The sequence below is a fragment of the Tasmannia lanceolata genome, unplaced genomic scaffold (genome assembly GCF_043159265.1).
Source record: "Tasmannia lanceolata isolate RefF3 unplaced genomic scaffold, GAP_Taslan_0.1 ptg000037l, whole genome shotgun sequence".
Classification (NCBI taxonomy): Eukaryota; Viridiplantae; Streptophyta; class Magnoliopsida; order Canellales; family Winteraceae; genus Tasmannia; species Tasmannia lanceolata.
Window position 1 is genome coordinate 55,847,637 of NW_027518714.1, and position 138,243 is coordinate 55,985,879.

Below are 138,243 nucleotides of genomic sequence, written 5' to 3' on the forward strand. Positions count from 1 at the left end.
TACTCACATTCTTTTACATTTTTTTATTGTTCTTGGCAGATTTTTTATAGTTAAAATATCTTTTTACATCAGGTATTACATTTTTTGATTAATTCCTCAATTATCAAAACCAGTAATGTTCACATTTGTACATGTTTTGTTCAACGGTATAATCGAAAATGAACCCTTCACAAAAGGAAGTTGTTGGTGTGGATGCTAGCCCATTAAGGGGACTTCCTAATGGGCTAGCCCATTAACCCTGTTTGGATTGCAAGAATTTTCTGAAAAAGTTTAGAAAGGAAAAACATTTGTAAAAGTTCCTACTTTGTTTACATGAAAAAAGATGACTTGAACCAATCCTATACAAATTTTACATAGATGGGTCTTCAACTTATGATAATATACCTTTAAATTAATTATAATCATATCATATTTCACTCTAAATCATGGAAAAAAATTCCAATATAACCATAATCATATCATTTCCAATAATTTTACCGATCCTGTTTTTGTATCTTCCTCTCTTCTGTTTGTTTTCTTTTGTCTTCATGACCGTCTTGGTCGTGGATTTTTTTTTTAATGAAATCTCACCATTTCAAAAGAAGAAGAAGAAGAAATTTTCCAAAGATTTTCCATCAGAAATATTTTTCTTGCAATCCAAACATGGTCTTAGGGAAGATCGTTTTCAAATGGTAAAGGAGACACTTTTGCACTTTTATTTAATATTTTTCAAGTAAGTGTATGGATAGTCGTTCGAAAGTTGCTCCTCAAATGTTGGGACAATGTGACAAAATAGTTCTGTTTAGGTAGTGAGTTTGTATATCTAATCTTTATCGAAAAAAGATTGAGGAATAAATTTTTCAAGTTAGTATATAGAAAGTCGTTCGAAAGTTACTCCTCAAATGTTAGTACAATGTGAGGAAAGAGTTTCTGATTAGGTAGTGAGTGAGAGATGGGTAAGAGATTGCAGAATAAATTTGATCTTTAGGCCATGTCTGGCAGCCAGGAATTTTTTTTCATGATAAATAGAGGGCTCCAAGTGGTGAGAGATGGGTAGTGCAGTGGGAGAAGGAGAGTGATTTGAGAGGGCATGATTGAAATGAGCCTGAGAAGTGGAAAAAAATCAGGAAAATGTTTATCCTATTTTTACTAGAGTTTTTTGTTTCTTGATTTTTAGCTATATATTACCATCACTAGGTTCCGGATTTTTGTTTCTTGTTTTTTAGCCACTTCACCCTCATCTCCACTTGGAGATACCGATTTATCATGAAGAAAAAAAATTCATGGTAGCCAAACATGCCCTTAATGAAAATATGTATTCGGAATTTTAAGAGCGGTGAAAAACGCTTTATGAGCAACAGATTTGATCTTTTGGGAGAAAATATATTCAGATTTTTTGGAGCATTCAATGTTAAGAGCAGTAAACAAATATGAGCAGTAAACAAATAAGAGCAGTAGAAATTTTTAAGAGAGGTAAATTTAATTATTTTTTATTTTTTGTGGCAAAATAAAATTGAGGTTCTTAAGAGGAACCAATTCTGTTATGCTTTTTTTATTTTATTTTTATTTTTTTGATATCACGCGTAATCATCCAACGCACTAGGCCTTTTTCTTTGCCTCATGCTCTTGCCTGTGGGTATCATTTCAGGGGGTTTTATTGCCACATCAGCTGTCCAGGTGGCACTATCCTCACCCTTGCCTTGAGTCATATCACTCTCTCTCTCTCTCTCTCTCTCTCTCTCTCTCTCTCTCACACACACACACACACTTTTTTTTAGGTAAGCTTGGGTTCGGCGGGGTCCCTTACCCGTTTATGAGAAAGAGAGATATTACAATCAGCATACAAAAACTAACCCTCTCTCTCTCTCTCTCTCTCTCTCTCTCTCTCTCTCTCTCTCTCAAACACACACTTTCTCTTCTCATAACTTGGTTTATTGTAATTTTGTTCTGTGAAATGTCTCTAATCAACGGTAATAGGCTCCAGTTTAATTTGTGTTCGGAATAACTATTATGTGAATTAATATGTAGACTGGCATCAATGTTTGGAATAGCTATTATTTTCCCCATTTGCTTCCTTGCTGTGTCACAGATACCCATTTCTGAATTTTATTAAGGTAGTCATGAGGTTAGGTGCAGGTTTAATGTTTTAGATTAGATGGTGAAAAATCTATCAATCAGGAATTTCAACTTAGGCCCTGTTTGGATTACAAGAGAAACATTTCTGATGGGAAATATTTTCTTGGGATTTTTTTTTAATTTCCACTATTTAGAGGGAAATAATATGATTATGGTTAATTTAGAGGGATATCATCATAAATTGAAGATTTTCTTAATAAAAAAAAGAGTAAGAAATATTTTTCAAACTTTTCCAAACGGGTCCGTACTGTACAGTCATGAGAAAGTGGATGGTATGATTGCAAGCTGGCATTTCAGCTGAACAGTAAGGCTCATTTACAGGGGTTACTTGAAAGTTCAGTTTTAGTTAAAGACAAGGTCATGGAGTTAGATTTCCAATTGAAGAAGACTATATTCCATGTGTAGCAGGAGGGACACATAATGTAAAGGCACACGTAGAAGGCCCAATCATACTAAATGTTTAAGGCACACGTATTCCTCTCGTATCAAATTGACGGTCTGGATCAATCAATGGTGGGGCATATAATGTAATCGTGCAACAAGAATGCACCTTCTAAAGCATTCCTCCTACCGAACAAATGTGGTAGGACACATCCACAAAGGTATAGTGTGTCCCACCTTGGAATGATTCGGCTGTCCATTTGATAAGTCTTGCTTTGGATCTCTTGTGGCCTTCACAGGAGATCCAAAGCAAGCCTTATCAAGTGGGCAGTTCAGATTGCCAGCATAGCTGACCTGATTTTGGGGCTATAGGAGATCCAAACCAGGCCCTGTAAAGTAGACGGCTTAGATCAATCTAACAAATAACTTATTATTGGCCTAGATAGATGAGCATATGACCCTATCCAAAGTGAAATGACTACCTTAGCAGGACCCACAAATGCACAATATTACTTAGATATTTTAGTAGTGCCCACAAATTCATGGGATCATAGTAAAAATTGATTATTAAAACTCTAGGACTTCAAATTCATGTATTTGTTGATGACTAACAGGTGATTTCAATGTCCACATGACTCAAAAAAGTCCCCGCCGGAGTCCCCAAAGTCACAAGTGTCCGCACATTAAAGTCCAAGTCCTCAAAGAGTCATGGACAATATGAAAAAGTCCGCACATTAATGTCTGCACATTCAAATCCCGCGCAACTAACCCCCCCTAAGGCTCATTTACAGGGGTTCTTACTTGAAAGTTCTGTTTTACCCATAAAAAAAAAATCCAATTTTAGTTAAAGACAAGGTCAAGAGGAGTTGATGGGGTTTCAATTGTGTATTTATGGTGGTGTTGAACCAAGAATGTCAGGAGCAGCCGTGAGGGGTTGTGAGGGCTTTTTATTCTCTTCTTCAAATAGTGGAATCGTTGGCTTATTGCTCAGCTGTGGATGTAGCCCATATCATACTGGGTGGACCATGTAAATCTATGTGTTTTATGTGTGAATTTTCATTTATCTTTCGCATATCGTTATTCTGCTTCGTTGTTAATTCCTAACACATGCTGTACCCGTTACTGAATTTTATCAAGGTAGTGTACAACACTTTACTATACTAAATCCTCTTCATTGGCTGTTGATAGCTTTTTCGGAATTGATCGCCCATCCTACTCAAGCAATTGATGCACTTCACTTAGCAGGTACTTTTTGATGCACTAACATATTCAAAGAAGTAAAATAGTGCACCAACAAACAGGCAGTTCATTATGAAGGTTTAACATATCTATGAAGGTTTAACAAACAGGTCTCTCAATAATGAACTACTCTCAACAAAAATTAGTTTTCCATTTGTTAGTGAGGGACCTTTTTGTCCCTGGAGTTAATTGTGGTTAAGGTTTCTTAAGAGAACCTGTAAATACTCTCTTTGAAGGCTTTATCGGGATTAGAAAGACTCACCAAAACCATTTCTGCCCTAGGAGAAGAAATTTGTGTGGAAGGAGAGAGGGAGAACAAAGGTGGAGTGCTCTACAAGATCAAAGGTTTTGATTTCACATACATACATGACTCACTATAAGACTCTCTCTCTCTCTCTCTCTCTCTCTCTCTCTCTCTCTCTCTCTCTCTCTCTCTCTCTCTCTCTCTCTCTCTCTCTCAGAAGACAGATGGTACATTAGAAGCTCAGAGAGCATAGAAAGAACTATAAAAAGCATTACATTTCAAGCTCAGAGGCTATAATACATGACTTTATTATTAATGTTCATTGCAAAGAGAATATTAGAGAATAGAAGCACAAGCAAGGGATTTGCATTTAGTGATCATCCATCAATTATGGTTAAACAACTATAATGATTGTAATGTAGGGATGGTCTGAATGAGGGTGCAAACCAAAAGCAAAGCTCCTACAATGAGAGCTAAGAAAGTCCAAGGATTTTTGAAGTAAGTCTGCTTGAGGTTAGAACCCCACTCATTCACTTTTTCGTTCTCATGATGAAATAGTCATTCAACTCCTGATTTATATCATATAACCTACCCTTATATTTAGGTTTGAATCCCATGTCATTTTAATCTTTTGGATGAATATGGGGACTGCCTCATTACTCCATGTGGTTTCCATGACATTTATACTTCTCATCAACAAACTCACTTGGTGGGTTGTGCCCGCATGAAGATGCTCAAAGGCCACAAGATTGAGGAGCACTGATTCAGTGGTAGAGTGGATTCGAAATATAGGGAGACTGAGGACACCATTTTCGAATATAATTCCATTGAGGTTGTCGGTTTCACTCTTCTTCAACTCAACTTGGGCCTTTTCGTAAAGATAGCTCGCAGAAAAAAAAAAAAAAAAAAACAATATAACTTTCAACAATGTCAAAAGCTGGTTCTCTTTCAGAAACATTGTCATTTCGTTGTCCAGTCTCCATCTGCCAAGTTAAGTCCAAAAGGTGCAGACCTTTGTAGAAGTTAATATCCATGCTTGGTTGGAGTCGAAAGACAAATTTGGCATCTAGAAAGAAGCAGAACACTAGTCTATTTAAGAACCCATTAGCCTGCATGTTGAAGTTAGAATATGAGTAAATTAAACACTTCTTTTATAATAGTAATGTTATTATCATCAAAAAATTGTAGCACGTCTAAAGAATGAATATCCTGCTAGGAAAGGATCGGTGTTCATATTCATTTCAGTGCTTTTGTTATAGTATAACGACGACTAGAGTCTGGCCATCCTGAGTGATAAACACTGCTAAATCTCAGTTCAGTATTGCCCTACATATGCGGCCGCGGGTTACCAGAGAAGAGAGTTTCATATCAATATCTATAACCTTTACGGTGATAAAAAGGCCTCTTTTTTTGTTTCTCTAAGCTCTTGATTATCCAATAGTTTGTGAATCAAAATGAGACCATCTTGCTAATTAATGTACATTCATAAAACAAACTATGATGTGAGTCTCTCGTCTGTATTGGTGTGGTCTAGTCCATGGAGATTACTTTCTCGCTCTTGAAAATTAACTAGTGAATAAATGGTATTTTTATCATCTATCTATATTGATAAAGCTAAATGTGTTAAGCTGGGGTCTCACCACGTGGCACCATGAAATTTAAAAACGCTTGCATTCCCTTATTTAGCACCCCCACGTGGCACCCCGAAATTTAAGAATGCTTGCATTCCTTTATTTAAAAAAGTATTTTTTTTAAGGATAATACCGCAAGGAATTCCAAAAGTTACTCTTTCCAAATTACATGGCACGTTTCCCAATGCCTTATTCAATAAATTATCGATATTTATATTGTTGACAATTTATCTTTGACTGATTTGGTTAGATGACCCATCTTATTTTTCTCCATTGCCGTCTCAAACACGTTTCATATTCCTAAGCAAGAGTCAAAACCCAAACGACAGTTCTCTTTCTCTCTATTCAATAGATACGCCCGGTGCATCGCTCAACAAGTGTTCTCATTAAAATAGCTTCTCCCCAATAGTTTGACTACTTTTTTTGCTCTCTCCTCTACACGTGGCATGTATCTATTGATTGTGTTAGTAATGACAACGGTATTGCATTTTTCTGCTTGTGTTCTTCTACTTATTATTCTTCCTCTTCTTGCTAGAGACCTAATTCAGACTAAAGATTAGAGTCCAGCCCATTTGAAATTATTTCTTCTAGAAGACTATGAAGAGTTGGACGAGGGAAAGCTTTTAGGTTATTCTAATAAAAAATCCAAATAAAATTTTCCGGCAAAGATCAAATTTACTACTCTTAATTTTTATTTATTTTTACTGATCTTAAGGTTTTTCTCCTCTTATTTTACTTTTACCAGTCTTGAAAACCCAAAATTTATTTTCCGCTAAAGAAAATTTTTACTACTCTTGAATATTTTTTAGTTGTCCTTTATTTTTTATCGCTCTTAATTGAATTTTACCGTTCTTAAAGATCCTGAATAAGTATTTTTGGTATAATAAAAATTTATCTCTCTAAAATACTTTTTCATACTCTAATTAAATATTTTACTACCCTTAAATTATTTTTAATGCTCCTATTTTTTTGCCAAAACTTTATAAGTAAACATTTAGGATGCTAAATTTATTTTTACTATTTTTATAGCTTATCCGAGCTTTCTAACAAAGATAAAATCATTTTGTCGCTAGGTCTTCATTTTTACTAATATTTCATTCCTGTGGCACTTGATTTCCCCCCTCCTTTGAAGACTTTCTCCAACATCTGTTTCCCACAGCTATTTTCGGCAACCTTTTTCCTACGACTTGAACTGGTTAGTTTGGTTCTTTGAATCTTTTCTAATAATAATAATTATTATTATTATTATTATTATAATTATTGGTAATTCAACTATGGTTTTTGACTTAGGGATGGAAGTCGGGCCAATTTTGGGGAATTCGGGTTGAGCGTTTACCTTAAAATCAAGTTGGGTTCAGCTTGATTCCAATTCATTTTTAGAAAGCTCAACCCGAGCCGTTGGGGGTTCCACACAAAAGCAAAGATCCCATATCGGAAAAGTCAGAAGACGTGGATGGGCTTATAAGGGTTTGGGTCCTTTGGGAACTCTCCTCTTAACGGCTAGCTTTTAAAGGTGAGTTCTACTCGGCTCCCAACAAGTGGTATCAGAGCTAGGGCATGGTAACCCCAGTGTACCCTTGAGGATGGAGGAAATCCCTCAGGGAAGATCTCGGTAACCACGATGTACCTTCAAGGACAGTGAAATCCCCTCGGAGAAGATCTCGTAGTTCCCATGTTGCCGACGCATAGAGGGGCGAGATTGTCCATGTTGCTACCGCATTGTGTTGGGGGTTGGGGTGGGGGGGGGGGGGGGGGGTTGGTGGTGTTGGGGTTTCAAAGCAAACGAAAAGATCCCACATCTGAAAACTCAGAAGATACCGTTGGGCTTATAAGGGCTTGTGCACCCTCACCTTAACGGCTGGCTTTTAAGGATGAGTTCTACTCGGGTCCCAACACGAGGTCTCCTTGGCTGCAGTAGCAACAGCTGTTTATACAATGGGTTGAACAAAGTGACCGAGGCGTTGACGGCGATAGCAAAAGATGAACATCAATATGGAGACCGCCTTAATGATTGTTCGTAATGGGCCTACCATTTCACATACATATGTTATGTAGTTTTTGTTTTTGTACCTTTGCCGTCCCTCAGCCCCTCTCCTACCTTTTCTATCTATCATTAGAAGTAGGGAGGCCGTCGATCGATGAATTGAGAAAGATAGGACCGGGGATTCCATTTCCATAGGGAAAGCTATCGACGGTCACATTGGGATGGGAACAGATGGGAAGTATGCCCCGGTTTGATTCTTGTTCGGATGAGACGGCAGTGAGCAATCTATAGAGAGCAAGGCACCCGTATTTTCCCTAGATCCTAAAAATGATCAGTGGGAGAGAGATTTGAGAGGGATCGAGTATGGAGAGTATCGAAAGCTCACTTTTTTTTTCTTTTTTTTTTTCCTTTCCTAGCTGTACAGCTTATATATACTATGGGTACTCACATTCTTTTACATTTTTTGATTGTTCTTGGCAGATTTTTTATAGTTAAAATATCTTTTTACATCAGGTATTACATTTTCTGATTAATTCCTCAATTATCAAAACCAGTAATGTTCACATTTGTACATGTTTTGTTCAACGGTATAATCGAAAATGAACCCTTCACAAAAGGAAGCTGTTGGTGTGGATGCTAGCCCATTAAGGGGACTTCCTACGCCATACCTTTAAATTAACTATAATCATATCATTTCACTCTAAATCATGGAAAAAATTTCCAATATAACCATAATCATATCATTTCCAATCATTTTACCGATCCTGTTTTTGTATCTTCCTCTGTTCTGTTTGTTTTCTTTTGTCTTCATGACCGTCTTGGTCGTGGATTTTTTTTTTAATGAAATCTCCCCATTTCAAAAGAAGAAGAAGAAGAAATTTTCCAAAGATTTTCCATCAGAAATATTTTTCTTGCAATCCAAACATGGTCTTAGGGAAGATCGTTTTCAGATGGTAAAGGAGACACTTTTGCACTTTTATTTAATATTTTTCAAGTAAGTGTATGGATAGTCGTTCGAAAGTTGCTCCTCAAATGTTGGGACAATGTGACGGAATAGTTCTGTTTAGGTAGTGAGTTTGTATATCTAATCTTTAGCGATAAAAGATTGAGGAATAAATTTTTCAAGTTAGTATATAGAAAGTCGTTCGAAAGTTACTCCTCAAATGTTAGGACAATGTGAGGAAAGAGTTTCTGATTAGGTAGTGAGTGAGAGATGGGTAAAAGATTGCAGAATAAATTTGATCTTTAGGCCATGTCTGGCAGCCAGGAATTTTTTTTCATGATAAATCGATGGCTCCAAGTGGTGAGAGATGGGTAGTGCAGTGGGAGAAGGAGAGAGATTTGAGAGGGCATGATTGAAATGAGCCTGAGAAGTGGAAAAAAATCAGGAAAATGTTTATCCTATTTTTACTAGAGTTTTTTGTTTCTTGATTTTTAGCTATATATTACCATCACTAGGTTCCTGATTTTTGTTTCTTGATTTTTAGCCACTTCACCCTCATCTCCACTTGGAGATACCGATTTATCAAGAAAAAAAAAATTCATGGTAGCCAAACATGCCCTTAATGAAAATATGTATTCGGATTTTTAAGAGCGGTGAAAAACGCTTTATGAGCAACAGATTTGATCTTTTGGGAGAAAATATATTCAGATTTTTTGGAGCATTCAATGTTAAGAGCAGTAAACAAATAAGAGCAGTAGAAATTTTTAAGAGAGGTAAATTTAATTATTTTTTATTTTTTGTGGCAAAACAAAATTGAGGTTCTTAAGAGGAACAAAACTTGGCTCCAGACCGGTCTAGAGGAACTTCCTCCAACCCCTCTAATAGCAAGCGGTGTGGAAATATCAAATCCATGTACGGATTTCCACACCGTACATGGATTTGATATTTCCACACCCATTGCTATTAGAGGGGTTGGAGGAAGCATCTTCCAGACCGGTCTGGAGCCAAGTTTTATACTCTTATGAGTGATAAAATTTAGGAGCAGCAATAAATTTAGAAGCATATAACTGATTTAGAAAGTTATTTGTTTTAAAATCATTTCCTTCTCTTCTTTTTTCTATTCTTATTCATCTTCTTTCACAACTTTTTTTTTCATGTTTGTTTCTGTTTTTCTTATTGCCCCCATACTCGACATTATTTTTTAGAGATTTTTCCTATTTTTATTCCTTTTTGACAACAAGATTTAAGACTTATTTCACTCATTGAAGACTTCAGTCACTTTACTTCAGAAAAGAAGAGGAAGAAGAAGAGAAGAAAAAACGTCGAAGAAATGTCTTCTATTCTTGAGGTTCTTCCATTATCTATTCCGGACTTGCTACCCCAATGGAGTTTTGTGCCTTGGTGAAGGAATGAAAAAATCTTATGGAATATTTGTTTGCTTGCTACATGGTGGGTTATCTGGAAAGAGAGGAATTCCAGAATTTTTGAGGGGATTGCTAAATCTCCGCATTGGCTTTATATGAGAGTTATTGCCCTTACTATATCTTGGGCGAGATGTCATCCAACGTTCCGCTTTGTATCAGCATTTGCCTTATGGGAGGGTTGGAGGGAAGTTTGCTTTAGTAGTGAGAGGAGGAATCAAATTGTGCAGAGGTGGGAGCATCCTCCCCCTGGTATGGTTCAATTGAACTTTGATGGCGCTTGTTTTGGTAACCCCGGCCCGGCCGGGGTTGGCGGCTTATGTCGCAATGACAGTGGTGATGTTGAGTGGGCTTACTCTGGGCCTATTGGGTCATGTGATGCTTCGGAGGCTGAAGTCAGGGCTGTTTTTTATGGTATTAAAGGATTAAATGGTGAGATGTTGGATAAAACTATTGTGGAGGGTGATTCTTTAAATGCGATTCGGTGGCTCATGGGTGGGGTGTCTCCGCCTTGGAGATGTTCTAAATAAAATTTTCTAAATAAAATAATGCAAAGATAGATCTACGAACACAATTATAAGCGATTCGTTTATATACATTCAGGGCCTATTTAGATAACACTAGAATCCGTTCTTATTAGCAGGTAAAGTTATTTCAAGTTAATCTACTAGATTACGCGCAAAATTTTTTTAGAGGTATCCATCAACAGAGGTAGTAGGTCTATCTTAAAATTAAAATGCCGCTAGAAACAAAAGGGGAAAAGAATGAAAGAGAAAGCACTCATGGCTTTAGACTAAGCTTCACCTCATCTGCCGGCAACCCCCATGCAGTGGCAGCCAATGTTGTAAGAAGTATGAGAGGCACTTGGTTTTCGATCTTCATCATAACATCCTTGTTGTTTAATAATCCTCGGGAGCTAAAAATGGGGTCGTTCTCATCATAATCGGACCACCGTCCATCTATGATTTCCATCAAGAAACATCCGTCGACGAGTCGTAGGAATCTACTTGTATCTCCCCATTCTTCTTCGTCCAGCATGTCATATGAACCCATCAAGTCTTCTACAATTCCTTCTAACGCCTCTACGAAAACACTTAATCTTTTTTTTGTTTTTCTGCAGAAGTTAAGGAGAGCTCTATACTTGTGTTCTTCCATTGCCTTCAACTTTGGAGTTCCGTGATGATAAGGACCCAATGAAACTAATTGTGGCTCGTACACCTTCCTGTTGAGATCTTTGACGGAAGTGGGTACTCTGTATATCGATTGTTTTTTCCAAAGATCGCCGTTCCTATTGTCCAAAGACCTGACTCGCTCCTCTAGTTCGATGACCCACTCCCTATTTCCCACTGTTGTTGCTTCTTCAACCATGGTTGCAATGATCTCTAGTCTCAACTCAACCACAAAACCATCAATTCCTCAATTTTGTTGCAGGATCTTATAATAGAACCGAGGCTAAATCGAGCTCCTTATATGGGTATCGTCCACATGATTCTTATCTCCAACAATGCTCTTCTTTGATTTTTATCTGTATAATGATATAAGGGAAGCGATATATTCGCCCCGTCCTTCCCCAGTCCACCCCCTATTAGTATACGTTTTTACTATTCTTTTTAAGCTACATGGGGTTTGAACCGGGGAAGAAAAGCGGGCGAATATATAATTTCCCAAAATTCAACAATGGCAGTTGATGATTTTTTTGCAACCCTATAAATCGTAACCTCCATCAACGTGATTTGACTTTAACCAAAAATCATCTCCCTTAATTTTTGGATCCTTGAAAATGATACATACGTAAAATTGAGACCGTTGATCTTTTATACCATTATGATGTGATCCACATGATCGTTGCCCCATGGCATGCTTTTAATGTAAAGACAAGGGCTGAGATTATCAGATCGTGACTCTCTGACCTTTCTAATGTTTGGGATTCGTTGGAGGAAGGGCTGTAGAATCTCTCTCTCTCTCTGATGTGAGATCCCACCTGGTTAGATAGAACTAGCAACAAAAGTGACAAATAAAAGCTCAATTTCACTCAATTCCTATCTTCTAAGCAGCTTGTGATTCTCTGGTAATGGAGATACATTAAATTTGTAAGAACAATAGACTACTTCGAGGGTAGTAACCTCCTAGAACAAGAAAAGGAAAATACAAAGTAGAAAGTTTTTTCATCCCCTTTTGCCCTAACTCCTCTGCCTTTTAAGAATATTTTCTAACCAATTCTGTTATGCTTTTTTTATTTTTTTTTATTTTTTTGATATCACGCATAGTCATCCAATGCACTAGGCCTTTTTCTTTGCCTCATGCTCTTGCGTGTGGGTATCATTTCAGGAGGCTTTATTGCCACATCAGCTGTCCAGGTGGCACTATCATCACCCTTGCCTTGAGTCATCTCTCTCTCTCTCTCTCTCTCTCTCTCTCTCTCTCTCTCTCACACACACACACACACACACACTTTTTTTTAGGCAAGCTTGGGTTTGGCGGGGTCCCTTACCCGTTTATGAGAAAGAGAGATATTACAATCAGCATACAAAAACTAACCCTCTCTCTCTCTCTCTCTCAAACACACACTTTCTCTTCTCATAACTTGGTTTATTGTAATTTTGTTCTGTGAAATGTCTCTAATCAACGGTAATAGGCTCCAGTTTAATTTGTGTTCGGAATAACTATTATGTGAATTAATATGGAGACTGGCATCAATGTTTGGAATAGCTATTGTTTTCCCCATTTGCTTCCTTGCTGTGTCACAGATACCCATTTCTGAATTTTATTAAGGTAGTCATGAGGTTAGGTGCAGGTTTAATGTTTTAGATTAGACGGTGAAAAATCTATCAATCAGGAATTTCAACTTAGGCCCTGTTTGGATTACAAGAGAAACATTTCTGATGGGAAATATTTCTTGGGATTTATTTTTTAATTTCCACTATTTAGAGGGAAATAATATGATTATGGTTAATTTAGAGGGATATCATCATAAATTGAAGATTTTCTTAATAAAAGAAAGAGTAAGAAATATTTTTCAAACTTTTCCAAACGGGTCCGTACTGCACAATATTACTTAGATATTTTAGTAGTGCCCACAAATTCATGGGATCATAGTAAAAATTGATTATTAAAACTCTAGGACTTCAAATTCATGTATTTGTTGATGACTAACAGGTGATTTCAATGTCCGCATGACTCAAAAAAGTCCCCGCCGGAGTCCCCAAAGTCACAAGTGTCCGCACATTAAAGTCCAAGTCCTCAAAGAGTCATGGACAATATGGAAAAGTCCGCACATTAATGTCTGCACATTCAAATCCCGCGCAACTAACCCCCCCTAAGGCTCATTTACAAGGGTTCTTACTTGAAAGTTCAGTTTTACCCATAAAAAAAAATCCAGTTTTAGTTAAAGACAAGGTCAAGAGGAGTTGATGCGGTTTCGATTGTGTATTTATGGTGGTGTTGAACCAAGAATGTCACCAGATTTCCCCATTTGCTACATGTTGTTATTGATGAAGCCTGATCTCAGTTTTTCCCATTATTGTAACGTGTCTCAAAAACGCTATATATAGAGTATGAAATCAGGAGCAGCCGTGAAAGGGTTGTGAGGGCTTTGTAATCTCTTCTTCAAATAGTGGAATCGTTGGCTTATTGCTCTGCCGTGGACGTAGCCCATATCATAGTTGGTGGACCATGTAAATCTATGTGTTTTGTGTGTGAATTTTCATTTATCTTTTGTATATCGTTATCCTGCTAGTTGTTAATTCCTAACACATGTTGTACTCGTTACTGAATTTTATCAAGGTAGTGTACAACACTTTACCATACTATATCCTCTTCATTGGCTGTTGATAGATTTTTCGGAATTGATCGCCCATCCTACTCAAGCAATTGATGCACTTCATTTAGCAAGTACTTTTTGATGCACTAACATATTCAAAGAAGTAAAATAGTGCACCAACAAACAGGCAGTTCGTTATGAAGGTTTAACATATCTATGAAGGTTTTCCAAACAGGTCCCTCAATAATGAACTACCCTCAACAAAAAATAGTTTTCCCTTTGTTAGTGAGGGACCTTTTTGTCCGTGGAGTTAATTGTAGTTTAGGTTTCTTAAGAGAACCTGTAAATACTCTCTTTGAAGGCTTTATCGGGATTAGAAAGACTAACTGAAAGATCCCACATCCGAAAGGGAGGAAAAGTTACTGGGCTATATATGTGGATTTCTCCCCTTCCCTATGTAGACACGTTTTCAGCATCTCCAAGGAGTGGGCCCCACGGAGTGGGTCGGGCACGGTTAGTGCTGGAAAACAAAACCGGGGAGGGTAGATGACCCAAAACGGACAATATCTACACAGTGGGGGTCGGGGCGTGACATAATGGTATCAGAGCGAGACCTCCCATCCAGTACGGTGTGCCAGCGAGGACGCTGGGCCCTAAGGGGGGTGGATTGAAAGATCCCTCATCGGAAAAGGAGGAAAAGTTACTGGGCTATATATGTGGATTTCTCCCCTTCCCTATGTAGACTCGTTTTCAGCATCTCCAAGGGGCGGGCCCCGCGGAGTGGGTCGGGCACGGTTAGTGCTGCTGGAAAACAAAACCGGGGAGGGTAGATGACGCAGAACCGGACAATATCTACACAGTGGGATCGAGGCGTGACACTAACCAAAACCATATCTGCCCTAGGAGAAGAAATTCGTGTGGAAGGAGAGAGGGAGAACAAAGGGGGAATGCTCTACAAGATCAAAGGTCTTGATTTCACATACATACATGACTCACTATAAGACTCTCTCTCTCTCTCTCTCTCTCTCTCTCTCTCTCTCTCTCTCTCTCTCTCTCTCTCTCTCTCTCTCTCTCTCTCTCTCTCTCTCTCAGAAGACAGATAGTACATTAGAAGCTCAGAGAGCATAGAAAGAACTATAAAAAGCATTACATTTCAAGCTCAAAGGCTATAATACATGACATTATTATTAATGTTCATTGCAAAGAGGAAATTAGAGAATAGAAGCACAAGCAAGGGATTTGCATTTAGTGATCATCCATCAATTGTGGTTAAACAACTATAACGATTGTAATGTAGGGATGGTCTGAATGAGGGTGCAAACCAAAAGCAAAGCTCCTACAATGAGAGCTAAGAAAGTCCAAGGATTTTTGAAGTAAGTCTGCTTGAGGTTAGAACCCCACTCATGAAGTCGTCTCTTCCACTTTTTCGTTCTCAGGATGAAATAGTCATTCAGCTCCTGATTTATATCATATAACCTACCCTTATATTTAGGTTTGAATCCCATGTCATTTCTAATCTTTTGGATGAATATGGGGACTGCCTCATCACTCCATGTGGTTTCCATGACATTTATACTTCTCATCAACGATGAGTCCTTGGCCGAATTGAGGAGGGCACTCATGAAGTCGATATAGGAACTTACTTGGTGGGTTGCGCCCGCATGAAGATGCTCAAAGGCCACAAGATTGAGGAGCACTGATTCAGTGGTAGAGTGGATTCGAAATATAGGGAGACTGAGGACACCATTTTCGAATATAATTCCATTGAGGTTGTCGGTTTCACTCTTCTTCAACTCAACTTGGGCCTTTTCGTAAAGATAGCTCACAGAAAAAAACAAAACAATATAACTTTCAACAATGTCAAAAGCTGGTTCTCTTTCAGAAACATTGTCATTTCGTTGTCCAGTCGCCATCTGCCAAGTTAAGTCCAAAAGGTGCAGACCTTTGTAGAAGTTAATATCCATGCTTGGTTGGAGTCGAAAGACAAATTTGGCATCTAGAAAGAAGCAGAACACTAGTCTATTTAAGAACCCATTAGCCTGCAAGTTGAAGTTAGAATATGAGTAAATTAAACACTTCTTTTATAATAGTAATGTTATTATCATCAAAAAATTGTAGCACGCCTAAAGAATGAATATCCTGCTAGGAAAGGATCGGTGTTCATATTCATTTCAGTGCTTTTGTTACAGTATACCGACGACTAGAGTCTGGCCATCCTGAGTGATAAACACTGCTAAATCTCAGTTCAGTATTGCCCTACATATGCGGCCGCGGGTTACCAGAGAAGAGAGGTTCAGATCAATATCTAACCTTTAGGGTGATAAAAAGGCCTCTTTTTTTGTTTCTCTAAGCTCTTGATTATCCAATAGTTTGTGAATCAAAATGAGACCATCTTGCTAATTAATGTCCATTCATAAAACAAACTATGATGTGAGTCTCTTGTCTGTATTGGTGTGGTCTAGTCCATGGAGATTACTTTCTCGCTCTTGAAAATTAACTCGTGAATAAATGGTGTTTTTATCATCTATCTATATCTATAAAGCTGAATGTGGTAAGCTGGGGGGTCTCGCCACGTGGCACCCTGAAATTTAAAAACGCTTGCATGCCCTTATTTAGAACCCCCACGTGGCACCCCGAAATTTAAGAACGCTTGCATTCCTTTATTTAAAAATGTCTTTTTTTAATGATAATACCGCAAGGAATTCCAAAAGTTACTTTTTCCAAATTACATGGCACGTTTCTTAATGCCTTACTCAATAAATTATCGATATTTATATTGTTGATAATTTATCTTTGATTGATTTGGTTAGACGGCCCATCTTATATTTCTCCATTGCCGTCTCAAACACGTTTCATATTCCTAAGCAAGAGTCAAAACCCAAACGTCAGTTCTCTTTCTCTCTATCTCAATGGATACGCTCCATGCATCGCACGGGACTGCAACTAGTGTTCTCATTAAAATAGCTTCTCCCCAATAGTTTTACTACTTATTTTGCTCTCTCCTCTACACGTGGCATGTATCTATTGATTGTGTTAGTAATGACAACGGTATTGCATTTTTCTGCTTGTGTTCTACTACTTATTATTCTTCCTCTTCTTACTAGAGACCTAATTCAGACTAAAGATTAGAGTCCAGCCCATTTGAAATTATTTCTTCTAGAAGACTGAAGAGTTGGACGAGGGAAAGCTTTTAGGTTATTCTAATAAAAATCCAAATAAAATTTTCCGGTAAAGATCAAATTTACAACTCTTAATTATTATTTTTTACTGATCTTAAGGTTTTACTCCTCTTATTTTACTTTTACCGGTCTTGAAAACCCAAAATTTATTTTCCGCTAAAGAAATTTTTTACTGCTCTTGAATATTTTTTAGTTGTCCTTAATTTTTTATCACTCTTATTTGAATTTTAATGTTCTTAAAAATCGTGAATAAGTATTTTCGGTATAATAAAAATTTGTCTCTCTAAAATACTTTTTCATACTCTAATTAAATATTTTACTACCCTTAAATTATTTTTAATGCTCCTATTTTTTTGCCAAAACTTTATAAGTAAACATTTAGGATGCTAAATTTATTTTTACTATTTTTATAGCTTATCCGTGCTTTCTAACAAAGATAAAATCATTTTATCGCTAGGTCTTCAGTTTTACTAATATTTCATTCCTGTGGCACTTGATTTCCCCCCTCCTTTGAAGACTTTCTCCAACATCTGTTTCCCACAGCTATTTTCGGCAACCTTTTTCCTACGACTTAAACTGGTTAGTTTGGTTCTTTGAATCTTTTCTAATTATTATTATTATTATTGGTAATTCAACTTTGGTTTTTTCCTTAGGGGTGGAAGTCAGGCCAATTTTGGAGAATTCGGGTTGAGCGTTTACCTTAAAATCAAGTTGGGTTCAGCTTGATTCCAATTCATTTTTTAGAAAGCTCAACCTGAGCCATTGGGGGTTCCACACAAAAGCAAAGATCTCATATCGGAAAAGTCAGAAGACGTGGATGGGCTTATAAGGGTTTGGGAGCCCTCCCCTTAACGGTTAGCTTTTAAGGGTGAGTTCTACTCGGGTCCCAACAAGTGTTATCAGAGCTAGGGCGTGGTAACCCTGGTGTACCCTTGAGGATGGAGGAAATCCCTCAGGGAAGATCTCAGTAACCACGATGCACCTTCAAGGATAGTGAAATCCCCTCGGAGAAGATCTCGTAGTTCCCATGTTGCCGCAGCATAGAGGGGCGAGATTGTCCATGTTGCTACCGCATTGTGTGTGTGTGTGTGGGGGGGGGGGGGGGAGGGGGGGGGTTTCAACACACACGAAAAGATCCCACATCTGAAAACTCAGAAGATAACGTTGGGCTTATAAGGGCTTGTGCACCCTCCCCTTAACGGCTAGCTTTAAAGGATGAGTTCTACTCGGATCCCAACACGAGGTCTCCTTGGCTGCAGTAGCAACGGCTATTTATACAATGGGTTGAACAAAGTGACCGAGGCGTTGACGGCGATAGCAAAAGGTGAACATCAATATGGAGACCGCCTTAATGATTGTTCGTAATGGGCCTACCATTTCACATACATATGTTATGTACTTTTAGTTTTTGTACCTTTGCCGTCCCTCAGCCCCTCTCCTACCTTTTCTATCTATCATTAGAAGTAGGGAGGCCGTCGATCGATGAATTGAGAAAGATAGGACCGGGGATTCCATTTCCATAGGGAAACCTATCGATGGTCACATTGGGATGGGAACAAATGGGAAGTATGCCCCGGTTTGATTTTTGTTCGGATGAGACGGCAGTGAGCAATCTATAGAGAGCAAGGCACCCGTATTTTCCCTAGATCCTAAAAATGATCTTTGGGAGAGAGATTTGAGAGGGATCAAGTATGCCCCGGTTTGATTCTTGTATCGAAAGCTCACTTTTATTTTTATTTTTTTTCCTTTCCTAGCTGTACAGCTTATATATACTATAGGTACTCACATTCTTTTACATTTTTTGATTGTTCTTGGCAGATTTTTTATAGTTAAAATATCTTTTTACATCAGGTATTACATTTTCTGATTAATTCCTCAGTTATCAAAACCAGTAATGTTCACATTTGTACATGTTTTCTTCAACGGTATAATCGAATATAAACCCTTCACAAAAGGAAGTTGTTGGTGTGGATGCTAGCCCAAGGGGACTTCCTACGCCATAAACACTCTGGTAATTTTGTTCTTTTGATTCATTCATGACAATCCTATTTTTTTATATGATAATTTGTTAAGTGCATTTATTTCATTTCTATGATGACACTTCCTATATCCTACGTTGATTCTCGATTTTTCCCTAACAATCTCAAAAATTATGGAAGGCCCTCTTAGTCCCTGTTTGGATTGCAAGAATTTTCTGAAAAAGTTTAGAAAGGAAAAATATTTGTAGAAGTTCCTACTTTGTTTACATGAAAAAAAAATGACTTGAACCAATCCTATACAAATTTTACATAGAGGGGTCTTCAACTTATGATAATATACCTTTAAATTAACTATAATCATATCTTTTCACTCTAAATCATGGAAAAAAATTCCAATATAACCATAATCATATCATTTCCAATAATTTTACCGATCCTGTTTTTGTATCTTCCTCTGTTCTGTTTGTTTTCTTTTGTCTTCATGACCGTCTTGGTCGTGGATTTTTTTTTTAATGAAATCTCACCTTTTCAGAAGAAGAAGAAGAAGAAGAAGAAGAAATTTTCCAAAGATTTTCCATCAGAAATATTTTTCTTGCAATCCAAACATGGTCTTAGGGAAGATCGTTTTCAAATGGTAAAGGAGACACTTTTGCACTTTTATTTAATATTTTTCAAGTAAGTGTATGGATAGTCGTTCGAAAGTTGCTCCTCAAATGTTGGGACAGTGTGACGAAATAATTCTGTTTACGTAGTGAGTTTGTATATTTAATCTTTAGCGGTAAAAGATTGAGGAATAAATTTTTCAAGTTAGTATATAGAAAGTCGTTCGAAAGTTACTCCTCAAATGTTAGGACAATGTGAGGAAAGAGTTTCTGATTAGGTAGTGAGTGAGAGATGGGTAAAAGATTGCAGAATAAATTTGATCTTTAGGCCATGTCTGGCAGCCAGGAATTTTTTTTCATGATAAATCGATGGCTCCAAGTGGTGAGAGATGGGTAGTGCAGTGGGAGAAGGAGAGAGATTTGAGAGGGCATGATTGAAATGAGCCTGAGAAGTGGAAAAAAATCAGGAAAATTTTTATCCTATTTTTACTAGAGTTTTTTGTTTCTTGATTTTTAGCTATATATTACCATCACTAGGTTCCTGATTTTTGTTTCTTGATTTTTAGCCACTTCACCCTCATATCCACTTGGAGAAAGCGATTTATCAAGAAAAAAAAATTCATGGTAGCCAAACATGCCCTTAATGAAAATATGTATTCGGATTTTTAAGAGCGGTGAAAAACGCTTTATGAGCAACAGATTTGATCTTTTGGGAGAAAATATATTCAGATTTTTTTGGAGCATTCAAGGTTTAGAGCAGTAAACAAATAAGAGCAGTAGAAATTTTTAAGAGCGGTAAATTTGATTTTTTTTATCTTTTATTTTTTGTGGCAAAACAAAATTGGGGTTCTTAAGAGGAACAAAACTTGGCTCCAGACCGGTCTAGAGGAACTTCCTCCAACCCCTCTAATAGCAAGGGGTGTGGACATTATTTTTTAGAGATTTTTCCTATTTTTATTCCTTTTTGACAACAAGATTTAAGACTTATTTCACTCATTGAAGACTTCGGTCACTTTACTTCAGAAAAGAAGAGGAAGAAGAAAAGAAGAAAAAACGTCGAAGAAATGTCTTCTATTCTTGAGGTTCTTCCATTATCTATTCCAGACTTGCTACTCCAATGGAGTTTTGTGCCTTGGTGAAGGAATGGAAAAATCTTGTGGAATATTTGTTTGCTTGCTACATGGTGGGTTATCTGGAAAGAGAGGAATTCCAGAATTTTTGAGGGGATTGCTAAATCTCCGCATTGGCTTTATATGAGAGTTATTGCCCTTACTATATCTTGGGCGAGATGTCATCCAACGTTCCGCTTTGTATCAGCATTTGCCTTATGGGAGGGTTGGAGGGAAGTTTACTTTAGTAGTGAGAGGAGGAATCAATTTGTGCAGAGGTGGGAGCATCCTCCCCCTGGTATGGTTCAATTGAACTTTGATGGCGCTTGTTTTGGTAACCCCGGCCCGGCCGGAGTTGGCGGTTTATGTCGCAATGACAATGGTGATGTTGAGTGGGCTTACTCTGGGCCTATTGGGTCATGTGATGCTTCGGAGGCTGAAGTCAGGGCTGTTTTTTATGGTATTAAAGGATTAAATGGTGAGATGTTGGATAAAACTATTGTGGAAGGTGATTCTTTAAATGTGATTCGGTGGCTCATGGGTGGGGTGTCTCCGCCTTGGAGATGTTCCTCTATTTTTGACGAAATTGATGATCTTATCTCGGGATTGTCTATTGTTTTTAAGCATGGGCAGAGATCGGCCAATGGGGAGGCGGATACGTTGGCTAGGCATGGAGTTAGGTGTTTGGTTCTTGAATGGTTTGATTATCTTCCGCCGTGAGTTGTAATTTTCTTTTCCTTTTCTTTAATGCTCCTTGTTTCCTTGGGTGTGGTCCATTTTGGGCTCCCTGTTTCTCTCTCTTTTATATAATATATTTGCCATTTCAAAAAAAAACGTCGAAGAAGAAGAAAAGTAAGATTGAGAAGAGGAAAGAGGAAAAAGAAGGGAGAGACAGAATAAAAATTCAAAAAGGTTTTGCGGAGAGAGGGATGATTAGGTCTTTTTTACAGTATGAAAAACCTCTGTCGCCAATTGATCCTAACTGGTATTTACAACAACTTATGAAATTAGAGTCGTAAAATTTTCTAAAAAAAACTAATGCAAAGATTGATTTAGGAACACAACTATAAAGGATTCGTTTATATACCAAGGACTTCTTTGGATAACACTAGAATCAGTTCTTATTTTCAAGTAAATCTTATAGATTATGTGCAAATAATTTTATGAGGTATCCATCAACGGAGGTCATATGTCTATGTTAAAATTGAAATGCTGTTAGAAACAAAAGTCGGAAAGAATGGAAGAGAAAGCACTCGAGGTATAAAAAAAAGCCTCACCTCATTTACTCTCCCCTTTTGAATAGCAAGCAATGTTGTAAGAACCATGAGAGGCACTTGGTTTTCGATCATCAACATGTCTTCCATCATAACATCCTTGTTTTTAAATAATGCATTCTTGCTAAAAATGGGGTCATTTTTAGCATAGTTGCTAGAGACACTGAAATGGATTCCTTGCAAGATTTCCAACAAGAGACTTCCGTCGAGGATCATGAGTTGCAAGAATCTATTTCTATCTCTCCATTTTTCGTCGAGCTGTTCATATGAACCCATCAAATCTTCAACAATTTCCTCCAATGCCTCTACATAGAAACTTATTTGATGATCACTTCTTTTGAGGAAATTATGGAGAGCTCTATACTTGTGTTCTTCCATTGCCATCAACTTTGGAATTCCGTGATGATAGGGGCCCAACGAGACCAATTGCGGCTCGTATGCCTTAATGTTGAGATCTTTGATGTAAGTGGGTACTCTGTATATTGATTGTTTTTTCCAAAAATCCTCGTTCATATTGTCCAAAGACAGGACTTGCTCCTCTAGTTTGATGACCCAGTCCCTATTTCTCACTGTCGTTGCTTCTTCACCCATGGTTGCAATGATCTCAAGTCCCAAATCAACCACAAACCATCAATTCCTCAATTCGTTGCACGATCTTATAGAAGTATCGTCCATGATTCTTATCTTCAACATTGCTCTTCTATATAATAAGGGAAGTGATATATTCGCCCCTTTTCTTACCCGGTCCACGCCCTATCTAGTTTATTTATGACTAGTCTTTTAACACTATATGGGGTTGAACCGGGGAGGAAAAGGCGTAGAATAAATCATTTCCCAATAATAGGGATTTCATTTTCAGGTTATTGGAACCTCTCTTATCATTGTCCCATTCTTTACATTTTAATTCACTTTAGCCAGAGCACATTATCATTGTCCCTTTACATTCTTTATTTACAACTTTGGAAAAGCACTTTAGCCAAAGCACATTATCATTGTCCCTTTCTTTACATTCTTTATTTACAACTTTGTAAAAGCACTTTAGCCAAAGCATCTCATCCCCCATGTTTTTCTCGAAACTTCTCTTGTGCCTTGGGCCTTCTAGAAGTAGCAAATAACAATACTTAGGTTTCATTTCCCAGGTCAATTTCATGTTTGAAAAAAAAAGTAGGTTCACCTGAATTTAGAAATTTCATGGGTCAAAGTTTGTAAATTAATTAGCTTGACTTGGTCGTTTATATATGTTCTCAGCCATCTTTCTTGTTTTCTTTCCACTGATAAATCAGCAAAAGAGTAATGTTTCAATGTTTTTCTCTCTTGATGAACCCCTCAGCTATATCTCTCCATACAATCCAGTTTTTAGGCCATCCACAGCGAGACCCTAACAAATGGCCTATTCAAAGGAAATTGATAGAACAAACTGACCCAAACAAATGGCCTGAAAATAATTTGAGGCTTTGTATTAACCCTGTCAAAAGATTTTTCAACCTCTTCCTCTTCATGGTCTCCTACTATAATGTTTTCTCTCTTTTAATATAGGGATTTGCTAGCCTCCATGGCAAAGGTAAGGAAAAAATGGTAATAAAAATATCCCTATGTCATCACAAACAATGGTAAGAAAAAAATTAAAATTTTCTTAAATGATTACCATGTTCTTGAAGGGCGATCAAAATGAGGCATCTTTTTTTTTTAATTTCTCTAAGCTATTGATTATCCCATATATATTTTGTGAATTCAAAATGAGACCATCTTGCTAATTGATGTCGGGAAATGATATCAGCACAATCACGTTTTGTTATATGCACTGTCCGAGCTTGTTTTTTTCTTTTTTAATTGGCATGTGAGAGCTTTTTGAGAAGTATCTATTCAAATTCACACTTCTAACTCAAAATTGAAATGCTGGTAGAAGCCAAAGGGGGCAAGAATAAAAGAGGAAGTAGTGGTGGTTTGAACGAGGTCTCACCTCATCTACTGTCGCCCCCCTTTTGATAACAGCCAATGCTGTAATAACCATCAGAGGCACTTGGTTTTCCACCATCGACATGTCGTCCATCATAACATCTTTGTTTTCAATATTCCATTTTCACTAAAAATGGGGTCATTGTGAGCATAGTAACCATAGTCTAAGATACAGGTTTTGCACAAGATTTCCAACAAGAAACATCCGTCGAGGATCATGAGTTATAGGAATTACTTCTATCTCCCCATTTTTCATGCAGCAGGTCATACGAACTTGTTTGTTCCAAAAATTCTCGTTCCTATTGTCCAAAGACATGACTTGCTCTCTAGTCTTTCGACCCAGTTCATATTTCTCACTGTTGTTGCTACTTCACCCATCTTGGCAATGATCTCAGGTCTAAACTCAACCACAAACCATCAGTTTGTTTCTTCCTCACTAAATCGAGCTCCTTATATGGCTATCATCCACTATTCTTATCTTCAACATTGCTTTTCTTCGATTTATCTATATAAATATTCGCCCCCTTTCTTCCCCAGTCCACCCCCTCTAGTGTATTTATGACTACTCTGTTTACACTGCATGGGTTGGCCCGGGAAAGAAAAGGAAATGAATATATCATTTCCCAATAATAATAGGGATTTCATTTTCAGGTTATTGTAACCTCTCTTATCATTGTCCCTTTCTTAGAGTTTAGGATGCTCAATCACAGGCTTAACATGTTATTCCATTTTGGAAAAGCACTTTAGCCAAAGGAAAAAGATAGAACTTAAAGAGTAATCTCATCCCATGTGTTTTTCTCGAAACTTCTCTATAAGATTGTTCGGTCTAAAATGTTCTCGTGGATGCATAAGCGTGTGGTGGCGTGTGGGCGTGTGGTGTAAGATGTGCGGGCGTGCTAGCCTCCGGGGAGGCAAGAATCGGAAACTCAATTCGAAGGGTCGACAACCAAAACGTTTCCGTCTTCAGGCGATTGAGAAGAAGAGGGGAATGACTTCCTTGAGCTCCTCTGCCTTTGCACGGAACGTGGGGATGTCAACACACTGAATGTGAACGACACGTCGACACGCGCAGAAACGTGATTAGAACGTCATTTGCGTTCTATCTAACTAGCCAATAGAACAACGAAAGCAAAACGCTAGTGTAAGGGATAGTTGAATTAAAGACAAAGACTCACCTAGGGAGATGAATTCATTGCTTAATTAAAAAAACTACAGCTACGAAAAGTAAAAAATAGTACATGAAAAGTAAATGATAAAGAGATAAATGCTAAGACATGTTTGATTTTGATTTTGGGACCTTCTTCTTGGAGACAATTGTCTCCTTGTATAGCTTTATTCGGGGGTAACGGCTCCCTTTTACCCTATATTCTTATGGAGGGGTCTCCTCTCATAACCGCCTATCTCAGGCTCCATTATTCGCACGTCCTCCTTTCTTTCAGGTGGTTGTCATCCACCTTTTCGGACTCCATTGTTTGCATTTTCCTCCGTCCCTGTCAAGTACGCATGTAGCTCTTTTGACTTGGTCCAAAACGATTCATAATCTAGTGACTCGATCTCTGATGACCGATCATGCCCAAAAATAGGTGCAAATAATGCCAAGGGGACAAGAAAAAGGAGTAAGACCACGTTGTAGCCTATTTGGCCTTTTAGAAGTAGAACATAAGACGAGACTTCTGTGGATGTGCCCAAGGTTTTAAATTTCGACCGAAATCCGAAATTTCAGGTTTCAGTCAGCCCCGAAATCGAAATTTATGGGCACGTTTGGATACCTCCCATTTTGTATTTGGATTTGGAATTGAGTTTTGAATGCAAATTGAATAGATCCGGCAGCTCATGTAGAGGAAGACAAAGAGGGAAGGGGGTACTTCCTAGTGGAGGGGAGAGGTTGAGGAGCAAAGAGGGTGAAGGAAACTGCCAGATCTGTGGATTTCCAATTTCTTATTTCCAAAGAAAATTTAGAAATCTGATTTTTTTCATTGTCAGCTGCTAAATTAGAAATCCAAGAATTTGATCCGATCCAAATTACAATGCAAAAAAGGCTGCAAATGTGAGAAATCCAAATCAAAATCTTCTCGGCATCCAAACGGGTTTTGACCGAAATTTTGATTTCCTGAAATTTCGGTCCAAAATTTAAAGAATTTCACCAAAAAATCTGGATTTTATTCATTCTTTAGTATTTTCCCAAAATTTCAGCCGAGATTACCAAAATTTCGGGAATTTCAGCAAAAAATTGTACGGGATAATATAGTAGTTTTTTTTTTTATTTCGTTCAATTTCGACGGCCAAAATTTCGGTTTCGGTGAGGTCCGAAACACATTCCAAAACTGAAATTTGAACCCTTGGATGTGCCCACATAGGTTTCATTTCCCCAAAAAAAATCCAGGTCAATTTTATGGCAGAAATTCCGTAAATTAGTTAGTGAATTCCGTAAAAAAATCCAAGTCAAGTATAATTCATTCCAAGAAGATTTCTGTGAAAAGAAAAACGCAGAAATTTCAGTCATTTGGTTCACCTGAATATAGAATTTTTATTGGTCAAAGTTTATAAATTATACCTGACTTGGTCGCTTAGCCATCTTTCTGGCTTTTCGTCCACTGATATATCAGCAAAAGAGTAGTGTTTTAATTTTTTTCGCTTCTACATAATACTGGATGAAGCCCTCAGCTCTCTCTTTTCGTACTCTTTTGTAAACCATCATGGAATTTTTTGCAAAGATGGAAGTGAAAGATCTGTTTGTCCTTGTGTCTCCTTCATTGGAATTGGATCCTGCCAACCACAACATTGAACGGAAAGTGAAATTTAGGGAGAAGCCATTATGAGATTAATATAGCAGAGTAAATTGTTCCATGAAAACTGAGTATCATAACAGTAGGAACACATAGGTAAAATAATACAAATAAGCATTCATTAAAAAAAAAACATGCCTAGGAACACATATCTTGTTAGTGTACATGGGGGGATCAGCTTTCCCTCGATTCTTTCTTGTCATCTGCCTTGGTGATTCAATGGTCGTTCACCTTCAGTCTGTTGATGACATAACTGTCATTGCTTAGCCATTCTTGCATGACTGAACATCTATGTTCAAGGTGGGCATGATTGGCAGAATTGATATTGACACAGATGTCGTTCTGGATTTTGCTAATTCCCTTGGTTTATTATCTTGTACACCAAATGGGTTGGTTTTTCTTTCTAGTCTCTCTCAAAGTCGTGCAGGCTGCTGCCGTCCTGTGTGTCTGTATGATGGGTCAGTTTTTATTTTAGAGAAATTATATGTTGAATGCACATACAGAACGGTATCTGTGGTAGGACAGAAGAAGCACCTCAAAAAGTGCGATGCTGTTGGATCAAATATCAAGGGTGTGGTACCACCAGTACCAATCTAGATGCCCATTCACCATATAAAATCTCTTTATTTTATATCGATTTTCACTCACTAATAAATGCATATTTGAGCAGTTTATTAGTAGTCATCTTAACCCTATTACATGGATTTCAATGCTATTCTATATACCTTATGTATAGTACTTCTATTTTTGAATAAAGATGCTCACTCACTAAATATACTATAGGGTGAACTCTAATATGTTAGTAGGCGTGCAAATTATTTGGAGTGTGGATCAACAGTACGTAAAAACCATATTCCCTAGGCTGAGAAACTGAAGTAGGAAATAATGTGAGACATTTGGTCTATTCCTTGTGGGTGATCAGCACCTATTTTTATGCACCTTTTTTTTTGGGTTAGTATTTTTTAACCCGGAATTTATCTAGGAACCCAGGGCAGCACCTGAAATTTTATTGATAGAAATAAAGAAGTACAAGAGAAGGTCATGTCTTGCCTCTAAAACCCATACAAAATACTAAAAAACTACACCACAATATAAAATACTTATTTAACTCGAACATTAGGAATACCGAGCTGATCACATCTAACAGCCCCCCTCGTGTCTCTTGGGAGATCCAACCAGTTCCAAAAAGTATCATTGAGTCTAGTAGAACAATCATGATTAGCCAACAAATCTGCAGCACAATTATTTTCTCTATACTTGGGAGATATGAAGCAGTTCATACTAGAAACGAGAGACACTATATCTTTGAGAAAATAATAGATAGACCACGGATGATTATTGTTGCTATTAATGAGATTAACCGGGACTTGGTTTTCAGATTCAACCAAAATATTGGTGAGGCCTAAAGTTTTGCAATATCTCAGCCCATCTAATAAGGCTCTAGTTTCGGCTACCATATTTGAAGATATACCGTAGAAATGAGCAAAAGCAAAAACAACCTTGACAAAATCTCTAACAATACATCCTCCTCAACATGAAGTTTATACCAATTAATAGGTGGCTTGCATCATATCTCATATCACCTTCATGATTTTTTGATTAGGGACGATGCTTTCCTCTATTCCCAGCTGTGTTAGAGCCAAGCTTTCCAAAAAGCTACATCTTCTAACCTTGACTTCCTTTTTCTCGTTATCTGTTATTCAATTGCCTGATGCTCTCGTTAGGGATTCTTACCTCTATCTCATACAGGCTGCCGAGCCATTGGAATTTATATATTGATTTTATAGTGAAAAGGATCCTGGATCCTGAATCAAGTTTCTCTATATCAGGTTGGAAATCCCTTCTCTGTCCGCCTGCCAAATAATCTCTATTCTTATATGGTCCGGTACTTGTTTATATTTTCGTACTATGTACTGATATACTATATGCTATGCAAACCTAAACTTTGTCTCTCTGGTCATCCTTATTCTATACCTCCAGTTGAACCCACTGATATGTACGTGAAAATTCACAGGAATTGAATTTTTCCGAGGAACAAATACAATCTTTGGATGCACTGGTTGAAATGAGTCAAGGTCAGTGGGAGGGCTGTGTCTGATCAGAAATATATACACCCGATATTATAAGCATGATTGATAGATCCCAACCTGATTTCTGTGCACCGTCTGGAGAATCACTCAGGCAGGTGCAGTTCCGGATGATCGAATTCCTCAACAACATAGTTCTAAGAATGCGAGAAAAGAAAAGAGCAGGAGATTCACCACTGCATCAAATCGAAGCCAAGGTTTTTTCACACCAAAACTCTAAGATTCTGTCCAACTAAATTCCGGCTCTCCCACAGTGGGATTTACTATACAGGCACCAGCAAGGACTTTCGAGGAAGAAGTCTGGCAAGAGCAGACTGCAATTTGTGACAATGGGAGATAATGAAGCCAAAGATGAGTTCTCTCCTAGAGAAACCAACCACGGCCACCTTCACGAAATGAATGCCCGAAGCCCCTTGTCAATAGGTCTTTTCACTCATACGACGCCAATCAAGTGTATTCTTACAGGCCTGCTTGGGTGTAGTCCGGCAATGTCGCATAGGATTTGTATAGATGAATCTTCAATGACAGTTTTACGTCATTCACTAAGAACAAGTTGGCAGATAAAGAGGCTGAATGATACTGCACATTTGAGGCTTCTTTAGGCACAAATTGGAGATGCAAAGATGCTTCCTTCTTGGATTCAGCTGGGCATTATGGTTGATTATTTACCCTAGAATTACTTTCTTCTGACCGATTGGTTCCTCATCTCAGATCTCCATAATTTGCATTTTCATTGGATTGAATGTTCCTGGGCGCAATATCTCTGCATCGTCAGGTACCCAATTCAGCATCCGTTAGTTAATAAAAGGAAAGGAACTGTTTGATTAGCGAAAGGCCAATTCCAGATGTGGGATGGGTGATGATGAACTGCGTGGTGATAAACAACTGACGAGTCCAACTCCAGTTAACAATAAGGTCTTTTTGATCAGAGCAGAGATGGAGAAGGAAATATGGAATGTGATTTCTATCTACATGTTTCAAAGCTCCTAACTCCAAAAGATGCAGGATTGGAGCTGTCCTCGTTTCTTTTTATTTTTTTTTGCCATAATATTTTTTCTGTGGCAGTTCTTAGCACAAGAGAGCAACCCATTTCACAATTTTGACAACGGAAATGATATCAGTGCCACCAGTTTTTGTTATAAGCTTAAATGCATCTTGTCTTTTGGTATTTAAAGAGCTATCAAAAGGTTATTACAGTTCCCAAAATGCTCTTACAAGCCTTTTAAAAAAGAAAAGATAAGCTAGGACCGTGCAATTATTAAAACATGGTTGTGCTGATATCATTTCCCTTTTGACAATTAGCTTAAAAATGTCATTTCTTTTTATTGTGAGAGGCTGTTTAAAGCCAGTGCTTGATATGTATGTTTCTAGCCTTGTTGTGATGGGATTGTATTCATCCTGAAAAAGGATGCTTGATCAAAGTTTAGTGTGGGGGAATGATCTTGATTTCACATATACATACAAGCCTCCATACAGAACCCCCAATACTTGCCTTTTACAATTGATCGTAAAAGAGACCTTTTCATACTAGGTCACTATCTCAAATTCTGTCAACATTTGGTGCAGTCTTCCATGCATTTTTGAATGACAATAGCCGAAGGAGAATTCAAAGGCTCCTCCTTAGAGTATTTACAAAACATTTCAGTGCTTATCTCACACACATAACACACATTGAGAGGCTTAGTGATGTTAGAAAGTTTCTGTTTTGTGGCCTTATGGGTAGGGCAAGCTCTAAAATTAGCAAGTGTTACAAACGGCAATAGCCTTTGCTTTTGTTGATTTGGCATGTCGCTAAATTAGCAACCATGAGAGCCGAAATTGAAGAGGCTAAGGTTGGAAAGAGAGAAGCTTGATGGAAGATAATTAGTGTATATAGCCTTACAGTTTGCAGTGAGATGGCAGGTAATTACATTACAAGCTCAGAGGCTAGAAATTAAATAGCTGTATAAAGCATTACATTATAAGGTCAGAAGCTAAAATACAAGGTATTATTAGTAATGTTAAATATAGAAAGTTAGGGAATAGAAGCACAGGCAAATAGGATCAGCATTTAATGGTCATCCAACTAGCCCATCATGAAATCACACTTCTTCAGAGGAGCATACAACTCTCTTCATAAAGTCTTCAATACTTTATATATATGCCGCAAGTGAGCCTTTTGTAAGCAATATAACACCAACACAAACATTTGAAAGCCTACGCTGATTTATCTGACGCATTCAAGTAACTGGCGCATCAGGCAAACCAAATGGCATAACCATCAACTTATAAAGTTCCTTGTTTTTTAATGTAGTTTTCCTTTCATCTCCTTCTTGTATCTGGATTTGATGATAACCACTCTCAAATTGATTTTAGAGAACAATTTTACTACATACAACATATCTAACATGTCTTGTAATAGGAGTGATACAACCGAAGTTAATGAACAAGCCCATAATTCAGCAAAGATGATTTGACAGAAAAAGGGGGTTAATCGAGCTTCAAAAGTATGCATGAAGGTGACTAAAACATCGTGCTAACTTCAATATCGGTTATTATACTTCAAAGATAGTAATCCAGTGATGGTTTGGATAATGGTGCAGACCAAAAGCAAAGTTGCTGCAATGAGAGCAATGAGAGTCCAAGGATTTTTTAAGTAATTCTCCTTGAGGGTAGAACCCCACTCGTGAAGTCGTCTCCTCCACTTCGTTCTCGTGATGCAATACTCATTCAACGTCAGAGCCATATCATGTAGTTTATAACTGTAGCAAGGGTTGAATCCCATGTCATTTCTTATCTTTTGAAAGAATTTGGGGACTGCCTCATCATTCCATATGGTTTGCATTGCATTTATATTTCTGATCATTGATGAATCCTTGGCCGAATTGACGAGGGCACTCATGAAGTCGATATAGGAACTCACTTGTTGGCTTGTGCCCGCATGAAGATGCTCAAAGGCCACAAGATTGAGGAGCACTGATTCAGTGGGAAAAGTAGGAAAGTGGATTCGGAATATGGGGACTCTGAGGACACCATTATCAAATCTAATTCCATCGTTGAGGTTGTTGGTTTCACTCTTCATCAACTGAACTTGGGCCTTTTCGTTAAGATGGCTAGCAGACAAAATTTGAACAGGTTTCAAATCCAAATAATCTGAAACATTTCCATGTGGTTGTCCAATCACCAACTTCCAAGTTAAGTCCAACAGGTGCAGACCTTCGTAGGAGCCCAATTCCATTCCTCGGTCTACTTGAAATAAAAAAATTGCTCTGTCGAATGAAGTAGAACACCAGATCATTTATGTACGCATTAGCCTGCATTTTGAAGTTAGAATATGAGTAACTACTGAACACATTTTTTACTGTTATAATATCATCATCACAAAAAATGGTAAGAAAAAAAAATTAAATCTTGCTTAAATGATTACCATGTTTGTCAAGGGTGATAATAAGGCATCTTTTTTTATTTCTCTAAGCTATTGATTATTCATATGCAGATCAGGGTGGAGACTTGGACTTAGGGATGCAACAGGTCGGGTTGGGCCGGGTTTTTCAAAACCCAAGCCCAATCCTGGATCTCATTATCTTAGCTCAGGCCCACCCTGACGCTGAGTCAGGGCCTAAGAAACCTCAACCCAAGCCTGCCATGCCGGGCTCAGCCCAGCCCAGGCCCGCCCTGATTGACCCTGAATTCTAAAAAAACACACCCGAGTTGCACCCCTAGCTAGACAATGTCACAAATCCTTTAGATCTGACTAAATGGGCAGAAGTGTGACAAATAGTGTGGGTCGATTTGAGTTTCCCATGTAAGACGTAGACACCAACACTTATTTAATCGGATGAGACTCGGATATTTTTTTAAAATTCCACCAACTGTCCCAAATCTGAATATATTTTGCTATATTGTATAAAAACATCTTTCGTATTTTTTCAACTTAATATATAGTGTAAACAGGGTCGGGCTGGGCCAGGTTGGGTTGGCCCTTGGTATCAACCCTGAGCCCGATTCGACCCTGGCTCGAGCCTGCAAAAGTGAACCCAAGCCCGCCCTCAGGGTTGGAAAATCCAGCTCAGATCCTGTTCGAGCTCAGGGCAGGCCAGGGCGGGTACGAGCTCACAGGGCCAAACTTGCACCCCTAGTAGTTGGACTCATTTGATTGGCTAGTGATAAACAACCCAGTCACCCAAGATTTATTCCTTATTTTTGTGAATCAAAAATGTGACTGTTGCTAATGATAAAAGTTACTAATCTTAGATGTGTTAGAACTTTCTTACCCTAGGAGGCCTTGCATCAGGAAATTCTTGTTTTGGACATGGTTTTGGAAGATTCATGGGCTTAACGTTTTGCTTTAGCATGTTGCTAAACTTTACTCCAACATATATACCAAACGAAAATGGGTGAGAATGGAAAGCTTAATATGGGAGCTTTCATCTCTGGTCATTGGTCCCTCTTCCCTACTCTTTCATGTTTTGCTTGAGAGAGAGAGAGAGAGAGAGAGAGAGAGAGAGAGAGAGAGAGAGATTTCATGTCAAAGGAAACGATCTCCAATTTATCAAAGAGAGTGAATGGAAGAGAAGAACAAGGGGCATTTCTGGGTTGTCTTCAAGCTCGGGAAAGAGCAAAGGTTCTTCATCAGATTGAAGAAATTGGAAAGCGGCAATGGAACAAGGTCTAACTCTCTCTTGAAGTAAAAGAAGAGTTTTCTTTGATTTGAATGCTGAATTTCCAAGGGATCGATCCAGGTAATGCTGGTTTAACATTTGGTATCAGAGCTTCTAGTTGGAGGCATTCAAATCTGGAGAAAATCGTCTTTCTTTGAAAAATGGAGAGTATGGCAAGTCGCCGGAAAACCCTCGTTGTCGGCGACTAGAGAAGGTTTCTGGTGAGCGGTCTGTGTCGTTGTGTTCACCTCCGACCGATGGACCACCACATGATCATTTGAGGTCGATCCGATGGCTGGAAAAGTGAGAATGATACATACCTAGATGGGTCCCACTTAGGATTTAGCAATATCCAAATTAGCTTTTGATATTAATGTGATTCTTGGCAATAGTTTTAGTAGTTATCTATATTTAGTAGGAGATGGGATTTGATAAGAATATTGGCTACTCTTAGAATAGGAAGTTATTATTTAATTAGGAAGTAGATTTGGGTAGGATTCTTATTATGTAGGAAAGTTACTTAGAATTATGAGATATAAGTAAATTGTAATCTTTTATTTCATCAATGAAGAAATTATTCTAGAAATTGTGTTTCTGCACAAAGGAGGATTGATCCTTCCTTCGAAGTGGATCAAGAGGCCGATCTTCCCTCTAAGATGATCACAATTGTTACGAACCGATTTGGGTTCGTAACAATTGGTATCAGAGCGGCACGATCCGTTATCATGTCGAAGCAAATCGAAAGAGCAATGGATCAGTGGGATGAGAATATAAGAGAGATCCTAAGGCATCTATCTTCTATGAAGGTCAAGTTCAATGAGATAGCATTATCGTTTGGCGTGAAGTCAAAAGAACTACCATGTCTCATGGAAGATTTGAGCGAGAGCACCGTCGAAAAGCCTTGCACAATAAAAAGGAAACGACGAAACAGAAAAAGAGGAGACAAGAACAAGCGCGAAAGAGATCATATAGAAGAGAAGAGGCCACAAAAGAAAGTCGTCGCCTATTTTCAATGTCGTCGAGTTCGACGAGTTCGTCTCCAAAAATCTGCTATGTCCAATGCCATCGAGAAGATTCTCATCCAAGACCATTCATGCATCCAAATCGCAATTATTTCAAAAAAGCATGGCAAAAGAGCTTTGATGAACGACATGATGATATTCATTTGAAGATGAAGTTGTCCTGGCCCTTGATGACAACATGCGAAACGACGACTAATTACGAGATGAAGGGAAGAAGAAAGGGACGCAAGATCTCATTTTTCACCAACCATTGCTTAATCTTCAACCTTGAGGACAAGGTTGATTTCAATGGTGGTGGAATGATACGTACCTAGATGGGTCCCACTTAGGATTTAGCAATATCTAAATTAGCTTTTGATATTAATGTGATTCTTCGCAATAGTTTTAGTAGTTATCTATATTTAGTAGGAGATGGGGATTTGATTAGAATATTGGCTACTCTTGGAATAGCAAGTTAATATTTTATTTTTTGGTAGGATTCTTATTATGTAGGAAAGTTATTTAGAATTCTGAGATATAAATAAATTGTAATCTTTTATTTCATCAATGAAGAAATTATTCTAGAAATTGTGTTTCTGCACAAAGGAGGATTGATCCTTCCCTCGAAGTGGATCAAGAGGCCGATCCTCCCTCTAAGAACATCACAATCGTTACGAACCGAACCGATTCGGGTTCGTAACAGAGAACCTATCCTTTAAGTGGTGGCGGTTTTCTATAAATAAACTGATCCAACTGGTTTGGAAACTAGCCTGGCGGGCCGGGACTTTGACCGAAAAATCTAGGTTGGACCCGGATGCCCAGCTCGATTAAGGATCTGCATAAGAACAAAAAGAGAGGAGGTCAGCATCACCATGACGAGCGTGTCACTAAGGAGGGCGGACCAGGAGCGGGCAGTCGGGTTTTCTGGAGTGCCGAACTGGAGACGACCGGTTCTACAGGCCGATTTTGTCCGAACTGGCTCCCTATGTCTTGTGATGGTTCTGGGGCCAGTTTGGCCATCTCTCAGCCGGTTCGAATCGGTTTCAAGACCCTCTCTTGTCCCTCTACGTATTTGTGATGCCCCAAGGAGACGTGTGCCTCTAGTTTTTGTGATGTTTTGGGTTACCGTTGTTGGGTTCTTGAGGCAGATTTGTGGTTGGCCATATATACTAGAATGCTTTATTACATAAAGTATGTTTGTGGTGTGCATTCCTTGCTTCTTTTTTAGCACCCTAGGTGGATTGTGTATGTATATGAATGGATTTATGGTGGATTGCCTTGAAATATTTTGCTTGTGTATAAGTTCTTGGAATCATGAAACAAGTGATGCCAAGAGAATTCTTACTGATGTGTGAGGCTCAAATTGAAGAAAATGTATGTTTGCTGGGAATTTGCAACTTTAAAATTGTATAAGAGCTCGACAGCGGACGTTTACTAAACCATGCGAGAGCCGGAAGGATCTAAAACTCTAGCCTACTGTGAGTACGGATACGGACTATAACACTCTTTCCTACTGCAGGCAAGGAGGAATAAGATAACTTGATAAACTACCTTCAGGCATACAAGCAATATCTGTTGTTACTCTACTCCTTCCTACTAGCCGGAAGGATTGGACTCTATACCGCCGATACCGATACTGGACTGGACTGGACAGAGGGATTGTACCACAGCTTGAGACGAGACTGGAACGAGCCGGAGGCTTCGGTTTTAGACCCACTTACCGAACTATAGCGAACGGAGAGAAACAAACCGAAGTGACTATTGCTGCCCCGAGCAATACCAGTGAATACTCTACTCCTTCCTTGCTAGCAACAGGATGTTAGAGATTCTCCCAACTAGCAAGCACCGTTCTCGCAACGGTTCTCCACTCGCCTGGACCTCCTCTTCAGTCCGTCGCCTTCCAGAGTAAGCCTAAGGCTTGAATCTCTGGATTGAAAGGTAGGTCCTTGGAACAATGGGAAGGAGGTCTCATTCAATGTTTAGTATTCTATCGATCGAATGGGAGTCAACTACTTATTCCATGCCCGGAAGAGGCCGGAGAGAAATGAATAAGGAATTCGCCTCTTAGTTAGCTGCTTCCGCTGACTGACTGCTTTCATATCCCTAGGACCAATCAAATCGAGTCCGTATCCCATGCTGCTATCCGCAACGGGGGCTCTCAGAGGAGGTCTTAACAGAACCTTTCCTTTCTCCCCCGCTGCAGAGGGTTCGATCGACTAAGAGAACGAGATGAATGCCAAGGTCTAGAGACTCAGATCTTGATGCAGAGCATTCCTCCGAAAGAAAGAAGATCTGGATTCTGGATCTATCTATTCCTTTCCACGGCTGGGTCGTTTTCCACATAAGGCTGAGTCCGGGGAATGCTTTATCTCATCAGTGCATAGCTTGAATTCACCAGCTATCGATCTTCTGCGACTGACCGTAGGACTATCTCGCTCCTCTCCTTCGAGTCGAGACTCCTCGCCATCCTATTCATCGGTGGTTGATGCCGGAAGGCAAGAGGTGCAGGAGTGATAGGCGGATAATTGTCATCTCTGGAAATAGCCCCACCTATAAAGTCCCATCCCCTTGAATCCGATTTCTCGGGCGTCAAAGATTCTATTGAAGGTTGAATCGTTCACTCCTCGGTAGAGCCAGATAAAAGAGAATGAAGAAGGGGTGGGAAAGGAGCGAGAGGATGCGGGCTCCTTTCGCATTTTTCGGGGGTTTACAAGTAGTGAATGAGGTTGCATTGGATCGGACAGCTTTTAGGTCTTACCCTCTTTTGACTGCCTAATTAGAGGACGGCGCGAAGCGTAGTCACTTCCGGAATGAATGAGTGCAGCAAAGTCTCTTATCTTCCCCCTACGCCCTAAGAAGGAAAAACTGAGCAAGATAGCTTCAGCTTCCATTGAGCGTTGAGAGAGAAATCGAGATGTGAGAAAAAGAATAGCTTTTCTTCAGCTCTTCACTAGCCATTGCCAATCCTGTTCTCGATGGGAAAGCTTTACCTTAAGTGGAGTGGCCAGGCTCTGATCTGATTCCTCTTCGCGACTCTGAACGAATGCTGTCGGCATTCAATCATACATATTCAAAGTGTGCCGCGAGTCACCTTAGAGAAAGAGAAATAACTTATAATGATTGCTAGCAGATGTTATGAAAGAAGGGATACAAGGAGGAGAGACTGGGGAATGTTTGTTAACTATACGAGAATTCCTCTGATTCCTCCATTCCAACCAGGTTTTCAGGAATAAGCACTGCAAGAATGGCGATACCCCCTGCAGTTACCTCTAAAAGGAATGATCTCGGGCATCAATCTAAAGAGAGTTTGGTAGCTTTCCCTTTACACGGGCAATTTCCTTATCTAATTAAATTAAAGGAAAAGGAAGAACTCGCTTTCGCTAGGCACCAAGGCTTCTTTCACTCCTAACTTCCCTTGAGCCTGGTTAAGAAAGGAAAGCCGGTCCAATCCCAGCTTCTGAAACAAGAGAAAAGATCACAGCGGCAAAGACCTAAGAGAAAGGAGCTATATTATCGAGCTCGAGCCTTCTTCTTCATCTGCACCTGCAAAGAGCGGATAGGGAAAGAGAACTCCTAAACCAAACCGAAAAGCAGTCTATTTCTTATATATTATATACGAGACCGCCCCGCCATTCCTCATTCAAGATAGGCACAGGGAGGAAAGAGAGAAGCGCATCCAAAACAAAAGCCAGTTCCAGCAGAGTCAAAGTCAAATAATAAGGGCCTGGAGCCCGGTACTCCTTCTTCAAGCTATCACGCCCATCCAAGCCTATTGCTTCTGTAACAGCAAAAACACTGACCGCTACTACTTCCACTACTACAGCTACTGGCTCTTCCCCTCGGATTCTTTCCTTCGCTTTAGGGAAGGTTGAAAGTTAAGCCGAAGGAGAGAAAAGTGAATCGATCATTCCCCGGCTACAGAGCATGCCACTATGCTTAACACATGCAATTGCTTTCCTTGGCACTGTAGCGGCACTGTAGTTAGTTACTTGTCTCCCCTCGCCCTCGGTGACCTACCTGGAGAGCTAACTGCCAAGAAGCAACAACTACTTTTTTTCTTCTTCACCGCTAACTATTCGTTCAGAGTCGGCAAGAGCAATCAGAGTTTATGAAAGCATTCCCATAGGATAGGAGCATTCGTTAGCTAATTCATCTTAGCTCTTTTGATTCTTTTTGAAGGGAATGAGATTTTCAGGATTACTGCTAAATTGAAGAGATTGAAAGTGGAATTAAGTTCCTTAAACAAAACTAGCTACAGTAATATTTCTGCTAGAGTGCTTGATAAGAAGCAAGATCTTGATGAGGCTCAAAAGCAGTTGTATTTGGGCAACCTGGGTATGGCTGAGGATGTTAAGACTCTGCTGGTTGAATACACTGATCTATTGGCTGCTGAAGAGAGCTTTTTCAAGCAGAGAGCTAGAGTTAAATGGCTATCTCTTGGAGATCAAAATACATCCTTTTTTCATAAAAAGATGAATGGTAATAGATCTAGGAATAAGGTGTTATGTATTCATGATCAGGAGGGGAATAGGCTTGAGGGAGAGCAAGCTGTCCACAAAGAAGCTATCAGATTCTTTCTGATCTTTTGGGTAAAGCCCATGTTCCTCCTATTGGGACTAAGGAAAAACTCAGCAGCATTATGAAGACCAGATTGTCTATTGATCAAGGCAATTCTCTTGTTCTTCCTGTGAGTGATAAAGAGATTAAAAGTGCTTTATTTTCTATTAAAGCTCAAAAAGCCCCTGGGCCGGATGGCTATAATGCTCAATTTTTCCAGCACAATTGGGAAGTGATTGGTCCTGATCTCATACAAGCTGTCAAAGCTTTCCTAAATGATGGGAAATCTATCAGATCATGGAATTGCACTAGCTTATCTCTCATCCCTAAAAGTCCTAATCCTAACACAATGAAAGAGTTCAGGCCTATAGCCTGTTGCAATGTGATTTACAAGGTTATATCAAAGATCTTATGTGCCAGAATCAAACCTGTGCTGCCTCAGTTGATTAGTCAAACTCAGTCTGCTTTTGTGCATGATAGATCAATTGCTGACAACATTCTCCTCATGCAGGAGATTGTGAGGGGTTATCATAGGGATAGAGGATCTCCTAGGTGTGCCATCAAGGTGGATCTTCAAAAGGCATATGACTCTGCTAGTTGGAGCTTTCTGCAGTATATTTTGGAAGTCATTCAGATGCCTGATAAAATGATTCAATGGATCCTTCAATGTGTTACTTCAGCAAAATTTTCCATAAGTCTCAATGGTTATTTGGATGGTTTTTTTGAAGGGGCTAGAGGTCTGAGACAAGGAGATCCCCTATCTACTTATCTCTTTCTCTTAGTCATGGAGGCCTTTCATGTGTGCTAGATGACTATAGCAAACTTCCTGGGTTCCAGTTTCATCCCAAGTGCTCTGAGATGCAAATCCATCATGTGAGTTTTGCCGATGACCTATTTGTTTTGACTGGAGCTACATCTGATTCTATTCAGTTGATTAAGGATGCTCTTGATGAATTTGAGAGAATGGCTGGCTTAAAGCCAAATTTATCTAAGAGTTCCATTTTCTTTGCTTGAGTTGGGCCTGAGGATAGAGTGAATCTCTGCAATTTATTGGGTATGAGTGAAGGGATCTTCCCTGTCAAGTACTTGGGTGTCCCTCTGATCTCCACTAAACTCAGTTACTCTGATTGCCATGTTCTGGTTGAGAAGATTCTAAAAAGAGTGACTAGCTGGACTACTAGATACTTAAGCTATGCTGGGAGAGTTCAACTAGTAATCTCTGTGCTTTTTAGCATGCAAGTTTACTGGTGCTCCCTTTTTGTGCTTCCCAAGATAATTATTACTGAGATTCAAGGTAAACTTAAAGCCTTTATATGGACTGGTATTGACCTAAAAACTTCTGGTGCCAAAGTGTCATGGAAAGACCATCCAATTCCTATTCCTATTCCTCGAGCTAGAAGGAATACCATTTATGTACCACATTCCATCCCCTTCGGGAAGTCATTCAGATTGCCCTTTCCTCAGTCGCTTTAGCACGCTTTCTGCCCGCTTAGGACAAGGGCTCGAGACAGCGACTCCCACAGCATTAGCCCAGAAGCTTGTCCTCAATCCCAGAAATGCGAGTCAAAGAGCAGGTTCCATAAAGAGGTGCCGTCACTGTAATGTAATAAGAGTTCAAAATGGAATGATCAGCTTGAGTTGACACCTTTCGTTCACCAATACTGGTAGAGTAGGAAAGAGTGGCAATGCCTAATGGAATGGATACGCATGCGAGCTTGGTTGCCAAGTATAGTAAGGATAGCAATCTCGTCCCTTTCGTCCAAAAAAGCATAGGTTAAAACAACGATTTTCCCCTTACTGTTGGAACGCTTGAGTTCAAGCTTTCAGAAGTTCAGTGCGACAGGAGCTTACACCGGTCAAAGGTTGCCGGCCCCTCGACCCCGCAAGGTACTATTGAGGAGCTCTTTGGTCCCGTCGCCTTATCGTTCCTATCCGCAGCTTTCCTTCAGAAAGAGCAAACTCGAGTGGAAGCCTTCTTCGTTCAGTCAGATCGGATCTGTGGCGAGATGGATAATATAAGCCGGGTTTCGCCAGACAATTGCGTTCCTCTCCCGAGAGGATGACTCCCCCCTTGGGCTAGCCACATGGCCCCACCTATCATTCCGACCTTCCATTACAAAAGACAGCTTCCACTCTTCTTATCGATAAAGAAATGAGTGAACCAGACATGTATGTTGATTAGACACAAGTAACTGAAGCACACTAAACTCAAGGCTTCTTTAATGACAAGATTAGGTCCGACATGCATGTGTTAAGCATATCATTTCTGCCTTGTTCTTTCGGGCAAACCAGTACCCGACGAGGTACCACTTCTCCTTGAGCTATGATCTCGATTCTCATATTCAATTGATGGAACGATTTTTCTATTATTATAGAATGGTGGCTAAACCAGTTTCAGATTTAGGAAAGCGTGCTCTTGAGGTTTTTTTTGTTGTAACGAACGAGGAGCTATAAGGCTTGACTATTGACCTTACTTCAAAGCCGGAGGCAAAGGACGATAACTAGGAGCAGGAAGCCATTCATTCATTGGGTCGCTACATGAAATAGAAGTTAATCAACCAGATTTGGCAACCTTATTTTGTTCTAGCCGGGATTCGGAATTCTTCCATCCGCTATAGGGGCTAAACCTATCAAGACCATTTCCACTCGGTAGCGACTTCCCAAACTTGAATTTTTCCATCTCCCCTAGTGCCAAAAGTCATAAAAAAACGACTTTTTGGGCGGTCGCTACTAAGTGAAAGAGGCCTTTGAACAAAAAACACGGGTTTTCGTGAAATTCCACTTTTTGGATGTCCTCTCTGAGCTAAAATCTGGTTTCAATCAAAACGGGAAACAGCAAATGTGTCTGATTTGTCAGCCCTCCCCTTAGTGATTTTGTCTTGCAACGATTTTTTCCGGGGTTTTGTCGAGCAGGTCATCTTTTTAATCCGATCCTGAGCTTACTTCGGCCTGCCTAACTGACTAAGTCCCATCCCGTCGAAGTTGATTTCACACAGGATGATCGATTGGATACCTTGATACCGCTCTTTGGCCTTGATTGATCCAATTACTCGACACATCTACTCTTAATAAATTTGGCAACATTGACCGCTTTCTGAAGGGAATCACATTAGCGGATGGAATGTCCTAAACCTCTTCCTCCACGTACTCCAGTGGAAAGGCTTCCCCTTCGGCTTGGGGTTCTTCCCTTGTCCAAGCAAACTGCACCTATTAAAAGGAAGCCATTCTTGTCTCGAGATCCAGCTTTCGGAGTGTAATACCCCCGGAGGGGAAGAGAGCAGACGGAGCGGGCGAAAGGGGCGAGGTCCGATACGCGTCTCGCTGCTGAAAGAGTGCAAACCTATTCTATGGGCAAGGTTGGTTAAGACAAAGAGCCAGAGAGACCTCTGGACATAAGAGGAGGCTATTGCTAAAGATCCAGCTACCATAGTTTGACGCGAATCCGCACTTCGAGGGTAAAGCCCTGACCCAGCCATCGGACCAGTGATAGTCTATTTCGTTCAAACCGATTCTACCATTCTTAGTCCATTAAGTCAAAGCAAACAATTAATTACTATTCATTCATCAAGACGATTCAATCAACATAAAGACACTGGATCCTCATTAACGGAAGTAGCTTCAGACCCATCATACCAAGGTTTCTGCCAGGCGGATTTGCAAGAGTCGATCCTTACGAGGAATTCTCCCTCGGTGGTGCAGGTCTTTTTGAAGGTCTATTTCGGATTCCTCTTCTAAAGCTGTCGAGAGAATGGCTTCCCAATGGGTGTAACTGAACACTACCCCAATCAGCTCAATGGGCTAGTTTCAAGTTTGATCAATCAGACGGAAGAGGATACGCCCTTGTAGAAGGTAGTGGGAAATGAATGAATGAATTGACTTTGACTTCGCGTCTGTCCTGCTCTTTCCTTTGCACACGACATCTAGGCATCGGTGCAGTAACAATCTTTTCTTTTCCCTATGCAATTTTAGGTCATGTGGTTGCAAAATTTCAAGTTTTTGACCTCTCAAAATGTGAATGGATGGTGTGTTACTTGTGCAATATACCTTATCCAATCTCATATGTATGGATGATTATGGAATGTAATGAATCTCTCTTTTATGTCACAATGGATTGTTTGATGGTAATACAGGTGTGTATCAATTTGTTGTGCGAGATCACAAAGAACTGGCGCCCACTCATTCATGGAAACAATTAATCCAACAGAGAATTGTTGTCTAGCATGATTGGATGCTGTGAGGAAGTAGGAAATTGATGGCCGGCTTGGGATTCTTTTCTTCCCAGCACTGATGGAATCCCTAGTGCTAAGTTGTTCATCTCTGGCTTGTCTCATGGGTAAGAGCCTATCGTGTGTACTAGCTCAGCCCAACAGAAGGGCCATGATGACACATCAGGTGTCACGCCAAGGTCACATTTGATGTTTTGAGTGATCCTGGGGAAATCTAACCAATCGGTGGAAGTTCGATAAAATGACGTGATATTTGCTAATCAAACTTCGGATGTGGATAATAGGTGTCAAAAGTAATGAGCTTGTTGGGAAGTTTAAATCTATAGCATAGAACCCTAAGTATCATTATGATACCTGATTGTATTAAGGACATTAGTAGGTCAAAACCTTAGCAAGTGATAGAATGGATTGATATGGTTCTAGGCTACATAGATCTAGACTGTACACTACTGAAGGACAAGCCCAATGAAATTATGAAGGATGCTTATGGGGAGTGGGAGTGTTCTAATCATATCGGTCTAGAGCTCTATTTTGACTGCAATCTGGGATGTTTTTTCTGACCCGGCAATGCAGAGGAATTTGTAAATGCAGTTGATGAACATTTTAGATAATCGTTCAGGACACTCGTAAGTACACTTAAGATACGATTAGATAACCGTAAAGTGTGTTGAACAAAGCAGCATATGTGAGCACATTTTTAAAGTTTGGGATTCAAAACCTTGACAATACTCACTTTGCCGCTTTTAGGTCTTTTATCGCAACTTCAAATAGAAAGGTCAGAAGGAACTTTAAAACAGATATGGTGAATCAGTGGGGTCAATTTATAGAGATTAAACTTGGTATCAAGTATCATTCTCGTGTTAGATGGATGATACATGAAGAGTCAATACCTTTATGATGGCTAGAAAAATAAAATAGAACCCTATCTTTGTATATTATGAATCCTACTAAGTGAGTACTCCTAGAAACAATTTATGAATAGATTCACATGTTACTATTTATGTTTTGGATTTTTTACGAGAAAATATATTTGGATTTTTTAGGAGAAAATATATTTGGATTTTTTAAGAGCAGTAAAAGAGTCAAATAAGAGCAGTAAATAATTAAGAGCAGTAAAAAGTTTTTAAGGGTGGTAAATTTGATTTATTTTTATTTTATTTTTTGGCATCAAAACAAACTCGGGATTTTTAAGAGCAATAAAACTTCGGAGCGTAAATCAATTTAGAAGCATAAAAAGTATTTAGAAAGTTAATTAATTTTCCTTTAAAATCATTTTCTTCTCTTCTTTTATATGTTCTGCCTATTCATCCTCTTTCATATCATTGTTTCTGTTTCTCTTCTTGCCCCATTCATATTTTTTATTCATTTTTACAACATAATTAGGTATTTTTTCTAGTACGAAAAACCTCTGTTGTCAATTCACCAAAAAGCAACCCTAACTGGCATTTTCAACAAATTTTAAATTTAAGTGGTAAATTTTTCTAAATAAATAATGCAAATATAGATTAACGAACACAATTGTGAAGGATTCGTTTCTATACACCAAGGACATCTTTAGTTATCATTAGAATCTGTTCTTGTTTGCAGGTAAGGTTATTTCAAGTTAATCTTATAGACAAGAGAAAACGGTTTCTACACACATGTGTAGATAAGTTATCTACACAGTAGCTTAAAATACAGTGGAGGCCCACATTGTTTGGGTGATCCAAACCATTCATTTGATTGGCCCTCACATAGATAGGGTGTCCACAAAAAATCAGCTACATAGGATCATCCTAACCCTTCGAACTATGGAGGCAAAAAATGGACAGATTTGTGAAGGTTTATACACGTCCATTTTGACCTCCACAAATCGTAGGGTTGGGATGATCCTATGGAGCTGATTTTTTATGGACACCCTATCTATGTGATCACCAATCAAATGAATGGTTTGGATCACCCAAACAATATGCCCTCACAATATGCCCTCCACTGTATTTTAAGCTAGTGTGTAGATAGCTTGTCTACACGTGTGTAGAAACCGTTCTCTCACAAGAGAACAAATAGTTTGTAGAAGTATCCATTCAAAGTGTTCAAACGTCTAACTCAAAATTGAAATGCTATTAGAAGCCGAAGGGAAAAGAATTAAAGAGAAAGTAGCCGTTGTGTGCACCAGGTCTCACCTGATCTGCTGTCGCCTCTTTTTCAGTAGCAACTAATGTTTTAAGAACCATAAGAGGCACTTGGTTTTTGATCATCAACATGCCTGCCATCATAACATCATAGTATTTAAGCAATCCATGGCTGCTGAAAATGGGGTCGTTGTACTCATAGTCGCCATATTCCGAGCCACGGTTTTTGCTCAAGATTTCCAGCAAGAAACATCAGTCGCGGATCATGAGTTGTAAGAATCTACTTTTATCGTCGTCTCTCCATTCTTTGTCCAGCAGGTCATATGAATCCATCAACTCTTCTACAATTTCCCCCAATGCCGCCATGTAAACAGTTATTTGATGATTTGTTTTTTTGATGAATCGATTGAGAGCTCTGTACTTGTGTTTTTCCATTGCCCTCAACTTTCTATTACCGTAATGATAAGGACCTAAGGAGATCAACGAACTGCGGCTGGTATGCCTTAATGTTGAGGTCTTTGACGTAAGTTGGTACTCTGTATATCGACTGTTTCTTCCAAGAAATTTGGGTGCCATTTTCCAAAGGCTCCATTAATCCTTCGACCCAGTTCCCTTCTTCACCGATCATGACAATGATCTCAAGTCCCAACTCAACCACTAACCATCAAGTTTTTTGAACGATCTCACAATAGCCGTGGAAGAAATTAATTGAGCCCCTTATTGAGTGTCTACTATTCTTATCGATCTTCAACATTGCTCTTTTTTTATTTATCTATGTTCGGAAATGTGTGGCTGCTCTCACATGCAACAGCCCGTATTTCACCCGAAAAAGCGGGGATCCGCCCCGCCCCGCCCCGTTTGGGGAGGGGATTCCCCGATTTGAAAGGGGAAGGGGAAGGGGAAGGGGATGGAGTTGTCCCCGCCCCGCCCCGCTACGCCCCGCTAATCAATGCCATTTTTTTGTAAATTTTTAAGTGTTTTTTTTAAGGAAAACTACTAGAAACTCTGTGGATCGGCTACAAGATTCCCCCAAACATAAACTTAGCTTGTCTTTTCCTTTTAATTAGCTTCTGAGAGCATTTTGGGAACTATAATAACCTTTTCACAGATGTTGAAATAATAAAGACAAGCTGAGAGCCTGAGATGCTGAGTGTATGCAATTATCAAAAAATCGTAGTGCCAACAGAATTTTAGGGTTGGATTGCAAGTTTTAATTTTCAACAAGAAAAATTTAGCTACTAGAAATTTGTTTCATGTCAGCACTAGACTGAATTGCAGTTAAAAAAATAAGTCATTTGTTGATTTTGTTCTCTTCTCCATTCTCATTTCTCATGCTCATCTGGGGGTTAACATGCTATACAGAATGAACTAATGAACATTATTTTGTGTGTGTGAGCGCCCACTTATGGACTTTTAAAGTTCATTGTGACTACTGAAATAGTTACTTTTTGCACATTGGCTGCCTGTTAATGAAGGTAATCCTGGTGCTCATTTCCTATTTATCATTCCATAATTTATGCAGAAAATTGCTGAAAGATGAGGTCCTGTTGTTATTTATGTTTGTTGTCTCATCCATGCATTTCTGATTTTGTCCATCTGTTTGTTGATCACATGAATAGAATCATAGCATTCATCACAATATTGTCTGTAATGGACGTAGAAGAAAGAAGCTCTGTTTGCTGGTTTGGTTGGGTTCCAAAGAGGGGGCGGGGCGGGGATTTTGTCCCCGAAGGATGCGGGGAGGGGAAGGGGAAGGGGAAGGAGAAGGGGATTAGATATTCCCCGCGGGGAGGGGAGGGGGATTCCCCACCATCCCCGCAGAGGGGAAGGGGAAGGGGAGGGGGAAAATTCCCCGCAGTGGGGAAGGGGAAGGGGAAGGGGACCCCAACATCCGGCCCCGACCCGCCCCGTTGCCGCCCCTATCCGTGAGATGATTATAGGGAAATGTTATCAGCACAAGCATGTTTTGATCTTTGCACGCACATGGTAACTTTTATTATTTAAAGAGCTGTCATGTCATAGGTATTACCATTCCCATCCACCCTTGACAAGCCAGTTAAAAACGAAAAGAGAAGATATGCATTTGTGCAATTATTAAAACATGGTTCTGAACCTCCCTTATTGTCTCTTTCTTAGAGCTGAGGATAGGAATTTCTGACAAAGCATGTAGGGCATCGATCACGAGCTTGACAGTTTATTCAACTCTGGAAAAGCAGCTTGGCAAAAGCGACCCATCCCGGCGGTCGACCCAACCCACCCCCAAATTTGGGGTCACGGGTTGACCCGTCAAAATCGAACCGTGGGTCACCCAAGCAAAAACATGAGTCGGGTCGGGTCGGGTCAACCCGCGGGTTTTCTAGATTTTTTTTAATATTTTTATTTTAAAAGAGGGCATTACTAAGCATGAATACACCCCGTATTTTTCAAAATGGACAGTACGGCCCACACCATAGGATGATCCAAACCGTGCATTTGATTGGCCATGATGTAAATAGGTTGTGCCAAAAAATCATTACCATTGGATGATCCTAACCCTCCGATCTAAAGAGAGACTCACAATATGGAAACTTCTATAGATCGGATGGTTGGGATCATCCTATGGCAACGATTTTTGGGGCACAATGTATTTACGTTGTGGCCCATCAAATGGACAGTTTGGATCATCCTATGGTGTAGGCTGTACCGTCCATTTTGAAAATTAGGGGGTGAAGTCATACATAGAAGGGGATGAATTTATCACCGCCAAAAAAAAAAACACTGTTTTGGCAAAAAATGAGGGTAACCCGCGGGTAGACCCGACGACCTACCCGCACTGGGTATGGGTCACCTGGTTGCTAACTCGTAGGAATGCGGGTCATTTTGACCCGCAACCCGCGTGACCCGCACCCGAGTGACCAACGGGCTAAGCATACACAAAACCTGAAATTGTGTGGGCAAAAATGAAATTTGGAAAGGCTGTGGATATATTATATTCACCCTTTATTACTTGAGACAGCCCCAGTTTTCCCTGTACTGGAAAACTGTTTCTGCGCTCTAGAGCGCAGATAGCTTAGCTGTGCCCGAGTGCAGAAAACAAGGATGGGCCCACATTTTTGGGGATCCAAAGCATTCATTTGATGGGCCCTATAGTAGATTTCCAGCAAGTTTAGGATAGGAATTTCCAGCAAATAACGCATGCAAGGTATCAATCACACGCTTTTTACATTTTATTCCACTTTGGAAAACCACTTTAGCCAGAGGAAAAAAGATAGAATTTAAAGAATAATCTCATCCCACTTCGGTCTAAAAATTGCTCGTGGTTGCGTAAGCTTGTGGTAGTGAATCAGTGATGCAGGAGACTATGGTCATCTTATCAGTGCCCACATGGCATGAATGGACCATCCAAAGAGGGCCCACAAATACCCGTTCCTTATTATTAGAAATTCCTCTCTGTAAGTTTGCTATTATGTGATCTTGTTGAAATAGAAAGTAATTGGTGGATGCCAAACATGAAGAGACAAATGGCTGAATTCCAAATTCCATGTGGATACATTACTATAGGTGAAGGCAAGCTTTATTTCAATCATGAGAAGCTGCTGTCAATTAGCTGATTTTTTGGAGAAGAATACTTACTTTATAGATGGCAAGCTGCTGCCAGATTAGTCTAGTTGTTATTTTTCCTTTTTATTTTACATGTAATTTCTATTATTAGTCAAAAGTTGCTGTTTGCTTAGTTTTCTTTTTTATGAATCGCAAGAGGAAGAAAGGGACGATTGAACATGGGAACGAGATTTTGAACATAGTTTTTGTGAAGAGAGTGCTCTCACATATCCTTGGAGTTTGCACCAAAACGTGGTTTGCTTCTTAGCACCACGATTACTTTTATTTCATATTCACTTTGCGCAAATCTCTTATTGCTACTTGTACGCGGTTCCAACTTTAAGTAGTGTGTGTGTGCGCGATTCCGACTTTAGGTAGTGTGTGTGGGCGTGTGGTGTGAGATGCGCGGGCATGCTAGCCTCCTGGGAGGCAAGAATCGGAAACTCAATTTGAAGGGTCTACAACCGAAACATTTTCATCTCTAGGGATTCGATTTCAGGCGATTGAGAAGAAGAGAGAAACAACTTCCTTGAGCGCCTCTGCCTTTACATGAATGGAAAGGACTTTTTACAATACAAACGCAATCTTAAATGTGGGGATGTCGACGCACACAGAATGTGAACGACAAGTCGGCACGCTCAGAATGTGAATGAATAGTGATTAGAACGTCAATGCGCTCAGAATGCAAAAAACACCGCTGATGCACTCAAAAGGCAAACGACTTTTAGGATCAACAGGCCGTTCAATCTAACTGGCCAACAGAACAACGAAAGCGAGACATCAGTGCAAGGGATAGTTGAATTAAAGAGAAAAACTCACTTGGGAAGATGAATTCATTGCTTAATCTAAAAAGCTACAGCTACGAAAAGTTTTAAAAAAAACCCAGTACACGAAAAGTAAATGATAAAAAGACAAATGCTAAGACATGTTTGATTTTAGTTCTCGGACCTTCTTCTTGGAGACAATCGTCTCATTTTTTAGCTATATTCGGGTATTTCGGTAATGGCTCCCTTTTACCTTAGATTCTTATGGAGGGATCTCCACTCGTAACCGCCTATCTCAGGCTCCACTATTCACACGTCCTCCTTTCTTCCAGGGGGGTTGTCATCCACCTTGCCTCAGGTGACAATGATGCGCCACTTTTTTAACTAGTCCAATTGGGTCATTGTTTCACAACTCGGTCCAGTTTGACTAATCATCCTTTAGGATAGGCATTGGTAGGAGGGGATTTCTATTAATCGCCTAGTTTTGGACTCCATTATTTGTATTTTCCTCGACCCTATCGAGTACGCATGTAACTCTTTTGAATAGGTCCAAAACGATTCATAATCTAGTCTCTTATCTTATGACCGATCATGCCTAGAAATAGGTGGGTTTGCTATGAGGACAAAAAAAAAGAGTAAGACGACCGGTAGCCTATTTGGCCTTTCAGAAGCATGGTTTTAAATTTCGGATTTCGGTCAGGACCAAAACCGAAATTTACCAAATTTCAGATTTCAGTTGAATTTTTGGAAATTTCGGTGAAATTTTTGATAAAATATTAATTTTTTATTGCTTTACAGATTTTCAGCCGAAATTACTGAAATTTCGGCCAAAATTTCAGCCCCAAAAGCTGACATTTCGAGCGCCTTTACCGAATTTCTGCCAAAATTTCCATTTCAGTGAGGACCGAAATTTAAATCCTCGTTCAGAAGTAAACATTAAGACGAGACTTCTGTGGATGTGTCTACATAGGTTTCATTTCCCCAAAAAAAAAAAATCCAGGTCACTTTCATGGTAGAAATTTCGTACATAATGTTTGACCTTCCAAGAAGATTCCTGTGAAAAAAAAACCGCAGAAATTTCAGTCATTTGGTTTACCTGAATATAGAATTTTTATGGGTCAAAGTTTGTAAATTATACTTGACTTGGTCGCTTAGCCATCATTCTGGCGTTCCTTCCACACTGTATTTTGATGAGGGCACTCTCACTTTATTAAAAGTACGGTATGGCCCGCTCCATAGGATGATCCAAACCGTCCATTAGATGGGCCACAGCCTAAATAGGTTGTGCCCCAAAAATCATTTCCATAGGTTGATCCTAACCCTCCGATCTGAATGTTAGAAAGTTGATCCTAACCCTCTATAAATCGGAGGGTTAGAATCAACCTATGGAAATGATTTTTAGGGCACAAGCTATTTAGGCTGTAGCCCATCTAATGGACGGTTTGGATCATCATATGGGGGGGCCATACAGTATTTTTAATAAAGTGAGGAGTGCCCTCATCAAATCAAAATACAGTAGTGCTGAAAACATTTCCCTCCAATTTTTCTCGTTTTTACAAAATACCGGGTGAACCCTCTATTTTCGTACTCTTTTGTAAAACTCAAAGGAATTTTTCGAGCAAAATTTCTTGGTGAGTTAGGGCATGTTAGGCAACACTTCTCATTCTCGCCTAAAGAATAGGGCCGAAACGGAGTGATGAGAAACTTTAGAAACGGTTATTTATCACTTCAAAGAATCCTATTTTTTAGTCGAAAAAGTAGGAGAAATTTTGGAAATGGACCGTAGCAGGTCACGCAGCCGAACAAGATTTTTGAGATTTTTTTGGCTTTCCACCCCTAAAAAGGGAGGAAATCCCATAAAAGAATAGTTGTCAAAAACACCGTTAATTGCAAAGGTGGAAGTGAAATAGTGTGATGTTTTTCTTGTTCTTTTCAAATTTAAATACGTTTGGGGTCTTCAAATCCCACCTGTTCAAGGGAAATTATCAGAACAAACTGACGTTCAAACAGGAGCAAAATTAGACCATTTCTTTTGTAAACCTCCTTGGAATTTTTCGACCAAAATTAGACCATTTCTTTTGTAAACCTCCATGGAATTTTTCGAGCAAAATTTCTAGGCGCTTTAACTGCAAAGGTGGAAGTGAAATAGTGTGACGTTTTCCGCGTTCTTTCCAAATACGTTTGGGAGTTTGGGGTCTTTAAATCCCACCCGTTCAAAGGAAATTGACAGAACAAACTGTTCCTTCCTGCATATAATTAGACCTTTTTTTTTCTAAACAGTTGTGGGTTTCCCAGACTGGAAAGAAGAAATTAAAGTTCACAAATCTCCTAACAAAATTAGAATGACCAATATGCAGTTTTGCTGTTGCTGCTGCAAACCCAAACCATTCATTAGTTGGAAAACACCATCTACATAGGATAATCCTGGCCCTCAGATTAGTAAAGGTTTCTATATTGAGCAATCTCTGATAAGGGGCTAGGATCATCATATGGAGATGAATTTTGGGTCAGCCTATTTGCGATAGGCTCATCAAATGAATGGTTTGGATCTGTGAAAAAGGTGGGCCCCACCATACTTTCAAAAATTCATGCAGGTTGACATCATATAAGAACTTTATAAGAAACAAATATACCTTAAGGAGATGGGCAAGTTCTTGGGAAGAACCATCAACGGTTCTCCTTGCCCCATGTGGACTCCATCTACTAAAACACTTTGGATTGTATTCATCTTCCTTTTTTTCACTTTCGATTTTATCTTCACTTACAAAAAAAAAAAAACAAATTGAATACAATTTCATTGAAAGCCTTCGAGTTTTTTTCCTTTTACTTAAAAACTCTCAGATGGATATTCTCATTCTACTTCAGCTGTTATTCACCCTTTCGAATATATTCAAACCTTACATTTTTTGGGTTGCTTTTTTTTTCCTATGTAATAACTCATTCTCTGCAAATATTATAACAGTTTATAAATTTAAACTTTGAGGCTTTTTAACCCTGTTGAAAGATTCTTCCAACCCCGACACCCCCTCTTCAAGGTCTCTCTCTCTCTCTCTTCTTTCTCTCCTCTCTCCTCAAATTACCTCTCCAAATCATATGATTTAACCAGGAGAGGGGCAAAACCTGCTCCAGGTGTTCTCATAGGAATCCATCTTTCTCGTTGGGCTGAGCATGAAAAAAGCAGCAGACAAACAAGGCCGGAGATTGGCAAGGACTGAGGCTATGCTGCAGATTTAAGCTTTTCAATCCTATCCAATCCCCACCCAGTTCATCTTTTCTCAGTTAATCCGAGTTGCGGGGTCATCATTTTTTAGTTTGTGAGGACCAAAATAGGTTATTATTTAACGGCAAAGTCGCGCTCATTCACCCTCCGATACAACAGAGCTGAAGCTTCCACCCTGTTAAAACAAAAGAGATGTTCTGCTTCATGAATAAACAGTATCTATTAGAATGAATTTAAGAATGTGTAAATGATTCTTACCAGCCAGGATGTACGACGAATTTTCCTGTGGATAGAGCCCAATTCACCTGAATCCAGCAATAACAAAGAAATTTAGTGCTTAGAAGTTAGAAGATGAATGTGAAGGAATTCTATTTGGTAGAGGCGATGTGAATACCTTGTCGGTTCCAAGAGAATTAGCGACTACATGAGTAACCTGATCGTCTAACTGATTGGTGCAAATTGCACCGAATTGCTCAGCGGTTTGCCATAGGGGATGTAGATGAGGGTTGGCTTCTCCCACCGGGAAAATCCGACTAAAAACTATTCGGCATCCAGATAGAATCTTTCTCTGCTCAGAGGCGAGGATGTTTCTAACATCAACATCGTTTAAAGATCGGTGCGAGAAAAAGATCTGGTGTAATTTCTCAATAACCTGTTTTAGGGGCAGAAAACAATATTAGAAGCTGATAATTTAGTGGGCTTGTTTAAAGAGGATCTATATTAAAAACAGATTCGTACAGCCAAAGAGGATGCTAGGGTCCCATCTTCTGGCCTCTCATCGTGATCAATTTCAAGTAATGAAGGCCCAGGAAGCCCAAACTGTCGTCTACTACAGGGAAAGTAAGTGTACCTGCAGCAGATCATTCATGAAAATTTGAAGGTCGCAAGAGTTTTACTGGGTACTAAAGAAGTGAAGATGTTTAGTGTTGGGAGCACCTCTCTACAACTATCAAGTTGTGTTTGTTATGTGGCCAGACCCGAACAGAATCATCTATAATCACCACAGCTGATTCCATACCCAAAACCCCTTCTAAATCTTTGCTTTTGGGCACCCTTTCATCACCATCAAAGGGATCACCATCGTCTCCTCTCGAAATTACTCGCCCCGCAAACAAGGCTCCAGTGGGATCGAGCACTTTTGCCATCTCAGTAGCATATAACTTGTTCCCCATTGTGTAGAGATGCAGTTCATAAAGCTTACTAGCCTACAACAGCAGAAAGAGATGAGATGTTCAGAAAACTGAAAGAATGACCAGCATTTTTGTGTAACAATTATTGCATGTAACATGCATGATCATGATCGATAGTACAATCACTGGTCAATAGATCCATGCTCTTTTGGGCATTTGAAAACTTAAAAGAGACTTTCTTACGAAAAAATCTACCTTCTCAAGAAAATTCCAAACTCCTGGCCGTAATTTAGTCCACATTCCCATATGTGTAAAGCGGAATAGATGCCTGTGTGATTTCTCTCGATCTTGTTCTTCCTTCTTCCTCAAGATCTCCGCGTGAACGTGATCTACTTCTACGAACTAAACAAGGCAGGATGATACAAATGAATGAATTTAATGTATGGTGCAGACACTAAGGCCCTGTTCGTTTCAGATTATGACAACCGATTGACAGCCCTAAACCTATTATTGGAGTAAAATTTAAATGTAATTTTGAGTCCAATAATAGGTTTTGGACTTGCGATTGGCTATCATAATCTGAAACGAACAGTGCCTAATTTGTAAATTACTTGTAATTGTTTATTTTAAATAGAACATATACCTTGGCTGAATTAAGAAGAGTGTGATCCAAATCCAAGACAAGGCAGAGCTTCCTGGAAGCAAACATTTTGTTCTGCTCCTCTATCCTTCTTGCCCTCTCTCTTTGGATAGCAGCTTTCTGCTGGTCATCATAGCCTTCAAATAGATGCTCTAAATCATCTCCCCATGGGTTCTGTTGTTGTGAGGGAGCCATAGTGCCTTCTTCGCAGGTCAAAACAGTCCCAATTTGTGGAGCATTTGGATCAATAACAACCCTAGAATCAGTCGTGCTCAGTACTGGTTGGGATACATTTTGGATCACTTGTGAAGAAGAGAAAAGATCAGCAATATTCTTGAGATTTTTAGTGAACTGTGGGGCAATATCGGGCAAGGGGGCGGATTGTAAAGGCAAACAACTCATCACTGCCAAATCGTTTTGTTCTCGGACTTTTAAATTGTCCTTGCTACCCTGAACACTTGATGAAAGGGCTCCATTTGATTTGAACTGATCAGATACCGTGCTCTCACATTTTTGAGCAATATTATTGTGTAGAATACGACGAGGGTCACGTGGTTTCATGCGAACTCTCCCCCGTTCACTCTGAGTATTCTGTGGGTAAGTAGAAAAAATGTTTTGTGTATAAGTATAAAAATGTGATAAATAATCACATCATTAAACTGTGAAACTGATAAGAAATAGGCCCTTGCCAAATTTCCAAGAGATGTAGCACAAGCATAATTTCTTTGTCAAGATGTTTACAACATGGGCATTGAAAACTATGACATTATTAATACCCATCTGTGCTGAGAGTTTTACATCATAGGCATCACAACTATTGACATTATAAATATCCGTGTCCATAATAATAAAGTTCTGCAAACTACGTTCAAAACAAAAACTACACAACAAGCAGAGATTGCCCTATACACAAATCTGAATGAACTGACACCATCCTTAGCTAAATAAATTGATAGATCATTATTCAGTAGTCTCATGGAAAAAATGAGCAAATAAAAAGACTGTAAAGAAAGTTGATTTGATCAGACAGTTAAAGAAATAACCCGACATTCAATAAACCTGAGAAGATCATTTTTCTTCAGATAAAACCTCCTAATTCCATCTGACCAGACAAGCAAGATGTAAGCATACAATACTGACGATATCCCCAAGAATGCATTGAGGTTAGAATTTTATAGCAATATTGTGAAACAAACATAAATGTTTTTTACTCATTAGTCCTTCCAGAAGCATGTAATTGGGCTGGATATGCTTTTGAAAGCAACAAAATGATCCAAAATGCCAGTTTCTAGATGCAGGAGCAACAAGGAAAACCAGTGTTTAAAAATGCGGATACAGGGCGGAACACGGCTGAAGAAAATCCTAGTCGATTTGGCACGATGCAGTCGAGTACTCGGTTGACGAAGTCATATGTCAGGAGAGTCAAAGGAGTTTTTATTGACTCTGTAAGGCAAAAAACAGAACACGGCGAACGTCAAAGGGAGTCACTCGGGAGAGTCCACAATGATGCGGGGGAGTTTTATAACTATGAAGAAAACAAGGGCAAGATGTAATTTTTTTATCTACGAGAAAAAGGAAAACAACTTGTACTTGGGAGAAAGGGAAGGAAATAAAAGTTGTTCACACTTGTTTTTTAATTTAGAATTGGTCACGAAAGACTGAGTTGCCGATTGATAACCTGGTCAAACAAGGTCAAAGGAGTAATGCCACAGCTATCATTTTCTAGAAGATGGGGGCAACAGTCATCTTGAAACAATGGAACATGTGAAGATTGGAGCTTGAAGTGGAGGATTATTAGGAGTTCCCTCTCTCAGAACATAGGACAGTGGAGAGCCGTTACTGATGAAAAACTATAAAAAGAAAAGACTGCCTCAGAGGAAGAGGTCCCAGAACCAACACAAAACATGTCTTAGCATTTATCAGTTATCGTTTACTTTTTCTGCAGTGTTATTTACTTTTTGTAGTTGTAGCTTGTCCAATTGAATTGACAAAACATGTATCAGGTGAGCATTTCTCTTTAATTCCCTATTCATCACATTGGCATTTGTTCATGTTGTTTTATTAGTAGGTTAATTGGATATCCTGTCGATCATGAGAGTCGTTTACATTCTACGTGAATCAACAACGCCGTTTGCATTTTGAGCGCATCGGCGTTCAGAGCGAGTCGTTCACATTATGCATGTGTCAACGTGTCGTTCACATTCTGCGTGTGTCAACATCCAAATTTGGCGCCGTGTCATTCGGAAAAAAGTCATTTCCATCTATGTAAAGGCATTAAAGCCCAAGGAAGAAGTGGCGTTCCCATATTCTCAATCGCCTGAAATCCAATGCTTGGAGACGAAAAATTCGGTCATCGAGTCCTCGAATTGAATTTCGGTGAGTTTTCTAAGACCGGTACGCCCGCGCATTCATCACAGACCACACACAAACAAGTCGCGTTGACTGATCACGCCGACGATCCTCGACCGATAACGAAAGCTAAGTACATGCACTTTAATAGAACTACAAAAATCAACATTCGGAACATGCATGAAAGGGCTCACCGTTGAAGCTGTTTGGACTGATGTCTGAGGATTTCCTGCTGGTCTTTGCTCTAGTTCTGAGGGCTTTGAAGAAGCAACATTTCCTGAGGAAACTGATCCAGATAATATGTTCGAACTGGAAGGGGGCAGGAGTTGTTGAGCCATATCGGCAGGATTTTGCCGAGCTTCTGATGCTAATCTCTGTTGCTCCATAATCAGATGCATAAGTATGGTTGGGTTTACAGCAATGTCCTTCAATAAAGAAGGCAACGAAACCGCAGGCCCAGTACCTGCTGCCACTGGCATATGCATGCTTCCACCATTTGACACTCTAAAGTTAGCACTAGTATCCAATCTTTTCTCAGAAACAACTTCTCCATTTTCCAATTTTTGGGTATCAATTTCCATGTTTTCTGCTATTCGGTCCTTATTGGGTGGTTGAGGTCCGGGGATACTGCTGTCCTCTAACCGCCCGCCCTTTCCTGATATCAATGGCAGATCTCTAGAAACTCTAGCATCTGTTAACCCATTTTTTTGCCTTTTCAAGGTGGGATCATCAAGCCCAGTCTCTTCAACCCTGTGCTTCCTAGAATTCGTCATTCCCCCGACAAAGAGAGGGCGTTTGTTGACGTCATAAGCACCCAGGTCAGAGTTGGCAAACCTAAGCCTTGGATCTCTACTCTTTGTTGAAGCTTTCAAAATAGAATTCGGTGTCGTACTCAACTGCGCAACTGTTTTACCAGCTACCTGACCTGGTCCAATCAGGCCATCCATATGGACACTAGTAGATACAGAAGGCTGAAATAGAATGGATGAATTCACTGTTCCAACATTACCAACAGCAGAAGAACTAGAAACTTCTTCATGAGAATCCCCATCCTCATTTTCACCCTCCTCTGATGGAGTTGGGCTTGGTAGTCTGTAACTCGAAAGAAACGAAGATCGACCAAATTTCTGCTGATAGCTGGAAACAGCTTTGAGGGCATCCGTTACATAGGGATGCAATACAGCATCATCAGTTTCTTCTAGCCTGCCAGTGGCTACATGAGCTCTAACCACCCCATCTCCAGCAGCCTGTGGTTTAAGTGCAAGCCTAGATGGTGGGTTCTCACGTGTGGGCGAAGGAAGGCTTCCTTCATCTGTTACATAGGGATGCAATGCAGCATCATTAGTTTCTTCTAGCCTGCCAGTGGCTACATGGGTTCTATCCACCCCATCTCCAGCAGCCTGTGGTTTACGTGCAAGCAAAGATGATGGGTTCTCACGTGTGGGCGAAGGAAGGCTACCTTCATCATGATCTGCATGAAGATCAAGCAATGGACCAAAGTCTCCCCTGCCTTTCGAGCTGAAGGATAGTTCTATTTTTAATGCCTCTGAACCATTTTTTATATATTTTGCAGCACCAGAGTCAACTGGCACTGGCTCTGAATAATTCTGTGTTGTAATCAAACCATTACCAGAATTCTCATCCAAAATGACATACTCACTGGAATTAGCTCCAACAGTGGCATATATCTCTTTATCTTTTTCCACACCACCTATCATGGTCTCAATCTGTTATAGGAAAACAGCCAATTAATCCACACAATTCAAAAAACATTCCATCAATTTACTCAACTAAAATAAAATCAGACCTCTTTCATTTGCTCAGGCGAAAAAATAGCAGGATCCTGGCTCTTTACATGAGAGAGCAACCTGCAATAGCAGATGGCAAATAAGGAATAACTCATCAAACTGAGGCAATAGAATTCATAAATAACAATGTGACAAGCTAAAAACAAACCTCAATAGCGTGTCCTTATCATGTTCTCGTTGCTTTGAGCTTGCATCACAAAACACCTACAACAAAACCCGTTTAAGCATTTACACCAGAACTGGAAAAACAACATTCAAAATTCTTAACATTGAAAGTTAGGTTTGAAATGCATAATAAATTCTTAAATATTTTAGCTTATCTTACCGAATGAACAGTTTGAATCCCTGTAAATGTCTGCTCAACCAGAGCATCTACAGCCCGAATACGATTCTCCAAAATCATTAGCTGCACATTCTCCATTGATGTCTGAATTCGGGAACAAACGTCGTGAAAGGATCTACAACAAATAAACCGAAAAAGTCAACAGGATTGATCACTCCACCAATAATTCAAAACTACTTTTGTTTTGTTATCATCAAAACAAAAGTGAGGTTCAAGATCAGGCCATTTTCGTTATGGTTCAAGAACCCACAACAGAATAACCCAATATCTGAATTAAGCAATCACAAACTTACTTCTCCGCTTCTTTCTCAGTTACAGTCTTTAAAACTTCAGTAATGGAGTTTACTCGCTTCTCAAATTCCTCCTCATTCGATTTAATCGGAGGCAAATCATCTTGTACAGTTATAACTTCTTCTTTAGAAGTTTCAACTAGTTCATCATCCAAATCAATCTCCCCTTCCTCCAATTCCCCCTTTTCAACTACACCAACACCCTCAACTTTATCATCAAGCTCATCGCCACTATCATCAATCAATACAGGACATATCTCCTTCACATTCAAACCCTTCTTACTATCATCTCTACTATTTACCAAAACACTCTTCGATGAATTAGATCTCTCTTCAGATCCAAAATCCCTCCTCACCAAAATATCAGACAAAGGCTTATTCTGCACAGCTTGTGCCCATGCAAGATTATACAGATCAGGCGTATAATGCGGGAACTGTACCCAAACCCTAGAATTCCCACCTTTCGATCTGGAAACCCTATCATCCTTTTTAAAATCACACTCACTAATCTCCACAACTGAAGACGCTGAATCATCTGAGATCTCCCCCTCCTCAATATCCTCAATCAGAGATCCGTTATTCGCCATCCGATTTAGGGTTTTCGCCTCGTTAGGGTTTGAAAAAAAGCGATTAGATTCTGCTACGAGCATAAGTTCAACTTCTACACTTTTAGAACCTAAAAAAATCTTAAGGATCTCACGCAAGGATCCGTAATAGATCAGAAATCTTTCGTTAAAGTAGGGTTTAATCAGGGATCTAGGTCAAACAATATATAATATAGTCAGAAATCGTTGATCTGAATAATATCAGACAATTTCGAACCTAAAAACTTAAGATTTTGTGAAAATATCGTTAATATGTCACAAATCCGCCATTAAAAAGGTTCCTTCATAGATCTGAAAGGTATTATAAGCGATTTTATTTGCAGAAACCACCGATTTCAGAAAGACTAGGCTCCTTTTGAAGGTCTTTCTGCAAAGAATCGATTGTGAGGATTAAATAGCAGAGAAAAACTCTTTTTTATGAGAAAAATCAGCAGAGAGACGGGCTGAGATGGAACTCGAATGAGGAGATTGAAAAAAAACAAGATGAAGAACATAAAAAAGGGAAAGGCAGAGAGACCTACATATGTAGAAAGAAAAATAGAGAGAAATTATAAATTAATTAAAGGTAGATCTAAGGTCCGATTAAATTGAATCTTGACCGTACACGTCAGCGATTCATGAGAGGGGTGGAGATTTGGTTAGTATTGGAAGGGTCTCTCTTGTTCCTCAGTCTAATTCGGAGTCAAGAGTCCGTTTTTTGGTTTCTTTTGGTCATGATATTTTCAGCCCCTCTGCAGCACTCATTCGCCCCCCTGATAACGTGAACAGAGGGCAATTTTAACGCTTTTTGACGTCAAATCATGTTACAAGTGGGGCGAATGCGTACTGCAGCGGGGTGAAAATATCATCGCCCTTCTTTTTCTCAAGCATTCGTCTAAGTTGGTGTGAAAGTACTAAAATACCTCCGGACGTGTAAAACACGTATCCTAACAACTTTTGACGTACGGGCAACGTGGAACTTAATTGCAGATCGCATCATCCAGACGATGGGACCCACAAGATAGACGATCCAGATTGATTCCATTCAGATGGGCCCAAATCAAGCTCCGCCTAGTGGATTGTGGAATGCTTCAGAACAGGACCTCATGAGGTCCTACCTTTGATTGATCAAAATCGGTCATTTAATAGCCCTTGCTTTTGATATCGTAAGATTATGATTTTTGGGCCTTTAGAGATCCAAAGCAAGACCTATCAAATGAACGGTTCGGATTAATCAAAGGTGGGACCCATTATGTCATATCCACTCTTCTATTTTCGATATGAATCGAAGAATACGAAAAGAAGGCTTGGTCAACTGGAATGTGTATTCTCCATAATTGAGATCTTCCAAGTGAGAAGATCCATTGATCTAAGACGAAGAGAAAAGAGCGTTGTATTGGGCCAGACTTGTGAGTTGTGATTGCCAACTAAGGGTGTCAATTTTGGCTCGGGCTCGGAAGCTCGCTCGAGCTCGGCCCGAATCCTTAACAAGCTGAGCCGAGCCCGATTTAGGCCAGGCTCGGCTCGTTAAGAATTTAATATATTTAAATATATATATTATATATTAATATATACACTAAAAGGGTTGTCCAGGGAGTGAAAGGGCGAGGCAAAATATGTCACTTCATTTTAGGAACCCCATTTGTTACTTGGACCACCCCCATAGTGTAAAAAAAGTAGTGAAATTACACTATATAGGGCTGTCCAGGGAAGATGAGGGGTGTGAACTTAATATAACCCAAGCTCGGTAAGGCTTGCGAGCCTGGCCGAGCTGAGCCGAGCTTAACGAGCCGAGCCTGGCCAAGCTCGGCTCGTTTACACCCCTATTGCCAACAATATTAATGGAGTTGATTAAGTACATGTCGTAGTGGCTCCATATCATAAGGTGATTGTTTACCTCTGCCAAAATAATTATTGTTTAAAATGTTACGATTACTTTTTGTGAAAAAGTATAAAAATCCCAATTCTAAGATTCCATGAAAAACTATTCCATGGAATACTAACGGGTCCAATTGCGGGATGTGGGCGGGGAGGGAGACTTGAGAGGAATGGCAGTGATTGCCCCGAAAAACAAGTAAAAAAAAATCCAATTCCAAGTGGGTGTATTATTTTTCACTGTTTTTTAGGGATTTCTCAAAGTCATTCTACTTGTGCCTTCTCAATTCTTTATACCCCTCTTCTCAACACATCATTAACAATTAGACACACAAATATTCAATGGAATAACTTATATGGTTGCCAAACATAGCGTAAGTCTAATATGGATCTCTCTCGTTGAAGATTGAATTATCTAACCCCCTATCCAGCTTCAATACAACATGGCACACTATAAAATTTTTATTTTCGGCTAAATAATGGACTGTGGTGTTGGCCACGAAATCCTGTCAATTGGCATTCAGAGCCATTATAGCCAGAGTTCAAATGGAGCTTTCTGGTTGGACGTTGAGAGATCATCTTAGATTCATGATCTTATTTTTATCTGGGTTCTGAGTTATAAGTTCTGACCATTCCCCTTCTTAATTTTGGGTTCATGATTTGTATCCTACCCTCTCCTACCACTTTTTATTCTATATCTAGGTGAATACTTTCCCAGAAAATCCTACCAAATACTTTGCCACAATTTGCCTCCTTCAACGCCAAACAAATGTGGAAAGAAAATTCTTTAAAATCTTTCCTTTAATGCGAACATATCTTAGAGTAAGTATTGAAACATATTCCAACCCTGTGCATTGCATGGTTAAGAAAATTAGATTGTCTAGAAAACTACAGCTGCCTAAAAGGGAAAGTAGGCATGCTCATATTTAATAATGCTCCCTCCATTGAGGACTTTGTCTAGGATTTGACTTCTCAGAATTTACTCAATTTTCATATTAATTATCAAAAACCACTCAAGAATGAATGATCTTATCAGAGATAGTCTTATAAATGGTATTTTGTAGGGTTGCTGCATCGACCCGAAAGTACCATTGGTCAGGTTTAGAAATCATGGGTCTTGCGTAGCGTCGGGTTTTAAATTAGAAAACCCGACTCAGTCTTGGGTAGGGCTAGGTTGAAAGAAGAAAAAAAACCCGAAACCCAACCTGACTCATATGGGTGCACTGTGACTTTCTTAAATATCTCTTGAATAACAAGGAATTTTCCAATATATTGATACAATTGTTTTGATTGAGGTGATCATGTCTGTTATGTGAAAATATAGTGTCCTTAAAGTAATACAATTATGACATAAATTTAGAAGTTTTTAGTGTGAAGGTTTGTTTTTTTTCTACAATCTTTAAAATTAGTCACTATCCTACGCTAAATAATGAAAACCCGACCCGAGAAACCATCTTGGGTAGGGTCGGGTTTAGGAATCTCGGGTTTTCCTGTAAAGTTCCTTGCAAAATATTATATAACTATAGTAACTAAGATGCCAAGAAGTTAAGATTTTGTGAAGTAGTTTCTATAGCATCTCTAAAAGACTAAAACAGAACATTTGTCAATAAGTCAATTACATATTTACCCTTAATTAAAAAACTGTAACTCGTTTTCCTTCTTCATCACCCACCCAACCGATACTCTCTTCACGTTTCTCTATCTTTCTTCCTCACCTACCAAACATATCCATATCTCTTCGCTCTCCAGCAACATATAGCAAAGATTCCAAAGAAAACTCCTAGAGCTGCCCAAGCCCATATTACTCATAGGAGGATAGCCCAGAACAATCAAATTAGAAATCACCTGAAATCCAATCCTACTCAACTACTCCCAATGCTTATCTTTAAACTAGATAATAGAGATTAGAGATAAACTCTTACATTCTCTTTTAACTACACCTACACGCGGATAACTTCCACTTTATTAACTTTATTAGATAAGATGAAGAGAAACCCAAATAAAATCTATCTCTATCTCCTAAGATAATAACGTGAAACTTCAACTACTGTTTTTATGTGCAATATCAAGTACTATTGGAATCATATTGATTAAAAAAGTGGATAGAATCACAAACCACCCTCTCTCTTCTTTCTTCTAAACCAGCTTCTTTATGTTCTGAGAGCTTTCCTCTTCGACGTCGATCACAAATTCTTCCTCAAGTCCAATGACTATCTCGATCACAAATTCTTTCTCTAGTCCAATGACTATCTCCGCCTACAATTTCCTCTTCGACGTCGATCACAAATTCTTCCTCAAGTCCAATGACTATCTCGATCACAAATTCTTTCTCAAGTCCAATGACTATCTCCGCCTACAATTCTCCTAGTAACAAAGCCATCAGTTTTCATTCATGTGGTGAAGCAAATACAGAACTGCCAAGGGAAAATGCAAATCATACCGTGTCAAGGGAATCGGTGCCGAGAGCAGAGAATTCAGATTCCGGGGTAAGGGAAGACTCAGGAAGCAATGCCAGATGCTCTCACAATTTCGTAAACTTTCTCCACTGGCTCGGGTTTAGCCTGCTAGCACATTCCAAGATTTTTTGTTAAAACAAACAATGATTTTAGCTTCTCTCATTATTTTAGGCGATGTTTGGTGACCATAAATTTTTCTATGAAATTTTAGCTTTATCAAGTAGTCAGAGAGGGGTAGAGAAGGTGACTAGAGAAAGAGAAATTTGAGAGGGTGTGACTCAGGAGAGGATGAGAAGTGGCTAAAAACTGGGAAAAAACAAGTTGTATTTTGAGTGGACGTTTTTTTTTTTCCTTGTTTTTTTTTTGCCTTTTCTCACCATCTTCTCATTCATTCCCTTCCTAGGTTTCTCCCTTCCATAGGTCAAGCTAAAAATTTCATGGAAATAAATTCATGGTTGCAAAAACATGGCCTTAGATCAAAGAGGCCGACAAATTGAGGGCAGAGAAGGGAATGTAATACCGCGACAGTGCGAGGACTTGAGAAGTTGAGAGAAGGGAAATCTTTGTGCTTCACTGTAGCCACAGAAACCAACTTCAAGCCACAAATCCCGCTGGGCATCTGCATATTTATTCAAATCTATGTTGAATGAGTACCATCTATGTTGCATGAGTACTGGTACAAATGTAGGCATCTGACACAGGGCTGAGTGACTGATTCGGCAAAAAAAAATCGTGGATCCACCTGTATATTATTCCTTTAACAATACTAAAGCAAATACTAAAACAATGGAAGATGTTGGTATGGCTTTCAAACTGAAAGTAATCCATATGCTCCATGGAGATCACTCTCTATATGGAATGAATTCATGACTACCCGGTATTTGAGGAAGAAGTTCTCGCTGGTTAATCCCAAGGCAAAAGATTCAAAGCTTTGGAAAGCCATGTTGCTTCTGAGAAACATGTGATTTTCTAAAACCAAGTGAATCATTAGTAAAGGGTGAATAAATTCTGGACGGATAAATGGATAACCGATACCATTCCAAAAAAAAAAATGGATAACTGATGAGCTACTTTACTTTTAGGTCAGGTGGATAGCGTTCCAGAGGTGAATGTGGATGTGTTAAAGAAGTCGTTAATGAGCAGGATGAATGGGAGTTGAAGTGAATGTGGATGTGTGTCAAATAAGTTGTTAACGAGCAGGGTGAATGGGACTTGATAAAGTTTGCTGATCACCTACCTCCTGATATTGTGAATAATATTATAAACTCAAATCTTACTCTATCCAGCCGAGAAGATAAGTTGATTTGGGTTCCGAACTGATCTGGCTGCTTTTCAACTAGCTCAACACGAAAACAGTTACAACTCAAAGTAGCAAAAATGCTTCGGCGAGATTCATATGGAAGGACATACCAACCAAAATTTTGTTGCTTCTTGTGGAGGTTATTGAATTATGCTATACCTATTGACATTTGAAGCTGAATTCAGAGGAGATTTATTCATATGGTATCAAAGTGCAATTGTTTTGAAAATGGGCAAGAGGAAAACCTGGACCATCTATTCATTGACAGTAGTACGGCAAACACAATTTGAAATTATTTCTCTACAGAGCTCGACATCCCAATGATCCAAGATCAGAGTGTGCATGGTAGGTTGTTTTACTGGTATATCTATTAGAAAGAGTCGAACTCAATTTGGCAATTTTAGTAGAATCATACCTTCTATTATATCTTGGGAGATATGGACTGAAAGGTGCAGAAGGTGTGTGGAAGGCAAAATTAGATCCCCTTCTATAATGATGAGACCTATTCTGGAACAGATCCAGTCCTTTGTAGGTAGAATCAATCCTAGAAAAGAATGATCCTTTATAGAATCCTTGGCCTTGTCTCAATTGGGCATTGATCAAATCAAAATCGCTCCTCCTAAAGGGGTTTGGGTAACATGGATTAGGCCTCATAACAAGTCTCTAAAGCTTAAACATTGATGGTGCATCTAAAGGAAAGCCGGGTGAGTAGACGTGGTGGCATCATCCGAGCAATAGTAAAGATAAGGTAATTCTAGCTTGCTCTCATTACTATGGAAATGGTTCTAATATGCAAGCTGGATGTAGGGCATTGTTGGATGGCCTTAGATATTGCAAAGCTACATAGATCCAAAGGGTTTGGATTCAATCAGATAGTTAGGCTTTGATCGATATCACTAAGGGGAATGACAATATTCCAGGGTCAATCCTTTACTATTGGCTTGGGAGTTTATTGAGGGAGGTGAATCGAATCAGCGAAGGAAACCAAGTGACTGACTCGTTAGGTAATTTTTCCTACACTACTAAATAGTAAATACAACAGATGGGCCTCCTCTGCTTGGTTTAAAGGACACATCCCTAAAATGAGCTTCACTGCGTGGCTTGCTTTCCAACACAAGATGAGTACCAGAGATAAATTGCTTTTCCTCGGGCTTCAGCAAGAAACAAAATGCCCTCTCTGCAATTCTGATCCCGAAGACATAAATCATCTTTAGATGTTCTTACTCAGCTTGGATCTGGAGATCTATCCTGTGGCGATTCTCGCATAGACGGAAACCTTTCAGAACAATATCAAAGGAAGAAGGTGGATAAGAACAAAGCATCAAGGCTCAAGTCAATTCTGCACGGTGATGAAAATTGCTTTTACTGCTTCTATTCACTATATCTTGATGAAGAGAAATAAAAGAATCCATGGTGAAAATCCGACGCACAAACAGCTCGTTCTAAAAGAGGTTCTAGATTCAGCGCGTGCTAGATGAATCTTTCTCAAACTCGACAGTAACCCAACCACGTGAGAAAAGACCCCAGCAGATTTACTTCGGCTCCCGTTCTTCATAAACCAAAAGCCTATCAAGCAATGCCAATGGATGCCTCCCTCCAGCAATACTATAAAGCTCAACTCAGACACATCTCTATCTGGTTCAAACGCGTGTATTGGAGGCCTTTTGCGAAATTCAAATGGGCAAATGATTACAGCCTACTCTCTCCAAAGAGAACCCAACGCCATCCAAGAACTTCAACTTGAAGCAATTCAACATGGCATCGGCCTCGCCCATCAGCTGGGAATCAAACAATTATGGATAGAGTCAGACTCCTTACTTGCAGTTAACATCGCTACCGGATCATCTTCATGCCCTTGGAGAAAAAGACCTGCTCTCGCTGATATTAATAGCAAACTCTCCATGCTTGACCACTGGTCCATCACACATGTTTGGAGAGAGGCAAACAAAACAGCTGACCTCTCCCAAATTGATTGTCCCATTAAGGGAGATTTCATTCCCAGCGATTTACTCCCTCCTCCTCTCACCGACATCCTAAAGGAGGATAATGATGGAATGCTGTATAATCGCTTGTAATTCTTTTCTCTCTTTTCTCCTGTTCCTGGTTTGGGTCTTGCCTAACCCTAATTACTAATAATAAAAAAAAGGTAAATGTTATCAGCACTACTGTATTTTGATGAGGGCACTCCTCACTTTATTAAAAGTACGGTATGGCCAGCACCATAGGATGATCCAAACCGTCCATTAGATGGGCCACAGCCTAAATAGGTTGTGCCTCAAAAAATCATTTCCATAGGTTGATCCTAACCCTCCGATCTGAATGTTAGAGGGTTGATCATCCTATGGTGCGGGCCATACTGTACTTTTAATAAAGTGAAGAGTGCCCTCATCAAAATACAGTAGTGCTGATAACATTTCCCATAAAAAAACAGATTGTTTATTCTTGGGATCAGGTTCCCATGGAATCTAGAGGAGCTGCTCGTTGTGATGCTTTGGGCGTTGGTAGCTTTAGAGGAAAAACTTAAACACGTTTTTCTTATTTTATTTTATTTCTGTTTGGGTTTGGAGGTAAGCCGGATTGTCCCCCTCTTGTAAATTTTGTTCTCATCAATAAAATTTAAGGTGCCGGTCCAAGTTTCTAAATAAATTTAGAGTTTAAAAAAATATGGTTATAATTAGTAATATATTGGGAATTTTAGTATGTTAAGTCAATATACTGTTTTATTTGCGTATAAAAAATTTACTATTAAAATAGATAAAAATCAAAACATATGGTGATTGTAATTATGTTGTAGTAGTATTTAGAAAATAAAATAGATAAAAGAAATCTAGAAGTGTCGCAGTGAATTCTAAAGTATTGGAATCCAACAAGGATACATCCCTCATTAAGAATAATCCATATAACATAGATTCAAATCAATCAGGTTTTAGCCTTTCAACAGATAAGACATTAACCACGACTGTTATTACATTTGTAAGTACCAACTTCATATGTTTTCTCAACCAACAAGCTTAATACTTGACAGTCCAAAAGGATTGGCGTTTCTTTTTTCTTTCTCGAAAAAAAAGAAGTGGTGTTGTGCATTGATGTAATGCATTGATTCGGATACTTGTCCAGCAATTGATGAATCAGCAGAAAACTACGTAAATGGAATTCAAAGGTTATTTGCACACTTATATCAGTGTTTCAAAACTCCGACTCGGATGCTGGTAAAATTAAAAGGAGTCCACTCGGGCTAGTCAATGATTGACAGCCAAGGTAAAGGAGAATCGACTCGGGCTAGTTGACACTTGATTCAAGTAGTTTTAAACAGTGACTTGTATTGCAAACATGCCAGACATTACAAGAATGCATTGTAGATTTCCTTCAAATTTTAATGCAATTCTATGCTTTAGTTACCAATAGCCGTCTAACAACTCTCATGTAATATGTTCAGGCAACACAGCTTAAAAGGTCAAAACTGAAAAAGATAAAAGAGATATTATTCCATATGACTCAACTTGAACAACAGCCCTTTTTTTTTTTTACTGAATCGTACTAGGTTAGCAAAAATTCAAGTCCATTTTATAAATCAATCCAGGGAACAAGCACATGGAATTGCGCTCAAGCCTTTGTGGCATGGGAAAGTACAAGAAATAGAATTGGCTATCAATCCAATGCACGGACATAAGATCACTTAGGCTCTGTTTGGATGCCTATTGCAAGAAGACTCCAAGTAATCCTCAAGCTAAAAAAAAGCTCTTATGATACTTTATGTTGCTTGGTTGCCAATGTAGCATCAAAATCCCTGTTAACTTACCAACTTCTCCAAAAGCTTAAGCTGTTGGAGAAGGTGTTATTTATCTTTTATACTTTAACACTCCTCCGCACGTGTGGCCCACTTGGCAAACACGTGGCACATGTGGTCCCACTTTGGGCCGACCATCGCATGTGAATTTTTACTATCTGGGAGGTTTGAACTCGAGACCTTTGGCTCTGATACCATGTTAACTTACCAACTTCTCCAAAAGCTTAAGCTGTTGGAGAAGGGCAGTATTTAATCTTTTATACTTTAACACTCCCCCTCACATGTGGCCCACTTGGCAAACACGTGGCCCATGTGGTCCCACTTTAGGCCGACCATTGCATGTGGATTTTTACTATCCGGGAGGTTTGAACTCGAGACCTTTGGCTCTGATACCATAGGAGCGATGGTCAGTAATCAAAAGAGTATCTTGTTTCTTCTTGCCATTATACTCGCGGACGTTTGTTGACGTCTCCGGAGTCGGCTATCACAATGCCCTTCGTACGCTTCTTAGAGGGAGGTCCGTCGGAGGGAGGTCCTTTGTTGCGATTGTCTTTGACCTTGACCTCTCCGCAGTCTATGATTTGAACCGATTTGGTAGGCTTTCCGTTATCAAATGCGACATCGTTGATTTTTTTTTTTAAATGGTAAATGATTTAATTAATAAGGGAACCGAGGAGGTCCACAATATATACTCGACGTCGTTGATTTTCATCACAACATCCATTCCTTCGATGACTATCCCAAATACGGCATCCTTTCCTTCAAGCCACACCGGCTTAAGCATACCCGTGAAAATAAATAAATGAGATCCATTCGAATTAGGCCCGAAGTTCACCATAGAGAGGGTTCCAGGGCCAGTATGTTTTTTGAGAAAATTTTCAACAGTGAAAGTGTCGTCGTAGGTAGACACACCTCCAGTGCCATTTCCGGTGGTGATATCACCGCCCTGGCAGACGAAATCTGCAAGGATTCGGTGGAAACACGAACCCTTGTAATGTAGAGCCGTACTGCGGTCACTGTTGCCCTCATTTCCTGTGCAAAGAGCTCAGAAATTCTAAGCTGTGCGAGGCGTGTTGTAGGCATCCAGCTCCATCACAATCCGTCCCAAGAGTTCGCCACCGATGGAGAGGTTGAGCATTTAGTTAGAGACGGCGATCGCTGGTTCGGTTCGCCATAGGAGAGGGCCGCATAATTGCAAACCCCTCCTGCCCAGCAAACGAACTTCACTCAAGACTAATGCGTATAGACCTGACTACGTTTAGGGGGGGACCTTACGTGATAGGGGGCCCTCTCAGCCCGTATTAGTATAGTAAAAAGTCGATTTCCAATAGCTCTAAAGCCTAAAGTTTTCTTCGAGATCTTCACCGATGGCGAACTCTCGGGACGGATTGTGATGGAGTTGGATGCCAACAACACACCACGCACGGTCGAGAATGTCCGAGCCCTCTGCACAGGAGAGAGGGCAACAACGACCGCGGCACGCCCCTACATTGCAAGGGTTCGTGTTTCCACCGAATCCTTGCGGATTTCGTCTGGCAAGGCGGCAATATCACCGCCGGAAACGGCACCAGAGGTGTGTCTATCTACGATGACACTTTCACTGATGAAAATTCCCTCAAACAATACATCGGCCCCGGAACCCTCTCTATGGTGAACTTCGGACCTGATTCGAACGGATCGCAGTTCTTTATTTACACGGGTATGCTTAAGCCCGTGTGGGTTGAAGGAAAGCACGTCGTCTTTGGGAAAGTCATCGAAGGAATGGATGGTGTGATGAAAATCAACGATGTCGCATCAGATAATGGAAAGCCTACCAAGCCAGTTCAAATCATAGACTGTGGAGAGGTCAAGGTCAAAGACAATCGCAACAAAGGATCTCCCTCCGAGAAACGTATGAAGGGCATTGCGATAGTCAACTCCGGAGACGTTAACAAACGTCCGCGAGAATAATAGCAAGAAGAAACAAGATACTTCTTAGATTACCGGCCATCGGCCATATGGTATCAGAGCCAAAGATTTCGATCCTGGGACCTGTGGGTTATGGGCCCACCATGCTTCCGCTGCGCCAAACAAGAAATGACAGTAATAATTGCATGTCTGTGATGTGGCATCACTAGGATTTCCATATGAAATAACTGGAAAAAAAAAAATTATTCCTTAGGTAACTCCCTCTCTCCCTCTCTCTCTCTCTCTCTCTCTCTCTCTCTCTCTCTCTCTCTCTCTCTCTCTCTCTCTCTCTCTCTCTCTCTCTCTCTCTCTCTCTCTCTGTTAACTTGCATCCAGATTCCAAACAAAATAAAGCACTTGGCTTTACAAGGATTTACCAAGGTTTAATTGCATCCAAAATCCTGCCCCCCTCCATGGACTTTTTTTTTTTGGAAATGGCAAGATGAATTCATTAAAAAGGAAGGGGACCAAGGTGGGCCCCCTCCATGGACTTTATGAGCCCAAAGAATGCTTAAGCATCCAAATAGAGCTTTAAATTCATGAAAGACATTAAAAATAACACTGGTATCAAGTACAACCATATACCATTAATAAGTTCCCTGCTGTATACCAACTTTCCTGCAACCTTTACAAGAACTTTCTTACCCATACCAACACAGGAGACTTGAAGAATCCAACGGGTAGTATAGTAACTAAAGACACCAATACCCTGTGCAACCGTATGTCCCACCCTAAAAAATTGGGTGGGATACCCTATGTCATAAAAAAAAAAGCCTTGGATAAAAGGTGTCCCATGGCACATTGGCAGCGTTACCACAGAACATCTGACACATCAACAAATCTACAGTTCTGTAATTATATAGAAAGATTGTTAACCTTACCATATAAAATTGGTTAATATGTGAAAAATATTTATGATGTATCATCCGGGCTTAGATTTTAATGAAGCTCTCCTCACTGGTTTATGAATTTTAAAGGAGCACTTAGGGATTGTGGGAAAGGTCAGCCCGTTGGGAGGAAGTTTGTAGGCCAGAGATTTTGGTTGTTGGAAAGGTTCATTCCACAATGTTAATTTGGGTCCCTGTTTGAGAGAGTTGAGAGGAGACTCAAATCCTTGCATATTGGGCAGTCATCCAGAAGTTTGTGGGACCCTGTTATTGAGAGAGTTGAGATGAGACTCGCATACTGGAAGAAGAGTTTTCTGCCTCTTTGGGGGGCGGATCATTCTTTTTTTGAATGGCAATTTTATTAAAAAGATAATGGTCAGGGTAAAACAAAAGCATCTGTCTAGAAAGCTACCACACCTCATACAGCAGGAGGAAAACACAGGAGAATAGAAGAAGATAGCATCTACTTAAGGAGAAAGGAAACAATACCAACAGTTGTCTATCAATGCTGAACAGAGCAAGTATGTTCGCGCCACTATTAGCTGACCTCCGCATGTAGTGAAGGCGCACCCTATGGCCATCAATTCGATCCAACATTTCTTTTATGACATCAACAAATCTACAAGGATAAGCGGTTTTGTTGCTCCTCCACTTTATATCGTTAAGTGAATCACCTTCCACTATAATAACAATGAAGGCACTAAAATCAATTAGCCGAGCCCCATGAAGGATCACCTGAACCTCTGCTTTGTTGGAATCGTTGTATACTCGGACCTGGAAAAGACCCACCTGGTGGTTCTTTAGCATCCTAAGAAACCCGCAGACTCCCATTGAGCTCGGAATACCTAAACAAGATCCATCAAAATTAGGTTTGTGGATACCGGGTCAAGGGGGAGACCAGTGGAGCAGGGGGGTAGTGTGGGACTCGTGACTACAGCAAATCTCTCGCCAAAAATGACAAAATATGTAATAAGTTAATCCTCTGGAGCACGGGACAACCCTATCTCACAAGATGGTCAAGACATGCGCTTTAAGGACAGTAGAGAGAGCCCTTTTCAACTTATTGTTGAAAATGTGGTTGTTTCTTTCTTTCCAAATCGCATTAGCCAGAAACACTAATCCCAAAAGAGTTCGATCCCTCATAGGCCACGGGTCAAAGAACCACCCCTCAAAGAGATTGTCAGTATTAGCAATGAAGACCAAAGAAATGACAAAGAGCAAAAGGGTCCAACTCCGAATCCCTCTCGAAAACTGGCGATGGATGAAAATATGATCGATGCACTCTCCAGCTTCAATTCATAAGTCGCAATGGTTGACAATCCCGACTTTCCTGCTCCGGAGGTGGTCAACGGCCAGGATGTTGTTAAGGATCGGGATCCAACCGAAGGTGCACACTCTAGGTGGGCCGGGGATTCTCCATACTGTGTAAACTGACAAGGTAGGCAGAGCCAACAAAAGGTTGTGGTAAAAAGATTATGCAGTGAACACTCCTTTAAAATTCCATCTTCATATCCTTTTGTCCTCCCCTACATGTCTTACGAATGTCCTTTCCAAAGGAGCAATAAGCTCAGCTATTCTATCGATTTACCAGTCAAAGAATATAGGACAAAAGCAAAGGTTACATGAATTCTTTCAATCAGATGATAACGGTCATGGGACAATTGAATAGTGAAAATTAGTATATAGGGAGGTCCAATTACAAATTCCCATGTTATCGGCTACATAAGGTAACATAGAATGCATTTTAGCTGTTTTATGAGGAAATGATTTTCAAGAGAAGGACAAAGGTATACCATGAATGTTTAACAACTATAGCATGAAATGGAAAATAATATAAAAACATATAACCTAAGTTATCCACACTATTTTCCTAAATTTTTGTTATGTAAAAAATTTTTAGATGCGGCACAAATCCTTTCCTCTCGAGCCTCCATGTTTCTTCTTCAATACACAAAGCCTCGTTTCACCTTCAAATCAGTTTCTGTTTCCATTTCTGTTTCCTTTTTCGGTTTTTCTTTCCCTTTGTTTCTATTGAGGTCTAAAGAACTCACAAGAAGGGATCTCAAATCCTCCTCACCGAAATGCGGAAGAAGGATCCCTTTTGTCCGGGATCATATCTAAATTATCGATAGGAAAAAATAGTGCAAACCTATCATTTGTGTGATTTGCAATAATCTCTATTTCCTTTTTTGGATTTTCCTTCCCTTTCTTCCTATTGAGGTCTCAAGAAATCACAGAAAGAGATCTCAAACCCCGGCGACCAAGATGGTCAGAAGGCCCAAAACAAGAAAGACAGCAATAAACCAAGGATACAAACATCTCGAGGAGGGAAACAGTCAAAGAATTCTAGCCGTTCTCTTGAGACACTGTCTCTGGCAAGTCTATCTGCATCTGAGTTTTCGCATCTTCTAACATGCTTAAAGGAGATACGCGATCCTACAATCCGATCCTGAATCTCGTCAATCCAATAAGCAAATCTCCAATGGTGAGAGGAAGACCTATGGAGCCATCTAGTAACATTGAGAGAATCACCCTAAACTATTAAACAGTCACAGAGACTGGGCTCAATGAGCCGAAGCCCTAGGAGCATCGCTCTAATCTCCGCCTCATTTGAATCTGCCGTCCCCAACGGTCCCAAATAGGCTAGTATCGGCTCCCCCTGATCGTCTCTCAGTAAGCCTCGCACTACAGGTGTACCCGGGTTGCCCATACTAAAAAAAAATTATTAGAATTATTCTTTAGATACTTAACAAGTGAAGAAATATTTTTAACGAAAACCCAACTTGTTTTTACCCAATCTCAAACAGAACCATTTTTTATGCAATGGTAAAATGCCGATACTATTTTTTTACTAATATGACTGTGGCATAAGCAATTAAGAGACAGAAATGTCTAACCTTAAAATGAGGTTATGGGATGAATGTAGACAGATAGTTATATATTATTGCTAAGAAACATATCTTGCGGCATTCAACCATTGGCCAGATCAAACAAATCCATAGAAATTAAGGTAGAAATATACTCAATCTTACAAGTTACAACCCACATTTTCAGCAATAGAAAACCAGATCTCAAACCCTAAACTAGCTTCAATTTCATCAAAAAAACACAAAAGAAGCATTTGGTCATCAAAACTCGAAGATCAAAGTGAAAATAACAAGCATTTGGCCACATAAAATAACAATAAAATACTCCGAAACCAAAAATCAGATCCCTGGAACTAGATTAGCTAAAAATCCTTCAGAAATTCAAGAAATCAAGCAAACGAAGAAGCAGGAACGAAATTCTCACCTGACTACTCCAATTCACTTGCTTTAAGGAGGATCCAAACTTATCGAAGTTGCAGAGACTGTTGCCATCGAACTCGAACTGAGAAAGCAAAGGAAATATTAAAAGTGAGAGAGACAGAGATTCAAGAATCAAGATCGGGGTTATAAGATATGAAAATGGATGGATTTCACAAAAAGGCCTGTAAAGTGCTATTTATAGGGTTCTCTGTTTCCATCTCTCACCTTTCACTCCCTTATCTTTCCTCCACACGAGTTATTGAAGAGGAGTTTTTATATCTAGGTTTTCTAAAAAAAACCTAAAGAGATCTTTCCTATTTCGGTTTCCCAACCTAAAAGGAAACAACGCAACTTTCCTAACAGAACCAGATAACAAAACCCTAAATATCAAAATCCTTCAGAAATGAAAGAAATTCTTACCTGAGATCCGAAATGGATCGAAGTTGCAGTGACGGTTGCCATAGAAATCCAAAGGAGAAAGCCAAGGAAATATGAAAAGTGAGAGAGACAGAGATCGATGAAAATGGATGGATTTAACAGCCCCGTATATCTTAAATCGACCCCCTCTAACCCAGAGCATAGAAAAGATTAGGGGGGTGGCCAGAACCGAACCGGAACCGAACTGTAAAAAAATATTTTTGGTCCGGTTCGGTTCCACTGATGAAGAACCGAACTTATTCGGTTCGGTTCCGGGTCTAATGTTCTCGGTTCGGTTCAGGAACCGAAGAACCGAACTTTGAATATATATATATAATATTTTTATATTTCTATTATACATATACTTAATAATATAAATTACTTATAGTATTAATAAGTAATAGTTAATACTATTCTTATAATAAGAAAGTAACTTATATTATAACTTTAATTAAAAGTTTTTATAAATTATAATTAATAATTAATAATTAATAATTAGCCATTAGAACCGAAGAACCGGACCGGACCGAACCGATTATGTTCGGTCCGGTTCGGTTCGGTCCTACTGTGTACTACGGTTCGGTTCGATTCTTACGGTTCATGGAACCGAGAACCGAGAACCGAAAAAAAAGGAACCGAGAACCGAACCGGTTGGCCACCCCTAGAAAAGATACATAGGGGGTCGAGTTAAGATATTTGGAGGTCGATTTATCAATGCCGTTAGTATTTTGTAATTTACAAAAGGTCAAAGTGATTCTGCTCGATCCAGATAGTTATGAACTCGGTTGGCAAAAAACAAGTGGGGCACATATTGTTTGGATTATGCAAACCTTTCATTTGATGGGCCTTGATATATAGGATGTGCCCGAAAAATCAGCTCCATTGGATCATCTCAACCCTTTGATTTGGGATGGTTAAAATGAACGGTGCCTATCGAATATATGTCAAGGCCTATCAAACATCCTAGATATGTCGGGGCCTATCAAATGAATGTTTTCAATCATCCAAACAATGTGGGCCCATTGTTTTCTAGCCAACTGAGCAGATACGGGCCATCCGGCCGAGCAAAATCACTTTTACCTTTACAAGATATGGTTGGGGTAAAGTTAGAAAGTTGGGCAAAAAAATTTTTAATACATTTCAAACGTTTTCCTAAAAACAACAGAGTTCTTTTTACTGTAAAAGTTTTAAACGGCAAACCATTAAAATGAGTTTTAAATGGTTTTTTTGATAGAAAAAAATGTTGTTTTAGCTAATTATGATCAAGGATACAGTATCATGCGCACGAATGTTAAAAAAAAATAGTACTGGTTAGGGTTAACTAAGTATACGTTCCGGGCATGTTTGGACATGGGTGGATTCTGGGGAAAACTATTAAAAACCACCTAGATAAAAACGTATCTACAAGAATCTCCTCAAAAATTTCTTAATTACCAATAGCACCTCGATGCCTTTTAATTTTTTTTTCTTTTATCCATTTTACCCCTAGCTCTAGATACTTAGAAATCCCTAAAATCTCTCATTTGACAACCTAAAAATCTCGCTTACGAAGGCACCATCTCTTGCAAGATTTTATATGTTGTAAGCCCGTATAGTCCATTATTTTTCAAAAGGTATTGTACGTGTCACATTGTGGGATGATGCGAACCGTCCATTTGATGGGCCCACTGTAGTATGATCCAACCATCCATTTGATGGGCAACGATGTAAATAGGATGTGGCATAAAAATCATTTCCATAAGATAATCCCAACCCTCTGATCTATTGAGGAACTGCATATTATGGAAACTGCTATAGATCTGACGGTTGGGATCATCCTATTGAAGTGATTTTTGGGCCACAATTTAAGTTGTGGCTCATCAAATGGATGGTTTGGATCATACAACGGTGTGCCCATCAAATGGACGGTTAGATCATACTATCGTGTGCCAATCAAATGGACGGTTTGGATCATCCAACGGTAGTGGTACGTATTGTTTTTTTTTTTTTTTTTGAATAGTAATGGTCTGTTCGAAGGATTTAATTTTGCTTTAGCGATGGAGAGATTTTAGGGATTTCTAAGGGTAATATAATGAAGGGTATGACGGGTAAAAGAAAAAATAAAAAGCTATTTTAGGCTCAAAATTGTATCACTTGTAATTATGAAAATTTTGAGGGGATTCTGGTAGACATGTTTTAATCTAGGGGGTTGTTAGTAGTTTTCCCTATATTCTTTCTTAGAACAAAATTTTCCTAAGGCCTTGTTTGTATTGTAGGAATTTTCTAGAAAAGTTTAGAGAGAAAAAGTATTTCTAAAATTTCTTACTTGTCTTACGGGAAAAGGGATAATTTGAACCAATGCTATCCAAAGACATTCAATTCATGATAAAATCCCTCTAAATTAACAACAAAGATGCTGAACCCATGAGACTTGAGGGTGCCCATGCAAAAATGGGATGAAAGGGCGCCCTGGTTGGTTGCACATCACCAAAGTGCATTTATAATCTATAAAAGTGAATCAACATTAATTGCACTTCTCCCTTCTTAAATGGAGTCTAGTCTGCTCTCCAATTAAAAACGGAGGTTTGGGTATCAGGAGAGTTCAACTCTTTAATCAGGCCCTTATGGGCAAGTGGTTGTGGAGATACGGAGAAGAACACTCCTCTTTGTGGGTTCGGGTCATTGACAGTAAGTATGGTTCATCTCCTGGGAATTGGGACTCCGTTGATACTTTCAAAATCAAAGGAATCACAGTATGGAGGGACATATTGCGTTTGAAGTTCTTTTTTGCCCCTGGAGTTCGCTTCAGAGTCTATAGGGGGGATCGAATTCGGTTTTGGCAGGACCCTTGGTGTTCGTCCCATTCTCTTCAAGTTTTGTTTCCTGACTTATATATTGTATCTTCTCAGAAAGAAGCTTGGGTATCGGAATGTTTCGAACGGGTCCAAGGGCAAGTGGAGTGGATTCCCAAGTTCCGTCGAGCCTTTTTTGTTCGGGAGTTAAGCGATTACAGCGCCCTCATCTCCTTATTGGACTCTTGCTTCATCAAGTCTTCGGGCTTAGATCGTCGTATTTGGATTTGGAATCCGTCGGGGATTTTCTCTGTTAAATCTTTTTATCTCCATCTGATCCCCACTCTAGTGGAGCATGCGTCCTCCGCGGTTTGGCGCCTCGCATGCCCTCCAAGAGTTGCTTTCTTTGGGTGGTCGGTTAGCTGGGGACGAATTCAGACGATAGATTTCTTACGGAAGAGAGGAATGTGGCTGGTGGATCACTGCCCACTATGTCTATCCGCCGGGGAATCCATCGACCACTTATTTATACATTGCCAGGTTGCTTCATATATTTGGGGTCATCTCTTTTCTAGATTTGGAGTCAGTTGGGTTGCTTCCAATTCTATGGCCGAATTTATTACGAGTTGGGACTGGGCTCCGTGGAAGAGGAAAGGTCGAATTTTGTGGAAGATGTGTCTCTTAGCCTCCTGGTGGTTCTTGTGGAAAGAGCGGAATGCGCGGGTCTTTGAAGGGAAGGTCAGGTCCCCATATTGGATTTATATACAGGTGGTAGCAGCGGTCATCTCCTGGGCCCGTTCCCTTCCTCTTTTTCGGTTTGTTTCTGCGTATGCCCTTTGGGAAGGGTGGTCAACCATATGCATGGAATCGGTTACCAAAGTGAAATCTCGACCCTCCTGGTCCCCCCCGCCACCGGGGTCTCTGAAGCTCAATTTTGACGGTTCCTCTATCGGTAACCCAGGAGCGGCTGGAGTGGGGGGGTTATGTCGGAACCATAAAGGGGAAGTCATTTGGGCCTATTCGGGGCCTCTTGGATTTGCCGACTCGTCTGAGGCGGAGGTTCGAGCCGTTCACAGTGGGATTCTTTCCATGCCTCGCTTGGAGTGTGACAGTCTGATAGTCGAAGGCGATTCCGTAAATGTTATTCGCTGGCTTTCGGGAGACGCTTCTCCCCCTTGGAGATTTGTGCATTTCTTTGAGGAGATAGAGGATAGAGGAAAGGGCTACTCCATGGTCTTTCAGCATGTCCGGAGATCGGCCAATGTGGCAGCCGACTCTCTGGCTAAGAGTGGTGTTTCCCGGGCCGAATTGGAGTGTTTTGACTATCTCCCCCCTTGAGTCATTGTCTTGCTATTTTATTTGCTCATTGTTCCGACAGGATCATCTCGGTTCTGCTTATTCATATATATAAATATATATTCTGTTGCTTTCTTCAAAAAAAAACATTAATTGCACTTTGTTGCATAAAACCAATAAGGTGATTCTGTTCAAGAACAAAAAAATGATTTTTAAGTGAGTTGCCAAATATGATTATGTTTTTTTGAATCTGAATCAATAACAGAATCAAGAAACAAAATCAAAATTAGGAAACATAAATAGAATCGTTGCCAAACACACCCTAAATTTCTCATTTATCGAGTAAGAGAATTTGTTTCTCATGGCCTTCTTCCTTCCTGCTCCCACAGGAAAGCAAAACAGAAAACACCACCATCGGATCTTCCTCCTCGAAGCCTATAAGCGGAAATCGAAGACAAATGTCCCTAGCATTTTGTTACAAATATTTCTAATACATAAGGTAATTTATTGTAGCTGGAAGATTTTTCTCTTAAATTTGCCATTTTCACAACTAATTTCAACGAAAAGTTGACAAAACTCAGCATTCAAACTCAAAATCCGATAAAATACTGTTGGGATTTTCATTTCTGTCCATTAATTTCCTTTTTTGTTTTTTTATATATACACAAAGTTGATTTTGAGTAATTTTTCGCCCATTTTTCCATAAACTATTAGAGATGTAGTCTGATTTCAATTGAAATCGTCAACAATGTCGTTGGATATGAGTTCTTCGATCCGAAATGTGGAAGCTGAAGACCCCGAAAGGAGAGAATTCGTGGTTTCAGACTTTGAATAATCACACCAAAAAGTATTTGTTGGAGTTCAATCCCAAGCTCGAAACACCAGATGAGCGGATGAAGATCGAAAAGGTTCGAAAAAGGCTTCCGTCGCTTTGAGAAGAAGCACAATTCGATCTTCTCATGCAATCTGCAAGTATGTAAAATATAAATTTTTACTTATACTATCTTTTGTTCATATTATATATTACATTTTGCATTTGGTAAGGAGAATTTTTGACAGGTTACGATTCTTACCTGCTTCGAAAAAACCATATGCAAGGGCACTCATATTGATCCTTCCCAACAAGTATTTATTGCTCCCTTAAATTTAGATTTGTGTGCTCCATTTTCATATTGGGATATGGTTTCTGAGCTCGAGCTCACTGTGAGCTAGAGTTAGAATACACATCTCCCATTGTTGTTTGAGTCATGGGTTATGGTTAGGGTTATGATATGTGGAAGTTTACAAAGGATGGTTATAAATTAGGATCGTATAGATCGGATGGTTATGATTATGGTATGAAGCCGGTTTGTTAGGAATACCTTATCTATGCGAGGTAGTATAAAATTAATGGGTTAGATGAGTCAAACTACTATGGGAGACGGTGTATTGTAAGCTTTAGCTAACCGCGAGCTTGAGCTAAAAAACCACGCCCCCATTTCATGGTGTCATGTGAATTTATAAATGAACTTTGCTGTGATGGACCCATGGGGCACCTGTGTATGCCAAAGGTACTGCACTTGATATTTGATCCAACAGCAGCCTCTTAAAAAGTGGGCTGGAGTTGGATCAAATATCAAGGGCGCAGAGTCGTAGAGTTCAGGTTCAGTTCAGGCAGTGTAGGATTCCTCTTGTAAAAATGGGGGTGAGAATTTTTTGCGTTTACACTTGCAGGTGTCTTCTTCATGAGATGGCAAAAATGAAGAGGCATTTTCGTTCCTATTCATCGTACAAACAACGCGAAGGAAGATCGAAACAGAACAGAATCACGATTTCTACGAGTCGGACATGGAGTAAACGGGGTAAAACCCTTTATTTTCTCATCTCCGAAACCCCTGTTTTTTCTCAACCCAAACCCTTAAACCCATCAAGAAAATCAACAAACCCTCTTTTCTTCCTTTTCTAATTTCTCCCAATGCCAACATTTCTCTTCTCCTCTTTCCAAATGGCCTTCTCTGAAAACTATCACCAATCGCTCAGTCCCAATTTTCTCTACTCCACCTCCACCAAAACCATAGATCTCGAAAATCTCCTTAACAGAAACCCTAATTTCTCCTCCTTTTCTAGATCTCCTTCTTCTTTCTCCTCTAATGGAGTTTCAAAGGCTTTCTTCATCCCTGCCCCGAGCCAGCGTGGGAGGATCGCGCTGTACTCTCCAGTTTATTGCGTTGGAGGGATTTTGAGCTGTGGTCTCACTTACATGGCTGTCACTCCTCTTGATCTCGTCAAATGCAACATGCAGGTTCTTTATTTCAATTTCTAGGGTTTCTGTTTCGGATTAGGACTTCTAATAACTGCTCAACATTTTGATTTGTTTGTTTCTGCGTTTTCTGCTTGAATTTGATGATTAATGTTGGAATCAGGTTTGTTTCTCGCATTTTGTGGTCATATGACCGTTGATTAGGGTTTCATTTGTTGCTGATATGTTTATTTTCTACGTGGTGGTTTGAGATTTGTAGAAGTTCGAAATCTTCAGTTTTTTTTTTCTTGTTTTGCAATTTCTTTTCTTGTTTGCTTGTTGTTTTTAAGCTTGTTTTTATTCTTTTGTTGATTAGCGTGTAGTCTGTAGATCTGAAATATATGATTAGGCTGTTGATCTTGAAGAAATTTTGATGATAGCTAGCTTTATTCACTTGGGAGATTTTCACGATTTTTTTTATTGTTCTGTAGTCTCTATATCTGAATTAATTACTTTTAACAGTTCCTGAGATCACTAATTTGATTTTTGGTCTGACTTTTTTGCTTGTCTATATGATTGGTAAAACGGATTCTTTGTATCTGTCATATTCAATTTCAAGTTTTTGAGCTTAATGATTTTTTTTTAAACTCACGGATGGAGATTTTATATGCTGGATGCGCATGTAGATTGGTATTGGCCGTACCACCCTTGATATTTCATCAAATGGCAGCACACTTTTTAAGGTGCTGCTGTTGGATCAAATATCAAGGGTGGTACTTTTGTTGTACCACCAATGCCAATTTACAGTCGCATTCACCATATAATCTCTCTGACGGATGATACAACAGGTTATTAGTGTTCGTCTTCTTCAGTTTAAGATCTTGATTTTTGTCCTTTTTTTTTCTCCTGTGATAGGTTGATTTTAGATCTTTATTTTTTGTTCCTTCTCTTGCAACTCCTCTTAGCTTCAAAGTCTGATCTGATCTTCTTAGCTTGATCCGTTGTTGGTGTTTTTATATGTTTCGAAACAAGCTTCCTGGTCTTCATCTGATTTTGATCTGTTTGTTTTTTCTTTGAGAATCTAATTGATCTCCTTTATCCTTCTATATTGTACAGATTGATCCTGAGAAGTACAAGAGCATCTCCTCTGGTTTTCGGGTGCTGCTTAAGGAACAGGGAGTCAGAGGTTTCTTCAGGGGTTGGGCGTCGACTCTGATTGGTTACAGTGCTTGAGGCGCCTGCAAATTTGGACTCTATGAGTTCTTCAAGAAATACTACTCCGATCTTGCTGGGCCTGAGTTTGCTACCAAATACAAGACTTTGATCTACCTTGCAGGGTCTGCATCTGCTGAGTTAATTGCTGATGTTGCCCTTTGCCCATTTGAAGGAGTGAAGGTCCGCGTCCAAACTCAAACTGGATTCGCCAGAGGATTGTCTGATGGGTTACCTAAGATTGTTAGATCTGAAGGTGTACTAGGGTATATGCAGCCTCTTCTTAATAAACCTATGTTTTTGTGGACTGATATATTATTTGGATTTGTGTACTATTAATTGTTATTTTCTCAAGTCAGGTAACTTTTACAGGTTATATAAGGGGCTTGTTCTTCTTTGGGGGCGTCAGATTCCATGTAAGCAGCAACCTTTCATTTTCTTGTTTTATGTTTTTTTGAATGGAATTTTCATAAGAGAGTTTTATGTTATAATATTCTCTTGTTGCTTTTATATATCTGTTTTGTGGGAAGTACTTCATCTGTTAGTATGCCATTTAAGGGACATCACTATTTCCTTTTCTAAAAATCATGGAAGTTAGATTTCGGTAGATCTATTTAATGTTTTATTGCTTTGAATTGGAACCTAAATTATGAATTTCGTTTCGTTTGGTGTTTCATTTTGATATTACTCTTGTTGCTTTTATATATCGGTTTTGTGGGAAGTACTTCATCTGTTAGTATGCCATTTAAGGGAGATCACTATTTCTTTTTCTAAAAACCATGGAAGTTAGATTATGGTAGATCTATTTAATGTTTTATTGCTTTGAATTGGAACCTAACTTATGAATTCCGTTTCGTTCGGTGTTTTATTTTGGTCAGTGCTACGAAATGTACTAATGTTTATACATTTCGGTCTTATGTTTTGGAAAAGACGTTATGATTGTATGAATTTTTTCAAATAGTTAAAAAAATTGGACAAATAAAAAATTATTAGAAAAAACCATTCAAAAAAAAAAATATTAGAAAATATAAGAAACCATTATGTCAACCAAATTTAACAAGAAGACACTATTTATTACTTAAGCGAAGGCTCACGGGAAGGCTTTAGGCGGAGGCGGGAAGTAGGAAGCTTGAAGGGAAGCGTAAATTGAACCGATGGGATAGCATAAAGGGAAGCGTGAAATAATTGAAAAAATGACAATTTAAAAACTAGTAAATTCCAATTTCCAACTAACATAAGCAATTTGAATACAACCGTCGTAAATTACATGCCAATCCAAGAACACAGTTACACCATGTTTGATAGCCACGTAGCTTTCCCATAAAATATTAGTTTATCCAGTTGTGAGAGGTGCAACCCGGGGTTGGGGGAGGGGGGTATATGAATTGGGTTTTTAAAGAAATTTCTTGCTGTTTTAGATGTTTGATTATAAAAAACAAACAAACCACAAATTAAAGCACTCAAGAACAAGGTTAGAATGATAGCATAAAGAAGATAAATTGGGGGTATATGAATTGGGTTTTTAAAGAAATTTCTTGCTGTTTTAGATATTTGATTATAAAAAACAAACAAACCACAAATTAAAGCACTCAAGAACAAGGTTAGAATGATAGCATAAAGAAGATAAATTGGGGGTATATGAATTGGGTTTTTAAAGAAATTTCTTGCTGTTTTAGATGTTTGATTATAAAAAACAAACAAACCACAAATTAAAGCTCTCAAGAACAAGGTTAGAATGATAGCATAAAGAAGATAAAACACAAATGCACAAGGAGAGAGAGAGAGAGAGAGAGAGAGAGAGAGAGAGAGAGAGAGAGAGAGAGAGTGCACCCGGATTTTATGGTGGTTTGGTCCTTAGATCCACACTAAGACCTACTCCACTCCACCAAGGTCTTTGGTGGCTTCACTAACCGAATCCTCTTAAGGGCAAGGATTAAACCGTTTACAACAAGGATGGCTCCGCTCTTCACAACTCGCATCTCCGAGCACTCACCAAATACAGAGGATGATCAAAGAAAGAAAGAAACAAAATGCCTTCAAGAGGCTACAATGAATGGATGAAAAGATATACAAGTGAGGTTCCTAATTCACTCCTTAATCTTGAATCAAGAGAGGCTCAAATGTGTTTCTAACTCCAAATGTATTCCAATAAGGTTTAGAGAGTGTTAGAATCACTGAAGTGTTTTAGACACCACCCCCCCAACACACACGCGCGCGCACAGATATATATATATATATATATGAGGAAACTGTTGGTGAGCTTAACTTATGGTGAGCTAGCTTGCCCAATCACATGGGTCCCACATTTTGGGGAGTGATCCAAACCATTCATTTGCAAGGCCTTATCATAGATAGGGTGTGTACCAAAAATCAGAGTCTGTCCATTTTTGTCCTCCACAAATGGAGGGGTTAGGATGATCCTATGGAGCTGATTTTTGGTACACCCTCCATCTATGTAAGGGACTTTCAAATGAATGGTTTGGATCATCCTAACAAAGTGGGCCCCCATGTGATTGGGCAAGCTAGCTCACCATAAGTTTGGTGAGCTTAAGCTCACCAACAGTTTCCTCTATATATATATATATATATATATATATATATGAGAAAACTGTTGGTGAGCTTAACCAAACTTATGGTGAGCTAGCTTGCCCAATCACATGGGTCCCACATTTTGGAGAGTGATCCAAACCATTCATTTGCAAGGCCTTATCATAGATAGGAGGTGTACCAAAAATCAGCTCCATAGGATCATCCTAACCCCTCCATTTGTGGAGGAAAAAAATGGGGCAGATTTGTGTCTGTCCATTTTTGTCCTCCACAAATGGAGGGGTTAGGATGATCCTATGGGGCTGATTTTTGGTACACCCCCCATCTATGTAAAGGACTTTCAAATGAATGGTTTGGATCATCCTAACAAAGTGGGCCCCCATGTGATTGGGCAAGCTAGCTCACCAACAGTTTCCTCTATATATATATATATATATATATATATATATATATATATATATGAGGAAATGGTTTGTGAGTAGCTGCTCAGATAAGCAAGCTTATTTGAGCAGAGCTCACAAACCATAGGGGGGCCACATTTTTGGGGGGATCCAAAGCATTCATTTGGAAGGCCCTTCCATGGATTGGGTGTGTACCAAAAATCAGCACTATAGGATCATCCTAACCCTGCCATTTGTGGAGCTGAAAAATGGGCAGAAACATGGACACACAGTGTCTGTCCCCTCCACCTTTGATGGGGTTAGGATGATCCTATAGCGTTGATTTTTGGTACACACCCTATCCATGGAAGGGCCCTCCAAATTATATATATATATATATATATATATATATATATATATATATATAGAGAGAGAGAGAGAGAGAGAGAGAGAGAGAGAGAGAGAGAGAGAGAGAGAGAGAGAGAGAGAAAACGGTTCCTACACATGTGTAGATAAGTTATCTACACACTAGCTTAAAATACAGTGGGGGCCACATTATTTGGGTGATCCAAACCATTCATTTTTAAGGCCCTCACATAGATAGGGTGTCCACAAAAAATCAGATCCATAGTATCATCCTAACCATTCGAATTGTGGAGACAAAAAATGGACTAATTTGTGAAGGTTTAAAGACATCCATTTTACCTCCACAAATCGTAGGGTTGGGATGATCCTATGGATCTGATTTTTTGTAGACACCCTATCTATGTGAGGGCCTTTAAAATGGATGGCTTGGATCACCCAAACAATGTAGGCCCCCACTGTATGGACTTCCTCCAGAGGAAACATCTTGGGAGAACTTACATGACCTGCAATTAGCTTATCCAAATCTGAACCTTGAGGACAAGGTTAGTTTCGAAGGAGTGGGCAATGATAGAACTGCAGCTCAACAGATTATAACAGAAGACTCTGTGATGGATAATCTGGTGGAATCTCAACAAAAAAGGGCAAGTCATGAGCAGGGGAGAAGAACCAAGCGAACCCCTGTTTGGATGAAGGATTTTATTAGTAAATAATTAGTAGATAATTAGGATAAATCAGTATTAGTGGTCTAATATGTTTTGTAATCTGTCTTTTACAAAGAAGGGGGAAAGCAAGTTGTTACTGTCATCTGACAGAAGAGAATCAATCCGTTAGGGAATGATCTTTTATAATCATGTACGAGATCAGGGAAAGGGCAGAAAATAGACAAAATTCCTTTATTCTCTCTTCTTCGTCTTCTTCCTCTTATTCTTCTTCTAGCTCTGAAACTTCCTCACTATTAGCAGTCTCCCTGAGATTTATATCAGAGAAGTGTATCATTTGGTGCTTTAAAATGGATGGCTTGGATCACCCAAACAATGTGGGCCCCCACTGTATTTTAAGCTCGTGTGTAGAGAGTTCTCTACACACGAGCTTAAAATACAGTGGGGGCCCACATTGTTTGGGTGATCCAAGCCATCCATTTTAAAGGCCCTCACATAGATAGGGTGTCTACAAAAAATCAGATCCATAGGATCATCCCAACCCTACGATTTGTGGAGGTAAAATGGATGTCTTTAAACCTTCACAAATTAGTCCAGTTTTTGCCTCCACAGTTCGAATGGTTAGGATGATCCTATGGATCTGATTTTTTGTGGACACCCTATCCAAGTGAGGGCCTTAAAAATGAATGGTTTGGATCACCCAAATAATGTGGCCCCCACTGTATTTTAAGCTAGTGTGTAGATAACTTATCTACACATATGTGTAGGAACCGTTCTCTCATATATATATATATATATATATATATATATATATATATAGAGAGAGAGAGAGAGAGAGAGAGAGAGAGAGAGAGAGAGAGAGAGAGAGAGAGAGATGGATAACTTATCTACTACGTCGACTTAAAATACAGTGAGCCCACATTGTTTGGATGATCCACATCATTCATTTGATCGGAACTCACATAGATAGGGTGTGCCCAAAAAATCAGCACTTTAGGATCATCCTAACCCTTCAAACTGTGGAGGGAAGAAATGGACAGATTTGTGAAGGTTTACGGTGTAGGACCAGGGAAGAGAAAATGGAAGAAAGAGATGAAAGAGTAGGAGAAGAGGAAGAATAGAGGAGAAGAAGTCTTGGGGGAGAAGAAGAAAGGAAATTGGAGGGGAGAATCTTAATCAATCTTTAATTCATCAAAAGCTTAATATCTCTAATACATGAGTCCTATTTATAGGCAACTGAAATAAAATTCTATGGAAAGTAAATAAAAGCCCTAAATCTAAATAACTTGAAAAATAAAATCCTAGAAACTAAATAATATGGAAATAAGAATTCTAGAAACTAAATAACATGAAAATAAATCCCTAAAAGTTATAATGGGCAAATACGCCACTTATTGGGCCTAACTATCTGCACCAGTTTATACCCGTCTATTTTAACCTCTACAAATCGAAGGGTTAGGATGATCCTATGGAGCTGATTTTTTGGGGACACCCTATCTATGTGAGGGCCCATCAAATGAATGGTTTACATCAACCAAACAATGTGGGCCCACTGTATTTTATATGTACAAATCCTGGCTCCACCACTATGTAGCCCCATTTTAGATGAGGCGGGGCATATCACTTGAAATGTAGAGTTTTGTAGATTGTGATGGTGTAGCTGGAATGGTGTAGATGCTGTACACATTGCATGGAATGGTGTAGCTGCTGTTGGCATTTGTGGGATGCCTTGCCCTCATCATTGTAATGCCTTTACAGCCATATTAAAAATATTTCTTTTAAAAAAATGTACAAGTTGAAGTTGACACTAAATATTCATCTAATCCACCGCATGTTTTTTTAAGCAAAGTTAGTGCAGATATTCTCTAATTTAATTCTCTTTTACAAACAATTAGCTACTAATCACCATGTTTTTCTCCTCCAATACTTTTGCCTTGCTTTGCTCAAGGATACATGCTAATCTAATAGCGATTGGGTGCTGCTGATACCATGTATGTCATCCCCACACCAAAGGAACAGTGCAGCAAAAAACTACAGCTGGGTGTGAGCTTTGCCGGTGGCTATATTGCTGGTGTCTTCTGTGCTATATTGTATCTCACCCTGCTGACAATCTTGTATGTCTTCTGTGCTATATTGTATCTCACCCTGCTGACAATCTTGTATGTCTTCTGTGCTATTGTATCTCACCCTGCTGACAATCTTGTATCTTTCCTCAACAACTCCGAGGGTGCAACTGTTCGTGATGTGTGAGCCCCCTTTTTTTTTTTTGGCGGGGGATTGGGGGGAGGTGGGGGGAATAATTCATGGCCTGTATTTTTTCCCTTCAACTTCTCATCTATATTTCTTTGAGTGACTGTGTTCTTGATATTTTTTACCCTTTGTATGCAGGCGGTGAAGAAGCGGATTATGGGTTCTTTTCACCCGTGGACTTCCTCCTCATCTATGATGCTTTCAAAGTCTTTGTTGGACTGTAAGTTCTTCATATTTTTAACCAGTCTTTTCTTTCTTTTCTTCATGTTACTCTGATTTTTGTGATGATAGAATTGAATTTCTCTATGAGAAGGAAAAAAGAAGAAAAAAAAAAAAAACTCTGATGTTTCTCTAGGTATCTCTTCTAATGTGTAAATGGTTGATAAACTTGCAATGCCCAGGCCGATTACTGGTGGGACTGTTCCGGTTGCTGTGCCTACTCCTCAGACTGCAAAACTGACAAACTGATCAACTTGGGCTAATCGGTGTATTTACGACCAACACGAATAGGAAATGCTTTTTTTTTTTTTATCGAATTTTGATAATAGGAATTGTTGGCGCCCATTTTGCTCCATACAAAGTGAGATATTATTTTTTTGTTATTTTGTAACATAGTATTTTTCTCCTTTAATTTCCTCAAATATTGGAGGGGTGGTTTTGTATTCATCTTTTTAGACTTAGACAGCTTAATAGCAAATAGAGAAGGGACAAACTAACACGGAGCAGAAGGGAGTAGGATTTGTAAATTTTGATGCTGTTATTAATTATCTTTATCTTCTGGCCTCGTATAAATTTTTTTGACATTAGGTGGAATTTTTACCCAGCATGAATCTCTCCATCTTAAAGGCAGCTTGTCCATTTTTTTAGGTTTTTCTCTAGAATCAGAACCTAACAGAGAGACGGTGGATGGAGGAGAGATTGGTCTCGGTTATGGTAGATTTTTCCTTCCATGAATCAAAGCTGAAAATGGAGATATCATCAATTTCAAGACAAAACATGTTCTTTGTGGGTTCTCATGAAATGGTAGAGAACATAAGAACATCAATATATGGAAACCTTTATATCGTTTTTTCCACAATGCGGACCTCATTATTTCAGTCTCTACCATGGTTTTGTTTCCTTCAGGTGGAAACTTGTTTTTTCTACAATTATTTTGGCACATCACAATTGTACACACTAATAAACGAGGCTCCAGTAACAATACAACAATTAATCGAATAATGCATATAAAATTCAGACAAAAAATTCATAAATTCAGGGAAATTGATAGTATTGTACTAAGATCACATGATCCAACCTTATCTTAAACCCGACTCTAAATTTGTGACTAATCCAAACAACTCATTCAAATTGTAACTATGGAAAACTAAAATATTATCTAATACTATCATCTTCAAGTTGCTTCAGTGGCTTTACATAATGAACATGTTCAAGATTAGCCTCTTTGCCATAAAATTGTATGCCGCTTGGGTCATATGAATGCCGTCCCAACTGATGTACCTGTCGGGATTAGGACACACCGAAACGCCAGGCGCACCGCAACTCCGGTTCACATCGAAATTATAATCCCCTCCACTCCCACAACAAGCTTTCAACAAAGAATCTCCATCGAATCCTAAACGAGAGAAAGAAAGCATTAGTATAGTTCTCTTTGTATATGTCAAATCTTATTAATTGTCTCATTATGGATGGGAGATTTTATGCATAATCACTTTTACCATTATTATTTTCATAATCCAAAATTATTTAAACACAATTATTTATCTCAATATTTTTAGTTAACTAATCAGGAAATTGATGATAAGTGAGGTTAAAGCAGAAATACCTATTGAAGGAGCCTGATCGAGGAGGTCGAGGAAGGCGTTGTAATAATCAGCGTACTTAAAAACAACTCGAGGGTATTCCTGTTTCAGCTCTTGTATGACTTGTTTTAATTGATTGTTGTGTCCATTAGCAAAATTGTTAAAATCTTTTAGGCATCCTTTGCCGTCGTAAGAACCTGGATCATTGGTGCGGAATGCAGTAAGGTAGCTTGGCAGGCATCCAATCGGGAAGTTTCCAGGAATTACTATTTGAACGGCGCCGGCATTGATTATTCTCTGAATTAATCATAACAAACAAGAACAGTAAGTTTAAGTGGGTCATATACTGAAACGATAATAATCTTTATAACAACAAAAATTCACACACTATGCACACGTGTTTTTAGATAAAGAGAACTTACTCTTGCACCCTCTTTTATGGTATTTACTACTTTGGGTATATAGCTTTCCATTTCCTTTGTGGTTTTGCCTTGGAGAAAAGCATAGTTGTAGTCATTCCCTCCAATCTCCCCCATCAAGAAAAGGGCTCTCTCAAACTTCTTTTTACACTCTATAATTAACAGAAAATGAACAATTAAAATTTGATTATAATATAACAAAACTAAACTCCACATAAAGCTCACATTTGTTAGACTTGCCTGTACTTGTACTCTCAGAGCAGAGAGAGTTGAGACGGGTCTTGAACCATTCAAGCTGGACATCAAGGGAGCTGTTGGTAAATGGTGTCTGGATATTGCTTTTCTCTAAGATGGAAGGGTAAAGAGCCGTAGCTCCAGCTACTGCAAAATTTACTCCATGATCGAATGGAGCGTCCTTCTCCAAGTATGGGTTGAGAAGGGGGAGATGGAAGTACATAGCTGTAAAGCATCAAGAGTCCAAAAGAGTATTAGATGATGTAAAATTTATTTATACATGGTAAGATTGATATATATATATAGTATCGAGAGAGGTGATCCATGGAGTCTGGTTCCACTGTGCTTCCTATCTTCTTGGTTTTATCTAAGCAATTTAATTTAGGAATATAGTTTAAATGGCCTAAAATAGAGATTATTGAGTTACGAACATTAAATGGCCTAAATAGAGATTATTCTGTGTGTGCTGCCATTATTTTTCGTTGTTTTGGTTCAATATACCTCTTTTCCAGGCCACAAATAAAACAATGATATGAGCCCACTTACCATGTTCGGATTGCAGAAAAACATATCTCATGGAACAATTTTCATAGGAAAATTTTTGCATCTATATGGCTTATTCAGAGTGATATCATTATGAATTGAAAGTCGCTCTGAATAAAACTCAGAATTGTTGTAGTTCAAGTTACTTTTTTTTCATTGATTTGTGTTATAGAGACCGGTTTTAAGACTGGAGCAAATTATATCTCGCTACATTCCATGGAAACCGCTAGAGTTTGGAAGAAAATTATTTTTTCCAATATCAGTTTTCTTTCTCATATGTAATCAATCAATAGAACAGTAATAAATTTTGGGAATTTTTTTCTTCCAAACTTTACTAGAAAGTTCCTGTAATCCAAACAGTGGATTTTATTGTCCAGTGGGCCTTCCATATGAATCCCAGTTTCCCACTAGTAGATCAGTCGTTAATCTACATGGCTTTCTTTATTTTTGGCTGTTCGGCTCTCTATGTAATATTTGCACCACGAGTGGACTACCCATTATTAGCTACTAGTAAAAAAAAACCCTGCACTATCCATTAGTAGATGCTAGTAAAAAAAACCCTGCACACACACACACACATATAGGATGTGGGAAGTTAAAGAGTAAAAAGGCTTTCTATGTGATATATGCACCACGAATAGACTACCCATTAGTAGATACTAGTAAAAAAAAACCTGCACACACATATAAGATGTGGGAAGTTAAAGAGTAAAAATTGATATGAGAGGTTGAAAGGTGAAGAAACAGCTAGTGTAACCCAAACATCCAATTTATCTAAAACTCAAATAATCAACAAGAAAAAAAAATATATAGAAGAGTAGATTGAATTACCTATAAAATCAAATATAGTGGAGAAGATTGAATTACCTATAAAACAAATACAGTAGAGAAGATTGAATTACCTATAAAATCAATCATGAGTAAGCCGTTGGAGCATCTACCAGTGGGTCGATTGAAGAATGTCTCTCCATATGGAAGTTTAGATATTGCTTCGAAGCCACCACCTACAACACCTTCTCGAAGAAGGTTTCCCGTATCGCTTATAGAATCACCAAAGTTGTAAATAGCATCAATCGAAAAAGGAAATTCAGGAAGAGGAGAGAGTTGAGGAAGAGGAAGAAGAGGAGGGAGTTGAGGAAGAGGAGGAAGGGGTGGGAGTTTAGGAAGAGGAAGAAGAGGAGGGAGTTGAGGAAGAGGAGGAAGGGGTGGGAGTTTAGGAAGAGGAGGAAGTGGAATAGGAAGACGAGGGAGAGGAGGGAATTTAGGAAATGGAGGGAGTTGAGGAAACTGTTGTTGAACTGTAGCCTGAGAAAGTAAAGCAAATACAAAGAGAAGAATCATTGACTTAGCCATTGCTCGTATGTCAGTAACAAGATTTCTCTTAGCCATTGCTCGTGTGTCACTAGCAAGATTTCTCTCAGAACTGAAAATAATTTTTTTTAGTGAAGATGAATTAATGGGTTATTTACGAGTGTATACGAGAGTTTGAATAGGATTAGGCTACGAGATTATAAGTGTGTATGTGAGTTTGAATCGGATTAGGCTATGAGAGTTTAAATGGGATTGGGCTACTATCCCATTAGGCTTATATCTTACGTGGCATCACTTCTTGTAACAACTTAAGTTAGAATTCTCGGCAAAAACGCTTAGGAAGCATGATTTTGGGCAAAAAATCAGCTTCGGTTTCTATTCCAAATCTCTCTATTAAAGGAAAACCCTAGTAAGCTTAGGGAAATGATTCACCCCTTAAACAGATAAGATCCCCCTTTAACGCAGTAAAATCGGCCCAACTAATTCAATTTAATCACGCTAATTGATTTTCCCTACTAATTTGGTTTTGCAAAACTTTAACTTCTCCTTTATTTGAAGAATTTTACGGATGATATTGCCACACCCCATGATTTTTAGAGTTTTTATACGGCGTGTAGGCTTGCATATATGGTTTGGTATTTTCCAAAAAAGTACTGTACGGCACACATAGGATGATCCAAACCTTCCATTTGATGGGCTACAATATGTACATTAGTAAATAGGTTGTGCCCCCAAAATCAATCCATAAGACAATCCCAGCCTTCTAATATTTAGAGGAACGGCATGTTATGGAAAGATTGGGAAGGCTAGGATCATCCTGGGGAAATAATTTTTTGGGCACAACCAATCTTGGGCCATAGGATGATCCAAACCGTCCATTTGATGGGCCACAATGTAAATGGGTTGTGCCCCAAGAATTTTAGGCGTGGGATTATGATATTCCCACACGCTCTTGATTTTAGATTTTAAAATGGAGTTGCATAGTTAAGTATTTTTCACAAGTACTACACTGCACACCATAGGATGATCCAAAGATTCCAAACCATTCATTTGATGGGCCACAATGTAAATAGGCTGTGCCCCAAAAATCATTACCATAAGATGATCCCAGCCGTCTGATCAACAGAGGAACCGCATGTTATGGAAACCTCTATAGATCGGAAGGCTAGAATCATCCTATGGAAATAATTTTTTGGGCACAACCTATTTAGGGCCATAGGATGATCCAAACTGTGCATTTGATGGGCCACAATGTAACTAGGTTGTGCCCTAGAAATTATGCTCTATAGATTGGAAGGCTAGGATCATCCTGTGGAAATGATTTTTTGGGCACAACCTATTTACGTTGTGGCCCATCAAATGGACAGTTTGGATCATCCTATGGTGTAGCCGTGTAGGCCATACAGTACCACTCTTCCCGCATCTCTTTGCCTCCCTCTCTCATGAGTGGATTAGGGAAATAGAACAGGGTTTTTGCGTTTTGGGAGTAACAAGTATAGTTGTCTTTTTGAACTTTGAAACGCCTTTAGTATGCTTTCCGTCAAGAGATACCCATTTTGGAAAATATGGCCAAATGTCATTACTCTATTTGCAAATTAGCAAGCTATATTACTCGATCTTTTCGCAAGTACCGCATAATTAATGGAGTATAGACATATGCAGAGAAGCTGTCGAATGATGCCGGGAGGGTGTAAAATTAGTTTTTAGACAAAAAAAGGGACACGTGATATAAATGGATTTGATTGATTTTTTTAAGGTTGATGATTTTTTTAATAAATAACTTAGTAGTTTGTGTAAAAGATAGGTGTGAATTAATGCAATAGAGGTTTTAGGTGAGATTAATAGGAGTTTGGGATTCCCAGGAAGGTGATTTATGGGTAAAAACCAACAAAAAAAGAATAAAGAAACGTAAAAACTAGGGAAGATCAAGGCAACACACCCTTGCAAGGAGTAGATGTTGTAAATATTGAATGAAGAAAATTAATACCTAAGTCGAACGTAATTCGTTCTCTCCTTAAGACAAAATTTGCCCCTTATAAATCTGCAAAAGGTAATCAGCAAATCTGCCTCCCAAGATAATTTAGGCCCATAAATTAATTTGTTTCAGTTATAAAATTACAGTTTTGTAATTGAAGCAAAACAACAGAAGTAATAGAGAAGAGAGAACGAATCTGAAGAAGTTCTTTAAATTGAATCCTAGCCCACATATTTATAACCAACCAATAGTCACTTTCTATAGACATGTCTTTTCTAAACATCATCAATGAATAAACATGTATATTGTCTTTTTATTCGAATCAATGCATCTTTACATAATAGATGTGTCTGTTCACTTTTTACAGACATGTCTTTTCCGAAAGATCATCAATGAATAGACATGTCTATTAGAATAAATGCATTATTTCAGAACAGATGTGTCTGTTCATTTGAATAGATGCACAATTTCATAACAGATGTGCCTGTTCATTCGAATAGATGTACCATTTCAGAACAAATGTGATTGTTGGTATAAAATCATAACTATTCCCCAAATATTACAATGCTTAGGTATAGAATCATGACTGTTCACTAAAGATTGCAACTTTTCAGAAATTTTGCTTTATGGATTTTGAAAAATCCTAGCAGTAGACATCACATCCACACAATTTTTGGTAATTAAAAGCTTTGTTGCTTGATAATTTATTTATTAATTCATTGTATTTTGAATAACCGCCTACTCTCTATTTTTTTTTTTCTGCATTACAACCTTTTTTTGTGAATAAGCAACTTATCTAGAATTTTTCCATGCACTCTCAATTGTGTAAAGCTGATTTCTAAACTTTCTTAAATGTATCTTCCTTATGAATGGATCTTTTAAAAATAATAATTACAGCATACTTCTTTTTTCCTCGCCCCCATGGATCGCACGGGTGTCCCACTAGTTGTCACATACTAGAAAATAGTATCTCTCCTTAGGCAAAATTCCCTAAAAACGTTTAAGTTGTTAATTACGGTTATTGGTCCTTCTAACTTTATGCTCTATTTTGATAGGAATAAAAATAACTTTAACAAACATTATTCTTTAGTTAACTTCCTCTTGAAATAAATAATCTTCTTCTAAATAATTGTGATAAAAATAATTTTCTTGGAAATAACTCCTGTAGAAATAATTTTCTTGGAAATAATTCTTGTAGAAATAATTTCTTGTAGAAATAATTTCTTGGAAGTGCTTTACTGCTTTGATGTGTAGGAATTTTATTTGAAAGGTTTTGATTAATGGGATTTGCAACGGTCGACTGGGATAGGCCAGGCGACTGCAGGATGGTACCTGGAATTAGGGCTGCAACTCGGGTCAGGCGGGTCGGGTTTTGGAGAACCCAACCCTACTCGAGAAATATCTCGGGTTGGGTCGGTTTTTTTTTTCGGAAAACCCACGATTCCCAAACCCGGCCCTACCCATGATAAATCTCGGGTCGGGCCGGGTTTTTTCATGTTGACGCAAATTTTTAAGGAAAATTCTTGTTTGGCAAGGCAACTCAACTCATAGAAGCAGAAATTACACTCACATTACACTTGAATCAAACAATGATGTAATTACACTCACATCACACTTGAATCAAACAATGCTGTAATCAAATAATGTTGTAATTACAATCAAACAATGCCGAATCAAACACTTGAATCAACTCAACTCATAGAAGCAGAAATTACACTCACATACAGTAACAGTGGGTGCGTGGGTTTTCACTTTTAACTTTGGGATAATTACATTTACACCCCCTCTAGTTTCTGACACATCCACTTCCACCCCTATAGTTTAAAACGTGACAAATACACCCTTGTAGTTTCAATTTGTTTAAGGTTTGCCCCCTCAGCTGAAGGTTCGTCCATAGATTGAAGGGTTAGGATGATCCGATGGAGCTGATTTTTTGGGCACACCATATCTATGTCAGGACCCATCAAATGAACGCTTTGGATCATCCAAATAATGTGGGCCCCTACCCGAATCCAAACACTACCAAAAAATCATCCAAATAATGTGGGCCCACATTGTTTGGATGATCCAAAGCGTTCATTTGATGGGTCCTGACATAGTTAGGGTGTGCCCAAAAAATCAGCTCCATCGGATCATCGTAACCCTTCAATCTATGGACGAACCTTCAGTTGAGGGGGCCTACCTTAAACAAATTGAAACTACAAGGGTGTATTTGTCACGTTTTAAACTATAGGGGTGGAAGTGGATGTGTCAGAAACTAGAGGGGGTGTAAATGTAATTATCCCTTTCACTTTTAACTAACAATAGAAAAAAATGTACATACTATAACTTATGTAACTCGGGTCGGGTCGGGTCCGGCCCCTTCAAACCCGGCTCGACCTGAGATTCATGCGGGCTTTTGAATGCTGAACCTGGCTCGACCCGAAACCCATGAAACCTGAACCCGACCCAGGCTATTTTCGGGTCGGGTCGATGCGGGTCGGGTTTTACCCGGCTCGAGTTGCAGCCCTACCTGGAATTCTAGGACATCTCAAAATTTATCGGTCCGGGCGACCGGGACAATTCGGTCGACCGCGGATTTGTTTTCTGAAAATCGGAAAGCCATTTCGCATTGGCTTTTACATGTGAGAACAGCTACCTCATATGAATTAAACTAGTAGCCAGCCGTAAAATGTCTTTCCTCAAATCTTCTAGCAAATTTGTTCACCGAATGATGTTTGGCCCGTTTGGGTAGTAAATATGATGAATGCCTAGCTCAGCCTTTAATCAATAGCGAGACGTTTCTAAATTGTTAGTTCTACATTAGAAGCTATCATGCTGTGATTGTTTAGAGAATTATGGCTGAAAAAATCATTTCCATAGGATGATCCTAGCCCTCCGATCTACAGAGTAACTACATATTATGGAAACCTCTAGATCAAAGGGTTGGGATCATCCTATGGAAATGATTTATGGGGCACAATCTATTTACATTGTGGCCCATCAAATTGCGATCTACAGAGTAACTGCATATTATGGAAACCTCTAGATCAAAGGGTTGGGATCATTCTATGGAAATGATTTATGGGGCACAATCTATTTACATTGTGGCCCATCAAATTGAGGGTTTGGATCCTTCTATGGTGTGGGCTGTGGGCCGTACAACCCATTTTTGAAAATTACTTGACAGTACAAGTTTAGACCATACTCTCTCTCTCTCTCTCTCTCTCTCTCTCTCTCTCTCTCGCTTCTATCTTTGAAAACGAACCCTTGGTGGTGCCCATCAATGAAAGGTTTAGATCTTTGAAGAAGGTGGACACAATAAACCTATATATTAAAAAAAAATAAAAAATCATTGGGCCTTACTTTGTTCGAAGTTCCAAACCATTCACTTGTTGTGACCCAACATAAATAGTTCTTGCCCCAAAAAAACTTCTCCCTAGGATGATCCTAACTCTTTGATCCGTGGAGAATCATAAATGGCATTAGCTGAGCAAATGAATGGTTTGGATCTTCGTACAAAGCGGCCAGTGAATTTTCTAAAAAAAAATAGGCATTATATGATGTATGCACGAAGGTGAGGTGGGCCCCGGTGTTCATTGCGTTTGTTTAAGGTGAGCATAATTAACTTTCACCTTGTGCATCGCGGGGGCAATTCCGCTAGCTTATTCGAAAATTTAGTCAAATAAATTGTGGATTACTCGCGAAACTTATAATATATAGTAGCTTATTTCATAGCGATTAAGCATTCTCCTTGCCTCAAACTTTTCTAACCGTTTTCGTATAGATTGTGCATACTTGATATTATATAACAGTACATGTGGTTTACATGGGAAAACTACTAATATAGTAATGTATATAGTGTGATAACAGTACATGTGATTTACATGGAAAAACTACTAATAGAGTAATGTATATGGTGTGATAGAGCACCAAAGATAAAACCAACCTAACATTTTGACATGATTAACTCTTATAAAAGGTTATGTCTTCGTACAGAGTCAGCTAAAATCAATTTAGAAAAGAATGCGAGTAATTGTTGAATTAATTGTGGTATAGGATCAATTGAGATATTGGAAGAAACCAAAAGAACGGCTTCCCGAAAAATGTTTCCCAAGCCTCAGCAGGTATGAAACTAAGAACCAAATTGATCTCTCGAATAGTGAGTCGAGATACGAGAGTTTAGAGTTTGAATATGACTCTTTGGCTGTAATTTTTTTCTTCATTCAAATACAGTTTTATAGAGATACGTGCCCAGTTAAACTATCAAAAGCCTGACAAGGGAAGTGATAAATTCACTCCTTACAGTTGTGTGCTCCATTTGACAGAACGTTGTAGTCTAAAAAATCATTTCCATAGGATGATCCAAACCGTCCATTTGTGTTTTTTTGTTTTTTACTCTTTTGTATGAATATCATGAAGCCTTTTTCATAGCTTAATCGGGTATTCTGCTTTTCCTGGTGATGTTTTTGATTGGTTTGGGCCCTGTTTGCTTTAGATTTTTAGAACCGATTGTGAGTCTATTGGACTCAAAATTATGTTCTTTACCAACAAACAGATTTGCATTGGACTCAAAATTATGTTCCTTACCAAAAAAAAACAGATTTGCATGGGCTTCTTACTTGTACTCTTTTGCACTCTTGATGCTTTACTTCCATCTAGACTGCCATTCAAAAGAGAAGAGTAAGTTTGGGAGAAAGGAAGGGAAAAAAAATCAACTTCACACTGACTTACGTGATATGATAATGGACTAACCGGTGCACTTATTTATAATGTGTACTAGAAGTTTGAGTTTGTTTATAATATGTGTATTAGAAGTTTGAGTTTTAAAATGTGATTATTTGATTTCAAGATAGATAGGTAATTCAATCTTTTCTACTATGTTTTCCTTTTTATTTTTTGTGTAATTGTTATAGTTATATTGTGATTATTTGATGTTTAGTTTGATATTGAGTATCTAAATTGGGTCTTTGGTAATGTTGATTACAATTGATCTGCCAGTGGGCTACCTATAGCTGTTTCTTCAACTTTCAACCTCTCATATCAATGTTTACTCTCTAATTTCCTACATCATATGTGTATCTCATCCTATATGTATCTATCTATATATATTACATAATATCAATAAGCTAGAGAAGCAAGGTGGACACTCCCCCATCATACCTGACTGAGTTGAGTGAACCACCACAGATGAATTCAATCCGACAAATTTCTTTCTTTTAGTTGCTGTTTGAGGGGACCTCTCTCTCTATCCTCTCTGTTTTTATTGTTTGTTATTTTTACTACTTGGACGATCATGTTATTATTGGCTATTCTTTTCTCCCTAAACTTATGTATTACTTTGCCTATTTTTAAAGGGCGCTGATATTTGCCTCCCCCTTGTAGGCTATTTTCCCCCCTTCACGGCTGGCTAACGTTTTCCCACCATTTGACCGGTCTCTCTCTCTCTCTCTCTCTCTCTCTCTCTCTCTCTCTACACACAACAGGAACAGTTGGTGGGCCCAACAGAAACCGTTGGTGGAATGGTGGGCCCATCTTTGAACAACGTAGGTCTCGCCCATACCACACCATAGGATAATCCAAACCGTCCATTTGATGGGCTATAAACGTAAATAGGTTGCGTCCTAAAATATTATTTCCATAGGCTGATCCTAGCCCTCCGATCTAAATAGGAACTACATCTTATGCAACCTCTATAGATTGTAGGGTTGTGATCATCCTACGGAAATGATTTTTGGGGCACAACCTATTGCCCATCATATGGACGGCTCGGATCATCCTATGGTCTGGACGGTACACTTCATTTTCAAAAATATGGGTGGGGCCTAAATTGGTACGAACCACACCATAGGATGATCCAAACCATGGACGGCTTGGATCATCCTATGTTGTGGACGGTGCACTTCAATTTGAAAAATATCGGTGGGGCCTACGATTGGGCCTTAATGTTAGTGTACGACCAACTCCATAGGATTATCCAAACCATGGACGGCTTGGATCATTCTATGTTGTGGAAGGGCCTTAATGTTACTGTACGACCACAGGATGATCCTAACCATTCATTTGATGGGCCAACCCTTTTGGGGGCACAACCCATTTACGTTATGGCCCATCAAATGGACGGCTCGGATCATCCTATGGTTTGGACGGTACACTTCATTTTCAAAAATATGGGTGGGGCCTAAATTGGGCCTTAATGTTACTGTACGAATCACACCATAGGATGATCCAAACCATAGACGGCTTCGATACACTTCAATTTGAAAAAATATCGGTGGGGCCTACGATTGGGCCTTAATGTTACTGTACGACCAACTCCATAGGATTATCCAAACCATGGACGGCTTGGATCGTCCTATGTTGTGGACGGGCCTTAATGTTACTTTACGACCAACTCCATAGAATGATCCAAACCATTCATTTGATGGGCCACAATGTAAATAGGTTGTGCCCCAAAAATCATTTCCATAGGATGATCACAACCCTACAATCTATAGAGGTTGCATAAGATGTAGTTCCTATTTAGATCGGAGGGCTAGGATCAGCCTATGGAAATGATATTTTGGGACGCAACCTATTTACGTTTATGGCCCATCAAATGGACGGTTTGGATCATCCTATGGCATGGTATGGGCGGGGCCTACGTTGTTCAAAGATGGGCCCACCATTCCACCAACGATTTCTGTTGGGCCCACCAACTGTTCCTGTTGTGTCTGTGGAGAGAGAGAGAGAGAGCGGTCAAAATGTCAAATGGTGGGAAAGTGACACATACGTTAAATCCTAACGTTTAACGTTAGCCAGCCGTCGGGGGGGGGGGATAGCCTACAGAGGGGATATCAGCGCCCTTTTTAAAATTGTATAGTGGGTCCCACGTTTGAAGATCCAAACCATTTGTTTCAAATACAAGTGGTTTTTGAACCACGGCCATCTCCAACAAAAGCATACATATGAAATAAACAGTTTTGATGAGAAAGTGTCTTTCTATTTTGGTCTCTTCTCTTTTTAAAAATAAAAAATAAATAAATAAAGAAGTTGTTCTATAGTACTTGTTGATGATTGGTATTCAATTTTTAAAAAAATCTACCTCTAATTCTATGACATTTTGATTTAGCAATGTGCTGTTCTGCTTGTGGGTGGGATTGTATCTATAAATTATCTTGCACTTAAAAATTATCAGTTTTCTGTCAATTTTAAACATAAAATAAGACTCTGTTTGTGTGAATGTAGACAGTGAAGTAAGACTCTGTTTCCTAGTTGTAAGTTCACTTCGAATCCAAGTTGCAGGTCGCAACTTCCATATGAAATTCGTTCGCTAGTTTTAGGTTTCTTTGATCTGTTAGCTCTTTTTTTTTTCGAATTTTTTCATTAGTAACACATTAATAAAACCATTCAAATCCATCTTAATCTTATCATGTATTTTACATCATCTAATACTCTTTTGCACTCTTGATGCTTTACAGCTCTTTACTTCCATCTCCCCCTTCTCAACCCATACTTGGAGTCAAACGCTGCATTCGATCATGGAGTAAATTTCGCAGTAGTTGGAGCTACTGCTCTTGACCCTTCCATCTTAGAGAAAAGCAATATCCAGGCACCATTTACAAAAAGCTCCCTTGATGTTCAGCTCGACTAGTTCTAGACCCGTCTCAACTCTCTCTGCTCTGATGCTACATGCAAGTCTAACAATTGTGAGCTTTATGTGGAGTTTAATTTTGTTATACTATAATCAAATTTTAATTGTTCATTTTTTAATAATTATAGTGTAAAAAGAAGTTTGAGAAAACCCTTTTCCTGATGGGGGAGATTGGAGGGAATGACTACAACTAAGCTTTTCTCCGAGGCAAAACCACAAAGGAAATGGAAAGCTTTATACCCATAGTAGTAACTACGATAAAAGAGGGAAGAGTAAGTTCTCTTTATCTAAAAACCAACATGTGTGCTTATGATGGTGATTATGATCAATATAGTGTATGATTTTTTGTTGTTATAATATTATTATCATTTCAGTATATGACCCACTTAAATTTATTGTTCTTGTTTGTGATGATTAATTCAGAGATTAATCAATGCCGGCGCCAATCAAATAGTGATTCCTGGAAACTTCCCGATTGGATGCCTGCCAAGCTACCTTACTGCATTCCACACCAATGATAAGGGTTCTTACGATAAGAGAGGATGCCTAAAAAACTTTAACAATTTTGCTATGAGACATAACAGGCAATTAAAACAAGTCATAGAAGAGCTGAAACAGGAATACCCTCAAGTTGTTTTTAAGTACGTTGATTATTACAACGCCTTCCTCGACCTCCTCGATCAGGCTCCTTCACTAGGTATTTCTACTCTAACCTCTCTCATCATCAATTTCTATATTAGTTAACAAAAATATTGACATACAAAATTGTGTTTACAAAATTTTGGGTTATGAAAATAATAATGGTAGAAGTGATTATGCATAAGATCTTCCTCGCATTCACAGAGAAGACCCCAAACTTAATCCTTTTGTGTTCACGGCGATTTTGAAGTTGTGAGTATAGGCTTTCCAGAGGTTGGATTGCAACATGGTTTCTTCGACTTAGAGATGCTGTTTGGATACATGGATTTTATAATCCATGATTGTAAAATCTTGGATCTTACAAGCTAAAATCGGTATTTCATAAGCTAGGATTGTATAAGCTAAAACCAGGATTTCCCTGAAAATGTACAATCCAGGTTTTGGCTGATAAAATCCAGGTTTTAATGTATAAAATCCAAGTTTTAGCTTGTAAATAGATTATAAAATCCTCGTATCCAAGTTATTGGCTATGCTGAGGATGATTATGGGGAGGAGGCTATGCTGAGGATGATTATGGAGAGGAGGCCTTCAAACTCTTCTTTCGAATGAGGAAGGTCAACTTAAAGCCAAAGAATTTCACATTTGGTAGTTTGCTGAAGACCAGTACTGTACAATTAGGCAAGAGCATTCATGGCTTTGCCATGAAAACTCGGTATAAATTCGACCCCTATGTGGGGGATGATCTGCTTGATATGTATGCAAAATGTGGACATGTTGAGGATTCTCGGGCAATTTTTGAAGTGATGCCCCCAAATATAAGTCATTCTTTGGACCTTCATGATTGCACCTTATGCTCAATGTGATCAATCCACCACATAAGGCAAGGTTTTGTAGCCCCAAACTGCTTTGTTTTACCACTATTTTACAAGTTTGTGTGAATATGAGGTTGGTATTGGGAAAGCAAAGTTTACAGAAATCGCATGAAGAATGCATTCAATTTGAATATTTATATTGCAAATGCCCTTATTGATGTTTACGTGATGGGTGGAAGGTTGGAATATTCAATGGAATAATTCATTGGATTGCCACATAAAAGTGATATTATGTGGTTTACAATGATTGTTGGATACGCGCAGTTTGGCTATGAAAAAGAGGCTCTGAGACCTTCTGTTATATGCTCAATGCTCAAAAGAGGGCAACTCAAGTTACCTATTCTAGTGTTCTTTGAGCTCGTGCAAGCTTAGCAGTCATGGCCAAATAGTTGTACGCTAAAGCTTGGATTGATAACCATTCAAAAAATAAAAATGAAGCTTACATTGATATAAAGTGCATTTAATAGCTCAGGTGTATTCAAGACTATGAAATTAATTATGAAGCATTGTTTTCCCTAGTGGCAAAAATGACAATTGTTGCTCGTACTCTTGTTACCAATGCTTCTACGCGCCAATGGCCTTTGTATCAAATGGATGTTAAGAACATATTTTATATGGCAATCTTCTTGAAATATATACATGACTCTTCCAGAACTCTATATTCCAAAAGATTAGGAAAAACAGAAGAATGCAGTTCGTCATTATTTCAAAAAATACATTTAGGCCACTTTTGAATACCTCATGCTATTGTATTTGGATTTGGGTACAAAATACAGTCAACTTGATGCTCACGTTGAGAGAGAGAGAGGCAACGACAAGGTCGAGAAGCAGCGAGGGTGAAGGTAATTGTCAGAAATTTTGATCTCAAAATAATGTCTTGCAGAACAGATTTAAAAATCCATTTTTTTCATTGTTGTAGCTGAAATGATCCAATTCCAAATCTCAACTGCAAATGTGAGAAACCCAAATCTAAATCTTGTGGGTATCCAAACGTGGCCTTAGGTAATTAGAGAAATTATATGATGGGTGATTGTACAAACACATATTTTTCATAAAGTACGGTAGGCCGTCTCCATAGGATGATCCAAACCGTCCTTTTGTCAGGCCACAATGTAAATAGGTTGTGCCCCCAAAATCATGTCCATAGGATGGTTCTAACCCTTCGATCTATTGAAGTTTTCATAATGTGCGGTCCGTCTATAGATCAAAGGGTTAGGATCATCCAATGGAAATGATTTTTGGGGCACAACCTATTTACGTTTTTGCCAAACAAATGGACGGTTTATATCATCTTATGGAGTGGGCCATACCGTACTTTTTGAAAAATACGGGTTGGAATGGTACAGCCACCGATGCTATACGAGATTATATATTCTTCTTAAATTTTCGGACCTCAAGCCCTACCTCACGTTTTCATCTCTCTCTCGAACCAAACACAGAGTCAAAACTTCAGTTCACAAGGAAGCCTTCTGAAGCCCCATATCACAGGTTTAATCCTCTCATATTTGGAATTCCATATTCCTCATTTATTGCCTTTAACTTGTTGTATTTTCATCCACAATGAAACCATCTACAATCTCTTAACAAACTTCAGCCTAGGGTTGCAAATCCAAATGCACATCTCTGGTTTTTATATTTTATTTTAAGAAGAATGGAATACAGTTAATCAAGACATTGTTATGTCTTTTCTTTATTTTGTTATGTGAATCTTGCTTGTGATGTATGATTTTGTGATCCCCATTTATCTAAAGTGGTTGAATCTGAAGAAAAATGTATGTTTGATTCATTGACATGTCACCCTACTGAGACCGAATTCATTGACCCAATTGCTGAAAATCTAGAAGGAGGCTAGTGCTTTAGGGTTTTGCAAGGTTGTCCCACAATTTCCCAAACCTTATAAAACAAGTCGCTATCGAAATGCCCAGATTTGGTTTTGATGTGAATGTTGTATCTGTTTGTTCTTCTACTTAAATGGGTCTTGGGATTTAAGGAAATGATGAAAAGTTTGGTCAGTGTTCATGAAAAGGCACCAAGAGTTATGTCCCATGGTTTATTAGTAGGATCTCTTTTTGTAAATCCAGTGGTAATTTATAGGAAATCGGACATATGAAAGAGAGAAACATAGCTAGCCTTGTGCTTTTTTATTTTTGGACACTTTGGTATGCCATTGGTGGCATTTTGATCTGTAACCTTATTTTTTTACACATTTCCGCCATCATTTTCAGTCTTTCTCTCTTCTTTTATTAAGAAAAGGTTGCAAGGAAAGTGATGTGGTGTGGCCCTGTTACCGAGGTTCCTTTCTATATGTGTGCTAGTCTCTATTTCTCTTCCCTGCGTGTATCACGTATCATTCATTAATTTCTGTACTGTTATGAAACAGAGCTTGGGTTCTGTTTTGGCCTCTTGGAAAAAATGATATTTATCTCTTGGAGGAAGAACCACAATAATTAAAGCGGCGTTACATATATTGCGTGTCTCTATTAGATAACGAATATAATTGAGAAGTTACTACCATCAAAGATAACGAATATAATTGAGAAGCTCCAGCGTAAACTTTCTATGGGATAGAAAGCAAACAAAAGAACCAAACATCTCATGAAGTGGAAGTGAGTGTGAAAACCAAAGAAATAAGGCAGGCTCAGAACTACGAATCTTAGACTAAAGAACAATACATTGTTGGAAAAATTGCTATGTAAGTATGAAGAAGAAAAAGAGGCCTTATGGCAAAAAATAATTGGGAAAAAATATGGTAAGGGATGGGGGGATTGGGAGTGTAGGAATCCACCACTAGGGAAAGGTTCGTGTGCATGCCGATTAATTTATAGATCTAGTCATCTAGATCTTTATATGAGTCTACAGTTAGATATAGCGTGGGAAGGGGGAGATAACTCAGTTTTGGGAGGATTTATGGGTAGAAGATTTACAACTTTATTCCATGCATTCCCGGATCTATACCTATTAGCCATAGAGGGGTGAGAGTTTGTGATAATTTTGAGTGGAGGATATGTCGATTTTATAGGCATGATTTTAAATTTCCACAGAAAACGATACTGAAATAAAAAACCTGAAGTGTATAGGCATGATTTTAAATTTCCACCGAAACACGTACCAAAATCAGAACGCATACCGAAACCAAAACCTTAAGTGTATTAGTAGCTTATTGTACGGGTAAATGTTATATAATTATAAGCACATGTCACTAGGTGTTTGACGTTGCTAAACCCTTATGGGTAGTGTTTTTTTTTATGTGATGGTTTATGAGAGTATTTGTACTTATCCTAGCAATTCCTGAAGTTTCACCATAAATGTCCACTATTTGCATATGTTTTCATACTTTTCTGTGATTTTACAAGATTTCCGCTGAAACATGTTTCTATTTCTTCCATACATACCGAAATTGAAACTTGAAACCTTGTATATAGGATGTTGGTCTTAGGAGGAATTTCAAGTATTCTATTCCGAAAAAGATGCTACAGCCGGTTGTTTTTTTATTTTTAAGATAGGGTTTGGGGGAAATGTGGAAAAAGCCTTGCCTTCAAGATTTGGTACGATTTTAGGAAAGATATGGCTTTTGCAATAGTATAGAAATGAGGGTTTTGATGTGTTTTAACCCTCCCATTTGTTCTGGAGGGTTAAAAAATATAAAATGCCTTCCAAAAAGTCATAAAAGAGTCACCAAATGAGGTTAAAATGGAAAAATAAAAATATGCCAAAAAATTACAAATCTGGGATTTTTGCAGATTTGTCATGCGATTTTGTCGAGAATCTGGTATATTGTCTTCAATCGAAGCAGAAAAAAATGGAACAAAACATGACGAAACACACTAGATCAAACCTGATTTTAAAACCAAGTTTTCATTTTTGCTTTTGTTCTGTTTTCCAAAATGAAACAAAATGTTTCGTCTCCTTGCCACATTCACCGTGTCTTCTTTGTCCGGTCCTTTCAAAGCATGTTGGATGCAGGTGGAAGGTCAAAACTTGTGAAAGAATTGAAGAGGAAGAGATTTGATTAGCAAGTAGGTGTGCATTATGTATAATGGCAGAGGAAGATAAACACTATAACACATTATGCTTCATTGCCACCTATCTCGTAGACTATGGTGCTCTTTTATTGAATGTTTTGGCGTATCATGGGTGTTCACGATTTCAATTGAGAAAGTTATCATTGTTTGGGGCGGGGGACTCTTCAGTAGCATAGTAAACATTTTTTTTTTTTTTTTGGCTCTATATTTCAGATCTATTGGTTTTTCACATTTGGAAGGAATGGTATAATAGAATCTTCAATGATCACCATAGGCCCACGGGCTTAATCCATTGTGCGAGGAATAATAAGGCAATGCCCACACTCCCAACCCCAGAAATATTAAGACTCTCTTTTGAATTTTGAGAATTGATTCTGAGTCCAAAATTGATTATTGACGGTAGGATGAGCCTGACTGGGTGTGTATTCCAAGACTTTTGTGGCATTATGTTGAAGCCATTTTTTGGTCCTGCCAGTGAATGCAATCCAAATGAAGCAGAGGTAATTGTTCTTTGTGGACTCTAGAATTTTGGATCTATAATGCATGAAAATCTATTTATTGAAGGTGGTTCTACACATGTCCTCTCATGGGCACAGAGAATCTCACCTGGACCTTGGAGGTAAAAGGGTATTATCATCAAGATACTACATTTGCGTGATAGGATTCACCCCATCATTTCGGCACAAATCTAGATCCACTAATGAGATGCCAGACATGTTGGCAAAGGAAGGAGTAGAGCGTGAAGAGTTTGTAGCAGGTTATGCAATCCCACATTAGATAAATTTGTACCTTAAGAAAGGAGGGCATTCAGGGTTGAAAACTTGTTTGGAAGGATTAGAGCGTGAAGAGTTTGTAGTAGGTGATGGAATCCCAGTTTAGAGTAATTTGTACCTAAAGAAAGGAGGGAGTTCTGAGTTCTTGAAGAACCGTACGATTGGCGTCGTGATGTCATTTTTTCAGCAGGGTTGAAAATTTGGCATCTTATATTTTATGTTTCTGGCTTGCTTTTGTAATATTTGCAGGGACAACTCATCCCTTTACTTTTCTCTGCTGTATTGTGAATTTTGCTGATGAAATAAAGTTCTGATTACTATGGACAAAAAGTAGTTCACCAAGAAAAAACATTGCAACCACTTGATTTGAATCCCTCCAGTCCCCAGCCACTCAAAAAATAGATGCAAAAAAGAAGGAAATATTACTAGCACAATTCATAAGTTCAAAATAATTCCACAAATGATTCATATAAAAGAAGTATGCATCGTTATCAAATCATCATGGAGCACTTGAAATCAAACATACAAGACTATTAGTATTAAGTCATAAAGGGCGGCAAAAGAAAACTTGATTTGAGCTTTAAAATACTAAAATATGCCCGAAATGCGATCATAAACCCCTCATATCTAAAAAAATCAAGCCAAAAACATTTCATTTGAATTCCTAAAATATAAGCAATCAATCTTCAGTTACAAAAGATCCTTCGAGAGGAGATTCATAGGATTTTCATCAAAATAGAAAATTCAGATTTTCCTCTCTGGACCTCTTAGGGACTTCAAAATCCCCATTTTAAAGCTCCAAAGGGTTATCATAATATACTAGAATTAACTGCAAATTGAGATTCCAAATGGAAATGGTGGACTTCAATCTGACGATGTCAGATGGTTGCTTACAATAGTCGTACGGCTGATGAAGTTGGCAACAACCTCCTTAGTCCATTGCTATGTGATTTAAATATTTGAAATCAAAGTCCTTGAGAAAGAAGATTTGGGAGGATTAGCTTGCTAAAATAATTACTTATCTTTGTTGAGAAAACATTGTGAGGTTGCTCCATTGTGACCTGATGTTCACGGGTTCAAGTCACGGAAACAGCCCCTTTGCAAAGCAAGGGTAAGGCTGCTTACATCTTGATGATAGAGAAACATCAAGGGAAGCACATGTGTAACACGGGGGAAACATGAGAGAAATGCACCAAACTTTTTTCATGGTTCTTATTTAATTGTTTTTTAATGATAGTTTTTGTTTAAATTAGAGGCACAGATTGATGATTTATGCATGTTCCTTACGTGTTTTAATTTTTTAGCAAACTTGTGTACTTATTTCTATTTTATTACTAAATGTACTATTGTTTTCCTTTTCAATATGTGTTCCCATTTTGATTTTGTTATTTTTTTTTTTTTTTTGTGATTTCTGCAAAATGTTTCCTATACATTTTACACACATTTGCCACAAGTTTCACATACGTTTCCTATTTGTTTCACGTATGTTTTCCAAGTGTTTCCCATAAGTTTCTCATACGTTTCCCATGCGTTTCAGAAACGGTCCCCCATTTTTTTTCCACGTTGCCAAAATGTTTTTTTGAAATATGCCCTGCCCCCACGCACGCGTTCACACGCACAAAGGCGTTTCCAGTAACTATGCCCATATATTACACTATTAAGAGGTTCTGCATCATTAATTGCTTCATTTATAGAACATTCATTCATTAGAAAACTGAACTGCTTTATCAGTGATAGCTCTGCCTTCTTCATAGAACTATTGCTAGATACAAGTTTTTATTCATCGTTTCTATCAACTCAGAGAAATCATCTAGCTACTATGAGAACTTGGCCTTTACCACAGGTACCAGTTTTGCATTTGGAACTAATTTACAAGAACATCTTTTGCCCTTGATGGTTTTATCACCAATGAATGGGCTGGTTGATTTTGCCTTCTATTTATCCCAACCTAGGCTTCTAAATGACATAACTTTTTCCACTCATGTCCTAATTGTCTATTTTAGTATGTTCAAGGTTGTCTTGAATTGATTATAAAGATTGTTTGTGGCCATTCTAACTTTTTGGAAACTGAACATTTCCTTCTTCTTTTTATCAAAGGGTACCAAGCATCCCACCAGTACAAAAACTCATACAGCGAAGACTCAGAACGCCCTCCAACCCTCACCCATTACATACAAACTGCTAACAATCTCAACAATCTGCCTCCACTCACCCGACACATCTCCAACCCTTTCTGGTTACATTTCAATAGAAACCAACCTCTAAACACAGAATTCCTCAGCTCCCTGTAGTCTGTTACCCAGGCAGTAACAACCCAGATTAGCCCAAGGATTGCTGTCCAACACAATTTCTCATTACCAGATCCCGCCTTTAGATAAGATAGCAATCCATCCCATATTGGTTGCACTTACTGAAACAGTTATAAGCAATTCCTGTTCAACGTGGTTGGATAGATTTGTGCCGATCCACCACAGCTGTGCTGCCCTTATAAGGTTGGCCATCCTAAATTATCCCAAGCAAAGCAGTCCATGCTAACGATCAAGAGTTTCCATGGTCTCTCTGAAATACCCCACATGCCCTAAGTTTTTATTTCCTTTTCAATTATTAAGAAAGGGAATTTTTGTCCTTTCACCTGGCTTCGTTTGTTTTAAATCAGAAGCTTCATGTTTCTTTGACAAAAGCTGAGAGTGTTTTAACAAAAAAGAAAAAGAGAAGCTAGGGTTTGACGTTGAGAAGAAGAAGAAGAGTGGGTTTTCATCGGAAAAATTGTTGCCTAGCACCGGAAAAACTCCGTTGAGCGCGGATTTTTGGCGTTGGAGGTGAGTGATGTTGGGATTGTTGGTTACCGTTATATAATATAGGAATTTTCAGTTATTAGGGTTTTAAAAATGGAAAATCATAGGGTTTTTCTTTGTTTCATAAATTTGACAAGGTTCTAAGCATGGTTTAAAATTTCAACCGAAATCCGAAATTTCGGATACCGGTGGGGACCGAAACCGGAATTTTCCGAAATTCCATTTTTCGCCCTTTACCAAATTTCGGACCGAAATTTCGGTTTAATGACATTATTTATTAAAAAAAAAAGGTGTTTCGGTCTGAAATTTCGAAATTTGGGTCCGGAATTTGAAACCAAATTACCAAATTTCGGACCGAAATTTCGGTTTTTGGTGGGGTCCGAAACGGTTACCGAAACCGAAATTTTAAACCTTGGTTCTAAGAGAATTTAAGCGATGAAATCGGTTCCGTTGGAAAGTTTTCGTTAGCTTTCTTCTCGAACCAGCTTTGATACCATTTTTCTGTCACGCCCCCGAACCGAAGGCACGACAGACGCCGCGTACCTGCAAAATAAAACCTCACAGGCACGCAAGGCTTTCTTATACAACATCAATATAACACCAAAGACATTCACAATTTACTTGGGTAGTATTCAGAGTAACTAAAACTTCGATATCATTGTATACAAACAACCACCAACATTCTTATTTACAAACTTCGAAACCATACACACCATACTAGCTTAACTATATCTACACATTTCCTCAAAAACCCCAAAACAACAAAAGCAAAAGCTCACATATAGTCCTAGTCCAGAAAATCCCGCAAGCACTGGGTGGATCGCCCGTCACGACTATCATTGGAACCTAAAATGTTATAATCCACAGTGAGCTCGAAAGCCAGCAAGTAATATAGCTCAACTAAAACTAAACTTAAGTATGCTGAAAACAAAGCAAAATCATATTTCGGAATTTACTGAGTCTATATAAAGAGAAATGCAAAATCAGAATCAGAATAACAGTGCGTATTAGAAAATGCATAGTAACAAAACGATGCTCATGTGCTAGGAGGCGGAAACAGAACTGCAAAAGAAGTAGATATCAGATACAAGTCGACATGGTCAATTGTTTAACCTCCTTTGACATAAGAGGGCCAACGTATCATCCCATTGGCGAGGGTATATACACACCAACCATCATAAGCCAGATATGAGGGAATTATAAAAATGCGGACCTCATGAATTTTCTAAATCAATATACCCAAAGTAACAAAATCAGCTGTTCAAATAGTTGTTTCGAAGAATAATTTTGTTGACAAATCTTTTCAAAATTTTGCATACGAAGGTCGCTCAAGTTTGGCTAAATACTTACTATACAAGCACTCTCCGATACAAGGCTTCAAATGGAGCCATCTGAATACTAGCTTGGAAACTATTATTGTATGCAAACTCGACTAAGGATAGGTGATGATCCCAAGAACCATTAAAGTCGATAACACACACTCGAAGCATATCCTCCAAAATTTGAATTGTCCTTTCTGACTGCCCGTTTGTCTGAGGATGGAATGCAGATCCCCCATATGTTGGAATGATGTGGGAGAAAGAAGATTAGTTGGTCCTGATTTAGTACAAGAAGCAATTGAGACTGTTCAGTTAATTAATGAGCAACTCCGTGTAGCCCAGAGCAGACAGAAAAGCTATGCGGATGTATGGAGAAGGGAATTAGTGTTTCAGCCTGGTGATAAAGTATTTCTTCGGGTGTCTCCAACAAGAGGAGTTATGCGATTTGGGATTTGTGGAAAACTCAGTCCTCGGTATGTGAGCCCTTATGAGATTCTAGATAAAGTAGGAAAGATGGCATACAGACTTGTCTTACCGCTTTCTCTCTCTGCTGTCCATAATGTTTTTCACGTCTCCATGCTGAGAAAATATATTGCTGACCCGAGCCATGTGATAGAGATAGAAGAGATACCACTTGAAGAAGACTTGTCATATGAGCAGTTACCTCTTCGCATAGTGGATACAAAGGACCAAGTTTTGTGTCGCCGCACCATTCCATATGTTAAAGTGCAGTTCTGAGCTAGAAGTAACTTGGGAGCTGGAGGAAGAGACAAGAAAGAAATATCCTTATCTTTTTTATGACTCAGGTATACTAATTGATTTATCTTAAATTTCGAGGACAAAATTTTTTGAAGGAGGGAAGAATGAAATACCCCAAATGCCCTAAGTTTTTTTTTCCTTTTCAATTATTAAGAAATGGTATTTTTGTCCTTTCACCTGGCTTCGTTTGTTTTAAATCAGAAGCTTCATGTTTCTTTGACAACGAAAAAGAAAAAGAAAAGCTAGGGTTTGACGTTGAGAAGAAGAAGAAGAAGAGTGGGTTTTCATCAGAAAATTGTTGCCGAGCACCGGAAAAACTCCGTTGAGCGAGGATTTTTGGCGTTGGAGGTGAGTGATGTTGGGATTGTTGGTTACCATTATATAATATAAGAATTTTCAGTTATTAGGGTTTTAAAAATGGAAAATCATAGGGTTTTTCTTTGTTTCATAAATTTGACAAGGTTCTAAGAGAATTTAAGTGATGAAATTGGTTCCGTTGGAAAGTTTTCGTTAGCTTTCTTCTCGAACCAGCTTTGCCCTTTTTCTATTAGATCTTCTGGGAGTTTTGAAACCCCCAAATTACTTCGTATTTTTCCGTAGATAATTTTAGGTTATGTTTTGTTTTGCGTTTGATCTTTTACGCAGGTGATTGATTATTCTGTTCGTAAAGGATTGGGGAGTGCTTGTATAGTAAGTATTTAGCCTAACTTCAGCGATCTTCGTATGCAAAATTTTGAAAAGATTCGTCAATAAAATTATTCTTCGAAACAACTATTTGAACAACTGATTTTATTACTTTGGGTATATTGATTTAGAAAATTCATGAGGTCCGCATTTTTATAATGCCCCCATGTCTGGCTCATGATGGTTGGTGTGTCTGTACCCCCGCCAATGGGATGATACGTTGGCCTTCTTATGTCAGAGATGGTTAAACAATTGACCCTGTTGACTTGTATCTGATATTTGCTACTTTTGCGTTTTCGCCTCCTAGCACATGAGCATCGTTTTGTTACTATGCGTTTTCTGATACGCACTGTTATTCTGATTCTGATTTTGCATTTCTCTTTATATCGACTCAGTAAATTCCGAAAATATGATTTTGCTTTATTTTCAGCATACTTAGGTTTAGTTTTAGTTGAGCTATATTACTTGCTGGCTTTCAAGCTCACTATGGAATATAACATTTTAGGTTCCGAGGCTAGTCGTGACGGGCGATCCACCCAGTGCTTGCAGGATTTTCTGGACTAGGACTATATGTGAGCTTTTGCTTTTGTTGTTTTGGGGTTTTGGGGTTTTGGGGGAAATATGTAGATATAGTTAAACTAGTATGGTATGTATGGTTTCAAAGTTTGTAAATAAGAATGTTGGTGGTTGTTTGTATACAATGATGATACCAACTGTCACGGACCTTTGGTTTGGGATTAAGGTCCGTGCGGCACTTGCGTTGCCTCACAACAAGCAAGTAAGCCTAGCAAAGTTATGAGAATCAAACCTACAAAGCAAACACAAATGGAGTGCTAAGTTTCCAAACACACACAAAGCAATAGGCCACACGAGTAGGCAAAATGTTAAGCTTTATTGATGATTCTAGAACAATTTACAATAGGATCATGCCAAAAGGTCTACAACTCCTAAGGGTCCCCGATCACCCGTTGACTAGAATGGAATCCCTACTAGGATATGCACTAGCAATGCACCACTCGATGGCCAACCAAGATCTCAGGGTAAAAAGAGCTTTAGCAACCAACCCACTTAGCGGCGAGTGACGACCAAAGGTGCTATAAACAACGACTTTCCAAGACGCAACGAGACGAGCGACGTTCGGATTTTAATACCAACTACGTCCTCACTACAACATGTACATAGGCATGAGTCTTACATATTACATTGATAGACCAAGTCACGGGCCATAGGCCATGCGAACAGCGCTGGACGAAATGGCCACGTGAAACTCCCCCACCCAATCATGTCGACGCCCTCGTCGACATTGCGGCCGTGTAGGTACGTATTTCATCTTCAGTGAGGTAGAGCTTTTCCCTTGGTTCCCAGCTGGCTTCTGAGTCTGGTAGGTCTTTTCACTTGATGAGATATTCTAGTGTCGGTCTTCGAGAAGTCCCTCGCGGCTTGGTGCGTTCAGCCATGATACCTTCAACTTCAGGTGTGAAGGAAGTTGCGTGCGGTTCCTCTCGAACTGATGTGTTTCTGGTGTTGTCTTCCTTATCGGCTCGATATGGCTTCAAACAACTGGCATGAAAGACAGGATGGATTATAAGCGATGAAGGGAGTTGGACCTGGAAGGAGACGTTACCAACACGCTCAAGGATGGGAAGGGGTCCTTCATATTTTCGAACCAAGTCTTTATGCACTTTGTGGGTAAACTTGAGCTGGCTAGAGTTCAATTTGACTAACACCAAGTCACCAACTTTGAAGTCATCTGGTCTTCTATCCTGATCTGCTCACTTCTTCATCCTCCTTGAAGCTTTCTCCAAATACGCTCTGGCGATGTCTACATTTGTGTGCCACTCTTTTGTTATATGAGAAGCAGGGGGGCTATTGCCGATATAACCAGCAGCGATGGAATGGGAGGTGGAAGGTTGCCGGCCAGTCGCTAGCTCGAAGGGGCTTTGATTAGATGCAGAGCTCTTTTGTAAGTTGTAGCAAAATTGCGCCACATCGAGCAGGTGAACCCAATTTCGTTGGTTGGCGCTAACAAAGTGCCTCAAGTATTCTTCAAGTAGGGCATTGACCCTTTCTGTCTGTCCGTCGGCTTGGGGATGTAGGCTCGAGGAGAAGTTTAACTTTGTGCCCAACAACTTAAACACTTCGGTCCACAGGCGGCTAGTGAATCTTGGGTCCCTGTCATTGACAATATTCTGAGGAACGCCCAAATATTTCACAACATGGCGGAAGAATAGTCTAGCTGCCTCCTCTGTACTGCAATATAATGGCGCTGGTATGAAGGTTGCATATTTTGAAAACCTATCCATGACTACTATGATAGAGCCAAACTCCCAAACTTTGGGTAAGCTCACAATAAAGTCTAGGGAGATACTCTCCCAAGGTCCCTTCGGCACTGGCAACGGGTCTAAGAGTCTCAAGGGCTTGTCCCTTTCCACCTTATCTTGCTAGCAAGTGAGGCACGTCCGAACATACTCTTCCGCATCATCGCTCATTCGGGGCCAGTAGTAATTACATTCAACCAGGGCGAGAGTGCGATGAATACTACCCAAGTAAATTGTGAATGTCTTTGGTGTTATATTGATGTTGTATAAGAAAGCCTTGCGTGCCTGTGAGGTTTTATTTTGCAGGTACGCGGCGTCTGTCGTGCCTTCGGTTCGGGGGCGTGACAGTCTCGCCACTCCTTTCCACCCTTTGCAAGTCGATCTGCAGCATTTGCAAACCACCTCATGTGTGAGAACTTTGAGTTTAAGATTTTGCACTGATCTCGGATTTCAGTGATAATATTAGCTAGACTCCATTCCTCCGCCCCCCCCCCCCCCCCCCCCAACCACGCCACACACACACCCAAAAAAAAAGCTAGACTCTACTGTCCCGGTGCTTTGCAACTAGCCCATGACAAGATATTTGTTGAATCACCTTCTATAATCAAAGGAAGAAGATGCATACCTTTCACAAACTATTTTAACCCCCAAAGGAGAGCCCTTGAGCTTCAGCTTCATTGGAGCCTCAAGTTGCATTTGGATCAGAATCTTGCAACCGGTCTTGTCGCGAAACACACCACCAGTCCATTACCCGGGTTTCCTTTGGTGCTGCCATCAAAATCAAATTTAATCCACCCGGTTGGTGGTGGGCTCCATTTCGGCTTTATTTTAGCCTTTGTCTCTCTTTCCGAAATTATCGTCTTCCAATTTCTTAGGATTTCCCCCATGGAGTATGCTGCTGATGTGGAATTGTTCTTCCCCCATCCAACAAGGTCAATTATAATGTCCATTATTATCCTTCCCAATCTCTTCTATTTTTCTTATAAAATGCGGCTGTTTCTTTCCCTCCAAATGTGCCAAATAAGGGCACATGGTAACGCCCTCCAGAGGGTCCACCCTATTTTTCCAAACGGGCCACTACAATGCATTATTTTATTTACTGATGTATGGAACAGCCATGACATTTCAAAACTTATAATGATCCCCCTCCATACTCTGAAACAGAAGTTTCACTGTAGTTTGTAGTAACACATGATCTAATATTTCTTCCTCTTCCTTGCAAAATATGCATTTTTTAGCAAGTGTGATCTTTCTCCTCTTCAATTGATGGCAAGTATTAATTCTTTTGCTTGCCGCTGTCCAAGCAAAAGCCATGATTCTAGGTGGGATTGGTGCTTGCCAAATTCTTTAGATTCTAGCCGTACCTCCATCCTCTCTTCCCAACCTGTAAAAGTGCAACGAATTATAAACGAACCGTCGATGTTAGGGGTCCAAACTCTTTGGTCATGGGCTGAGGCTGAACAATATAGAGAACCTATTAGTGTAAGAATGAGGGATATACTCAATTTCACTGTCTGTTAGGGATCTCCTAAGTCTCAGCAACCACACGACACCCCCATCTCCCTCATCACCATTATAGTCCAATACTCTCACCCCGCTATTGGTTGCTAGACACAGTAGGTCTGGGCATGCATGGCACAACAAGGACTCCCCTGTCCATAAGTCTACCAAAAAAAGGCTACCCTCCCCTTTCCAACCTTAAATCTAACTAATAACTAAAGGCTCGTACAAGGGTCTTGACCCACAAATTGACTTCCATGTATCATATATATTGTTTTCCATATTAGAGTTTTATCAATTAATGATCATTTGACGGTCATTAGGACTTTGGAAAATATTTACTGTTTCTTCCATTGGCTTTCAATAGTAGTATTGATATTCAGAATCATGTTTCGGTGTGCAAATTTGAATATGATTATGTGGTTGGTTGTATTTTGGAAACCGTTTCCTTATTGCACTTGCAGGATGCGCACAGACCCATCAATCGTATCGGTCATGTTCTTGAATTTGGAATGAAAAGAAGAGTAATACTTACTAGCACGACGTAATAAGACCCGTTAGATCTGAATAGCATTCAAATAAATGTTTTTACATAAAACCCAAAAACCTCACGGGGAATACTTTATAGTCATCTCAAGGATAGTGATTTCCTAATGTGTTTCTAAATCCTGAAGAAAATTCGGACTCCCTTCACAAGATCTTGATTCATGATATTATTTTCCCCACAATTTCAAGATAGTGAATGTTCATGGCATTACTCAGAGTGATGAACCAAAGCCATAAGCTGCGTCTCTCTGATCGGACAAACAAACAGTTAGATAAGAAACTGCAATTTTTTCAACATTGCACTTGTGTATGTATTGACGGTTTGGAGTAGACAAAGATGCAGGGAATATAAATACTTATTGAGTGTTATATGCAATTCAAAATAACTGGGAACAGCCCAATTCTTGCACAATTGCATGAACTGCAATTGTGTCAATATGCAATAACTCGAAAGTTGAAGTGAACATTGTAGAAATCCGCTGGTCTAATCAGATCCAATCACAACTAAAAGAAATAGTATTAATCCAAGCAGAAAGATAACACCAGTGTATTACGTTGTTCAGCAAGTGTTGTACATGGTTTAGCAATGGTGCCTACGTTCGCAGGTTCAGCAAGTGCTGTACATAGTTTAGCAATGGAGCCTACGTTCGCGGGTTCAGCAAGTGCTGTACATAGTTTAGCAATGGAGCCTAGGTTCGCGGGTTCAGCAAGTGCTGTACATAGTTTAGCAATCGTGCCTACCTTCGCGGCTAAGAATCCGATCATTTCACTACGAGTAATTAGTAAAAGAAGATTACACGAGATGTCCCAAATCCCTCCGTGTTAGTAGGAAACTACAGGTAGGGCTAAGCTTGGAGCTTGGAGATGGAAGTTCGTTTCTTCACGGTGAAGTAAGACCAAGCTCGTGAGCTTATTATCTAGGCTGGAGCACATTAAAAGAATCTACCTTTTATGCCTCTATGCCCCCGTGGTGAGATGGGGAACAAAAAAGAAAGAGAGGGACAAACTTTATCTTGATTTTGGCATTAGTGGACCTCGTGGGAGGCCTGATCCGATCATTTCACTACGAGTAATTAGTCAAAGAAAATTACACGAGATATCCCAAATCCCTCCGTGTTATTAGGAAACTAGGAAACTACAAGTAGGGCTAAGCTTGGAGATGGAAGTTCGTTTCTTCATGGTGAAGTAAGACCAAGCTCGTGAGCTTATTATCATAGGCTGGAGCAAATTAATAGAATCTCCTGTTTATGCCTCTATGCCCCTGTGGTGAGATGGGGAACAAAAAAGAAAGAGAGGGACAAGCTTTATCTTTATTTTGGCATAGTGGACCTCGTGGGAGGCCTCTAGGGCGAGCACGCCTTTGATAATTGTGTTGTTGTGCCTGTGTGGACTCTTGACCACATTGGATAGTTTAATGTGCTCATCAGCACTTGACCATTGACCTGGAGATGTGGATCATTGATCCAAGCCGCATTAGCATGGTGTATCCCTGTTCGAACCAGAGATAGAAACCAAACTTCTCCTGTAGAAGATGATGGGGGCGTTCTCTTTCTTTGAACAAGACACCAATCCCAACTAACACGACGAAAAAAAAAGTTGTGGCCGTCGATTTTGAAGTTAATGTGGTAAGAAATGAATAGGGATGAGGGATCGATTCATGGGATGCATGTTATGTTTCAAATGATGGAAGCATTTTTAAGTCCTATGAAGCTTTAGGGGTAGGTATGAAGTTTACATGGGTAATTATTCCTTTGCGTCGACATTGAAGTTCCTCCAACTAAATTCACTTTCCTTGATGTTGTTTATGCGTTGGGTCTTCGAAATAATTGGCGTTTAGCCCTTTTTGTTGAATAAGCAATTTCATTTCATTGAAGGATGAATCTTTTGTGTGGAAAGTATATGGCAGCAATGGAATGTTCAAATCCAATACCATAAACGAATTTGGTTCTTTCAATTGCATTTTTCTTTATTCTTTTAATGTTTGGCATGTTTTTACCGACAAACCATAGCATTAAAAATTGACGAGTTGACTTGAAATTAGGCTGAGTTGAATCGGTTAGACAAAAAACAGTAGGGGTGCAAGTTTAGCCCTGTCAGCCCTGACCAACCCTGTGCTCGAACAGGGTTTGGGTTGGATTTTCCAACCCTGAGGGCGGGTCAGGGTTCATTTTTTAGGCCCTGACTCGGGGTTGGGTCGGGTTCTGGGTTAATGCCTCGGGTCACCCTCACCCGCCCGATCCTAAGTTTTCTATTATAAAATTGAACTATCTGTGCATGTTTCTTTTGCTAATGTTTTCTAGATTGATGTTTCTTTAGATTATTATTGTTAATTGTCTCTGCTGCCCGTCATGTTGTTGAATTCATATTGTCTTAATTTGTTCCCCTTCTCTGTTTATTGATCATTTTGTTCTATATGATATGTGGTTGATTTATTTTTGGCACTCTTAACATGTATTTTCACTAGGGTCAATCAAGGCCGGCCCGGCCCTGCCCTGCCCAATCAGGGCCAATCAGGGCGGGCCAGGGCCGCACTGAGTCCTGTAAGGCGGGCAATGGGTTGAGGTTTTTCGGCCTTGACTCAGGGTCAGGGCGGGTCAGGGCCGAGATAATGGGATCCAGGGTTGAAGCCCTAAAAAACAGAGTCAAGTCTTTGAATGAGTGATGGACAACTTTCTCTAATAAAAATATTATGAATGCTAGATGTAAACAATACTCAAGAATAGTAGCAGACTAATCAAACCAGCTTCTAAAAGAATAATCAAAATCTTTGTTAAGTATTAAACTTAGTTACATACTAGTATTCGTGGCCCATGCTATGCATGGTTCTAAAATGGTCAAGTATTCCAGGCCCATGCTAGACTAATCAAAATCTTTGTTAAGTATTAAACCAGCTCAACAACAGCTGCCCAAGTGGGGTGGTGATACAGGAGGGAATCCAATTCATCCTCATCCCCATTCCTCACCCTTCTTCCCCTTCGCCCCTGGATCAAAACCTAGAAATTAAGTTCATAATCGAGGGTTTAATTCGTTTGTAGCCCAACCTAAAGGATTCATTAGCCGACCCCAACTAGTTTGGGACAAAGGCCTAGTTGAGTTGAGTCGAGTTGAGTATCGAGGGTGCAACTCAGGTTGATTTTTGGGAATTCGGGTTTAGCTTTTACCTTGAAATCAGGTGGGCTTGAGTGGAACCCAGTTCATATTATAGCAAAAGCTCAACCCTACATGACTCAATTTGTAGCCCAACCCAACTTCCATGTGTCGAACGACTTGAAAACACCGGTACAATTGGAAGGAATGAAACGTTCCAATCAGAATTCTGTTATGTATTGGTCCATTCCGATTCATTTGTACCGGACGAAACAACCGTGAAATGCCCAATTTGTTAGAAAATAATGTTTTCAAAAAAATTCTAAAAATTCTTGATTAAGATACATTTTTTTTAAAAAAATTTCCCCTAATTTAGCCTTGTTTCATCTATTTTTATTACCCTTCTAAGGAAAATCTATATTGATTTACCCCCTCAAATATATAGGAAATACCAAAACATCACATCTCAACTACCAGAATAAAATGCCAACCAAAGTGGTATTGACAACTATGGCAGCATTGGTGCACTTCTAAGTTCCTTCAACTAGATATTTCTAGTTGAGAACCCTAGTCATCTTTCCCTTTGCCTGCTCATATTATGTGTTTGACCACTCTCCATTCACACTCCAAAGAGCACTTATTAGCATTCCATAGCTTTATCAATACTATCTTCCTAAAAATTTTGATATCATATCTCATTCTCATGGGTGCTTTTGCAATCTTGTGAAAGGGACTAGTCTTTTAAGGAATATAGGGTGGCTGTGATTTAATGTAATGGATCTTGGACAAAAACAATGTGGAAGGAGATGCCTTTTGTAGGCTACCTGTGTAGTTTTGACATGGCTTCTCATAGTGGGAGATGTTGTAAGGAAGATGTGATCATTCCAAAGTTAAAAAAGGGGGCCACCTTTCCACGAACCCTTGTTTTTCCATTTGTATTTGCATTGCATGTTCCATGAATTGGAAAAAGAGCTCTCACGTCTACTTACCCCTTGTTTTTTTATCAACATAATATATATATATTGAGAAAGAGAGAGAGAGAGAGGGCACGCATAGAAAGCACAACATTACATAGATAAATAGATTAAAAATTACAGCACGCACCTTGCATGCCACTTCCCCCTAAATATTCCTTTCCTTTCTCTCTTTCCCTTTTTCATTGCCTCTTTTTCTGCTTCCCACTCACCATCAACACAACCTCATCATTTCCAACTACATGTTTTTCGCCAGATTTCCTTTCCCCCCACTTTGTTTTTTTTTTTCTAATCCCCTTACAAGAAAAAGGGTAGTTGTAATTACACTGGAATTGACTTGAAAACACCTCTTTTTCTTCTTTTTTCACTGTGCTTACTTTTTAGAGAGAAGAATGATTATAATGAAGTAGCAATGTAAGATTCTTTTCAGGGAATTGATGTTTTGTGGGTCCTCTTTGGATTGCAAGAATTTTCTGAAAAAGTTTGGAAATGAAAAATATTTTTCAAATTTCCTACTTTTTATTATAGCCCTTTAAATTAACCATAGTCATGTAGTTAACCTCTAAATTGTAAAAAGTGAGCCTGTGTGGTTGTTCTCTCCTGCAAAAATGAGACGCGAAATGGCTTTCCCTGAAATTTCATAACAAATCCCTTAAAAGAAATAAAAAAACATGATCTAGTGTAATTAGCCAATTAACCTCTACTTTTGAAATTTGAAAACCCATTAGCCAAATTTCAAAACAAATGTTAGTGCTTATAACATATCAGCTGTCAGCTCTAATGTCTAAATTGTCGTACTTAAGCAATCATAAAAGAAGGGAACGATATTTCCACCCCCTCTATCAGTATTTCTATTCCTTTTTGTTTGACTTTTACTAAAGGAAAAAGAAAAAAACAAAGACAAATTAAAAGAGCTGGAAATTAATGTCCTAATTAAAAACTTAGCTATTTACAATGCTTTCTAGAACTTCATACCCCCCTCTGCACACTTGAAAATCAACAACACTATTTCTTCTCCTAGAAAAAAAAAAGAAGTAATTTCTAATAGCATGCAACTGATATATGTATAACCATGGTTTTAAATTTCGGTTTCGCTATGCGTTTCGGCCGAAACTGAAATTTCGGCCGAAATCTGGTACACCATTAAAAAATAATATTTTATTCAATACCAAATTTATGTAATTTCAGTCAAAATTTCAGGAAAATACTATATAATTAAAGAATTTGAGATTTTTGGGTTGAATTTCGTTAAAATTCGGACGAAATATTTAAAAAAATTGAGAAAATTTGAAATTTCGGCCGAAATCCGATACCAATTCCGGTATTGGCAATTTTATGTTCGGTGCTTACTGAAATCCGAAATTTCGGATTTGGGTCGAAATTTAAAACCATGTGTACAACTATGTTTTGATAACAGCCACAAAATCCACTCGTCCAATATGTTTTAACACCAGTCTCAAGCGGCTGACAGCTTTTTGGGAATTGCAACATATAGGACAAAGTGAGTTAGTGCATATTATCAAAACATGGTTGTGCAGCTGATATCATTTCCCTTTCTATAATTTTAAAAAGGTGGAATATTCAATGCCTATATATATATATTAAAAAAAAGGCTTAGAATGTCCCACAGTGCGTAGGATAAGGGGGCTCACGATAAGTGTGTAAGGCTTGTGAATTCCCGACAACACTGGCCATCAAATTCCACGCTTGCATGGGTGTGGTTCAGTGGGCCCCACTTCCTGACAACGCGTGCAAAGCCGGAGTTCATGGGCGTTTCTTTTGTGGGTCCCATTTACAGGCTCCAATAACGTGCCACGTATTCTAATAATTTTTTATTACCGACATGATTATCCCTTTTTTTTTAATATTTATTTTTATTATTAATTGTTATTTAATTTTAATTTTAATTTTGGGTTTTCTCGCCGAGTTGTTCTGCAAAAATTAGCATGGAATCCTCATCATTCCCAGACAGCCTCAGACCTCGGTCTGAGTATTAACGAACTCTAAGCTTTTAAAATCTATTATTTCCCTTTTATTTTTATTTTTAAATATGATTATTTTTTTCCATTTTTTCAGTGTCATGCTTGGGAGATTGCTGGTGGGTACGACTCGTCTTTTATTTATTTATTTTTTTGATAATTTTTTCTGGGGTAGTTAAGAAGGCTTATTGTTGATAAGGGCACCACCCTTCTATTTCTTAGATTCTATATACACAGAATTTATATGATGGGTGGCCGTGAAAACACGTGAAGTCTAAAAAAGTAGGTGTTTTATGATCAACACAACGAAAATAGGTTGTGCCCCAAAAATCAGTTCCATAGGATGATCCTAACCGTTCGAGATTTTCCAAAAATCATTTATGGAATCTTCTAAAAATCGGAGGGTTAGGATCATCCTATGGAACTGATTTTTGGGGCACAACCTATTTACGTTGTGCCCAAACATATGAACGGTTTAGATCTTCGAAAAAAGTGGGCCGTACCTACTTTTTTTTAGACCTCACGTGTTTTCACGGCCACCCATCATATAAATTCTCCTATATACATGTCATGTGGCTGCTATCAAGGTAAAATGTGTCTCCAGTGAGGGCCCACTTGTTCAATGATCCAAGGATTTCATCTGCTGGGCCCCACCATGGGACGGTTTTGATCAATGAAGAAGTGGCCCACACCAGTACTTTCACCTACTAATGTTACATACAAAAGTGTTACTGGCTCCTCTTTCCATTTTATGCCTTAGTTGTGATAGATTTGCCCATGGTAAAGACAAAAGAGAGGTGCCTTTATAAAGATAAGGGGGTGTTTTTTTTTTTTTTTTTGAATAGTTTAGGTGTCATGTTTCCGTCACGTATGTGTAGTGTCGAGGATAATGATGATGTTAAAGTAGGATTTGGATGAGGATAAACATAGTTTTTATGTCAATTAGCTATTTCTTAGGGGAATTATGGGAAAGCGAGATGATGGGCGGTTTGGGCGGCTACTCTGAAATCCTATTAGTGCTTACCATGATATGCATGCATCCATGGGCCCACGTCCTAATGCATTTTCATGACCTGAGGAGAGAGAGAGAGAGAGAGAGAGCTTTGAACATGAAACCTAGTTCACGATTGGAGAATGTGTATTTAAAGCACTGTCTTAATATTTTACCTTAACCTGAGTTATTATATATGAGTCTCCAAGTTTTGTCCTACCAAGTCAATCCAACCCATAGTTGCCGGAAACACCTTGGGTAGTGGGAAATGTGTTTTCCCCAAAAACCTGTTTTGAAAATGTTTATGAAACATGAAAAAAATTGGAAAAACATTTGCGGAACGTATGAGAAACACGTGGAAAACGTATGTGAGACATGTCTGAAACACGTGAGTAACACATAGGAAAAACGTAGAAAATATATGTGAAATACCTAAAAAATATTTGGAAAACATACAAAAACGTTTTGCAGAAATCAAACTAAAAAATTGTGATATATATTAAAAAGGAAAATAATAACAGACGCGCGCGCACATATATCAATGAGAACAAAATAAAGAAAAATTCTACTAAAAATAATATATGTAAATTTCGCTATCTTGGACATAAGGAATGAGAGATTGAAGATAATGTTAACCATAGAATAAGAAAATGTTGGTTGAAGTGAAAGCATTCTTCAGGAGTTCTGTGATATCGTAAAATACCTACCAAGTTGAAGGGAAAGTTTTATAACACAGCTGTGAGGCTAGCCAAGCTGTACGGCTCACAGAATGTTGGGCCACCTAGAAGCAGCATGTGCATAAGATGGGTGTAGAGGAAATGTGAATGATTAGATGGATGTGTGGCCATAGAAGATTAGATCGAATTAAAAATGAAGACATCTGTAAAAAGGTGGGGGTGGCATCGATTGAGGAGAAGATGAGAAAGCACCGCTTAAGATGGTTTGGGCGTATCCAACGTAGGCCTTTGGATGCTCCAGTGAGAAAAAGTGACTTGTGCCAAGTTGATGGAGTAAAACGAGGTAGGGGCAGACCGAAAACAACTTGGCTAGAAACAATGAGGAAAGACTTGAGGGCTAGGAACATAACAGAGAACATGACCTTGGATAGGATAAAATGGAAGAAAATGATTCATGTAGACGAGCTCAACTAGTGTTAGGATTAGACTTAGTCAATTTGAGCTGGGTAGATCCTTTTGCCTTCTTCATGAAAATTTTCTAAAGTTCATTAGCCGACCACAACTAGTTTGGGAGAAAGGCTTAGTTGAGTTGAGTTGACTTGAGTTAACATATATAAATCATCAATGCGTGCCTCTAATTTAAATAAAATTATTTAAAAATATTTAAATACATGTATTTATGCGGAAAGGCTTATAAAAAATTAAAGGGATAATTACATTTACACCCCCTCTAGTTTCTGACACATCCACTTCCACCCCTATAGTTTAAAAAGTGACAAATACACCCATGTAGTTTCAATTTGTTTAAGGTTTGCCCCCTCAGCTGAAGGTTCGCCCCCTCAGTTGAAGGTTCGTCCATAGATTGAAGGGTTAGGATGATCCGATGGAGCTGATTTTTTGGGCACACCCTATCTATGTCAGGACCCATTAAATGAACGCTTTGGATCATCCAAATAACGTGGGCCCATACCCGAATCCAAAGCGTTTGGTAGTGTTTGGATTCGAGTATGGGCCCACATTATTTGGATGATCCAAAGCGTTCATTTGATGGGTCCTGACATAGATAGGGTGTGCCCAAAAAATCAGCTCCATCCGATCATCCTAACCCTTCAATCTATGGACGAACCTTCAGCTGAGGGGGCAAACCTTAAACAAATTGAAACTACAGGGGTGTATTTGTCACTCTTTAAACTATAGGGGTGGAAGTGGATGTGTCAGAAACTAGAGGGGGTGTAAATGTAATTATCCCAAAATTAAATTAATAAATTCCAAATCTACAAACACACAAAAATACATAAAAACTTATGTTAATACAAATTAAAAGAAAAAATTTAGGGTAATAAGACAGGATAACTAAAATAAAATAAAAAACATACTAGGTACATTTCCCTTGTGGTTCCCATGTGTTTCATATGCGTTTCCTATCATGTTTCTCTATCTTTTTTGAAAAAATTTCCCCCCATTTCTAAGACATTTCTCATATGATTATTTACGTTTCCTCGTTTCTCGTTTCTTGTTTCCCTTATATTTTTCCCATGTTTCTCATTTCCCGAGCTGGTAGCTATGATCAAACCTCTTTTGACTCATTGCGTTAGTGAAAAATCGACAGCTTCAATCATAAGTCACCCGAGTTGACTCCCTCAGTCCAAGTTTTGAGCCAGTGATTGGAATATAGAAACCTACCTCACACTTCTGTACATGACCGTAGCCCTAATGAGGTGAGAGTTGCCCTCGTGTTTGAAGTTTGAACAAAAAACCCTAGCTTAAATGGTCATATTAAAACCCTAATGGCAGATTTTTGTAATTCCCATGTTCTAATGTGAAGTGAACTAAATTGTCTTGCTTGAGTAGGAGACCATTCACACACACACACAAAGGAAAAAAGAAGTGTTCAATATTTGTTAGTGGAAGTTTAACCCGGATGGCTAACAACATATTTGGTCAATTAGCACTCATTTAGGATCTGGGAGGTCCATTTTACTGGGTGTAAATCTTGAGTTGTTAGTGTATTGATTGCCAAGTGGCATCTATTACTATGATCTATGCAGGAAAAATGTGTCTCTCACCATCTTTTGAAGCTTCTATTCTAGTGTCTTAAGAGATGAAACAATTTCTTTCTCTCCCTTTGTGATTGCGCGTGTCTCTTTTTTCCTCGTACCAGCAATGAGCAGTTAATTAGCTGATATATAAGATGGCATAACTAGTCTAACTAATTTAATTGCACCCATATTGGGTCTATTTTGTTTAATGGATTTATCTTCCACATCTTCAAGAACAAGAAAAGCCACTCTAGATTGCCTTGTGTATGTTTTGACGACCATGGCCGGAATCCACCCCTACCCAAAAGCAAAACCTCCAATTAAAATATCTAAATTGCAAGAGATTCTAATACAAGTTCACCAAATGCTTTCAGTGATTCTGATAATGCCAAAACACGCAATATCATTATCATATCCTCTCAAAGGACATTTGATTAGTATTTGGTTGCATGAGGTCCATACAATCTTCGAAGGAAAATCATAATGTTGAGGAAACATGAGCACTCCCCAAATATCTTATCATATTTGGTTGCTCAATCATCTTCTAGTGGTTGAATTGGTGTGGCTTACAAATGTAGAATTGGAGATGTTGACAAACATGAGAGGGACAAGAGAGAAATTTTCTTGTTTGTTTGTGGTAGGTGTGATACAAAGAGAAGACATAGTTCTCATCATCCCACAGACCCTTATTGAGTGCAAGTAAGTGACTTAAAATCCAAGTACAAATATGTTTGATGCATAGCAAGAAGTATTTTCTTTGATTCTCAAGCAACTTGCCATTGTAATTAAATATCCAGCATTGTCTTTGGCTGAATTGAACCAGATGAATTTTTTGCTAGAAAGGAAATATCTGGACCAACATTCCTTGGGTTTTCAATCTTTAATTACCAAAATCTTGGTCCTCATTAGTACTTTTGGACGTCAAGCACATGTAAATATTTCTTGCTCCCTATAACTTTCCTTCTTATCATAATAACAAAAAGAAAGTGAAATGATAGCAGGTTTCCCTTGATTTGATAATGGCACTCTTAACTTTATTCAACTCCTTTTGGATTTTTTAGGAATTGTAACAGCCTTGGACAACTAATTACAGAACTATAAAGTGAAGACAAGACATTATTAAGAAAAGGGAGTGCTGACTCCAATTCACAAAAATGACATATCCACCCTCCTTTTCAGTATTTTTACCCCTTCTTTTTGACCTTTCCTTAAAAAACACATTTCCATCCTCTTTTGTTTGTCTTTTCCTGAAAAGTTTGACTTCATTTTTCCAGATAAAGACAAATAAAAGGTGTGGAAATGCTGAGCAAGGGGTGAAAATATCATTTCCCAATAACTAATTACAATAGTATAAAATGTAGGGAGGAGTGCCATTATTGAGAAAAGGGAGTGCTGTATTGAGATATCTGCAAAGCAAAATCCAATCCGATCACGAGCAAACAAACAGAAGAGTAAAAATAAAAGCAAATCACAAGATGAACATCGAGATTTTACGTAGTTCGCCCAAGAGGCGTATGTCCATAGATAAGAACAAATATCTTTCACTTTGAGAAAACTAAATTACAAAGATTACAACGGGATTAATTCGCAAACGGGCAAACCGCAACCCTTCTCTTGCCCTCTCAACAAAGATGGCACACAAGTAGGGGCGATGCCAGAAATTTTGCACAAGGGGGGCAAAAATTATAGTAATTTTTTTTCTCCAAACAAATGAAAGTAATATTATAGTTTCCAAAAAAAACCCTCTATATATTCCATCACCAGCGGCGTAAACATCACTTTGGCTAAAATGCCCTTGGCTATATATTTCAATCTTGTTCCGGAGAACAAAACATATTCAAGTGAGGAATGATAGAATGAAGTGCGGCATACAAAAACCAGCTACAAGGGCGCCTCCATTGGTCCAATCTTAAGAAAGTGAGAAAGTGGATCACTTTCTTAAGATTGGACCAATGGGGGCGCCCTTGGAGCTGGTTTTTGCAAGGGCGCCCTTCAGTCTATCGTTCGTCAAAAAATGGAATGTTAAATTCTCTTGCAAACCCCACTGGTGGAACGGGGCTAATATGCATTTATAACTTGTATAAGTCAAAGAATAATAAATGGATTCAGTGACATTCACCAATGGGGCGCCCTTTCATCTCTTTTCTGCATTCGGTGACATTCACCAATAAAGGTATATTTGTTCTTTCCCAAAAAATTAAGGGGAGCAATTGCCCCCTTCCCTTACAAGTGCCGTCGCCCCTGCACACAAGGGTAACCCAAGAGAAAAGTTGCAACCCAAGAGAAAAGCCGGGTAGTATCTCTCCCTCTCTCACACTTCAAACCCAGAGAAAACCCTCTCTTGTTTATTGCCACACCACACAAGAGAAAAATTCCTCTTTCTTTCCTTATCTTTGTTACAAGTGAAAAGAGTTTTATATCATAGGTTTTTCCAAAACCTAAAAACTTTCTTGTTTTTCCTTCCCACCATAACCCACAATTCCAGATATATTAGAAAACTGTGGTGGTGGGAAACAAGGTAACAGATGTAGCCTGACTATCAGTGTGGGTGTTTTACCAAGGATGAACGACAGTAACACCTACTAGTGCAAATTGGAGAAGAAGATAAAAGGAAAACGTTCACACTTCTCCCTTCGTTGTATTAAACATAAATCCTCATCCTACCAGCTTTTTAAAGATGACCATCAAACCTTTAAAAAATAGGAAACTCTCTAATAATAAACTCCTAATAAAAATAAACTTTCCACACTACTAAAGATATTAAAATCTTAACAATATATCTTAGAATCTCAAATCTAATTTGCTACTAAAGATAAAGTTAACTATTAGCAACAAAATCCCTTGGCTTCAAATTGCCAAAAGATGTGGGTGCACCGTGTGGGAGAAAATATATCCTCGACTTTTAACACGTTCTTAGTAATTTTCATCGGCATCATTTTCCCATTAGAGAAAAACTCGTCTTCGAGTCTTGAATAATAAGAAGGCATAGAGAACCCTTAAATAAATATCCATCACGTAGAAAAATTATTTTCGATCTCCCATAGCCACATAGTGCATGATTGGGCCAAAATACCCATCCTCTGCAATCATCTCACGAAAGGCATCAAATCCTTGGACCTTCACATTCATCGTAGATAATAGAGATGACCAACAGCTCAATGCATTCGCCACTCGGTTCTGTGCTCCCACCTTGTGTTTGAGGGTGAACGTGAACTTTTGAAGATAGCTCACCCACTTTGTGTGCCTGCTATTCAACTTACTCTGATTCTTCAAGTATTTCAAGGCTTCATGATCAGAATACAATATGAATTCACTCTGAATAAGATAGTGTCAGCATTGTCGGAGTGCATGCGCTACTGCATATAATTCAACATTGTAAGTAGAAAAATTGCTCTTAGTACCATATAGTTTCTCAATGAAGTAGGTTATTGGCTGCTTCCCCTGGCTCAACACAACACCGATGCCCACTTTTGACGCATAACATTCTACTTCAAATAATTGCTCGAAGCCAAGCAAAGCAAGTAGAGGGACTGTCGAAAGTTTGGCCTTGATCACTTGGAAGCTTTATTCAGCTTCAGGCATCCAATAAAAACATCCATGCCGTTCCAATCGACAAACTTTTGATTCGTCCACCTGAATTCCATCGCCAAACACCTCATAGCCTAGGAATATGAACCGATCTGACCATAAAATGCATTTCTTCAAGTTAGCAAATAACTTTTCCCTACGCAAAGTATACCATCTCTCGCAAATATTGTGCGAATCAAAATAAGGGCTATAAATAAGAATATCATCGAAGTAAACGACAACGAAGTTATTGATGTAGTGTTTTAGCACATGGTTCATGAACAACACAAAAGTACTTGGGACACTGGAAAGACCAAAGGGCATCACCATCCATTCATACAACTCTTCCCTAGTCTTGAATTTCGTTTTCCATTCATCTCCTGGTCGGATTCGTATTTGATGATATCTACTTTTGAGATCAATTTTAGTTAATACTTTAGCACCCGCTGGTTGATCAAGAAGATCATCTAGGCGAGGTATGAGAAAGTGGCATTTAATTGTTATCTTATTGATAGCCCGACTGTCTATACACATCTGCCCCGTTCCATTCTTCTTCAAAACGAGTAATGCATGCATTGTGAAGGACTCAAGCTTTCCTAAACGTATCTCTTCTCATTCAACTCTTGGACTTGTCTCTTCAGTTCCTCATGTTCTCTCGTACTCGTCCTATAGTGAGCCTTGTTAGGAAGAGTAGCACCAGGTACCAAGTCGATCTGTTGTTGTATCTCTCGAAGGGATCGTTGATTCGTCTCGTGCTTCAATCTCCACAATCGGGATGGTGTGAGTACCTCTTCTTTTCAGTGGCATGATCGATCCTCCGCTAACCGCAGGAATGATATGCTCTGATACCAATCTAGCGCAACCGAACTTCAACAATCACACAAAAAGCCAAGAACAAGTAAAGAGAAGAAACCGAATGAAAACTCACGTATGACATCTCACCAAACTGTCTAAAACTCAAAAACATCCATAGATTCTCCAAAAAAAACTCTAAAGGCAAAAATTCCTATTAAATAGAAAAAAGACAAACAATTAGCCTACAAACTTGGAAAGACCTACAAAATAGGAAAAGCAACAAAATAGGAAATGACCAAAATATTTCCAACTTACACAATATTAGGAAATCGTATTTTTTCCTAAATCTTTCACGTTTCCTAATATCTAACCGTATAATCTTGCAAGTTTCCAATATCTTCAATAGCTCAAAATTGTGAAAGCTTAGCAAGTTTCCATTCCGCCAAAACACATCCTTGTCACGAAAACGAACCGGTTCCTCAGTTTTTGGTGATACGTATCTTAATCTCGAGCGATTTCCCGGATTACATCATTTAGTTGTCCCAATCTGATCTTAATTTCCCTTCAATGATGTGTTCTTCCCTTCTCCAGGTGAATTTCTAGACAAAGAGCACCAATCTCATCGAGTTCCATGCATTTGGTTCAAATTAATGCTTCTTTTAAAAGAGTTGCTATACTCATTTTGGAGTCTTCTTACATCAACATATTTTAATCACCTAATGAAAAAGGCATCACCATGGCCTTCTTGCCTTATCCCAAGCTACACTAGATGTGCTGACATAAAACAGATGCCATGTGCATGAGGATTTCTCAATGGGATGCAAGCTTCAATGTATTAGAAAAGGCCATATTTGAAACTCAATAGGATTTCTCAATGCAAGCATCATTCTTAGGAAAGACGTTCCCTAGAAAAGGTTAGATCCGAAAATGTGCTGAAACTCGACGAGCCAACTCAAAACTCAGCTGGGTTGACTTGGCTTAACAAAAAATTGGGTTGCCATTGAACAAGTCAATGAGTAAGGCTAACGTAAAGCGGATTCGTGAGACATTTTATTCAACGAATGCAACTAGGTAGAAAGAGATTCTGTAACCAGACAGAAAGAATGAACTTAATATAGAGAAAGGCGGATTTCACAACACCGGAATATCCTCTTCTCAAATAGTGCAACCGAGGTTTACACTAGCCCAAGAACAATAACCAAAAGAGAAGAAGAACAATGCCCAAAAGAGATGTGCTTCAATATATGATAGAAAGAACAACACTACAAGATAAAGAACAAAAAGAGAGAAGAAAGCTTCAATACATAGACAAAATATAGGAAAGTTGGCATTTTCTTCAAACACTAGCTTGCACACAAGAGAGCTTCAATGAAGCTTCAATGGAGGTCTAGGTAGTGGAGAATCTCTACCAAAGTGAAGTTAAAAAATGAGAATAGGCTAGTCAAAGGAAAGTAAAGAGAAGTAATAGCTTTGGTAGGAGATACTGGGTATGAGAAAGTGAGGACTTTAATGCTAGGATAGTGGGTTTAGAGTTTCAAGTAGGGTTTGAATTTGAAATAGGAAGTAGTGGGAAAAGTTGTAGCAAACATGTGTGGCTCACACATGTGCAAGCTAGGCAAAAAGACCAACATGCCCATGGATACAAAAGTACATATTTGCCCTCACTCCATCTCTTAAAATAAAAATAAAATAAAGCAACCAAAAAATACACTTTAAAATTAACACTTAAGGGGGTTCCAGATTCCGTTTTCGCAACTTAATCATGTACATGGAGCTCACAATTTACACCTCAGTCTTTTGATGTAGTTGGGCCCAATATTTACACCTTGTGTTGTGATGAGTGGGGCCCAATATTTACACCCCCCACGCCCCCCATGACAACTAAACCAATAAGCTTACGGGGGAAAATCTCAAATTTCAGTGGAAGGAAATATATAGGACAGATAAAATTGTGAAGTTTACATATTTCAATAGAAAAAACCCTTCCTGTCTGACCACCTAATTGACTTGACTCGGCTTACTTTGACTCAAGTCGGGTTTCCTAGGTTTTGAACTATGGATCCAAGACATGGGTATGGTTGAATGAGACAGGGTAAGAGCCTAGGGAAAATTACAAGTTTAGATACACCAACTTTCATTTACCAAATGTGTGTAGTGTTTGCCAAAAATAGGGAAGGGTTTGTCATTAAGGCCATGTTTAGCCGCCATGAAAGTTAAAGGGAGTGCGATTTATCCTACAGGGGTGCCAAAAAATCATCGCTCTTTCTATAAAAGAGACTTAGGCCCTGTTCGTTTCATACTGTGACAACCGATGGTGAGGGCCCCATCTGATTATTGGCCTAAATTTATGTTGGGACCCTCACTATTGGTTGTCAAAATCTGAAACGAACAGGGCCTTAGTGTCTCAATTTAAAGTCGGTTAAGCTCTTATAACTATCTATGAACGAAATACAATATCACAAGTACAATAGATCTAATCAAATACAATATCACATATCTATCTAAAATGATCTAATCGTGCAAATAAACTCGAATATAAAAGAAAGATTAAGAAACTTATCTTGATTGGCCATGACAGTGATCGATCATGTTGGATCTTCTACTGCCTATCTAGTTTGCCTGAACTTTGGTGAGGAAGTTCTCCTTTGGTCAGTTAGATGACAGCAAAGACCAACTCCCTCATTTATAGAAAAGGCGTCATAGAATTCCACACAATGAATAGAATTCTAGTTGGCTTAATCCATTTAACCAACTACTAATTCTGATGTAGTTGAATAGGCCTACACTAATCATTTATGTCTCAATAAGGATGAGATGCACTGATTACCCTTTAACCCTTTATTACTTTGGTCGATGTGTAACTCAAGTAATTTCACACTTAATCTCACTTATCATTCTAGACTCTCGATCATAGATCAAACATTGCTGACATAAGATCTTACCGTTGTTCTTACAAAAAAAAACCTAATAATTGGGCAAGTTAGATTCGAACCCTATGACGTTATAACACGGCGATCCTTATGTCCTAACCACCAGTGCAAGAGGGCTCCACGCCACACCATTATCACATATGCTTCCAAGGTTAAAACATGGTGTGCTCAAACAGAAGGGTTGTCTATTCTATGTCCTATCGAATAAACAGAAGAAACAAATGAGATTGTGGGTGTAGAATTAAATCCTCATCATGCACGTAATCTACATATATCGAATCTACTTTAGGTGAACATGCGTTGTTGTTGTTGAGCCAACACCCTTCTTTCTCGTTTTGTTTTGTTTTTTGTTCTCTCAATTGAAGGCTATGTGGGACCAAATTATAAAGACCGGCATGGCTCCTCAGCTAAGAAAAGAGAAGTTAATTTTTTGGGCACGCTCAAAAACATGTCGATAGTTCTATTTATTGCCCATCTTCCTTTGCCTATCTAGTTTTAGTAGATACGTAGAAAATGGAATACTCCTTTAATCCAAGTGGGCCCTCTTAGAATAGGCCTATTGGCCCTTAATCTATTGCGTAACGAGCAAAGATCTCATGGTGGATCCTGCAAAACTTTGGTAAACTCAACTTGACTCGCTGAAGACTCGGTTGAGTTAAACGCAGCAAGTTGATCTGGGTTGAGCATTATGAGTCAACTCAGACACGAGACTCCACTTCAATCTGAGCTGAGTTCAGAAATTTTGAACATTAGATTTCTTGTTTACTAGCCTTCTTATGTACATCTGATTAGAGGCCTGGCCCACCTTGCTACGTTGCTTTAAGTGGAATAAACTGCTGCTCCTGCTACACGGCAACATCCTCCAGTGGGATGTGAAGAAGTGATCTGGTGAAGTGGGACCCAACTTTTGATTGATCCTGACTGTCCACTTGTTGGGTGCTGCTTCGGATCAACAATGGCCAAGTGATCCTACACAGAATCTATTTTCTTCTATTGCCCATTTTCATGCTCTCTGGTCGAATAATTAGAAACATCGACCAGGATGGTTTTGGGCAATCAGAGATCAAGATGGAGCGGACAACATGTATGATCTAAATCAGGTAAAAGATGGAGCCTACCAACATGATAAATGCATGGGTATCAATGGATTGATCAAATAGATCTAAAGGGTCTAAACTTAATTGGACAGGAATTGGGCACAATGATGGTGGGATAAGATCGATTTTTAGCCGCAGAATCCGCATCCTTGATTCCATTGGAAATGGTTAATGTATAAATATACCTTTCATATTGTAAATAAAAGTGTATTAGTAAAGGGTATGTTTGTATGCATTAACCTAACCCTAGAGGGTAGATGCTTGTATGCATTTCAGATTAATTTCATTGTTTACAAGTATTATTTTAGTTAATTAGAAGTTTAAATCAGTCACAAATACATGACAGCTGATACAACTGAATAAACTGACGTAGACACACACACACACACATAATGGA

General features: G+C 38.9%; 5 protein-coding genes, 1 long non-coding RNA gene and 3 pseudogenes across 9 annotated transcripts; 3 read left to right on the forward strand and 6 right to left on the reverse strand.

Moving 5' to 3' along the window:
• Window positions 1-10,738: 10,738 nt before the first annotated feature.
• Window positions 10,739-11,326, reverse strand: LOC143861612 (UPF0481 protein At3g47200-like). The gene has a single exon (XM_077372510.1). It carries the CDS (start codon window positions 11,324-11,326, stop codon window positions 10,739-10,741), a length of 588 nt encoding a protein of 195 aa, XP_077228625.1.
• Window positions 11,327-14,859: 3,533 nt separating this feature from the next.
• On the reverse strand, window positions 14,860-22,692 carry LOC143861819 (UPF0481 protein At3g47200-like). Its single transcript, XM_077372755.1, has 2 exons — window positions 21,865-22,692; window positions 14,860-15,757 (listed from the first exon to the last, which is right to left on the reverse strand). Exons 1-2 carry the CDS (start codon window positions 22,450-22,452, stop codon window positions 14,996-14,998), a joined length of 1,350 nt encoding a protein of 449 aa, XP_077228870.1. The 5' UTR covers window positions 22,453-22,692; the 3' UTR covers window positions 14,860-14,995.
• A 3,839-nt stretch (window positions 22,693-26,531) lies between these two features.
• LOC143861613 (uncharacterized) lies at window positions 26,532-29,292 on the forward strand (annotated as a pseudogene).
• A 1,919-nt stretch (window positions 29,293-31,211) lies between these two features.
• On the reverse strand, window positions 31,212-31,907 carry LOC143861614 (UPF0481 protein At3g47200-like). The gene has a single exon (XM_077372511.1). It carries the CDS (start codon window positions 31,905-31,907, stop codon window positions 31,212-31,214), a length of 696 nt encoding a protein of 231 aa, XP_077228626.1.
• A 20,362-nt stretch (window positions 31,908-52,269) lies between these two features.
• CPL3 (C-terminal domain phosphatase-like 3) lies at window positions 52,270-60,449 on the reverse strand. Its single transcript, XM_077371221.1, has 12 exons — window positions 59,352-60,449; window positions 59,041-59,173; window positions 58,864-58,919; window positions 58,715-58,775; window positions 57,102-58,634; window positions 54,562-55,149; window positions 54,174-54,320; window positions 53,725-53,993; window positions 53,527-53,638; window positions 53,183-53,440; window positions 53,047-53,093; window positions 52,270-52,963 (listed from the first exon to the last, which is right to left on the reverse strand). Exons 1-12 carry the CDS (start codon window positions 59,996-59,998, stop codon window positions 52,903-52,905), a joined length of 3,912 nt encoding a protein of 1,303 aa, XP_077227336.1. The 5' UTR covers window positions 59,999-60,449; the 3' UTR covers window positions 52,270-52,902.
• Window positions 60,450-63,347: 2,898 nt separating this feature from the next.
• On the reverse strand, window positions 63,348-76,177 carry LOC143862555 (uncharacterized). 2 transcript variants are annotated; one of them, XR_013240358.1, is made up of 5 exons: window positions 75,892-76,177; window positions 75,476-75,553; window positions 64,784-64,882; window positions 64,248-64,368; window positions 63,349-64,160 (listed from the first exon to the last, which is right to left on the reverse strand). It is a non-coding gene; the product is annotated as an uncharacterized LOC143862555 (long non-coding RNA). The 2 variants fall into 2 exon arrangements; XR_013240357.1 differs by having other exon boundaries at window positions 63,348-64,368.
• A 5,364-nt stretch (window positions 76,178-81,541) lies between these two features.
• Window positions 81,542-90,364, forward strand: LOC143862554 (mitochondrial phosphate carrier protein 3, mitochondrial-like; annotated as a pseudogene). Its single transcript, XR_013240356.1, has 5 exons — window positions 81,542-82,236; window positions 83,290-83,651; window positions 83,758-83,801; window positions 89,726-89,807; window positions 89,989-90,364. The product of XR_013240356.1 is annotated as a mitochondrial phosphate carrier protein 3, mitochondrial-like (transcript).
• Window positions 90,365-90,968: 604 nt separating this feature from the next.
• Window positions 90,969-94,089, reverse strand: LOC143862624 (acetylajmalan esterase 2-like). The gene is made up of 5 exons (XM_077373682.1): window positions 93,488-94,089; window positions 92,055-92,267; window positions 91,812-91,960; window positions 91,413-91,686; window positions 90,969-91,202 (listed from the first exon to the last, which is right to left on the reverse strand). The coding sequence occupies exons 1-5, from the start codon at window positions 93,972-93,974 to the stop codon at window positions 91,000-91,002; spliced, it is 1,326 nt and encodes a 441-aa protein (XP_077229797.1). The 5' UTR covers window positions 93,975-94,089; the 3' UTR covers window positions 90,969-90,999.
• An 8,874-nt stretch (window positions 94,090-102,963) lies between these two features.
• LOC143861616 (GDSL esterase/lipase At5g03980-like) lies at window positions 102,964-105,076 on the forward strand (annotated as a pseudogene). The gene is made up of 4 exons (XR_013239976.1): window positions 102,964-102,991; window positions 103,311-103,564; window positions 103,612-103,755; window positions 103,907-105,076. The product of XR_013239976.1 is annotated as a GDSL esterase/lipase At5g03980-like (transcript).
• Window positions 105,077-138,243: the final 33,167 nt, after the last annotated feature.

Excerpts from the sequence above, each read along its gene's own strand:
- LOC143861612 (XM_077372510.1), bottom strand. The coding sequence starts at position 11,326 with ATGGTTGAAGAAGCAACAACAGTGGGAAATAGGGAGTGGGTCATCGAA.
- LOC143861819 (XM_077372755.1), bottom strand. The coding sequence starts at position 22,452 with ATGGGTGAAGAAGCAACGACAGTGAGAAATAGGGACTGGGTCATCAAA. Across the intron at positions 15,758-21,864 it reads AAAAGGGGAGAGTAAATGAG|GCTAATGGGTTCTTAAATAG; the intron begins GTGAGGCTTTTT and ends TTCAACTTGCAG.
- LOC143861614 (XM_077372511.1), bottom strand. The coding sequence starts at position 31,907 with ATGGAATTGGGCTCCTACGAAGGTCTGCACCTGTTGGACTTAACTTGG.
- CPL3 (XM_077371221.1), bottom strand. The coding sequence starts at position 59,998 with ATGCTCGTAGCAGAATCTAATCGCTTTTTTTCAAACCCTAACGAGGCG. Across the intron at positions 58,776-58,863 it reads GATAAGGACACGCTATTGAG|GTTGCTCTCTCATGTAAAGA; the intron begins GTTTGTTTTTAG and ends CTGCTATTGCAG. Across the intron at positions 52,964-53,046 it reads TTCGTCGTACATCCTGGCTG|GGTGGAAGCTTCAGCTCTGT; the intron begins GTAAGAATCATT and ends TTGTTTTAACAG.
- LOC143862624 (XM_077373682.1), bottom strand. The coding sequence starts at position 93,974 with ATGGCTAAGAGAAATCTTGTTACTGACATACGAGCAATGGCTAAGTCA. Across the intron at positions 92,268-93,487 it reads ACTCATGATTGATTTTATAG|CTATGTACTTCCATCTCCCC; the intron begins GTAATTCAATCT and ends GATGCTTTACAG. Across the intron at positions 91,687-91,811 it reads CCATAAAAGAGGGTGCAAGA|AGAATAATCAATGCCGGCGC; the intron begins GTAAGTTCTCTT and ends TGATTAATTCAG.